A 135,606-nucleotide genomic window follows, 5' to 3' on the forward strand; every position below is an offset into this window, starting at 1 on the left:
CTGTTCTGGTCTCAAAGCTAAATTTCGAAGCCAATACTGACTTGATCCTCAAAAAAGGACAACAGCATCTTTTTTCTTAAGGAAGCTTAAGCATTTTAAGGTTGATGACTCATTGTTGATTTTGTTCTGTCCTTTCTTGAATGTATTTTAACTTTTACCCTGAACTGCGGGTTGAGGATTTGAATTTAGTTCTACTTTTCTCTTACCAGGTATTCTACTACGTGAGGACTATAAGAACATCAAAAATGAGAGAAAAAATACATGTCTATAAGTTTATTTAATCAAAAAAAGCAGACAGACATCACATCATCAAGCAATCTTTTATGGAATAATGGGAACCAACACCCGTGGTTGGCTGTCCAAGAGGAATGATGATCTTGCAATGTGAGTGTCTCAGTGGTGGAACAGACGCAGGTTGGTGTGTACCAGTGTTATTCCCAGCTCATTGCAGGCACCAATCACTGCTTGGTCTGCTGCTGATCCAGAAGGAGCTGCAATATATTCCACTCCACTCTAGAAAAAAAAGACATTGAGCCCTTATCTGTGTCATTATATATAGACTGAGAAGAGTAAATGACTTAACAGGTGCTCATTATTTTTAAATCTCGAGGGAGATGTTTTACCAGGTTTACATCTACACATACATAAAAGCGCACTATTGCACTATTCACAAAGTTCAAGCTGAAATTTCTTTGAACATGCAAGCATAAAAAATGAATCATGCTGCTTCTTTTTACACATTCCTCAAGTGCAAAAACAGTGGTCAGATGTTTTTCAGCATTTGTTTGCCTCTTTCTGAGGTCCATTGATATCTATTGTGTCTTGCTCTGGTCTGAAAACTGAATTAAAATGTAAAAAAAAAAGTTACATAATGTGAAAATGAGCAGAAAGCACATTTTGTATAGTTATGTAATTAAAAAAACTACCTGTTTAGCTCGATCCACATTGTCTCTGAATGGGAAGAAGGCATCAGAGCTGAGAGCCACAGCCTTTAGTGTTCTAATCCAGTCCTTTTTCTCATTTTCACACAGCAAAACAGGAACCTCCTCAAACAGTGCCTTCCAGGCTTCCAGATCAGCACCCTGAAAGGAAGTGAAACTGAACTGGTTACTTATCATCAAAAATCTGAGCTAAATCAAAAACAAGTAAAGTTTAATTCAATTTACTGATTTACATGCCATTGATACTTTGATGTCAATAAAAGCCCTACTTACATTTTAATTAATAAAACATTACTAATTAATTACATATACAATTAATTTACTGCCATTTACTGTGATCCTTGAAAAATAAATGTATGTCACTGTCTGCTATAATCAGAAAACATCAGGCCAAAACATCAGAAATTCATTGAACAATTCTGATACCAGCTCTTGCATGAATTCAGCAACATACTATAAATTGTGCAATGTTTTAAAAGTTCTTTAAAATCTTGGAAATAGCGAAAGGCTGAGGTGCCAGTGTCCCAAGACAGAGGTTGAATTCATTCATACATGCGGTGATGTTTGCTGGAAACAGTTTTGCAACTTATTGTTCATTGTGCAGTTTGATTTTACTCTTAAGTGTGAAAAATGTTATCAGCAGCATGGATTGTGAGACTTGCTGTGAAAACAAAAGACCAGCCTTGCTAAAAATAATGCATACAAGTGATTCCTTTATTCTGTACCAAAGCTTTCATTGTAGTAGTAAATCACAGAACAGTCAAATATAGTTTATCATTTTTTAACTTGGATTCTTCATGGCTTAATAGACTTTTATTGCACATGCCATTAAAAATCCCTATGCATGCCACACATGCTGTAGGTTACCAACCCCTACTCTACATGCTTTACTAACTGTAACTGTAAATCTTTCAAAATATGCATCTGTCATGTTTGGTGGTGAATGATAATTCGTTTCCTGGTCATTTGAGGCTATAGAGAAAGTCTATAAAACAGCAAAAAGGCTAATTTTAGGGTTTAAGGCTTTGAAGCCCTGAAGGTTTAAAATAAATTAACCCAAGCAGGCATAGCCACATTAACATGAACCCAACCAGGCACAGCCATATTAACACTATTCAGATAGTAGTTGTCTGAGGCTTTGATAAATCTTACAGGAAAAAATTGTTAACCTTGGCTTTTACATATTATAACATTTTAAGTACTGTAAGTTTACCAGAAATTGAATTTTTGCTTAAGAGAAACGACACCACTCAGGATGACCAAGGTAATTCCATCTGCTTTACTGTCTCAGCAACAAACACCCCACCCCCAAATCTCTCAAAAACACAGTTGCTAACCACCAGACCACTGAAGTGAAGACAACAGGAGGATGGTAGCTTCGCTGCTGACAAGGTTACAAGCAAAAACCAGGCTAGGAGTCTTAATAGGTAACTATTACAACTATAGGGAAAAAACAATCACATAAAGGCAACATGTGTGCTTACATCAAATGCTTAGTCCTTTCCCATTAGCCCCTCTAGGGCACAGGCTGCTTAATTAAAGCGCTGTCAATGTCTGCAATAGAACCCCAAGGCTGCTAGATGTCACTAGTATTAATTTTTGCTTGGTTTTTACTGTACTTTTTTGCAAGGAAGGAAGGGAAATTGATGCAATCTATTCTTTATTAAGGAAAGGAAAAGTATACCATTAAAATGTGGGGAACTGTTTATTAGTGAAAATATGTTTTCTCTAACCCTTAACCCAAACTAACCAAAATTTTGTAATTATTCATTTACTGAAACAGGAAATCCACTCTTATTCTTAAACTTAAAAATGTAAGCCCTAGGATGCAAATAATATTTTAGAAATGTGATTAAGATTTCCCTACCGCCCCAAGGGACCCACTAACAAACTGGTCGATGGCATTGGCAATTTCAGCCCTCTTCACTCCAGGCTTAAACTTCATGGTCAGCACCCTGGGGTGGTGTCTCAGCCACCAGTTATCGGCTTTGTCTCCAGCCAAGCGAGTGCAATGGATACGAGACTGCTGTCCAGCACCAATCCCAATAACCTGACAAAGAACACAAACAAGGTAATAAAAATGGTCAGCATTTCCTACATTATTTTACCCCTTCTATGCTAAATCTCAACAATTACAAAATACAATACTGTATATGAATAGTATTTTATAAAGTTATATTAAGAATACATGTAAAGGTTTTGCCCTAAGGCTTCTTCAACCTTTCGGTACTGAAGTACCAAGTACTTTTTTCTGTCATTTAAAGCAGAAGCTCTGCCATACAATAAAAAAAATCATAATTCAAATAAATGATTTTCATTAACTACTTATATGAACAGTACAGAATAACACTGCAGAAAATGGTTAGGACACTACATTTGTAGCAAAATTCAAAAATAAAAATCTCTCTTGGTATGGTATGGTATCTCGCAGTATCTGTATCTCAGAATTACGAGTTTATATCTCTCAATTGCAACTTAGAATTGCGACTTTAAATCTCGCAATTGTGACTTTATATCTCACAATTTTGACATCACTTCTGGAGCCAGCAATGAACATAGCCAGGCCAGGTCTCCTTTTGGAATGCAATGTTTAGGAATATAAACTGGAAATTAGTTTGGACAATTGCAGATACTGCCTTACAAATAAAGTTAAAGAAATTTCATTTAAGATCATTCACAGATTTTATCCTTGACACTTTCTAGATTTAAACACAAACAAGACAACTTATGTGTATTTTATAATAATGAGAAGGAATCTCTGTTACATTTGTTTGTTAATTGCATATATACAAAACAGTTTTGGAAACATTTGGAAAATGTTATTATTAAACATTTAAAGGTAAATGTTAAATTTTAAGTTTTTTATATTTTATATTTTGTTAGATCTGATTTGGATAAAGTATATGTTCTTATTATTAATCTGTTAATTATTTTGGCTAAATACTTCATCCATAAAAGTAAATGGTATAATACTGCTCCCTCTATTAATGCTTTTAAAGTATGATTCCTTTTTTACTTAAATTCTATTAGAAATTTAAATGTTAAAAGTATAATTTTCTGCTTTTAGAACTGTGAATTCCTCTGGATGTGAAGTGTCTATTTCTGTATCTTTTTTCATAGTCTGTCTCCTTTTTTGTATTTCTGGTGTTTAAATAAAAACTTTTTAAAAAAGACCACTGTCCACTATTCCATCTGGGTATTATGGAAGCCTCCCTGGAGGAAATGGGATTCCATAAAACTGTAATTAATTCTATTTTTATCAGGGCACTTGAGAAGACAAGTCTTCAGGCCTATAGATCCTATGATCCTGTATGATTTATGAATATAGTGTAACGGAAGGTCTTCTTTAGCTCAGCTGGCAAAACCTGGGTTCGAGCTCATGCAGTGAGGCAAGGACTAGGGTGGGAGTGGCGAGGGTACAAGCCATAGAACCCGAATCCATTACAATAACAAAAGGACAGACAATGAAATGTGGACTATTTTGAAGTAGCAAATGTGAGATAAAAAATCGCAATTGCGAGATTTTAAGTCGTAAATCTGAGATTTTATGTCGCAACAACGAGATATAAACTCGGAATTCTGAGATTTAAAGTCGCAATTGTAAGATGCCACAGTGCATTTTTTTTACTTTCATGTAAAAAAAAATGTTTAATGTAAAAAAATTACACCTTATATATTTACCCCTGAAGTCATAATTTAATCTAAAGCCTTAGTGAAATCATTTTGTTTGTCAAAATCACACCTTTATTAACAGATAAAGTATTTTATTCCTTGAGGAATAAAACATTTATTATGTTGCTGCTTAACATCACTTCAGTAAACGCACATACAGCTCTTAAAGATTATAGAGGAATTAAATCATTATCCTGCAATACTTTAACATACTTGTTGTATGTTTAATTTTAGTGATAATGAAATATGTTGAGCACCTTCCCTACAGGAGGTACTTTGATCAATAAGTGGCTCTATTGTAAAACGTGGATCAGTTGATCAATAAATACAACACAACACAACACAATCTTACAGTGACTAAACATCAGTGAACTATCACATACAGATGCAGCCATTCAAAATGAGCAGTAAAACCCCATACTGCGCTAAATGATCTGCAGTTTAGCGCGTTCTACAGCTGTACGTGATTGGCTGGCCAAAATGACCGACAGGCGGCACTTGCGGTGCATTGGTTGGGAGTGAAACGATTGCTTCATTTAATCTCTCTACTGTGCATGTTTAAATCTGCTAAATATTTAATATTAATATGGAATTTTACAACTAAAGGGGAATTTTAGTAGCTCAGCATAAAAAGAAGAGGAGCATAACATGTTTGAAGGTCATAAACGATATTAATTTAGGAATATAAACATATTATGTAAACTGTATACTGGTATTGGTAGTTTAAATAACAAATACACACCAGTATTCCACTTTCTTCATAAACATTTTAAGCATCAAGGTCTTTCATTCGGTTACATACTGTGGTTTATTTTGGAAAAGTTTTTACGTGCTTTTTACGTGGATTAAGACAAAATATAGACTTTCTCAATTTGGATGCAAACCTGAAAGAGAGACATAATGTTCACAATAAACTATCATAGTGGACTATTTTTATGCATTCAGATATATGAGAAACAAACTGAAAGTAATGTTCCAATCGCGTTTTGAACCACCTCAAGAAGTTATAAGCCACTTCTGAGAGTGAAACCAGACATACAACGAATCATGGCTGTGAAACCCAGTTCTCCCAGATGAGGTACAATTTTATCTCATGCTTTATTTACCTGGCCATCCTTGGCATAGCACACAGAGTTGGACTGGGTGTACTTGACAGCTATGGTGGCTACAAGTAAGTCTTGAACAGCCTGCTCCGACAGCTGAAATAATAGAAGGATAAGATATCAGATTAAGGCCAAAGAAGTTAAAACAGAGTTTCACAAATGCTTTCCGTACAGCAAAAGATATATACACAACCTTTAATATAGATAAATGATCTTTACTCAACTCACATTTAAGAGTCAAAGATAAGAACACTAAAAATACTGAATTCAATGGTATCTGCTTATACCTAAGACATAGGTATGGTCAAGCTCACACGAAACATTTTTAGGGTGTACAAATATTGCTCCAAGATCTCTTACCTTTAAATTATAGTAACTTAAATATAGCAATTACACACAAATTTATTAGTCCTGTGATATATGCTACATAAGTTATGACTGCTTAGGTCATAAAAATTACAAAAAAGATTTCCCTTCTCTAATCAGCAGATATCAAAATGAATATTAATTCAAATTCTACATGAAAAATAACTTAGAAGTGGTAGACCACCTGCAACTGTTACTGAATGCGATTAATGTACAGTATAAGTGAATAATTTTCTTTTTGAAGGTAACATATGGGGGTATCTGTAAGTAAACATACCTATGTATCATTTTTATTTCTTGACAAGCACAATAAAAGTACAGTGCCTTGCGAAAGTATTCGGCCCCCTTGAACTTTTCAACCTTTTGCCACATTTCAGGCTTCAAACATAAAGATATAAATTTTTTATTTTATGTGAAGAATCACCAACAAGTGGGACACAATTGTGAAGTGGAACGAAATCTATTGGATTTTTGAAACTTTTTTAACTAATAAAAAAATGAAAAGTGGGGCGTGCAAAATTATTCGGCCCCTTAACTTTCAGTGCAGCAAACTCACTCCAGAAGTTCAGCGAGGATCTCTGAATGATCCAATGTTGTCCTAAATGACTGATGGTGATAAATAGAATCCACCTGTGTGTAATCAAGTCTCTGTATAAATGCACCTGCTCTGTGATAGTCTCAAGGTTCTGTTGAAAGCGCAGAGAGCATCATGAAGACCAAGGAACACACCAGGCAGGTCCGTAATACTGTTGTGGAGAAGTTTAAAGCCGGATTTGGATACAAAAAGATTTCCCAAGCTTCAAACATCCCAAGGAGCACTGTGCAAGCGATCATCTTGAAATGGAAGGAGTATCAGACCACTGCAAATCTACCAAGACCTGGCCGTCCCTCTAAACTTTCAGCTCAGACAAGGAGAAGACTGATCAGAGATGCAGCCAAGAGGCCCATGATCACTCTGGATGAACTGCAGAGAACTACAGCTGAGGTGGGAGAGTCTGTCCATAGGACAACAATCAGTCTTACACTGCACAAATCTGGCCTTTATGGAAGAGTGGCAAGAAGAAAGCCATTTCTCAAAGATATCCATAAAAAGTCTCGTCTAAAGTTTGCCACAAGCCACCTGGGAGACACCCCAAACATGTGGAAGAAGGTGCTCTGGTCAGATGAAACCAAAATCGAACTTTTTGGCCACAATGCAAAACGATATGTTTGGCGTAAAAGCAACACAGCTCATCACCCTCAACACACCATCCCCACTGTCAAACATGGTGGTGGCAGCATCATGGTTTGGGCCTGCTTTTCTTCAGCAGGGACAGGGAAGATGGTTAAAATTGAGGGGAAGATGGATGCAGCCAAATACAGGACCATTCTGGATGAAAACCTGTTGGAGTCTGCAAAAGACCTGAAACTGGGACGGAGATTTATCTTCCAACAAGACAATGATCCCAAACATACAGCAAAATCTACAAAGGAATGGTTCACAAATAAACGTATCCAGGTGTTTGAATGGCCAAGTCAAAGTCCAGACCTGAATCCAATCGAGAATCTGTGGAAAGAGCTGAAAACTGCTGTTCACAAACGCTCTCCATCCAACCTCACTGAGCTCGAGCTGTTTTGCAAGGAAGAATGGGCAAGAATTTCAGTCTCTCGATGTGCAAAACTGATAGAGACATACCCCAAGCGACTTGCAGCTGTAATCGCAGCAAAAGGTGGCTCTACAAAGTATTAACGCAAGGGGGCCGAATAATTTTGCACGCCCCACTTTTCATTTTTTTTATTAGTTAAAAAAGTTTCAAAAATCCAATAGATTTTGTTCCACTTCACAATTGTGTCCCACTTGTTGGTGATTCTTCACATAAAATAAAAAATTTATATCTTTATGTTTGAAGCCTGAAATGTGGCAAAAGGTTGAAAAGTTCAAGGGGGCCGAATACTTTCGCAAGGCACTGTACAATGTCTACACCAAAAATACAATCTATGGTCACAAGTCCTATGCTGTACAACTGCACAGAAAAATAAAAGGAAAGCATAAGTAAGGTGTTGAGCATTATTATGGTGAATTTTGTTGGACAAACACAACAACTCTTAAGGAAGAGTAGCAATGGTACTGAAGTAAGGTAAAATGCTATGAAAGACATTTCAATATTTTTTGATATTTTTAATTCTTCTTCAGATATCAACAAAACAAATATATGAAAGATTTATGATGTAGCATACATTCTCAAGCGCCAAAAAGTATCTCATGAGAATTATGTTTTTGATTGTTAGACATTGCACCTGTAACCTTTGATATCTGAAATGGAAGAGCAGCTGCTAATCAAGTTGATATATCTGCCTTTTGGCCAAATGGATGGGGCTAGTCTGCAAAATGAAAGAACTATGAAAGGACATTGTAAAAGTACAATTCTCCCTGAAATTGAAATACAAAACATCTTAAAAGGTGAAAGAAGCAACCTGTGTTGCTTTCCGTATCCTGGGCTGAAACAAGGACTCGGCCCAAGACTAAATCACTTAAAAATGGATACTGAATGAAAACCTACAATATTTTCCTACTCCAAAATATCACCAAACAATGACACCCTGTGGATACTACATCTAGGAAATCACTATTTCCCCAAACGTACAAGTCCTTTAAAACCAATATTATGGTACTCTTCCAGTGCTCAGATAATTTGGACAGATTCTGGCTTCTCAGTTTGCTGAAGGACGCATCTCAACTGATTCATTTCCTCTTTTCTCTTTCTCTAAAATTATCTCTTTTAGCCTATTTAACCTTGAATCGTACTTTTACTCTGTTCTATCTCAATGAAGGCTAGCTATATGATCAGGTTCAAAATAATTTGGTCACAATGACTAACTCTAAAATGGCCAAGAATGATTTAACTGAATAAATGATGAGTACTGCTTGTATGCCCATGGACTTTGTGACAGCCTTGAGTGAGTTTAACAGATAAACAGTTGACATATTTAAACAATTCTTATTGTATTGTTACAAAGGGGTTCCGAAAATGGTGAAAATCTGGATTTGACCGAACGGTTTAGTCAATAAATGAAATAAATATTCATAACCCCAAACTTGTAAGTTATTTCTCTAGAACAGTCGTTCTCAAACTATGGTATGCATACCACCAACTCCGCCAGCTGGTACACCATATGACCGTGGAACTTTGTGCGCACTGAAAAATCGGGACAGGTTTTCATATTTTCTATTTTAATACGTGTCGAATACGCAGCCTACGTACTACGATACAGCACGTGCTAATACTTGAGTGGACACAAGTGCTACTATATAATTCTATACCATTCTATAGGAATGTGTGCTACGAACCCAAGTGACCAATTGTATATAAAAAAGTTATCTCCAGGAAATAGGGAGGTAGGAGAATGTGCATGATTTCAGAACAATGCCAATGTTGTAAGCACAGGAATACATAGAAATTATTCAATCTTGTGAGCACAGGAAAGCGTGATAGATAACAGAACAATATTTAAAAACTGTTATAGGTTAATTTGACAAAAATACACAGAATACACATCTTTGTGTTTCACTCCCATGCACATGAAATAAAAACTTCAATATTTTTGAAGAACCTTATTTACCGTTGGCAAAAGAGCTGACACGTATTATGTGAGGAGAAAAAGCTGCTAAACAGCTCGACCTGCAGCACCCTCTGAAAGACACAGTCCTTCATAGAATTATTGATATGGCGGATGATATCAAAAGTACGCTGATAGAGCACGTTAAGATGAGCAGATGCTTTTCACTGGAATAAGATGAGTCTGTAGATGTCGTTGATTTGGCCAATTTGCTCGTTTACGTTAGATACATGTTTGAGTGTACATCCAATGAGGACTTTCTGTTCTGTAAGCTGCTACCAACAGGAACTACAGGAGAGCCCATATTTCAGTTTCTGAATAAATTTTTAGAAGTGAATAGCATTAACTGCACGAATTAGAGAGGTTGCTCCGGAAATGAATGGACGCATTGCAACATCCACTGCGAGACCTTTGCCATCAAGAAAATGCCTGAAGATTTAAAATCTGTTAAGACTTTGTTGTGAATTGTATCAAGGGTCGAAAAATGAATTCACATCTGATTTGCTCAACTAAACAGGCTCACCCCTCTCACTGAAATGGTGCTTTTTTGTTTATTTTTATATGTTGTTGTTCCTGTTTTTTTCTGTAAAGTGCTTTGAGAAGCCACCTTTAAAGGCGCTATATCAAATAAAGTTTATTATTATAATATTTATTATATGTGTATGCGAAAGTGTGCTCTCATGTTGGTCATTGAGAATTTCTGGGGTTCCTATGAGACAATGTCTTGTAGGTGGTACTTGGGTGCTTTGGTATGATCAGGGGTGATACTTGGTCCCAAAAGTTTGAGAACCACTGCTCTAGAATATACCTGAGTGACTAGTATAAATAGAGCCAAATGAATTATTTGTTCTATAGCACAAGTTCTTTGCACTATGGCTGCCGTTGCATCATCCAGGTGGATGCTGCACATTGGTGATGGTGGATGGGAGTCCCCATTACCTGTAAAAAGCACTTTGAGTGGAGTGTCCAGAAAAGCGCTATATAAGTGTAAGCAATTATTATTATTATTATTATTATTATTATTATTATTATTATTATTATTATTTGGTGTGGAGAGTACCAAAGCATCCAGGCTTACTTGGTTAAACAAATATTTATTACAATGACAAGACACAAACTACACTACACACAACAAAACATACAACACACAAGTTACTCTATGAACAGTATTCACAAACAAGGCATTTCAGAGGCCTAACGTTCTGGTCACCCAGAAAACCCCAGACTGCTACTACTGTAAGCATTAAACTCTTAATGCCTACAGAGGCCACATAAGAGATGAGCTGCCTTCTAACTAAATACAATGCAACCTTCAGTTAAATCTCAAGATGCCTCAAAATAAATGGAAGCCTATATCCACCAAAATCCACCCTAAGCAGGAAAGATGTTTCTAACTGAGGTATCTTTTACCCAGGAAACCCAAGTTTCCTAAAAACACAGAAAAGCACACACTTCTCTAACAAGGCTCAAATACTTAGCTCCATTCAGGTTTCGTTTGGATAATCATGAAGTAGGGCCTCTCGCCTGGCGCAAGCTTCAAGTTCCAACTCCTCCGGACTCTTCTCTCTTTCCTTGTTCTTGCCTGCTTCTTGTTTCTTCTCCTTTGTTCTATGTAATCTTATATTGTGTTTTTGTACTGCTCATTGATATTTATTAACCCACAATTTATATTAGAATGGTGTGATTTTCTTGGTAACTACAAACATTTAACAGCCCCTCACACTGCAACAATATTGTGCATTGTTAAGAAAAAACAATGAATACTTAGTAAAAATGTACAAGTATCAGTACAAAAATGCATTTGTAAGAACAGCTTCAAAGTACTAATCTAAGATCAGGTTTAACAGCTATATACAACTAGCACTAAATAAAGCAAATGTATTATTCTGTGAAGTGCTTTTGATAAATTGTGGCAAAGAACAGTATAACAAAAATAACTCAGATTGAACTGTCACCCTCACATTATAATAATTATATCTAAACTGCATCACACACTCAGGAATGCGGAGAACACAGTATAGGGTTCTGGTTACTAGAAAATTACATTAATGAAGGCTTGGCTCAGAATCTCAGGAATTTAATTTGTGCTGTCCTACAATCTGTTTCGATGGACTTTTAATGAAAACACACGCAGAGTGATGAAACAGCATGTGATGCTTTTTCATTTAAACTATTGAGCAGCTTACATGTGATGGGAATTTCATAAGGTACATATTTTGGTTTACTTGCGTAACATACAGATGCAGCCATTCAAAATGTGCGGGCGATACCGCATTATTTTGCGGTACGCTGTACGCAGTCTACCGCAAGCTACCGGTAAATACCGCGAGTTACCGTAAATTCTCCTATAATACGACAAGCAAAATAATAGTATCCGGAATTTCCGCAAGGTGGAGCTAATAAAGCTCAACCTCTCATGTTTGAGCTGTGGCCATCAAAGTCTTTAACGAAGATATTACTAATAGTATTAATAATGAATGACCTTGGACAAGCTGTAAGTGTAAACTCAAAGTATTGCCCTGGTCAACATTCTTTTTTTCATTGACCGTCTTTGTAAAAGTAACACCACAGCATTTCGCAATCAAGCATTTGTTTCCAATCATGCAAAGTACAGTAATTTTTGAGACTCGATTCACCATGCCTTTCACATGCTCATAAGAGATTGATTTAGGAACATAAACATATTACCGTATGAAAACTGTACTGTATACAGTATGTATATGTATATTTAATGTCTTAACTGTGCCCGTTTAAGTATTGAATATTCATATCTAATTTTACCACTGAAGGGAAATCTTAGTAGCTGAGCATAAAAAGAATAGGAGCATACTGCAACGCGTGTGAAGGCCATAAACGATATTAATTTTGGAACATAAACATACAGTATATGGCTGGTCTCGGTACTTTAAAGAAAACATACACGAAACATGGTTTCATTATGACCAGAATCGGTCTTGAGATATTTTTAACTTGATTTACAGTATTTGAGAGGTATGTCTTAACACCGATACTACAGTGCGTAAATACTGCTCACGTATATGTTTCTAGGTTTATATTATACATTTCATACGGTCAAATTACTTTTGAGCAACTAATAAGAAGCGCGAAACGGTATGCGTTTTAGTTTCGTTTTGTGCTGGGACTCTGCTTTTAACAATGTCGCCGTGGATTGATTAGAGATATCAAGTACATACAAGTCATTTTTTAAATGTTGTAGTTCGTCTTGTAAAAATGTTACGAGTACATCATCTATCAACAATTACACAGGTTCTGTTTCCATATTGCGGATTTTGTTTACGTAATATTATTTTCTAGATTTCACGTTGTGAATATATGATTTGGGCAAACAGAGCCGCAAAGAAGTACATTATGGGTTGTTGGTTTTTTTTTTTTCAGTTTTATCTAGAACAAGCGATGCTTAAACCTTTGTCTGATTCTTGTGAAACTATCCACACAACAGTTACAGTACCTCGGAGTTGACTTCAGTGATGTCACTTATGGGATGTTTCTAAAAATCCATCCTCTGTAAAACGTCTTCTCTAGTTGTCCTGCATATGTATTCGCTAATGAAGCTGTGTGTTCTGAGCCTGGATCTCTACATTTCTGTATGAACCAGCTTAGAGGGCTAAAGACAGCTTGTGTTTAAATTGAGTGTAAGGCAATTTATGCTTCTAAAGTCATGGTCAGCATTTATTATTGTACTGTGCTGTAAACTTGTTCTGTGCCTAGTCACATTATTTTATAGCGTTTTTATAGCATTATTAAATCCGGTGGCGCTGTGTGTTAGTTTCCTGACTTCCATGTCACATGGTCTGTGATTGAATCCCACGGAACTATGGCTTTATTTTTTAACAAACATTTCTTTGAAAAAATGAAACGTTTCCCTTGGTCAGAGATTAAGGTCGCTGCCTTTCATCTAAAACCCTACTTGAATCCTTCTAAACTAAAAACCAGTGTTAGTGAGTTCTAAATAAAGAGGTATCCAGGTAACAATGAAACGGGCAGACAGTCTGGGGAGATCGCCCGTTTTCCATGTAAATAGTTCCCTGGTTCCGCACCCCTTGGTGTTTCTCTCGCTCTCTCTCGGGTCACCTGATCATTAGCTCGAAAGATTTGAGTGCTTTGTGTATATTCTAATGGTAGTGGGGGCAGGGTGTGTGGGAACAGGTTTGGTTGAAATTGCATTGGAGATCTATGTTCTTCACACCTGAAACATTTTCTCTGAAAGCATACTAATTAAATGACCGCAGGCACTTTCCACCCCCTCTGCCAGCAGGAACATTCCTATTCTTAGCTCAGCAACTCATTACAAACCGGGTTTTTTTACACAGCGATACAGCTTTGCGTTGTGAATCTGTTTTTCCGTGTTTACAAAGAAAGTGGAATACAGTGATACTACCTGCTATACAGATACATATGTTTAGATATTTAGACCCTTAAATTAATATCATTATTAATAATAATGATTATAATGATAATAATGATAATCGGCCAGTGAAAGCTCTGTTGTCCTTCACATCAATGCCTGAAACATTTTTTTCATAATGTCGACATACACAGTCGTGTAACTGACAGTTTGAGGTAGCCTATCGTGTAAATTTCGCATTGTTGCTGATAGGTTAAGCTTTCGAAACTCTGCCCCAAAGTCATGTGACTGATTTTTCGCCCTGTTTCGTTGGTTAAACGCAATGATCACAAGCACCACCATGGTAACTGGGATGTGTAGTTTTTAATTCCATTTGAATTATAACTGTACGTACTGTCTTCATATTTGGCCAGGGCTTTAAAGAGAAGAAATTTTTATTCCATATAAATATTAAATACTACAATGGACACAGTAAAGACGTTTACTGTAAATCTTTCTACGACAGACCAATGGACCACGAGTGCCCCTGTCGGTCAACCAATCACGTACCGCGGTACCCTGCGTCATCTTGCACCTCCGGTACGTGTCTGTACCGCGCACTTTGAATGGCTGCATCTGTACACTGCAAAATCTACTTACTTCCAGAGTGGACACAGGCCTATATAGGTCTGTCCAACTCAGAAAACCCACCCTCAGAAACACATGGTGACAGAGCCAATCATCAGGATCTTCTGACACTGTGACTGCAAATACAGCTGTTACACGTCCCTGACACAATCAACAATTACCCAAGCAGGCATGCCAATGGCCCTCTCCTTTGCTTCTGGTGACAATCGAGGCATTATGGAATGCACAAAAACTGACTAAGTGTGGCCTTTTTCTTGCAGTGACCTAAGCTTTAAATTAAGGCCTTTTTAAAGGCATTGTTCCACCTCGACCTTGCTTGGTAAAAGTGCATTTAAGAAGCTTTCGTGTGATTGGCCAGATGAAATGCCTCTCTGCACAAGCTGTATTACTGCTCAGAGGGCTTAAAACAAATTTACAACTTTTTGTCACAGTACATAAGCTATAACTATAGGATTCTCATTCCAGAAATGTTGTGTTTCTTTTTTCCAAGACCATATAATTTAAATCAAGAGGTGAGTGCTAAATGTACATTAATGCTCTAAGAAGGTCCCCTTTATAATACTCTATACAATTTTGGACACTGCAGAGGTTACAGTGGAATCATTCCCTTGAAGAGCAACTACAACCATTTCTGGGCTAAAATGTATGTCCTACACTGGCAGGGTGAAGGAATGTAAGCCTTTTTAGACTTTTAACAGGTAAGATTACAACTTGACAAGTATCCACAATTCTCAAAGGTATTGACAAACTTTACCAATTGGACTTTTTCATAATAAACAGTAAAGCATGAGCCGGAGGACGTAAATGAAAATTTGTGGAAGTGCATTTAAAATTGTCTTTACTAGTACCTCCTTTTCCAGACCATGGTATATTGAATAAGCTACTCAGCTATGTTGTTGAAGCTGATACAGTACCTTGGCTTTTTTCAAGACATGGTTGGTTGGATGAGATCCTGGGATCAATTAACTACTACCAAATTAGCTAAATGGGGAGAATAACCATATTTTTTCACATAATATTTATGCACATACCAAACAAATTATTAGTTTATTGTTCAGCCCTAAGATAGTAAAACTGAATACCATAGAAAGGAACAAGGACCTTGGATGATGAAAGATGCAAAATTGCAGCCGTTATAAGATTATTTAAATTGACCAGAAATAATTTCTGAGCTGGTAGTATGTGTTTGGAAGATTTATGGTTTTCAACATTTTACACAAGTGAAAAATTACCAAAATATCAAAGATTTAAAAGGAGCTTCATTAGTATGAAGTAATTTTTAGTTTGACAGAGAACAACAGGGAGGATCACAGTTTAAAAATAATAATCATAAATACGGGCTGCTTTCATAGATTTTTAAAACGGATATTTCTACCACAAAGGAAAGAAGCTACACCCACAGATTTGAGATGTGGTCACATCTCTACCAAAGAAGCACTTACTTTTCCATTGGAGACAACATTGTTGAAAAGAGAGCCGTTGATAGAAATATTGTTCCTCTTCTGCTTCAAATATAACCCAAAGAGAACACGCACCTCATTTTCATCAGGAACATATTCAGGGTCCATCTGAAAGAATAAAGAGTAAAAAAACATTTTCCATGAAGTCACGGAAACAATTAGCAACATTTATGTCCATTAGTTCCCTAAACAGTAATGTAATACTGTATGTATACAGATGCAGCCATTCAAAATGCACAGTTCAAACCCGTACCACGGGCAATTACGCGTGAGCCACCGCACCGTATCGCAGTATGTGATTGGCTGGCCAAAATGACCGACGCGTGCGTTGGTCGGTCTTGGAAAGATTTAATAATTTAATGTCTTTACTTTGCACATTTTAATCCACTTAGTATTTAATATTTATATGGAATTTTACAACTAAAGGGAATTTTTAGTAGCTGAGCATAAAAAGAAGAGGAGCATAACGCATCTGAAGGTCATTAACGATATTAATTTAGGAACATAAACATATTATGTAAACTCTATATTGCTGGTATTGGTATTTTAAAGAAAAAATACACACTAGTATTCCATTTCTCCCTTAACATTTTAAGCATCAAAGTCTTAAAATGTGTTTATTTCGTAAACATTTTTACGTGCTCCTTCTGACCATATTACTGTACGTTTATATACTTTGTGAAAAGTGATCGTTTTAACCTTTTCTGTGAATACGCTCTTTATCAGAATAAACAAAGCATACTTTTAGAATTTGATTAATAGGGAATATTAATAGGGAATATAATATGGAATCGCGTATCTAAATAAATTAATAACGATATAATTATATTCATGTATATTCATGTCAACACAAACAGTAGTATATACACATATCTATTGATATGTGTAAGGCTGTTTCACTGCTTGTCACGTGACTGCATCAGTGGCGTGATGGTTTAAGTGCCTGACTTATAAGCGAGAGGTAGGGTGTTTAAATCCAACTATCGCCACAAGTTTTCTTTTAACAAACATTTATTTGAAAAACTAAAATAGCAATAGCAAAACAGCAATATTATGAACACTCTATTGACTTTTTTATATTTCTAAATATCATGTTTGAATCTAAGGCATTTATTAATAACAATGAATAGTTTCAAACTGCTACTGATATTATCATCAATATGTTAAAAAAGTTAATCCTGTTTTTTATGGTCTGTAGCTCAAATCCTGCTTAACTAAAAATTAAGACACAAGAAGAGTATTATTGGACAATGTTGCTAGGCTACAGAAATCAATAACGATATTAATTCAAAGATTTAAATATATTTAACGCATACGCCTGACATTAGAGGGTGTGTCTGCTTGCCTGCGCAGTGACGTCACCGTCTTTCCCTCTGAATAGCTACAGTAGCCGGAACCTGCACTGTGTGGATCCCTTTAGATCTCCCTTCAGATTTAAAAGGTTATTAATAATATCTTCAGTGTCGCATTAACATTAGAATGTTCTTTCAAGTGTAAAAAGAGGCGATACGCAACGTGTCTCCTTCGTTCAAGATAATGTTTTATGAATAATGTCTTCCGTATCGCATTAAAATTGGAACGCTTTTCACAGGTGTAAATCCACCTATTTTCTAACCGCTTTATCCAGGACAGGAAACAGTTTTACAACTCACCCTCCCCCCTATCTGTCTGACTTTTTAACCCTTCTGTGCCCATATTGCAGCGGGTAAGACATTTTTCCAAGAAAGATCTGATGACGAGGAAGAAAAATCACCCGTTTTTCGTGCAGTGGTTATTAACTATCGAAACCTGTTTTTATCGCTTTTAAAGTCATGCAATTTCTAAGTTAAGCAGGAACACATCATTACATCTCATTTATTACTTTTTTAATTAAAAAATTATATTGCCCAGCCTAAGGGTGTTTATAATATTGTGGCATTATTATATAGGATGGACACAGTGACTCAGGCACTCGTTGAATGAAAAACGTTGCTTTATTTTCAGTACAGCTAGTACACACACGTTTTCATACATAAGTTATATTATACATTTTTCATATATAAGATATAATGATGTGTTCCTGCTTAGAAATTGCACGACTTAAAAAAAAATCATATTCTGTTGTCTTCCTGGTATGTAGAACAGATCAGCAGGTCTTTTTTTCCCCCAATCAGAGGCTCACCACAATTCACACTCAACAGATGACGGTGACGTCACTGCCTTTCATATGGATCCTTTCATATGGAAACATTTTGACACTGCGCTTAACAATCTTAGGAAGATCACAAAACAAGCCTGTTAGCCTGGTTTTTTCCTAAAAAAAACACGCCCGAGAAAGTGAAGTAGCATTAACTGGCAAAGTTGTTTTGCAGATGTAGGCATAGTACGTAATTCAGGCTTTATGAACTCTAATAATTAATAACCCTAATTAATCGAATCCCAGGTGTTAGTTCATAAAGCCTGAATTACCTACTATGCCTATGTCTGCGAAACCCCTGATCTACTCTAAAGATTTCAGTGCTTTGTGTATATTCTAATTGCAGTGGGGGCAGGGTGTGTGGGGACAGGTTTGGTTGAAATTGCATTGGGGATCTGTGTTCTTCACACCTGAAACATTTTCTCTGAAAGCGTTTTTAGCTGATCTTTTGCTGCCTACGCATGCTTACACAGCTCCATAGGTAAATTATCATAATTGACTTGAGAAAGCTTTAGAGAACTTAACATTTTTATTATCAACAAATTGTAAATACGACGTTTACATTGGCATTAATTTTTCACTTGAGTGTATGGAGGAGTGTCAACTGTCAATTAGAGAAAAATGGGAAAAATTATTTTTTTAATTTTAAAAAAAGAAATAAAAAATTAGATATAATGATATAAACATTTACTGGAATCCTTTGGAATACTTTTACTTTGTTGGGTAGCCGCGTCAGCCTTCAACATTTCGGCTGTGAATCTTTCTTCAGGTGTGAGGGTCTTCAGCTCAAAATGAAACGCTTGGAGTTTGTAATGTAGGACGCTCTGACCGAATTAAACTTTAATGCAGGAAAAATGTATTTCCCAGAAGCTATACTGATTCTTATGGAAGCCCGGGAAGCCAAAGAGTAAAAAACGCGCTATGGTATTCTCTCCGATGCAGTGCAGTTAAAAAAATCTCTCTGATGCGGTTCCTAAATTAATATCGTTTATGACCATCAGACGCTTTATGCTCCTTTTCTTTTTTCCAATGGATTGAACAGGGAGAGGCATTTCATGATGTACATTTCACTGATGAAAAAACATTGACTCTGGAACATCAACCATGTCGTTTTATAAAAAGGGGAGATATGTGAAAAAGCAAAACCCAAAACATCCACCAAAGGTTAGCCTATTCTACTCTGAGAAGAGTAGAGGGGGTGGAAATTGCCCGCGGTCATTTAATAAGTATTAAAATTCGCGCTGATTCCCTTGCGAAGATATGGACATAAGAATATTCGTGCATGGTAAAAAAAATGGCATAAAAACAACAAAGTGAAGGCTGTGAAAACATTCACAATGTACTTTATACACAAAGGAAGTGTTATCACAACTCTAGGTTTTGTGAAAATGCTACAGGCGTGCCAAAATCGTTTTTTAACTTCAAGCTAACTTTACCCCGGTTTTTATTGTCAAATTGTAAATCAAAAAGGGCATTTAAATTAAACACGCATTTGCGTTTTTAATCAATTACTGTATTGATTGAACACATTCTGTACAGATACAGTACAATCAGATTCTCCTGTCTTCCCGTGGTGTAAAACGAATAAGCAGGTGATTGAGATAACAATGCATCGCCCACTGAGTGGAATGTTCTCATTTGTTCTCAAGTGTAAAAAGAGGTGATAATTCTTAATAATTCTGTCGCATTAACTAACTCTTCAGTTTATTCCACCAGACAGTACATTAATATAATTATATCGTTATTAATTTGTTTAGATACGCAATTCCATATTACAATCCCTGTTAATCAAATTCTAAAAGTATGCGTTTGTTTAAGCCGATAACGAACAAATTCACAGAAAAGGTTAAAAGACAATCACTTTTCACAAAGTATTTAATCTTACTATGGTCAGAAGGAGCACATAAAAATGTTGCTGAAATAACCAACTGTAAGACTTTGATGCATAAAATGTTTAGGGGAAATGGAATACTGGTGTGTATTTTTTCTTTAAACTACCAGCAATATATAGTACAGTTTACATAATATGTTTATGTTCCTAAATTAATATAGTTTCTGAACATGTGAAAGGCATGCTGAATCTGAGATTCTCAAGACTTACTTTGTATGATTGGAAACGAATACGTGATCGGATCAACGAAATGCTGTGGTGTTTTTTGTCAATTAAAAAATAAAGTATTTTCGTTTACAAAGACGGTTACAAAGAATGTGGACCAGGGTAATACTTTGACAATACTTTGAATGGCTGCATCTGTAGATGTTGAAGCTCTCGGGTTGAACTGACGTTAACCAATTCCAAGTGTAAATCAACCCGTTTTCTATCCCTATTTGTCCGCCTATAATGAATGCGAGACGTGAAATGCAACTGCACAAATATGGTTACGTCACCGAATCATGCAGTAGTGCCATGCAACATGCTGGGAAAACTCAATCTGACAGAGAATACATGTGGATTGATTTAGGCTAATTCTATCTGGGAGATAGAACGTTTAAATCCCACTGTTTAAAAATTGTTTGTCCAATTACCTCTAAATGCAGTGCAAAAGAACCTACAGATGCAGCCATTCAAAACGCATGGTAAAACCCCATACTGGGCGAAATTATCTGGAGATTAGTGCGTTATACCGCAGCAAGTGATTAACTGGTCAAAATGACACACAGGTGGCACTTGTTGGTTGTTAGTGAAACGATTTTTGGGGGGGTATTTCTGAAACACCCTCTGTATTTCCTGTTTTCACACAGATAAGAATAAACTACATATGCAAATCTTTTCATAGGCGGAAAGATGTTCTGTGTTCTTACGCCAGAATGCCAAAATGTCAAAATCATAAAAAATGTTACCAAATAGTACTGGTGAAAGTGTAACCTGTCCTGGACAAAATGGTTAGAAAATAGGTGGATTTACACTTGCAAAAACGTTATCATTTTAATGCGATACAGAAGATATTATTAATAATAAATTACCATGGACGGTCTGTAAACTGAAGATTTATAGAGGAGACATGTACTGTCTTTTCTTTCCAGCTTGGAATGAACTTTTACCTACTATTATATTCCATTGCAGCCACTTTATGTAACGCAGCTCCGTACTTTTCACAAAGGCTGGGACGGTCAGCACCCCTCTGTGTAATGTTATGCAGAATAGACAGTTCTGCCAGTTCTGGGGGATGCGAAGGATTTTCCAGAAACATGCTCTGTTGTCATTCTTTCTGTTTAACATAAGGCAACCAGCAATCAAATGTGCTGTTTTTTCTTAACACTCATTTTCCATACTGTAGTTTTAAAACTTGAACAACAACTTGCCACATGCTAACATTGCGATGTTGTATAGTTTTAAAGCCACTACAGTAAAGCTTGTGTGAAATATATTTGTGTACTACATCAAAGCTTAACTCAGAGTGCCCAACATGACAAATTCTGAGTTAAAAGGTACATGTCAAAATATTTCCAAAATAATCACTAGTGAACGAGTTGAGGGATTTGATAATCACAGAGAAATCATAACTATAACCCCGAGTTGTTTCATGCAATCCAAGTGAAAGAAGGACATTTAAATCAACACGAAAAGACTTAAAACATATAAATCCGTTAAAAACACTTTTTATGCACAAAAAAGAGGTAGTTTTTCTTCTGCGCAATTAGCTTTTTACTTAAACATTTTAAACACTTTAATTTTGTAAACACAACATGCATTCCATATAGAAATAAAATAATGTTTTCTACAGATGTTAAGCAGATTAGCAGGCTGCTGACAAAATAGCGCACTGTCTACTAACCGTAAAGACCACAGCTTCTATTAAAAAAAAAAATTAGAAAAGTTTCATATATTCATATATACAAATACCATAGACTATTCTCGTTTGTTTTTTCTGAATGTCACACTTGGTTTAATCTTTTATTTACATCTAAATAAGAAACTCAGGTGTTAGCATAAACTATTAGTTATCGATAATATTAAAATTCACAATGTAATAATTTTTTGTATTTCCACATCTTGTAAAAACATTAATTTACAAGAATTTTTTTTATCAGAAAATAAGTAAATTAAAAAAATTAAGATTAAGAATATAATTTGAAATTAAGACAGGATACACTTTTTTTCCTGTCTCTCTTCCTACTCTCTCTCACCCTCTTTGATTCGTACACAGAATGGTTAAAAATCAGAGGGAATGTTTCGTGCCAGTCAGCGCACTATCATTTCGCACCAAAGGGAAGGGAAAAAGCTGGTGGTGCTTGTCATTTCTTTCAGTCTCCATCACTCTGTCCAGTGATATAACTTTTATATCAACAAGATCTAGCATTCTGGTTCAATTAAAAAAATACATATTTTAAATTAATCAAATCCCAGATGTTAGTTCATAAAGCCAGAATTATGTACTATCCCTACGTAACACCTGACCATCTACTGGTAACATTTAGGCTGCAATTGAATTGGGGATCTGTATTCTTCACACCTGAAACATTGTTTTCTCTGAAAGCGTGTTCTTCTCTCTTTAGCTGATCTTTTGCAGCCTACGCGTGCTTACACTGCTCCCTACGTAAATTCTCATTCTTGACTAAGAAAGCTTTAAAGAACTTTACAACCATTTTTATTTTCAACAAATTGTAAATATGACGTTTACATTGGCGTTATTATTAATTTTCCACCGAAGCGTATGGACAAGTGTCAGCTGTCAAGGAGAGCTCCCTCCCTTCTCCCCACATACAGACTGATAAAGCAATTGGGAAGTAACCTTGTTACAAAAGGGAACAGCACATTGGTTCTTGACTATGGTTAAACAGTATATACAATGTCTGGTGGAGTTTCAGCGTTCACTTTTCTGTGATCTTTACAGAACTGTGATGTCTCATCAGTGCTTGGTAGAGATCCAGCCATTCAAAATGCGCAGATTAAACTGGTTAAAATTGTGGTAGGCGTGGCGCATCCTACCACATCATACCGCATTTTAATTGAATTATGATAAAAGTATCCAGAAGCACCTTGTAAAACTGACAGGTGGAGCTAATAAACCTTATCGTCTCATGTACAGCATTTGAGCTCTTGCCAGAAAACACCCAGTTTCAAATCCCGGTCACTGGTGAGGGACAATCTTTTTACAATTAAGAATTTAGGTTGTATACTCTTTAGATTAATAATTTTAAACTGTGTATTACAGCATGTTAAACATTAAACATTAAAAAGTTGGTATATTTTATAAAGCATGATTGCTCAGTTGGACAAAAGTACACAACCTTCCACCTTCATCATAAATAATGTAATTATTAATAAAGATTTTACGCATCAAAGTCTTTAACATGGTAACTGGGTTCTGGTTTTAACATTATTAAGCTTATATTGTGTACTTCATAAAAAGTTATAATGTTTTATCCTTTTCTAAGAATACATAGGAAGAACAACACTTGCTGTTATTGTTTAAAGATAAATGTAGTGATTTAACATCACTTGATAGATATATGAATATGGAATTGTGTAACTAAGCAGCTAAAATATCACAGGTGGACATTTCAGAAACATTTTGATATCCGTTTCTTTTTAAAAAACTTTTATTGTCCTTGTAGTGGTAATGGACAAAGCACTGAGCCCAATGGTTCAAAGCGCAATCGGAGTATTACTTTCGGTTTGTTTCTTATATAGCGAATACATAAAAATAGTCCACTATTATAGCTTTGTGTTGGCTCTGGCATGAATTTATGTATCTGGATAAATTAAGTATTGTGATTCAGGATTTCTTCACAAAATTATTTACATTAAACAAAGGAGGGAAGAAGGGTTATTTTTACAATTGGCACTCCGAGATTCTAACTGACTTAATTCCCATCATTTAGCTGAAACAGATACAATGGTTACAGTAAAGGGACAAGTAATAGTGTGAGCTGAAGACCCTCACACCTGAAAAAGGCTTCCCAGCTGAAACATTGTTTTCTCTCTTATCTTTTCAGCATGGAATAAACCTATTACTTGTCCCTTTGCAGACTAGGCATGCTGATGCAGCTACCCATCTGAAGTAGTTACAGTATATGTATTGGCTATCCAATACATATTAACAGACACTCTGATTCAAACAAGTGTTGTACAGTGACATAGACGTGGGTAATGTCATCCCCATTAAACAAAGTGCTTATTGCGCAAATCCTGCTAAACTAAAAATTAGACACAGGAAGAGTATTATTGGACAATGTTGTAAGGCTCTGGCAGAACTCCTCTGTAAGCTGAAGATTAATAGAGGAGACAATGTTTATTGCCTCTTTTAACACTTGTAAGAACATTCCAATGTTAATGTGACACAGAAAATATTATTAATAACATTTTAAATCTGAAGCTGTTAACTCTACTTCACACCTGCATGTCAAGATCATGGTTTCAAAATAAAAAAACATCAAACCTTTGACTGGATGAGAACGTCATGATTGTTTCGCAAGGATGTGAAACGTGGCAATTTGTTACAGTTTAAATCGGGAGAAAAGAAAAGTTTTTTATTTATTTGTGGCTGCTGCAGTGGCTTGCAATGGATAGTTAACATTTCAAAATTGCTTTATCAGTCTATCCCTGGAGGGAAGGGAGAAAATTAGCACACAGAAAAAACAGCAATTCTGTCAGCGAACATGGTTTCACGGAGGGCTTCTCAGATTGTTGGGCATTCAGGTAGATTGCCAGGTGAAAGGATTTTTAAATATGTTAAAGAAAGTCAGTTATTTGCAACACATAAAAGGCATTTTTCCAAGAAAGATCTGATGACGAGGAAGGAAAAGCACCTGTTTCTCGCCCATAAAAACTATCGAAAACCTGCTTTTATAGCTTTTAAAGTCATGCAATGTCTAAGTTAAGCAGGAACACATCGTTATATCTCATTTTTTATTTCTTTTTTAAAAATTAAAAAAATCGTTTGCCCAGCCTAAGAGGGGGGGGGGTCTGCTTAAGTCTGCTCCATATACTTAAGTGAAAAACGTCATATTTACAATTTGTTGATAATAAAAATGTTAAATTCTTTAAATCTTTCTCAGTCAAGTATGATAATTTACCTAGGGAGCTGTGTAAGCATGCGTAGGCAGCACAAGATCAGCTAAACAGGGAAGAAAACGCATTCAGAGAAAATGTTTCAGGTGCGAAGAATACAGATCCCCAATTCAATTTCAGACTAAACCTGTCCCCACATACCCTGCCCCCACTGCGATTAGAATATACACAAAGCACTGAAAGCTTTACAGTAGATTAAACAGGTGTACGTAATTCAGGCTTTATGAACTGACACCTGGGATTCAATTAATTAGGGCTAGTAATTATTAGAGTTCATAAAGCCTGAATTATGCCTATGCCTACCTACGATTACTAGTTAATGCTACTTCACTTTCTCGGGCGTGATTTTTTAGGCAAAAAACAGGCTATTTTGTGTTCTTCCTAAGATTAAGTTCAATGTCAAAATGTTTCCATATGAAAGGATTAATATGAAAGGCAGTGACGTCACCATCCTGAGGTGTGTGTGTGGCAGGCAAGCCAGTTTAGCCTTTGTTACTAATGAAACCACTAGATAAAGACATATTGAAATCCCTACATTACAAACTCCAAGCATTTCATTTTTCCTATTGCTACAATACCGACACCAGTTTAGTTACAAGGAACATGTCAAAAAAAGAACCACAATAGAACGAGTTTTGATAATAATAGAGAAATAGAGAGTCCCCACTACCCCCATTTGGATTTAAATCGCAAATGCGTGTTTAATTAAATGCCTTTATTGATTCACAATCTGACAATGCAACGTAAATAGTTATCTTTGTCTTCTAAGTATCTTAATAAACTTTAAGCATAGCTTTAGATTTATTTTTCAAACCATCATTAAACAAAGCAGGAGTGTACTGTACTTCCTCTTGGGATCAAACGTGGAAAGATTAGGTTGTAATCGTTTTTATTTTTTTAATACATTTTAGAAAAGTGTAAGCTATACTAAAAAGTTGTATTTATTTAATACCACTTGATAGTTATATTAATAGAGAAGAATTCAAGTTGATACTGTTTAGACTTTTAATCATTTTAAACTGTATTACAGCATATAACACATTAAACATGAAAAAGTTTATAAAATTTTATAAAAGCAAGATCGCTCAGTTAGACAGTATAAATGGTATAAAGCAACTATTTTTTATGTATTTTAGTTTTTAATGATTGTAATCGCTATTCTTGCAAGTACAAACACAACAAACTGGAATGCTACAGAACCCTAAACAAGACAATACACACTAGCCGAATATAGCTGTGTCAGTCTTCTGTGGAAAAAATCATGGACATCATGATTCGAACATCATTGGGTGCTGTTTTTAAAAAGCTGTTGAGTAAAGAATAGGAATTTTCCTGCTGAATGAAAACAGGAAATAAAGAAAGGGTTTTAGAAATCAAACAAAGCTTTATTTCCATGCTTACAGTCTGGGTAATTGGAGACTGCACTGTTCTGTTTCCTATGGCTCTTATCGCACAAAGCCATATTGAGCAGTATTTCTTGTGTTGTGAACGTGTGTACACAGCGATCCCCCAGTGTTCCAGTTAGTGTGTAATTACACTTGATGACAAACCTGAGGTTTACAGAGAATCATCTCACTGATAGTTTTATGTAGAGGCTGTGAAAATTTTCACAAGTCGAGGTCTTTAAAATGCGTTTTGTGATATTTAGAAATACCAACAAATTCAATATAGTGTCGATAATATTTATTATCAGTAATAATATCTGTAGCAGTTTGCCAATTAACCTACCAGTATGTTTTGAACTGCGAGAGAAAATCATATCACACATATGGAGAAAAACCACGGAACCCAGAGAGAACATGCAAACTCCACACACACAGCACGGCAGGAATTGAACCTAGGGCCCCCGTGCTGCAAGATAGACATGCTAACCAGTTTGCCACCATTAGAAATGAATGGATAGCTTAGTTATCTTTCTAGTTCACAGGTTTGCATGAATAATTTAATTTTGAAACCCACAGAGACATCTGGTACTATTGTTGTATTTATGAAAAAAACATACAAAAAGCATGCTAACAACTGTGCCATCCTATTCCATAGTTAATGCATTTTATTTGTCTAAACAGTTAACATTGTTAGCTAAATATTTTGAATATTATTTTACCCTATTTTTTCTTTAATGTTGTATTGAACTTATTTTCTGATTAAATGTATATTTAAATAATGAAAATATATTTTTACAAGATGCGGGGAAAACTGCAACAATTTATTCAGTGCTAAATTTAATATTATTGATTACTTATAGTAAAAAAACCTACAGTGTACACAAAGATTCTAAGCTGATCACGATAAATTCAAATTAATTCAAAATAAATTGTTTTTTTTTTTAAACTGTACCAGGTACTAGATCTTGTATTAAAGTTATATCAATGGGCAGTGGTGGACGGTGCACTATTTTGTCAGCAACCCGCTAATCTGCTTAACATCTGTAGAAAACATTATTTTATTTCTGTACGGAATGTGTGTTGCGTTCAAAATTGAAGTGTTTCAAATGTTTAATTAAGAAGTAAAAAGAAGTTACAGCTTACACATACTCAAACTACAGTTTGGAAAAATGAGTGTTAAGAAAAAACAGGACATTTGATTGCTGGTTGCCTTATATTTATTTAAAAATAAAAGAAATAAGATACAATGACGTGTTCCTGCCTAACTCAAACGTTGTGTGACTTTTAATGCTGTAAAAAATGGTTTAGATAGCAGAAAGTCACATGCTCTTACAAGCGGCTCTGTTAAGCATAGTTCTTGTTAACACAACACAACTTTGTCAGTGAAAAAAATTACCACGGGCACTTTTCCTTCCCCCTTATATTCTCATGTACAAGTAGAATAGGCGAACCTTCCAATGAAAGACAGGTTGCTTTCGCCTAAAACTGGCAGAAAATAGTCGAAACTCTCCACACCCAGACTCGATCTACCATTTTGACATGTTCTTTTTAACTACACCGCTGTCGATATTGTAGCAATAGACAAAATGAAACGCTTGGAGTTTGTAATGTAGGGTGCTCTAAACGAATTAAACTTTGATGCACGACAAATAAATGTATTTCCCACAAGCTATACTGTAGTGCCAGTACAGCAGCAGTTTGAAATTATTCGTTATTAATAAATGACTAAGCTTCAAACATGTTGTGATATTTAGAAATATAAAAATGTTAATATAGTGTCCATAATATTTGCTATTTTAGTTTTTCAAAGAAATGTTTATTTGTTAAAAGAAAACTCATGGCGTCAGCTGGGTTCGAACCCCCGACCTTCAGCATACAAGGCAAACACCTATGCCATTACACCATAGATAATAATCACAGTTGAATGAGTTAAACTGATGTGGTCTTTTACAAAGAAAGTGTACTACTGTGATAATTTGAACTATATGAATATAATTATATCATTATTAATATCTTTAGATACACGATTCCATATTATATTCCCTATTTACCAAATTCTAAAAAGTATGCGTGCTTTTACTACAATAACGAGTGTAAGAAAATATTAGGTTAAAGGTTAAAATATTATAACTTTTTACGAAGTATATAAACTTAATATAGTTAGAAGGAGCACGTAAAAACTTTTCCAAAATAACCACAGTACGTAACTGAATGAAAGACTTTGATGCTTAAAATGTTTAGGAAGAAAGTGAAATACTGGTGTGTATTTTTTATTTAAACGACCAATACCAGCCATATACAGTTTACATAATATGTTTATGTTCCTAAATGAATATCGTTTATGACTCTTTTTATGCTCAGCTACAAAAATTTCCCTTTAGTTGTAAAATTCCATATAAATATTCAATATTAAGCTGAATAAAACATGCACAGTAAAGAGATTAAATGATTAAATAATTTCACTAACAACCAATGCACCACGAGTGTCCCTGTCGGTCATTTTGGCCAGACAATTACGTACTGCGGTACAACGCAGTGAACTGTGGGTAATTTCACGTGGTACGGGGTTGTACCTTGCATTTTGAATGGCTGCATCTGTACCAATAAACAGGGGGGCTTCACAGACTTCCTTCTTTGAACTCAACTGTGCTCCAGTAAATAACACACAGTTTATCACCTTCTGCAATGCTTCTACTTTAGCAGGATTTGCGAGATAAATACATTGTTTGATAGGGATGACACGTCTATATCACTGTACAACACAAATTTGAGTCGGAGTGTCTTAATAAAACAGAGTGCCTTCTAATACGTATAACTACTTTATGATTTCTTTATCCGTGTCAGCTAAATGTGGGGAATTTAATCAGTCAGAATTTTGGAGTGCCAATTGTAAAAATAACCCTTCTTCCCTCCTTTGTTTAGCTTAAAGAATTTTGTGAAGAAATACTTAATCAGAAAACCATCTCTTAATTTATCCAGGTACACAAATTCATGCCAGAGCCAACAACAAGCTACAACAGTGGACTATTTTTATGCATTCACTATAAGAAACAAACCAAAAGTAATACTCTGATTGCACTTTGAACCACTGTGTGCAGTGCTTTGTCCATTACCACTTCAAGGACAATAAAAGCTTTTTAAAAACAAACAGATGTCAAAATGTTTCCGAAATGTCCACCTGTGATATTTTAGCTGCTTAGTTACACGATTCCATATTCATATAACTATCAAATGATGTTAAATCACTACAACATTTATCTTTTTACAATAACAGCAAGTGGTGTTCTTACTTCTCTGGTTCCCTTCTCTCCAGCTTCTCTCTTCTTGACTCAGCATCCCTCTGTAAACTAGTTACATGCATGAAACCCACTACATCTAGTTTAGATCCCATTCCCACCACTTTATTTCAGTCCTGTTTCTCTTCTCTCTGTCCTATTGTCCTCAGTATTATACATTAATCCATGAGCACTGGCATTGTACCAATGGTCCTCAAAACTGCTGCCATTACCCCCGTGCCAAAAAAGCCTAACATTGCTCTCGACAATCTTAACAATTTTCACCCCATTTCCAACTTAGCCTTTCTTGCTAAAATTCTAGAACGTGCTGTCACACTTCAGTAACATAACCACCTCATGACAAACAAACTTTTCGAACCCCTCCAATCTGGCTTCCGTCAACTTCACAACACAGAAACTGCCCTGGTCAAAGTCACTAACGATCTTCTAATAGCTTCTGATTCTGGTACTCTTTCTATACTCATCCTTCTTGATCTCAGTGCTGCTTTTGACACTGTTATCACTGTTAACACCATAACATCTTACTTTCTCGTCTTGAGACTATGTTTGGAGTCTCTGACACTGCTCTCAAACGGTTCAAATCTTACCTCACTGATCGCTGTCACTTTGTCTCTTTTAATAGGTACAGGTCTGAAATTGGTCTTCCATTGGTGTTCCTCAGGGCTCAATACTGGGCCCCTTGCTCTTCAGCATTTACATGTTCCCACTTGGGTCAGCTTTTAAGATCACATGGCCTCAGCTTTCATTTCTACGCTGATGATACTCAAATAAACATCCATACCAAACATGACACTGATGTGGCTATCTCTATTCTATCTAATTGCATCTCTGACACAAAAATATGGATGATTCAAAACTTCCTTCATCTTAACTGCGACAAGACTGAAGTCTTGCTTATTGGGACCCCCCATCAACTTCGTAAAGCCAGTCCTGTAACCCTATCTGTAGATGGCTCTGTACTTGAGCTTCAATCAAAATTGAAAAACCTTGGGGTTATATTCGATTCTGGCTTAACATTCGACCCACATGTACAGCATACTGTCAAAACATCTTTTTTCACCTTAGAAATATCGCTAGACTTCACCCTATGCTATCATTAACTGTGGCTGAAAAGCTGATCAACACATTTGTGTTCTCTCGAATTGACTACTGTAATGCTCTACTCACAGGGGTATCTAAATCTACTCTGAACAAACTGCAGTATGTCCAAAATTCAGCAGCCAGAATCCTGACCAGGTCTAGTGCAAGTGTTCACATTACTCCTATCCTGGAGTTCTTGCACTGGCTTCTGGTCAAATTCCGTGTAGACTTTAAAATCCTTATTCTCACCTATAAGGCTCTGCATGGCTTGGCACCTCAGTACCTGTCTGAACTATTATCGCCCTACTCCCCTCCTCGCAACCTTCGCTCTTCTAATTCTGCTCTTCTTACTGTCCCCCAAGCCCATCTACATTGTATGGGTGACAAGGCCTTCTCCTGTTATGCCCACAAGCTCTGGAACTCTCTCCCCAAGTTTATCAGAGAGTCAACTTCTCTTAACTCCTTCAAATCCAGACTCAAAACCCTCTTCTTCAGAAAAGCCTTTCCTTAACTGGTTCCATTCTTCACCCCTCTGCTTTTCTTAGAACCACCATCCACAGTCTCCTTTAAATATTGTAATTGTGTTTTATCTTGTGTATTCTTCTTATTTATTGTTGTTGTCATCCTGTAAAGCGCTTTGAGAAGCCACCTTTAAAGGCGCTATATAAAATAATGTTTATTATTACTATGTATTCTTAGAAAAGGATAAAACGTTATAACCTTTTATGAAGTACAGAATATAAGCTTAATAATGTTAGAACAAGCACGTTAAAACCAGAACCCATTGTAAGTTACCAAGTTAAAGAATTTGATGCATAAAATAATTAATACATAATAAAATTATTTATGATGAAGGTGGAAGGTTGTGAACTATTATAAAATATACCAACTTTTTAATGTTTAACATGCTGTAATACACTTTCAAATTATTAAAAGTCTAAACAGTATACAACTTAAATTCTTAATTGGAATAAGATTGTCCCTCAGCAGTGAGCGGGATTCAAAGCTGGGTGTTTTCTGGCAACAACTCAAATGCTGTACATAAGACATTAAGCTTTATTAGCTCCATCTGGTGGTTTCACAAGATACTACTATCCTATTTAAAGAAACGTGATATGTTGGGGTATGTTGCGCAACGTCCACCACGTTTTAACTGGGCGTACCTCGCTCATTTTGAACGGCTGGATCTGTATGGAAGGCTAGCTGTAGCTGACCTGTCGCTATAAGCAATTTATGCAGCCTCTAAATTGCTTATAAATAGCCTGTTAGTTACTTGGTTAAGCATTTTGGTATGCACCTTCTCACATGGAGTGTGTATTTTGGAAATACTCCACTGACTTGATACCTCACAGATTTCATTACACACACACCTGCTTCAGAACTGCATTATGTGCTTTGCAAATACCATTTCAGTTTTCTTTTACAAAAACGATTTGATCTTTTAACTCAAACTGTGTACAATGCTAATTATTATTAATGTCAAAGTTCAGTTCTTGCTTAAACCTTTTCTTTAACTTCTGTTTGATCTGTGATATGTTCATTCTAAATTTAGTTAAGGTCTTTGCAAGAGAGATAAGACACCAGTTTTGTGGAGTGTTTGCAGAAAAAAGCATTTAAGACTAAATGGAAGGTGAGACTAAGCTTTGTCAGAGTGTCATGATACGTATAGTAATCTATATGCCGAACCTAAATATTAATCTGAAACACATGATGGTCCTCAATATATGCTCAATAAGAGTCTCTAAAACTGACAATTATAGTAACTCTGATAAACATTTTAAGTGTATGAGCAGCTTGCAAATGTCTAGATGCACAGCAGATATAATTTAGTCTTTGGTCTCTGAAGAGGCTATTTTTGTAATAAATTCAATTTTAAAAATTCTTTAATCTTTGTGACTTCCTACATCCCTACACTTTAAATTACCACTTTTGCAAAAATCATTACACCAACTGATTGAAAATGTGCAGGTTTGTTTATATCACTAACCGCTGATATCACTAGTTATCTTCTACAAAAGGGATGTCCACATTTGCTATGCACTTAATATTTTATCTTAAGCTTTTTATATGTTTTATGGCACAACAAACATTGGTAAGCTAAGAAGAGATGTATATGAAAGAATGCTAAGAAAAAATTATATAAGCTCTTGCATGTAAAAGTTCTCCTTGTCATATTCATTAACAGCTTTTCACGATTATATGCACTGTGTTCTGAATATAATACACTTTAAAGATCAGCTGGGAGTCATAATTCCTTTAAATGAACAAACTAAATCAAATATCGGTTTGAAAAATACACCTAAAAGCTACCAGACAAGTCTCACCTTCAAAATACAATAGTTGCCATTTTTCTTCTTGGCTAAAATTTTCAACGCCTCTTCTTCATAATCAGGAGCAATAATCCCATCAGAAACCTACAAATGGCATTCAGAAATCACAATAAGACATTTTGCAATTAAATCCTTTGGCTTAGGAATTTGGGAAAGTTCAAACTAGAAGAGAAAATTAATAATTTTACACTTATTCATATGAATAGAAAACAGTTTAATTTTTTGAAAGCCAGCAATCAGATCTACCATACCATTAAAATGAAAGTGTGTCAAAAGAGTATCTTTCCATTTAAATGGACTGCAAAATAATTTAATTAAAAGTCCTTACATGTGGAGCTGCTAGAATCACAATTAAAAAGCTTCCGAAGCAGGAAACATATTTGAAAGCACCAAATCAGTTTTTAGTCTAACCCCTTAGATTTAATTCAACAAGAAACTGATTTTTCTCTTAAACTTGCCTCTCTGGAGATGAGTTTTGCAGTGGGAACATCACAGCTGTCAGACAAGGCAATAAAATCTCCAAAGGAAGACATTCTGTCAGAGCCTAGACATAAAATAGAACGCTCTTGAGGTAATTTTTTGGAAAGATACAAATACAAAGTTTACTAAATATGCACTACATAGTAACATATTAAAAGTAAATTTAAACTATACAAATCAATTACTCTGACTTCAGTATTGGTTGCAAACATTATTATGCAAAGTCAGCTTCTCATATTTTACCTTTTTAAGTACATATTTAGTTTTCTGATTTGCCTCTCAGTTCCTTTGATCATCCAGTGAACACATTTTTAACAATAAAGTAATTACCATACCAACATTCACAAATTATTGTATTCTGCTAACCATACAAATGTTCAAGAACAACTGTTGTATGTCTTGAGTTTTTTCCATTGTTGAGATTTACTTTACAACAAAGCTTGTGACCAACCAGCAATGCTGCTTTGCCACAACTTTAAAGAGCTACAGGAAATTGTCAGAAAGTATTGTTCCAACAACACAGAAAATTTGTAGCTGTATGGTCTATAACATTATTCTATATTAAGTAAAAACTTTAAAATAAAGGGACCCACTAAAACACCCCTTTGCATTTAACAAATTTGTATAATTTTAGGAAAGATAAGAATGGAAGGAGATTTTCTAATTAAGTGGTTCAAGCGTTTAATGTTTATAAATTATAAATCTTTATAAATCTCATTAAATGAGATATTGTAATGAAATTACCTCTAGCTCTTGCATATGCAGTAGCCAGGGGTGTCAGATCCTTGTACACATCATATGCCATACAGACTTTAGCATCCTCCTCACTCAATGGCACTCCAATAGCAGCACCTAGTGGACAAAATGCAACATTAGTGTGGCTACAAAAGTGTAAAAAATGCACAACAGTAGGATACAATAAGTAAAAACAGAATTACACTAAAATGCTTAATAAAGATATTGAGGTATAAAACTAAAATGAAAAATATGGGACAGTATTCAAGTGCTTTTGGAAATGTGCTCAGATACTTACCTGAACATACTGCAATTCTGCAAGGATCTTGTTTAATGCTACTAATATCTTTATAGTGTTTTTTTAAAGAACACAGTCACTTGGAATAAGAACACCCAATTAGAAAATGCATTATAAATGTTTATTGAAAGGAAGGATACAAAAAAAACCCGAGGAAGACAAGGGCATACTTATTTTAATTGAACATCTTTACAGGTATAAGTAGGTAGAGTAAATATGACAATGACAAACTGTTTCTTTTGGCACTGAATACTTGAGTGTGACCTTTAATTGGTAAGGTTAGTAATGCACTAGTAGTACCTACAATAGGGAAGATTAAAGGAACATGCTAATACTTAATAAAGTATGAAAAAATATACATGGGGGTGCTGTTTAATGTAGTCTTGTGTTGTTTCACACTGATATCGGCAATAAACTGAGGTACACCCCAAATGGTGATGTTAAAACTCCCCCGACTAATGTCGTCTACATAGTTCTCATCCAGAATGACAGAAGTTTGTCCAGAAGTTTGAATTTTGCACCACACACCCCTATCTTAACTTTGACACTTACGACAAGGGTTTTTCAATTCCTATCATCTTAGCATTTAGCTTGAAGTACCTTTACAATCTCTAAAATGCATGGAAAAAGAACTGCAGGAAATCAAGAAAAACTGTCTTAGTATTGGCACTGATATAAAATTAGATGTGATAATGTGAATTTGAACACTGAGTTCTTAAAGGTATAATTGTTTTTTTTAAATCCTTATATTGTATGTTTAATATGAAAATTAAAACGATTAAGAGAATACTATTGTTGAAATAGACTTTATTAAATGGTGTCTCTTTACTGTTCAAGGGATAAGTGACTATTCTTATGAAAACAATTTAATAATTATGATTAATTTCCTTGTTAAAGTCTCCTCATCCTGCTGTGGGGGTGTTTCTCTTCAGCTGGGACTGGGGCACTTGTCGGCATAGAAGGGAAGATGGATGGTGCAAAATACAGGCAAATTCTTGAAGAAAACCTTCAGCCCTCAGCCAGGAAGTTGAAAATTGGAAGATGGTTCACGTTTCAGCATGATAAAGACCTGGAGCAACCGTACAGTCCCTGAAGGACAGGAAGGTGAATATCCTCGAGTGGCCTAGTCAGAGCCCCGACCTTAATCCCACTGAAAATCTTTGGAATGACTTGAAGAGGGCAGTCCATCAATGGTCACCGCACAGTTTGACTGAGCCTGATCAATTCTGTGAGGATGAATGGGCAAATATTCCTCCCACTAGGTGTGCAAAGTTGGTAGAAATGTATCCAAACAGACTGAAGGCTGTAATTCAAGAAAAAGGTGCTTCAACCAAGTATTAACTCGGGGGTGTTCTCTTATCCAACCCAGTTATTCTACTGTTTTATTTTTTTTTACTTTCTTTTTTCACTTGGATGTTGCACGGTACAATTTGTAAATAAAACTGGAAAAAGTCTGATTGTCTTCTTGTTAGGCTTTAGGGCAACAGGAGGTGAACATTTTGAAAGGGGATGGTGACATTCTATACCCACTGTACATACAGTGCTGTGAAAAAGTGATTTCCTGATTTCCTCTATTATTGCACATTTGTCACACTGGATGTTTTCAGCAATTATGTTCTTCTTGGTTAGGAGTGGTTTCCGCCTTGCTACTTTCCCATGAAGCCCAGTCTTTCTGATTGTTGAGACATGAACACTGACCTTAGCTGAGGTAAGAGAATCTTGCAGTTCTTTGGATGTTTTTTTATGATCCTTTGTGACTTCCTGGATGATTTTATGTTGCGCCTTTGGAGAACTTTTGACAGGCCGGCCACTCCTGGGAAGATTCACTACTGTTCCAAATGTTCTCCCTTTGGAAAATATGGCTCTCACTGTGGTTCAGTGGAGTCCCAGAGCCTTAGAAATGTAACCCTTTCCAGAATGATAGATATCAAATCTGATCATGTCCCTCTGGTTCCCTTTAAAGGAAACTGAATTAATGCAATGTTCCACAATGCAGCTAGAGTTTATTTTTTGCATGCTGAATTGCTGGAATTCATGCATGATATACATCATGAAAACAAATTAATAGAAGCAGTGTTTGAGGATTTGATTGTAGGTCAATTTATTGCAGGATGCAGAGCACTGGGAATTATTTGTAAATTAGTGACAGAGCTTTTGTGGAAAGCTCTGGGGTAAAAAGAGCATGTTTTAGAAATGAATGCAAGATACAGGGAGCTAGTGTGCAAACTGAAAGAATGGCAGGCTGATAGCAGTAAGTTAGTCAGAGGTGAGGTACCCTTGTTTATCAACATAAAGGTTTATTCTGGACCTGTTCTGCAGAAGCTCACAGAACAGAGGAGCCCTGAATTTGAGGAGATGACTATACAGGCTGTGGAACCGATCCTTGCTAGTTTTGTAAAGGTGTGTTGTAGGATGGTAGAAGATCATTTAGAATATGTCAGGTATGATGAGGTTTCAGAGGAGATGTATAAAAAACTTGAATCGGCAACTAAGATGAATGTACGCTGTGAGAGGGATTTTGGAATCTTTGGCAATTAACTTAAAGTTAAGGACAGAGCAACAGCTGCTGAGGGTATGATTATGTTCAAGGAGAACAGGTCTTGGCAGTGGATTGAAAAACTAGATTCTGAAAAAAAGGCAGAAGTTTTATCTCAACCTAGAGCATCAGTTAAAGAGCAGAGGGCTGTGTTTTGTAAGAGGATGGCTAAGATAAGAGATGACAGGTTGCAGACACTTAGAAGAAGAAAAAAAGATAGAAAAGGAAACGAGATATAAGGACAAAGGAAGTACTAGCGGTAGAGACAGTATGGGGGACTTTGGAACAGCGAGGAAGAAATAGACGAGCAAAACCGGATACTAAACAAAGAGAAGTCAGATGTTAACTCTGTCGGAAAACCATTTCTGCGCCCAAGAGTAATACGAGCACCTTGTTTCATCACTTGAAACACAACCATGTCGTGGAATACGAAGAGTGCATGGCCCAAAAAAAGAGAGAAACTGACAAACGCACTCATGGGTGAAGTGATTCCCCCAAACAGCTGTCTCTAACATAAACATTTACTAATGCCACTCAATATGCAAAAGATTTACGCAGATGTAATGAGACAACTAATGCCATTACATATTGCATAGCAAAGGACATGGTTCCTATAGCTACAGTGGAGTATAGCGGTTTCAAAAGACTTGTTAAGCCCATGACAAGAGATACATTGTGTCTTCAAGAAAATATTTTTCTCAAACTGTGGTGCTGTGGTGCCCGACATTTACCAAGTTTAATAGTTTCGCATATTTAAAATGTGATCTTTCAGCATATCATGTAATATTATAATTTCAATGGGTCTCAGAAAAATTATTGTTAATTTATCGTTTTTGAGGTAAATGTGGGAAATTATCGCGATATTGATTTGAGGTCATATCACCCAGCCCTAATTACAGATGTGTAAAAAAACAAACTAACATTTCAAGCTAGAGGAAATTTATAGCAGGGTAATCGTTAAACAACAATACAGCAAAGACACACCTGAAGAAGGCTCCAAGGCCGAAATGCTGTGTTTTCTTTCTTCTCCTTTCAGCATGGAATAAACCTATTACTTGTTCCTTTGCAGCCTACCCATGCTGAAGCAGCTACCCACCTGAACTGGATCTGTAGATGACTAGCTGCTAAATTCACTCAAGTAAAAGTTGAAACTATAGTCCCCATACAATCTCTATAAGCAAATTAAAGGGATACAGATTATCTACAATTGAAAGGGTAAGATATTGACAAATAACCCCCTCCATCCACTTAGCTAATAGGGAGGTGAATATCACTGATCAAAAGTCACTTAGTGCTTTGACCATAGACTTTTAGGTACAGGTATAACAGTTGAAACTGTATTTGCTAAAATACAAGAATCAAGTATTGCCGGATTAACCAAGTTGGAATTTTCCCTAAATTGAACATATACCTTATGCACCTTTCCCCACATATCGGCAAATTAATTGATTGGAATTTCCTAAATTATCTCATTATATTTATTTCTTAAATTAACAATGCTGAATATTCCACACAAATAATTAATATCATTCACAAAGGATGAGCTAAGCACAATTCCTCTTCTGTTTTTCCCACCTCTGCCCATACAGTAATTACATTATGCCCCTTCCACACTTGCTTAGGATTGTCTACACAGAACCTATTGTCAATCCTGTCTTTAAAATCCCTCTTAGCCTTCCTCATTTTTTACTTAATCTTTCTCCCAAACAACAGCAGTTTCCCAACTTAAAAAGAGACTTTTCACCCATTTAAACATTTTTAAATCCTTACACAACCAAGGTTTTTATAGGCAAATAGTTTGAAAGTTGTAGAAGTGCTTTCACAGAACTGTATGCTGTTATACAGTGTCAACTCATGCAAATCCTTCCACGTGTCAAAAAACACCTGACAGTTTAAAGTTTCAAAATAGTCAATAAGATCCTCCTTACTCTCCTCTATCTATAAATCTGTGGATATTATAGTATAGGCTTCTCATGTTCCATGCACTACCTAAATGCAAGGAGGGAAAGGAACAACATGGTATGATTTCAGTGGTTTGCACACTGCCTTGTATGCATCTTCAATATTTCCATAACACTGAACTAAAATATGTAGTACTCATATGAGTAGGGCAGGTAATATTGCTGCAAGGTAGGAAGATACGCCAAAAGTCCCTAACCACAAAAACAGCTGATCGTGAAAGCACATAATTAAAACTGGTAGCAATCCTTTCCTCAGCCTCCTTGTTTGGTTCAGCAACATAAACTAATATAATAGTTATCTGTTCAAACCCAGGAGGTAAATGAAATGGCCCAAACAGGACAGAATTAATCTAATAGTCCTTAGTACATACCTACTCCCAATACATTTAAATGGGTAGCCTAGGTGTTACGGACATAGATACAAAGACCCCCGCCGATGGGCTTCTGTGATGCTGTTTGTCTTGATCTGCTCTAATAACAGTACATATTACTGTTGATCTGATGGAGCCATGTATTAGGGAAGCAAATATGACTACTTTGCCTGACGTCTTCCTCAAACTTGACTCTTGCCACTATTTTATCTATCTTGTTAAGAGACCAGACATTTGACAGAAATTACCAAATTAACACCACCTCTAGCGCCTGGCTTCTTGAACTTATTCCTCCATTTGCCCTTTATTAAAAATAAATGTTGACAATACTGAATGCCTTGTCATGGAGCAGAAGCAGGAATTCTCGGGAGTAGGTAGTAGTGGTAGTAGGAATATCTCAGTACTCGCTGACACCATAGACAGATAATTCCAAAGATTTTATAAAATCAAAAACACTCTGCAGTGTTCCACTTTCATACTTATTGGATATAAAAATCAAACAATTTAACTCAAATAAATAGCAGACATGGGTGAGTACAGGATCGGCAGCAGAGTTCTTAATCGTAAGGATTTATTAGGGCAAGAGGTGATGGGCAAGGTAATTTTGTACTTTGTGAGTAAGTGGAAAATTTTTGAATTGTTGTTTATGCTGGAACAGGCATTAAAAGAATGTAAGGGGAGTCAGAGAAACTAGTCTGACCAGTTTTTAGGATTTTCATGTGAGTCTACATTTTGGATATGAAGGAAGGTTTCAATATTGTACACACAAATTTATCACTTACCATTCCCCACATTGTACCTCCCTTTCTTCTCAAATTAGAAAAGTTTATAGGTCTCTGTCATTAACTGCTTTAGACTTCAAACATTTCAGCTAGCTCGTTTATTAATAGTAATACAATATGTTTATCTAATGCTAGAAGAAAATAATCATATGAAGCACTGGTCCTCAATGGCTGGACCTAAGGACCAAACACATAATCCCAGGACGGGATATTACCTGCTGGGCTGACATGCTTGAAAGATGTAGCTGCAGGGAGTCCCAGGGCTTCCTTCAGTTCTCTCACCAGTTGCCAGGCATTCAGGGCATCACAGAGATTGATAAAACCAGGAGACCCATTCAGAACTGCAAACAAAGAATACACAAGTGAGAAAAATATTAAATGCTACAACATAATATAAACTAAGATTTACAGACCTAGATACAATCATTAGGAAATCAGTATTTCCCCACATACCTACAAGTCTTAATGGGAAACCTTTGGGAAATAGTTTCTATTACTTTCCCACTAAGGAGAAATCCTTAAGAAAAATGTCTAAGCTGATATATATGAATCAGTCCTCCATATGACTCCTTGGTATGATAAGGAATGTGAATAATCGAGTAATAAGAGTTTGCCATGTAGGAATGTTAAGTAAGCATGGTTTCTCTCATGCCTGGGAAAGGAAATCCCCTGGACCCGAGACAGAACGGAGGGGATATTAAATTTAGCAAGGCAAGAAAGTCACTTCAAAAGGACTGGATTCTTTAAGAGGGTTCTGGTTTAAGAAAACAGACTAATGTACCTTACAATAACCAACATATACCAATATCAATACAAACCACAATGAGAGAAAAGCACTGTTGGAAATCAAGATACCAGGGAATATCCAAGTGAATATTCACAAGTATCTCTTTTTTGGTCTTAAATGAAATGGCTATTTACATTACAACAGAATAATTTAAGAGCTTGGTTGCTACAAGTAATGGTAAAGGATCTGGAATTTAATTAAGAAATTTGAAATGTGAGCAACATTCATTGAGTATAAGTTGGAAAGCCAAGTATACTCTGGTGGCAAAAATAAAGGTAACATTCCTTTCCTTGCACAATGAAACTGAATTTATAATCAAGACACAATTCTTTGCTTAATTGCTAAACATTAAACAGCACATCACTGCATCAGTTACTTAATTCTCTACAAAATGGTAAGCTCACTAAAATTGATTGAATATTACATTTATCGAGCAGTTGTTAGAATTAGAGGCATGTGATTCTTTGTTTTGTGAAAAGAGCAATAATCCAGGCACACTTGGTTAAAAAGTGTTTATTAACAAAGACTAGACAAACCCTATGCTACAGACAACACAAGTCACTCTAGGTATACAGTTTTTACAAACTAGACATTTCAGAGGCCTAACAAAAAACCCCAGACTTCTACTAAGAATTAAACTCTTAACGCCTACAGAAAGGCCAAATTAGAAATAAGATGCTTTTCTAAATAAATGCAATACAACCTGCAGTTAAATCTTTCTCTCCGCACCCCCAATGCCACAAAATAAATGGGATCCCATCTCCCTATTCTAAAAATGCACCCTAAGCAGAAAGACGTCACTAACCAAGGTATCTTTTTTTACCCTGGAAACCCAAGTTACCTAAAAACAGAATAGCAAGCTCTCCCTAGCAAGGTTCAGATGCTTGCTCCTGTCAGGTTTCATTTGGAAGATCATGAAGCAGAAGCTTGCACGAGGTGAAAGCCCCAAGTTCCAACTCCTCTCTTGTGGTCTGACCTTTCTTTCCTCTCTCCTTCTGTCCTTCTCTTCTTGTTCTTTTCCTGTTGTTTCTCTGTGGTCTTACTGTGATCTTATATGATGTTTCTATACTGATTATTGACAGTCATTAACTCTTGACTTAATTACCTAGGTATACCAAGGCAAACTTTACAATTGTTTTTGATCTGGTAACCCCCCACATCTCAGCAAACATCACCTCTGCTTTGAAGCTGGAAGTGTTTACTCTGCCATGTGTCACAAACTATCTAAAAGCTAAGAGACACTTCCTAGTCACCTATTGCTGTAACAATACATATTAATTGTGAAAGACGAGTTTTAATAAACATCTTCAAGATTAGTTTTCCTTAGAAAAAAAAACTATTTCAGAGGGAGGATATTTACATATAATTCCTTACACATATATAGTGCTTTTCTGGACACTCTACTCAAAACGCTTTACAGATAATTGGGACTCCCCTCCACCACTATCAATGTGCAGCACCCACCTGGATGATGTAATGTCAACCTAAGTGCGCACAGTACGCTCACCACATACAAGCTGTCAATGGGGAAGAGAACAGAGTGATGAAGCCAATTCAGAGATGGGGATTCAAGATTCAAGATTCCTTTATTTGCCATATACAACATGTGTATGCTTACTCGTTCAGCTGTACCCAGTAACATTAGAGAAAAAAATTCACAAATGACAAACGGACATGTACAATACATTTAGACAATAGACATTATAATACAGCCAAGACAGGACAGGACAAGACATGCAGACAGTGCAGTACCTTAAAGTGCAGGTGCTAATTTGAGCTGTTTAAAATGCAGACTGCTTGGCGGAAGAAACCATTTTTGAATCTATTTGTTCTGATACTGTGATACCTCCTACCAGAACCTAGGGGTGAAAACAGATCCAGGCCAGGCCAGGGTGAATTGGATCCCGAAGTATAGCTCGAGCCCAGTTGCAGCAGCGGTCGAGATATATCCGGTCGATGGAGGGTGGCTCAGTCCCCTCAGACCACTACACCAAGTGGTTTCTTCTCCTAAGTGGCTGAGTTACCAAACAAGACCATCACAGAAAAAGTAAATACACTCTCAACTGTTGCCCTGTGAAAATGGATCATGACCTGAGAGACACCAAACTTTGAGCTGCCTGAGAAAATATTCTCTCTGATAGACTGTCTCACCTTTCAAAGTGGATGAGATTGTTGTACCAAGAAACTTAAAGGTGTACCCTTTTCACTATCCAACCATTAATCACAAGAGGTTGGTGTTCATTTTTGTCACATCTGAAATCAGAGATGACCTTTTTGGTTTTACCAAAATTGAACTGGAGATTGTTTTGACTGCACCAGCTCACCAAAGCAGTAATCTCCTTTGTGTACAGAGATTCATTTTTTGTTAATAGCCCTGCTAGTGTAATATCAACTTCATCAACATTAATTTCACAGATTGGCACTGATTATACTTTGTATACATTTACACATTTGTTTTATTAGGAATTTATTACAGAATGACTCCTCTCAAAGCTATAATTACAACTTTTCTAATCCTTCTTTTTAATATTTTAATAATTCTTGTTTGTAATTTACAATCTTTTTCAATGAAACAAAGACTTACTGAAGTGAATTCACACAGATCAGCCTCAACACTATCTTGAATTTGTTTCTTAACACTGTTATTATCCATTTTTACCCTGTTTCTTATCCCCTGTTGCAGGGGAATATGGCTGATAACTCTCTCAATGGCCAAAATGAATAATCTCTAGTCAAATTAATTCTATCATGCACAGGGAACACATGGTTAGCTTAAAGAGCATGACAGACAGCCATCATTTTACCTGGCCCAAATACCCAGATCTCAATCCTAATGAAAACCACTGGAACGAGCCGACTGGACTGTTAAGATGAAAGAATGACACATACTGCACATATCCAAAAATACACTATTACTAATTAACCATATTGTGGAAGGTACTAAAGTAATTGGTGGGATCTCTTAATTTAGCCTTCACCAAAATTTAAGTTAAAACAGAATAAAGCTGACTTGTTTCGGCAGGGGCAGCAACTTCCCAGGACTAACACTTACAAACATACCATAAAACCGGACAAGTAAATAACCTTCTGTAGCATACTGTATCAAAGGACAGGGCAAACCCACCAACATTATCATAAGACAAAAGAAAACCTATACATAGTGCAACAAGACAAGCAAAAAAATTAAATTTCAAAGAAAACAACAAGAAGTATATTTAAGAAGTATTTCTTAAAGGTTGTTGAACCCATTTATATCTCTTAGGACTTTGTCTACCTGGATCAAATCTCTCAATCTCTAATTTCCCGTTTCAAATCTCTACACTTAAGGTTTTTAGTTCACTCAACTAAACTCCACACTTTTTGCTGTAAATCAAAACCTTGTTGCTTTATTGTTTTGTCATTTTGTTTGAAGACATAGTCAAATCTACATAAAACAAAAAGAAGGTATCAGTGTCAACACCCTGCAGCTCAGAAGCACTCGTGCTTTATGTATATTGTATGTTCCTACTACCAGTATACTGGCAACTTTACACTTACCAATGTTGAATTTCATTTGCCAAGTGTCAGCCCATTCCGATATTTTGTTTTAGTCTTTTAGTAACTATCTGTCTACCATTTATACGTCCACCAGTCTTCTTATTTTAGGATTAGTAAAATTGACAGGTTTTCTAACTACACCAGAATCTAGCTCATTTATAACAGATCCCCGTGGCGTACCACTTCCCATCGTAAGGGACTTAACCTCTAGATAACATGCTGTTTCTGAGACACTTGTCCATCCACGAACCTAATTTGCTATGGATTTTAATTTAACAACCATTGTTTATGATGGACCTTTCAAATCAAATGCTTTATGGAAGCATCATATGCTTTAGCGTTATTGTCTTTCAGTTGTGTTCCTGATGTTCCCGTAGTCTAGTTATTACAGATCCATCCATTCAAAATGCACACGGGATACAGCAGTAGTTCGCAGTTCATTGTCTGCAGTACCGCAGCTTTTTAGAAATACTCAGTTGTGGGACAGCACTGCTTTGTAAAACCGCCAGGTGGAGCAGTGAAAGCTTAATGTGGGGTATGGAGCATTTGGGCTGTCGCCAGAAAATGCCTGGTTTCAAATCCTTGTCAATGCTGAGGGACAATCCTTTTCCAATAATAGAATTTAAGTTGTATACTGTTTAGACTTATGAATTTTTTAACAGTGTATTACACCATGTTAAATATTAAACTAAATAAAAAGTATATTTTATAAAAGCAAGATTGCTCAATTGGACATATAAAAAAGGTAAATTTTGGTAGCAGAAATTAAAAACAGTAGTAACTAATGTACAGGCAGTAGATGGTAGTGGTAGCTAAATATAAAAACGTACACAACAATATTCCACTTTATTCATAAATATTTTATGCATCAAAGTCTAACTTGGTGACTTACAGTGGGTTATGGTTTTAACGTGCTTGTTCTAACATTATAAAGTTAATATATAGTACTTCATAAAAAGTAATCATGTTTTATCCTTTTCTAAGAATACATAGTAAGAACACCACTCACTGTTATTGTAAAAACAAGTTGTACTGATTTAATACCACTTGATAGTTACAGATCCAGCCATTCAAATAGCACGAGGTACGCTGCGGTGGGCTCGACACAATATACCGCATCATACTGCATGTTAATAGAAATATGATAACAGTATCCGAAAGCACCTTGTAAAACCGCCAGGTGGAGCTAATAAAGCTTAAAGTCTCATGTACAGCATTTGAGCTGTCGCCAGAAAACACCCGGTTTCAAAATCTGGTCACTGCTGGGGGATAATTTTTTTCCCAATTAAGAATTTAAGTTGTATACTCTTTAGACTTTTAATAATTTTAAACTGTATATTACAGCATGTTAATCATTAAACATTAAAAAGTCTGTATATTTTATAAAAGCAAGATAGCTCAGTTGGACAAAAGTACACAAACTTCCACCTTCGTCATAAATATTTTATGCATAAAAGTCTTTAACTTGGTAACTTACAGTGAGTTCTGGTTTTAACGTGCTTGTTCTAACATTATTAAGCTTATATTCTGTACTTCATAAGTTAAAACGTTTTATCCTTTTCTAAGAATACAAAGTAAGAACACCACTGGCTGTTATTGTAAAACGATAAATGTTGTAATGATTTAACATCACTTGATAGTTATATTAATATGGAATCGTAAGCAGCTAAAGTATCACAAGTGGACATTTTGGAAACGTTTTGTAATTCTTTTGTTTATTTATTATATGGTCCTTGTAGTGGTAATGAGCACTGTAATGTAGCGAGCTGCACCCAGAGCATTACTTTCAGTTTGTTTCTCATAGGGCCGAATGCATAATAATAGTCCACTATTATACCTTATTGTGAACATGATGCGTCTCATTCAGGTTTAGACCAAAATTGAGAAAATCTATATTTTGTCTAAATCCAAATGTCAGCAGCCAATAATCAGCCAACAATTTAACTTGGAATTAAAAAAGTTTAAACTATACTATATATATATATGCTATACATGCTGCACCCAGGCAGTTCAAAGCCCAGAGAATTACTTTGTTTCTTACATAGCCGAATATATAAAGTCCACTACTATAGCTTCTTGTTGGCTATGGTGTATGTGTATATGGATGAATTATCATCAGTGATGGTATTGTGATTTAGGATTTCTTCACACAATTCTTTAAGTTAAAAGAGGGAAGAGGGTTACATTTACAAGTTGTATATATTTGTAAAAACATTCCAATTTAAATGCAATTCTGAATATATTATTAATAACATAATAACAAATTGAGACACTTGGGTTTGTGCTCTCGCTGCCCCTGCCCCAGTTTGTCCTTCGCCACATGGGCTCCAACCCGGGTTTCCTGTGTTGCTCAACAGAGGTTTTTCCAGCTGAGCTACAGAAGACCTCCTTCAGAACTAGCGGCCAGCAGCCCTGTTATGCGCAGGGGAGCAGAGGGGTGTACTGTCACTGCAGTGCAACCGGCTTGTACCATCTATATGCCTGTGGTTCGTTACAATATTAATTAATAATGAATGACCATGGACGAGTTGTGAACCAGAGAGTCAGAGAAGACACGTTGAGTCTGGTCTTTTCAGCTTGGAATTGAAACTTTACAGCAATCCTTTTGGCTATATTATTTACATAGCAGAATAAGTAAAAATAGATTGGATTAATAACTGGAGTAAGAAAAGATATTTCACACATACTTTGAAACCATATAAAAAATAAACCTTTGATGACTTTGCACAAGACAAAAGGTACGTTTTGAGAAATTGTTTACTGCTTGCAAAGTAGCAGATTTTGAAAAACAGATAATTTTCCTTGAATTTAAAATGTCTGTACTGTAGCTTTATTTAATTGAGCAGAAAGTTACCTGGCTCTTACAAGCGGCTCTGTTAAACAGAGTTTGTGTTAACACAACACACCCTTTTGAATGATATTGAATCAACCTTGTCAGTGGAAAAAAATGACCACAGAAACTTTTCCTTCCCCACTGGGTCAAAGTCGATAATGCGGAAAAAAGGTTTTTATTTTACTGGGAGTGTGAACATTGAGTGAGCACTGGGGTGTACAGTGAGATTAACACAGTTAAATTACTGAGATGGATAATTTTAGCAAATATGTTGACAAATATCTGAATTTCTGCTTTCACGAGGCAAGATTAAATTATATTGAATTTATACCCTCATCATTTCCTTTTTTTTGAATTACATAATGTTAGCATGCCCAAAGGGGTTGGGCAACCAGTTGACCTTGGACACCTAGAGTTTTTTTTTCTCCTTACTAAGGAGTTTTTGGTTCCTCTCCTCTGTTATCTTCTGTTCTGTATTGACAAAATGTATCGTCAATTGCATTGTTAAGTGCCTTGGGGCAACTTTGTTGTGAAAGGTGCTATACAAAAATAAATTGAATTGAATTTCATCAGCTACACGACCTTCCCCCATGAAATTGTGGGAAAAAGGTTTAGTGGGCAGTGTTATTCACAGTGTAGTGACCACAGAGTGTTTTAATACACTGTACAGTATAACAGCATAAAGCAAGTATGTTTTTTTTTTCCATGTTTGTAATGTTTGCTATTCTTGCAAGTAAATTTTGTATTCAGTTTGCCTCTGTGTGTTAGCTGGTGGGTAAACGTTCAAGGTGAAAATTCTTCCAGAAGAAGCGTACCTTTAAAGTGGAGAAGAACCCACCAAACATTTTCGGCTCTGTATGTCACTCAAGCCATTTCTCTTTGACATTTTAGTCATAGAGGTGGGAAGACGCCTCCCCGCTCCCCCTTCCCTCTGGCTGTCTGACCTGTTCCCATTTTTAACCATTCTGTGTCCGAACTGCAGCGGGTGAGAGAGTAGGGAGAGACAGAAAAAAGTGAACTTTTTATAGTCAGATTTAACATGTTTGCAAATTAATGTTTTTACAAGATGTGGAAGTGGAACAATTTATCACAGAGCGAATTTTAATACTAATTATTGATAACTAATAGTTTATGCACCCGATGCCTGACTTTATTTAGATGTATATAAAAAATTGAAATGTAACATAACAGTCTGAAATACAGTCGGTGCCGCCTCTTCTATGACTGAGCTCAGTGGGAGGTGAATGTTTTTCTCAATTACCTGCTAATTCATTTCACACCACGGGAAGACAGGAGAATGTGTCTGTACTGTATCTGTACAGAATGCGTGTTGCGTTTACAAAATTAAAGTGCTTAAAATGTTTAATTAAAAAGTTTTAAAAACTTACAGCTTACACATAGATTCTAAGCTGCTCACAAGGAAGAAAAATCACCTGTTTTTCGTGTTCTAACTAAACCCGTTTTTATGGGTTTTAAAACCATGCAATGTTTATTTGAGGCACACGCGTTATTGTTTCCTATTTTTGATTTTCTTTAAAATTAAAAGAATCTGTTGCCCATCATGCCACACAATATTATGTTACATTTTTATGTTCTTGAGAGACTTCAGAAGGCTTCAACTGATGCCTAAAAAAAATGGCATAATGCCTTTGCACTAAATATAGTCACTTGCACCTCAGATCCGGTTTACTCAAACTAAGGTTTCTAAAAACGCAACCAGGTACTTGATAGTTTAAATAAAAGCTGCAAAATTTTACACAAATCGCGATCTTTAAACCAGTAGCTTGCAGGCTCTGTGTTATTTGTTCACAAAGTTACTGACATCTGAAACATCGTGTCTCATAAATAGGTATTTTAATAAGCGAAGCTAATGAAAACCGAAGAAAAAAATTACTCTGAAAAAGATACAAGAAGTTTGAAATTATTATTAAATTAATACTGGCTATGACCAGACACATTATTATAGTTTCAGTAGTATTTTTAATACCGCTTTGTTATTCTCGATTCTAATTACAATATATACAATTTCATTTTAAGGCTTGAGGCATCTGTTAAATGGCCCCACTGAAGAAAGTGTTTTCAATTAAACCGACTGAACAGTTGACAGTATTCACGTTTGCTTATTCATGTTTTTACTTAATTGTTAATATAACTTAACATTGAATATGTTATAAAATACAGATGCAGCCATTCACAGTGCACGGCACAAACACGTACCGCGGGCATTTGTCTACGTCATCACGCGTCATAGTGGTGCGTTGGTCGGTCGTAGAAAGATTTCAATGTCTTTACCGCAAGAAAAATAATAGTATCCGGAATTTACGCAAGGTGGAGCTAATAAAGCTCAACCTCTCATGTTTGAGCTGTCGCCATCAAAGTCTTTACTGAAGATATTACTAATAGTATTCATTATGAATGACCTTGGACAAGCTGTAAACTGTAAACAAGCTGTATTGCCCAGGTCCACATTCTTTTTTTCATTGACCATCTTTGTAAAAGTAACACCACAGCATTTCGTTGATCCAATATCGCATTTGTTTCCAATCATGCAAAGTACAGTAATTTTTGAGAATCTCCGATTTACCATGCCTTTCGCATGCTCATAAAAGATATTGATTTAGGAACATAGAGGAAAACAGTATAGGCATCATTGATATGAGGACTTTTGAAACCAAATTTCTCAAATTTAATATGTGCTTTTCTATATTGGTACAGTAGGACTAATAGGTTCTAGTAAAAACTTACAGTATTCAGAATTGGTAATGGTTGGAAATCCCATTATATGATAAGGGACTCTGGTCGCTATCCTAAACGGAAAGCAACTCAGTTTATTCTACAGTATATTTCCCTTTGCTTGGTGAAATTGGTATGGTCACACGAACGGCTTAAAAATGTTTCGAAAGTAATCGTGTGTATGAGTCAAATTAAAAATAAAATGTGTTTACAAAGAAAGTGGATTACAGTAATACTACCAGCTATATAATTACATATATTTAGATCCTTAAATTGATATCATTATTAATTTCTTTAGATAAGCGATTCCATATTATATTCCCTATAATGTACAGAGCTGTACAGAGCATGGTAGCATCCTATTAATGGCGCACAATGTGGGGGGTAGGGGGAGGGCAGCAATTAGTAGATTTAAAAAATATGACTACATTATTGTTTTTCGTCGATTTCATCGATTAATCGTGGCAGCTCTATAAATTATACACAAAAAAATCACATTCTTCAAGGAATTACTTGGTTAAAGCTGCATCAGTGAATATTGGGAAGGTGTACTGATGGAAAGTGAAATTACAGCCCATTTCCTTCCCCTACTGCAAGGTAATAATAATACACCAACTGGCTGGCACGAAACAAATCCCTCCTTTCCAAGTACCTGGGTGATGGTCTGGAGGTTCATTCATTCATGTTATTACTAAAAAACCTGCTGATCTGATGAATCAGATTTAAACATGCACAGTAGAGAGATTAGATGAAGCAATCATTTCTCTAACATCTAATGCACCACAACTGGGACCTATCTATCATCTTTGGTCAGCGAATCATATACCACGGCCGTCTGTAGCTCAGAACCCCTGGTATGGGTTTTACTGCACATTTTGAATGGCTAAATCTGTACATCAGCAATTTGCCTTTCTTCGAGTTGAAATATTCTTCCACCTCCTGTGAATAACATATATAATTTCCTTAAGCAGGACTGGGAAAATACCATGAGGTCCTAGTGATTTATTTGTTGTTCATTTTATTTGTGCCTTTTGAACCTCAATATCAGTTATATTAAATTTACCTAATACTGCTTAACTGTTATCCATGGGGCATTTAGTATGTTTTACTACATCTTCATCATCTTCTGTTAATTCCCTGCTATCTTACAAACTATTTAAAGCATATATTTACTATATATTAAATAATATTTATAACATTTTAAACAGTTGTAGTACTGGAAAAACTGTTTTGCATTATTTGCCTCTACTGTAATATTTTTTTCAGGCTCACTGTGCAATTCTAGTATTTTTATAGCTGCACCTTTTAAAAGCTCTATATACTCTTATATCTCTGATGTATACTCCCACACCACCACCAGTTCTGTCTTGGAAGTGTTTTTTTTGGTGTATTTATTCCCATTACTCTCACCTAACTATGCAAAAATAAAGTACAACCTATCCTGTTTGTACAGTGCCCACGTATTTCAGAAGGACCACCATCTTCTATACACGTTGATCACCTATTTCATCTTGCTTCGCTGGGCTTGCACATGGCATTGGTACACTTCCTGAGATTACCGCCATTGACATTCTGCCATTTGCAGGATAATCCCTAACATTTGTCTTGCAGAATTGCCAGTCTGTTTTCCTATTTTGTCTATTAAATATATTCAACTTATTATTAAACCTTAAGTTATAAACTTAACCTTAAAATAATAACTTTAAAATTAGCCTACTCATTGGTGTAACTCTTTCACATTTTGAATTGAATACAAACTCAAACAATTTATTTGGCCAACAGTATGGGGCCATGTGTCTTGCATACCTGAGATGGGAAGTTTAGGTCGCACAGTGTAGAGCTGTGCAGGTGCCTGATGGGGGTTCATTCCATAACGCAAGGGGACATGGGATATCCCTTTACTGTACTCTCTTCTGAAGTAATCAGAAATCGCTTCATCATACTGTGCAGTGTGAGTAAAAGCCTAGAAAGAAAAAACACACATTTCAGAAAACATGGATTATTAATCTCCAAGTCTCTAAACTCTCAATTCATTTTTTATAGGGCCTTTCCCAACAAGGTTGCCTCAAGACGCTTAACAAAGCAAGTGACCATACATGTTGTGAATACAGAACAAAAAAGAGCAGAAGACAATGGAGGAGAGGAACCAAATAAAAACCTCTAGGGGTCCAAGGTCAACTGCCTGCCAACCCCTTTGGGCATGCAAACATTATACAATTAAAAACAGGAATAAATGAAGGGGAAAAAGGAATAAATTAATATGGGTGATGAAATGATTAAACTCTGTTATCATCACAAACTTTTATCATGGACATTCTTACTATATAGGAAACATGTAAGTTTTTTGTAAGTGAAATGTTCTATACAAAAAGTTAGGCATAAATAATTTCCAAATAAAGAAGATATACAGTTTATGCAGTGAAAAGACTTTTGAGCATGACACTAACCAGGAACAGTATGCACAGCACACTGCAAATATTATATTACAGCACTTTCAATAAACCCCCCCGGGGTCCTCACCTCCCGCTGTTCCACACATGCACATCCACACATGAAACTGTGTTCACAAGCTAAAGTACAATAATAAACTATTTTTATATATCCACCTGAGGAATCTTGCTTTTAAAAAATATACTTACTTTTTAATTAGTATGTTTATCATGCAATACACCGTTTAAAATTAAAGTCTAAACAGTATACAACTTAAAATCTATAATTGGAAAAAGATTGTCCCTCAAAATTGACAAGACTAAATTAACTTAATTTTGATTATAAAAAGATATTTCACTGTAGTGGATTTATATTTATATACCAATTATATCTTACTGCAGTAGATTACTGCACAGTCCAATATATTGTACTATACAGTACTGCGCAGACCAAAGACTTACTAGGAGACTTAATATTAAATTTAGCACTGTATTAAATTGTTGGACTTTTCCCCAGATCTTGTAAAACTATATTTTCATTGCTCAAATATACATTAAATCTGACTATAAGAAAATAACTATAAGAAAATAAGAAAAAATAGGATAAAATGCATTCAAAATATTTTGCTAACAACAAATGTTAAATGTTAAATGTTAAATGTTAAATGTTTATAAAAATAAAATGCATTAACTAAGGAATAGGATGGCACAGTTGTTAGCATGCTTTTTGTATGCTTTTTTCATAATTACAACAGTAGTACCAGATGTCTCAGTGGCTTTCAAAATTGAATTATGCATGCAAAACTGAACTAGAAAGATAACTAAGCTATCCATCCATTTCTAATGGTGGCGAACTGGTTAGCATTGCTATCTTACACCATTGGGGCCCTAGGTTCAATTCCTGCCATCCTGTTTGTGTGGAGTTTGCATGTTCTCTCTGGGTTCCATGTTTTTTTCTCCATATATGTGATATGATTTCCTCTCGCAGTCCAAAACATACTGGTAGGTTAATTGGCTTATGGGAAAACTGGCTCTGGTGTGTGTGTGTGTTTGTGTCAGTTTGTCTGTCCTGTGATGGACTGGCGCTATGTCCAGGGTGTATTCTGCTTTGCATCCGTTGCTTTCTGGGATAGGATCAAAATCCTCTGTACTGAATAAAGAGATGAGAAAATGGATGGAAGTAAAGGCACTGTGTGGATGGAACTCTACACAGTGTTAGAAACCCACTATGAGATGGCAGCATCTCACAGGACAAACTATTTTATTAAACTTATTTTATGAGGGACCTGCGTCGGCATGCGAAGGCTGCAAAGGAACAAGAAAAAAAATATGATTTTTTTTGCACGACTAAACCTATTACTTGTTCCCTTGCAGCCTATGCATGCTCATGCAGCTACCCACCTGAACCTAGCCTACACCTGCTGCGACCTACTATGCCTTCCTTCAGATCTCTTCGTCATACCTTTTTTTCCTCCCTGGGCCACTTGCCCGCTTCTCTCACAAAACCAGCATTCCGTCTCTTCACAGCTATCTGTTCCAAGACCAGGCTTTCTAACCACCTTCTATTCCTTTACAGATGTCGTCGACATAATATCATCCTTAAAGGATGTTGCCTGAAATTTAATACCTTTTCTGTTGATTCTGATGCCACCCAGAGTAACACTAAGAGACCTCTAAAACAATTTTCTAGGAAACCAATGCTTTCTACCATTTTCTCCCTCAAAAAACAGATTATCCTTTCCGACATCTTCTTTTTTCAACATGGAAAAACCCTTTTACTTGTTAAATTATTTTATAGTGCTGGCTTCAGCTATGATCAGCATCAGCTATGTTTGCCCATTCCTAATTCATGTGCATTTAACACACAGTTCAATGCTAGTATCTACACAAAATCTAAAGGTATGCCTAACCCTATTAGGAAGTGATCTTGTTATAAGTGTATTCTTTCTCTAAATTCTTTCTCTAAACTTTCTCTAAATTATATTTTTCCTACCTTCATCTCTAGTCTTACATCCTGCAATAACTCAGCCAAAACTTAAATTCTCCAAAACTGTTAGTGTTAATTTGTTTAAATCACAAATATCATATGTAAATACTGGCCATATAGTACTCTGCATTGTGGAATAAAAGTTTCTTTTAAAGTGAACTAGAGAAACTAGGAACTAGCGAAATCAAGAAAGGTTTTTTTTCTAGAATTTAATAAACGCACAACCTGTTCACTGGGGTAATACAATCCACACTGAGCAATCTCCAATATGTTCAGAATTTGACAACCAGAATCCTGATTGGGTTGCATTACACCTGTCTTCAAGTCCTTGCAGTGGCTTCATATCGGGTTTCGAGTCAACTTCAAAATACGCATCCTCATTCAGTATCTATTTGGCTTATTGCCTGTTTACTCCCCACTTTGCAACCTTTGCAACTCCTGGTCTTCTAGCTGTCCTCAAGAACATCTACATTCTGTGGGTGACAGGACCTTCTCTAGCTGCACCCCAGGGCCATGGATTTGTATCCTCAGTGATATCAGAGTCACCTACCCTGAGTGAATTTAAATCTAACCTCAAAACCTTTTTCAGAAGACATTTTTAGTGTCTGTATCTGCATCATTTTCTAATTTCGGTAGCACTTCTAACTGCTTGTCTTTCTATGTATGTTATTGTCTTTCTAAATATGTGTTTACTCTGTTTGCTCTCGTTAAATGATAAGTGTCGCATAGTTTAAATCAATTTCATTCTTAGAGACTATGAAACGCTCGGTTAAAAGCAAGCACATAAAAACGAGAGTTCCCTGCGGCATTACAGTGTGATGAGATAGCCTGCATTCTTGTAAATAGTTCCCTGGTTTCGCACCCCTGTTATACTTGTATCCAATTGCCACCCTAGCACTGTGTAACTACCCAAATAGACCCCAGTGTGTTGCTCTCTCGTCTCTCTCTGGCGCTTGCTCGTTCTCTCTCACTTTGTCTGTCTTTTTCTCTGCTGGCACGCGTCATTGATGGGGTGGCAATTGGATACAAGTATAACAGGGGTACGAAACCAGGGAACTGTCAGCATATACAGTATATGAATATAATTATATTGTTATTAATTTCTTTAGATACACGATTCAATATTATATTCCCTATTAATCAAATTCTAAAAATGTCAATATAGTGTCCATAATATTTGCTATTTTAATTTTTTTAAAAGTCTTTCAAAGGCTTGAGGCGTCTGTTAAATTGCCTGGAAATAAACCGGTTTTACGGCTCTTAAGCATACTGTATTTTTGACCACAGGCACTTTTCCTCCCCCTCTTCATTTTCAAAGTAGAATAGGCGAACCTTCCAATGAAAGACAGTCCTCCTTCCCCCCATGGACAGACTGACAAATGTTTTATTAGAGAGATTCACAATGCAAAGCTGTGTCAGTCTTCTGTGTAAAAAATCGGTTTGAACATCATGGGTGCTGTTTTTAATAGGCTGCTGAGTAAAGAATAGGAATTTTCCTGCTGTTAGCAGTATTATGTATATAGTTTACCTTTACCTGAATGAAAACAGGACATAAATAAAGGGATTCAGAAATCAAACAAAGCTTTATTACCGGGGTTAAGTTAGCTTGAAGTAGGGTTTTCACAAAACCTCCTAGAGTTGTGAGAACACTTGCTTTGTGTATAAAGTACATTGTGAATGTTTTCACAGCCTTCACTTTGTCGTTTCTATGCCATATATTTGACCATGCACTAATATTCTTATGTCCATATCTTCGCAAGGGAAACACAGAAAGCCTTCAAACCAAATCCATTTTAAAGATCACAACCCCTACATAAACGTATCAGTGAGCTAATTATTTTTTTTCTGACACTCGGGGAAACTCAGGGTTTTGATTGATGAGCAATTATGCACCATCTGTTGCATTGCCAGATTGTGAATCAATAAAGGCATTTAATTAAACATGCATTTGCGATTTTAATCAAAATGGGGGTAATGGGGTTAAGACCATTAGACATGTAATACACTTCCTTGTGATCATCTTAGAATCTTTGTGTAAGCCTGACGTTTTTTTTATTTTAATTATACATTTTAAACACTTTAATTTTGAAAACGCAACACACATTCCGTACAGATACAGTACAATCACATTCCCGTCTTCCCGTGGTGTAAAACGAATTAAGCAGGTGATTGAGATAACAATGCATCGCCCACTGAGTGGAATGTTATTTTTTACAAGTGTAAAAAGAGGTGATACGCGTCTCCTCTATAACTCTTCAGTTTACAGAGAAATTCCGCCAAACCCTCACAACATTGTCCAATAATACTCTTCTTGCGTCTAATTTTTAGTTTAGCAGGATTTACGCAATAAGCACATTGTTTAATGGGGATGACATTACCCACGTCTATTATCACTGTACAACACTTGAGTCAGAGTGTCTGTTAATAAAACAGAGTGCCTTGCAATACATATACAGATGCAGCCATTCAAAGTGCGCAGACACGTACCGGAGGTAATTGGCTACGGCGTCAATTACGCGGGGTACCGCGGTACGTGATTGGTTGACCGATAGGGGCACTCGTGGTCCGTTGGTCTGTCGTAGAAAGATTTACAGTAAACGTCTTTACTGTGCCCGTTGTAGTATTGAATATTCATATGGAATTTTACCACTGAAGGGAAATCTTAGTAGCTGAGCATAAAAAGAATAGGAGCATACTGTAACGCGTGTGAAGGCCATAAACGATAAATTTTATATTGCTTTTATACAGTATATCGCCTTTAAACACATATATTTAAACACGCGTTTACGATTTAAATCAAAACGCGATTCAAATCAATATAAATGTTTATTTTGTAACGCATAGGTGACTATTCATTGTTATTAACTTAAATATAAATCTTAAATTCGATCATATTGTGATATTTAGAAATATAAATTTGTTTGGTGCGAGTGAGGTTTTATTTAATCTCTGACCAAGGGAAACGTTTCATTTTTTCAAAGAAATGTTTGTTAAAAAATAAAGTCATAGTTCCATGGGATTCGATCACAGACCGTATGACATGGGAGTCAGGAACCTAACCCACAGCGCCACCGGCGCGGTCACATGCTGAGTGCTGAAAAAGCACTACAGAAACATTATCGACAGACAATGTACAGATTTGATAAAGCTATAAAATAATGTAATTAGGCACAGAACAAGTTTACAGCACAGTACAATAATAAATGCTGACCATGACTTTAGAAGCATAAATTACCTTACTCTCAATTTAAACACAAGCTGTCTTTAGCCCTCTAAGCTGGTTCATACCGAAATGTAGAGAACCAGGCTCAGAACACACAGCTTCATTAGCGAATACATATGCAGGACAACTGGAGAAGACGTTTTACAGTGGATGGATTTTTAGAAACATCCCATCAGTGACATCACTGAAGTCAACTCCTAGGTAACTGTCGTGTGGATAGTTTCACAAGAATCAGACAAAGGTTTAAGCATCGCTTGTTCTAGATAAAACTGCAAAAAAAAACAAAAACCCATGATGTACTTCTTTGCGGCTCTGTTTGCCCAAATCATATATTCACAACGTGAAATTAGAAAATAATATTACGTAACCAAAATCCGCAATATGGAAACAGAACCTGTGTAATCGTTGACAGATGATGTACTCGTAACATTTTTACAAGACGAACTACAACATTTAAAAAATGACTTGTATGTACTTGATATGTCTAATCAATCCACGGCGATATAGTTAAAGCAGAGTCCCCGCACTGCATTAAAACAAAACGAAAACTAAAACGCCCTGGGCATACCGTTTCGCGCTTCTTATCAGTTTCTCAAAAGTAATTTGACTGTATGAAATGCATAATATAAACCTAGAAACATATACGTGAGCAGTATTTACGTAGTATCAGTGTCAAGACATACCTCTCAAATACTGTAAATCAAGTTAAAAATATCTCAAGACCGATTCTGGTCATAATGAAACCATGTTCCGTGTATGTTTTCTTTAAAGTACCGAGATCAGCCATATACTGTATGTTTATGTTCCAAAATTAATATCGTTTATGGCCTTCACACGTGTTGCAGTATGCTCCTATTCTTTTTATGTTCAGGCACTAGGATTTCCCTTCAGTGGTAAAATTCCATATAAATATTCAATACTTAAACTGGCACAGTTAGGACATTAAATATACATATACATACTGTATACGGTACAGTTTGCATACGGTAATATGTTTATGTTCCTAAATCAATCTCTTTTATGAGCATGTGAAAGGCATGGTGAATCGATTCTCAAAAATTACTGTACTTTGCATGATTGGAAACAAATGCGTAATTGCGAAATGCTGTGGTGTTACTTTTACAAAGACGGTCAATGAAAAAAAGAATGCGGACCAGGCGAGTTTACACTTACAGCTTGTCCAAGGTCATTCATTATTAATACCATTAGTAATATCTTCGTTAAAGACTTTGATGGCGACAGCTCAAACATGAGGGGTTGAGCTTTATTAGCTCCACCTTGCGGAAATTCCGGATACTATTATTTTGCTAGCGGTATTTACCGGTAACTCGCGGTAGACTGCGTACAGCGTACCGGAAAATAATGCGGTATCGCCCGCGCATTTTGAATGGCTGCATCTGTACTGTAACTACTTTTGGTGGGTAGCTGCGTCAGCTTGCGTAGTCTGCAAAGGAACAAGAAATAGGTTTATTCCATGCTGAAAAGAAATGAACGTTTCGGCTGTTAAGCCTTCTACAGGTGTGAGTGTCTTCACCTCATAATGAAACACTTGGAGTTTGTAATGTAGGGCACTCTGAACGAGTTAAAGTTTGATGAGGGCTTGCCAGGGAGGTGACATCACTATGTTTCATATGAATAGGAGGGACCCGTCAGGGTTGAAGGCAGAGCACACTGTAGCTCGACTGGCTGCTTCCCTGTTCAGTGATGCTGGAGGCCCGGGTTCAATTCCCCAGCTGGTGCCTGAAAGCGCTACATTATTAATACTATCTTCCGTGTTGCATTAACTAACTCTACAGTTTATTCTGCAGTACATGAATATAATTATATCGTTATTAATTTCTTTAGATACGTGATTCCATATTATATTCCCTGTTAATCAAATTCTAAAAGTATGCTTTTGTTTATGCTGATAACAAGCGAATTCACAGAAAAAGTTCAAACACTATCACTTTTCACAAAGTATATAAACTTAATATGGTCAGAAGGAGCACGTAAAAACGTTTCCAAAATAACCACATGTAAGGCTTTGATGCTTAAAATGTTTAGGGAGAAATTGGAATACTTTCTCCAGCCATATACAATACAGTTTACATACAGTAAGATGTTTATGTTCCTAAATTAATATCATTTATGAGCATGTGAAAGGCATGGTAAATCGGAGATTTACTAAACTTACTTTGTATGACTGGAAACAAATACATGATCAGATCAATGAAATGCTGTGGTGTTACTTTTTGTCAAAGAAAAAATAAAGTCTTTTCGCTTACAAAGACGGTAACAAAGAAAGTGGACCAGGGTAATACTTTGAGCTTACAGCTTGTACAAGGTCATTCATTATTAATACTATTAGTAATATCTTCGGTAAAGACTTTGATGCATAAAATATTTCTGCATAATTAAAATATTTATGTCCAACCGAGGAACCTTGCTTTTATAAAATACCAACTTTTAAATGTTTAATGGTTAACATGCTGTAATACACAGCTTAAAATTAAAAGTTTAAAGAGTATACAACTTAAATTCTTAACTGAATAAAGATTGTCCTTCAGCATTGACCAGAATTCAAAACCGGGTGTTCACTGGTGACAGCTCAAATGCTGTACATGAGAGGTTAAGCTTTATGAGCTTTACAAGGTGATTCCGGATACTATTAACAATCTAATTTGCATGCGGTATAATGCACTATGACATGATATAAAGCATAATGATGTGACACGCCCACCACGTTGTACCGCAGCGTATCTCGCTCGTTTTGAATGGCTGCATCTGTATATAAGAAATAATAATAATAAACTTTATTTTATATAGCGCCTTTAAAGGTGGCTTCTCAAAGCGCTTTACAGGATGACAATAACAATAAATAAGAAGACTACAACAATAAATAAGAAAATTTCACAAGACAGGACACAATTTTAATTACAACAATACAACAATAACAATAGAGGAGACCGTGGAAGATGGTATTAAGAAGAGCAGAGGGGTGAAGAATGGAACCAGTTAAGTAAAGGTTTTTCTGAAAAGGAGGGTTTTGAGTCTGGATTTGAAGGAGTTTAGAGAAGGTGACTCTCTAATATCCTTGGGCAAAGTGTTCCAGAGCTTGGGGGCATAGCAGGAGAAGGCCATGTCGCCCATACAATGTAGACGGGCTTGGGGGACAGTAAGGAGGGCAGAATTTGAAGAGCGGAGGTTGCGAGGTCGGGAGTAGGGCGATAATAGTTCAGACAGGTATTGAGGTGCCAAGCCATGTAAAGCCTTGTAGGTGAGCATGAGGATTTTAAAGTCTACGCGGAATTTGACCGGAAGCCAGTGCAAGGACTCCAGGATAGGAGAAATGTGAACACTTGCACTAGACCTGGTCAGGATTCTGGCTGCTGAATTTTGGACATACTGCAGCTTGTTCAGAGTAGATTTAGATACCCCAGGGAGCAGAGCATTGCAGTAGTCAATTCGAGAGAATACAAATATGTTGATCAGCTTTTCAGCCACAGTTAATGATAGCATAGGGCGTAGTCTTGCGATATTTCTAAGGTGAAAAAAAGATGTTTTGACAGTATGCTGTACATGTGGGTCGAATGTTAAGCCAGAATCGAATATAACCCCAAGGTTTTTCAATTTTGATTGGAGCTCAAGTACAGAGCCATCTACAGACAGGGTTACAGGACTGGCTTTACAAAGTTGATGGGGGGTACCAATAAGCATGACTTCAGTCTTGTCACAGTTAAGATGAAGGAAGTTTTGAGTCATCCAAATTTTTATGTCAGAGATGCAATTAGATAGAATAGAGACAGCCACATCAGTGTTGGGTTTGGTATGGATGTATATTTGAGTATCGTCAGCGTAAAAATGAAAGCTGAGGCCATGTGATCTTAAAAGCTGACCAAGTGGGAACATGTAAATGCTGAAGAGCAAGGGGCCCAGTATTGAGCCCTGAGGGACACCAGACTTGACAAGACCAATTTCAGACCTGTACCTATTGAGAGAGACAAAGTGACAGCGATCAGTGAGGTAAGACTTAAACCATTTGAGGGCAGTGTCAGAGACTCCAAACACAGTCTCGAGACGAGAAAGCAAGATGTTATGGTCAACAGTGTCAAAGGCAGCACTGAGATCGAGAAGGATGAGTATGGAAAGAGAACCAGAATCAGAAGCTATTAGGAGATCGTTGGTGACTTTGACTAGGGCGTTTTCTGTGCTGTGAAGAAACAAACCCAAAGTAATACTCTGATTGTACTTTGAACCATTGGGTGCAGTGCTTTGTCCATTACCACTACAAGGACAATAAAAGCTTTTTAAAAAGAAACGGATGTCAAAATGTTTCAGAAATGTCCACTTGTGATACTTTAGCTGTTTAGTTACATGATTCAATATTAATTTAACTATCAAGTGATGTTAAATCATTACAACATTTATCTTCTTACAATAACAGCAAGTGGTGTTCTTACTACGTATTCTTAGAAAAGGATAAAGCATTATAACCTATGAAGTACAGAATATAAGCTTAATAATGTTAGAGCAAGCACGTTAAAACCAGAACCCATTTAAGTTACCAAGTTAAAGACTTTGATGCATAAAATATTTATGATGAAGGTGAAAGGTTGTGAACTTTTGTCCAACTGAGCTATCTTGCTTTTATAAAATATACTGACTTCCTAATGTTTAATGATTAACATGCTGTAATACACAGTTTAAAATTAATAAAAGTCTAAAGAGTATACAGCTTAAATTCATAATTGGAAAAAGGTGTTTAGCATACATAGAGTAGCTTTTGAATAGTAATTCTCACATTATAAACTCGTTTACACCTGAGATCCACTTTATTCAAACTAAAGTTCTTAAAAATGCAACCAGGTACTGGATATCGTTTAAACAGAAGTTGTGAAAAATGTCACAAATCATGATCTTTAAAATGCCTGTGGTTTAAAGGCTCTGTTTATTTGTTCAAAAAGTTATTGACATCTGAAACACTGTCTCTCAAAAATAGGCATTTTAATAAGAAAGAACAGGTAACAGGTTTATTCCATGCCTTCTTCACCTGAAGGCTCCACACGTTGTATTTCCTTTCTTTTCAGCATGGAATAAACCTGTTACCTGTTCCTTTGCAGTCTACGCATGCTGACGCAGCTACCTACTTCAACTATTTCAATAGGAAAATCAAGGTTGTGAAAACAGTGACAAATCACCCTGAACAAAATGCAAACAATTTGGAATCATTAATTCTAAATAAATTAATATTGCTATTAATGATCAGAGACATTGAACTTTGGTTTCAGTGGTCTTTTTAATACCAATTTATTATTCTGGAGTATAACTATAATATATATGAATTCATTTTAAGGCTTGTCTTAAATTGCCCACCTGGGATAAATAAAGTATTCTGAATTGAATTAAACCGGTTGAAATGGTTTTTACTGCTACCGGTGACCGTATTAAACTTTGTTAACTAATGTTTATCAATATCATTTTAACATTTAACACATTGTGATATATAAAAATAAAAAATGTCAATAGAGTGCACGTTACTTACAATTTTATTTTTAGGAGTCTACTTGTTAAAGATAAAACTTATACCCTGAGCAGTAACTGAACACTTCTGGGAAATAGGGAAGCACTTAGCCCACTTTACCAAAGCACAGCTCAGTAACAAACAGTAGCCGGAACGAACATGCCAAAATCTTTCCAAAATAATCACAAGTGAATGAGTCAAAGAAATTGATGCATATGTTTACGAAGAAAGTAGAATATGGTACTACTACCAGCTATATAAATATATTAAGATCCTTAAGTTAATATCATTATTAATTTATTTACACAACTCCATTTTAATTTTCCCTATTAAGCAGATTCTAAAAAGTACACGTTTATCGCAATAGACAGCAAGTGAATTACATACCACAACACAATGTGCTACGTATACCACATTTGGAAGAAATAGCACACATTCCGAGTTGCTGCATTTTTAAAAACAGCCTCTTTTTTTGCAAAGTGGTTACACTATTTTAACATCTGGATCATATTTTCAACATTTTTAAATTAAATTTTTTCAATTACTGACATTTGATCTCTAATTTTTCTAAAAAGAAACTAGACTCGTTTTATGAAACAGGAGACTTTGATTATGTCTCTAATCATTAGGTTCCAAAAGTTCTTTATGTTTGTGGCCATTTTTAAATCAGGGTTTATATTGAATTAGTCCGGACTGCTGTGTAATCTGCATAGAATAGTTATAGTGCACCACACCAATTTGCTGAACTGCTGTCCTCTAGAACCTACTCAAGTTCGAATTAGATACCAATTTAGCAGAATTAGCAAACTGTGAAGAAGCTGAACGAGAAATTTAAAGAGTTATATCTTTAAAAGGTTAATAAATAAAATTGGAAAAGCCTGAGCTTGACTTGTCTACTTCAAGAGCAATAGAAAGAGTTATGTAGGGAAGTAATAAATATGCAAATAAAATGTTAGGATGTTTAAGTGAATATTGAGAAAAGTTATATTAAGATTGTGAAATGCATAAGACTTCATTTAAAATACCTTGTACTTTGCCACCTCAATACAAAAATGCTGCTGCTCTGGAATCCATTTAAAAAAAGAACATCGAGGTATATTCTAGGGCTGAAAAGGAATGTCCTAAGCTTCAGGATAAGGACGGAGAAGGCGACAAGGAGACCTGATTCAAGCATTCAAAATCCTTATAGGTACCTACAAAAGTAATCCTATGGACTTATTTTAGTGGATCCCCAGGGTTGTGGTTTTAAAATTAAAACCACGTTTTACCACGTCGCATTAAAATGGGAACGTTTCACATAACAGGTTCTGGGAGTGTGGAAAAACCTACCAAGCCACAATGTCAAAGTCGTTACCAATTTTCTTTTTAAAAAAGCTGAAGAAAATGAGAATACTTACTAGCAATCAGGTGAGCCAGAAGGGCCAAATGTCCTCCTCTCCATTGTAAACAGTGCTATAGCTATGAAGCATGTAAAATGTGCAGCTGCTATAAAAGTTACAACTGCAAACATTGTTTCAGCAACATTATAGGATAATGAATACTTAAATGGAAGCTAGGCCTTTCCAGTTGTTTCCTGTGGATACCAGTCTCTTAGTTTACATTTCAGCTCAAATCTATAATTCCATAATTACCTTCAAAGCCAACATTTTCCGAGTCTCCAGACTTGTGTCCTTGGTTTCAGAACTAATCATCTCCTTTACAACCATGTTGTAATCGCTGGGATCACACACAATGGTCACACGGACATGGTTCTTCGCTGCAGCACGCAGCAGAGTAACGCCACCTGAACCATGAAGGAGATGGAATACCAAAGATATTATAATCAAACTTCATCCTGAAAAGGAAATGCATTAAAACTGGTTCAACAAATTTAACATTGGCAAAACATTTTTTATCCATGTCCCAGGTCTCAACTATGATCCCACAAGAGCACACAGGCAGAAATAAAAAAGTGTAATCCAGATGTTCTGAACTGCCTGTCTTCAAGTCATTCATCTTTTAATGCTTTACAGGTGCCACAGTCACTTGATGGATGTTCAGTACTGATTCAGTATGCCTGCAAGCATCCAAAGGGGCGCCACTATCTCACTCAAAGACCTCTGACCAACTGGCTCCTACTCTACTGTGTGAACCTAGGAATATCCCAGTCAAAGTCAGCCAGTGACGTGACCCACGCTCAAATGTTACCACAGAACTCAAACTGCACTAGGGCAAGTCAAAACAGACTTTAACCTCCTCGCTGTTGATACTGACTTTCATATTATTTGGGCACAAGTATAAATGCCAATATGAACTGTATAGCTGATCAAAATGAAGAGATGTTTTGTCTCAGGTATCTGTAATATTAGGACATATTAATAGTTCTTAAGAAAATAAAAATTTAGATATGGGAATGAAGAACATATGGTGGGTTTAACTGTTATGATAAAAATGGACAAAAAGCCAGACAAAATTTACTCCTGAAAACAAAGAACTGTTTTATCCACCCACTTTTTTCAATGCAGAAACTAAATGCTGTATATGTACTTAAATAGCTGGTATTACTGTATTCCACTTTCTTTGTAAATGTGTTTTATTAACACCAGAATCACAGCAGGTGAGAAAGACAGAAAAAAGTGAACGCTGTTTTTTTATGGTCTGTAGCTCAAATCCTGCTTAACTAAAAATAAGATACAAGAAGAGAATTATTGGACAATGTTGTGAGGCTAAAGAAATTAATAACAATATTAATTTAAAGATCTAAATATATTGTAACGCATACGGCCGACATTACAGGTCATGCGAGCCGGCTTGCCAGTACAGTGACGTCACCGGCTTTCCGTGTGAATAGCAGGGACCTCAGCCACCAGGCTGGGGAGAGATCTCCCTTTAGCTCAGCTGGCTGGTTCCCTATTGAGTGACGTCGAAAGCCCGGGTTCGAGTCTCCAGTGGTATTACTGTACTTCACATTCTTTGTAAACACGTTTTATTTTTAATTTAACTCATTCACACATGATGAACTTGACATGCAGGTGTGCAGGCCTGAAGCAGAGTTAGCAGCTTCAGATTTAAAAGGTTATTAATAATGTCTTCAGTGTCGCATTAACATTGGAATGTTCTTCCAACTGTAAAAAGAGGCGATACATGTGTCTCCTCTATACATTTTCAGTTTACAGACCATCCAAGATTATTTTTTTATGAAGAATATCTTCCATATCGCATTCAAATTGGAACGCTTTTCACAAGTGTAAATCCACCTATTTTCTAACCGCTTTATCCAGGACAGATAACAGTTTCACCCCTCCCCCTTCCCTCTGCCTGTCTGACCTCTTTTTAACCCTTCCGTGCCTGAATCGCAAGAAATTAGACAAGAAGAGTATTATTGGACAATGTTGTGGCTCTAGCGGAATTTCTCTGTAAACTTAAAAGTTAGAGGAGTCAAGTTGTGTATCGCCTCTTTTTACACTTGAAAGAACATTCCAATGTTAATGCGACTGAAGATATTAATAACCTTTTAAATCTGAAGCTGTAAATTCTACTTCAGACCTATAAACGAGATCTAGTACCTGGTGCAGTTTTTACAAAAAAAATATTTTTAATTGATTGAATCCCAGGTGTTTCATGTTCTTCCTTAAATTGTTGAGCGCAGTGTCAAAATATTTCCATTTGAAAGGATTCATATGAAAGGCAGTGACATCAACGTCCTGAGGTGTGTGTGGCCCAGACACCAGCTAGCTTCAGGACAGAGCAGGCAAGCCGGTCTAGCCTTTGTCACTAATGAAACCACTAGATAAAGAAAAATATAGAAATCCCTACATTACAAACTCCAAGCGTTTCATTTTGTCTATTGCTACAATATCGACAGCAGTGTAGTTACAAGGAACATTTCAAAAGTTTTCCAAAAGAATCACATTTGAACGAGTTTTGATAATAGAGTCCCCATTACCCCCATTTTGACTTAAATCCCAAACGCATTTAATTAAATGCCTTTATTTATTCACATTCTGACAATGCAATGTAAATCATTATCTTTGTCTTCTAAGTCCCTCAATTAACTTTAAGCATAGCTTTCTCATCATTTAGATTTATTTTTCATACCATCATTAAACAAAGCATGAGCGTATTGTACTTCTTCATGGGATCACACGTTGAAAGATTAGATTGTAATCTTTTTATTTTTAATTTTAGAAAAGTGTCATCTATACTAAAAAGTTGCATTTAATACCACTTGATAGTTATATTAAGAAATAAGAATTCAAGTTTTATACTGTTTAGACTTTTAATCATTTTAAACTGTATTACAGCATCTTACACATTAAACATGAAAAAGTCGGTATATTTTATAAAAGTATGATTACGTTTTTTTAATGTTTGTAATCGCTATTCTTGCAAGTACAAACACAACAAACTGGAATGCTACAGAACCCTGAACAGGCAATACACACTAGCCGAATATAGCCGTGTCAGTCTTCTATGTAAAAAAAATCATGGACATCATGGGTGCTGTTTTTAAAAAGCTGTTGAGTAAAAAATATGAATTTTCCTGCTGAATGAAAACAGGAAATAAAGTGTTTCAGATATCAAACAGATTTATTCCAGTGCTTACACTCTGGGTAATTGGAGACTGCGCTGTTCTGCTTCCTATGGTTCCTATCGCTTGAAGCAGTATTGAGCAGTATTCTCGTGTTATGAACATGTGTACACAGCGGTCCCCCAGTATTCCAGTTAGTGTGTAACTAAGCATCGATGAAAAACCTGAGGTTTACAGAAAGAGAATTATCTCTCTTATAGTTTTATGTAAAGGCTGTGAAAATTTTCACAAGTCAAGGTGTTTAAAATGCATTTCGTGATATTTAGAACCATCAACAAATTCAATACAGTGTCGATAATATTGTCAGTAATAATATCTGTAACAGTTTTAAATTATTTGCTATTAATAAATGACTTAGCTTCGAACATATGTGATATTTTGAAATATAAAAAATGTCAATATTATGGACAGTATATTTGCTATTTTAGTTTTTCAAAGAAATGTTTATTTGTTAAAAGAAAACTCATGGCAACAGCTGGGTTCGATCCTCCGACCCAAGACATATAAGTAGGCTGGGCAAACGATTTTTAATTTTTTTTAAAAAGAAATAAAAAATGAGATATAATGATGTGTTCCTGCTTAACTTAGACATTGCACGACTTTAAAACCTATAAAAATGGGTTACGAGAGTTAAAAACCACTTTTTATGCGCGAAAAATGGGTGATTTTTCTTCCTCGTGATCAGCTCAGAATCTCTGTGTACGCTGTAAGGTTTTTACTTCTTAATTAAACGTTTAAAATACACGAATTTCATAAAGACAACACACGTTTCGAAGAGAAAAAATCCCATTCTTTTCTCTTCCTGTTGTGTGAAACTCATCAGCAGGTCTTTTTTTCCCAATCAGAGGCTCTGAAAATAGCGTACCGCCCACTGCGCTCCGTCAGAGAGGGGCGCGGCACCGAGAGATGGAGGAGGCGCGGAGCTCAGCAGTACAGAACGAACGTTCTACTGCCTGGAGCGCTTATGGCAGCGATCGCGTCTGCATTTATAACTTAGTTTTTAAAATTAATCAAGCAATATGAACCATCTCTTTTTACTTTTAAGTCACTTAATTATAATTAAGCACAGCTTTCTCACCACCTAGACTACTTTTTGATACCATCCTTAGACAAAGCAGAAACTTCTTGTTCTGTCTAATGACATTACAAGTGGAAAGATTACAGAATTTAATCGTCTTTAAATTTGTTACGTTATACATTTTAGAAACGTTTCTTCCATACAAACACCACAAAACTATTCTCGATTGTATTTCTGAATGGTATGTTACACTTAGTTCACTGTTTTAATTACACCTAATTAAGAAAGTTAGGTGTTAGCATAAACTATAAGCAATCAATATTAAATTTAGCACTGTAATAAGTTGTTGCACTTTCCCCCGCATCTTGTAAAAATATATTTTCATTGTTCAAATATACATTACATCTGACTAAATATAATTCAAAATATTTTTCTAACAATGTTAACTGTTTATAAATAATAAATTGTATTAACTAAAGAGTAGGATGGCACAGTTGTTAGTATGCTTTTTGTTTTGTTTCTTTTTCATAAATACAACAGTAGTACCTGATGTCTCGGCGCCTTTCAAAATTAAATTATGCATGCAAACCTGTGAACTAGAAAGATAACTAAGATATCCATCCATTTATAATGGTGGCAAAGTGGTTAGCATTGCTATCTTGGAGCACTAGGGTCCTAGATTCAATTCCTGCCATCCTGTGTGTGTGGGGTTTGCATGTTCTCTCTGGGTTACATGGTTTTTCTCCATATGTGTGATATGACTCCCTCTCGCACTTCAAAACATACTGGTTAGTTAATTGGTTTATGGGAAAACTGGCCCTGGTGTGTGTGTTTGTGTCTGTCTGTCCTGTGATGGACTGGCGCTATGTCCAGGGTGTATTCTGCCTTGTGTCCGTTGCTTACTGGGATAGGCTCCTAATCCTCTGTACTGGATAAAGAGATTAGAAATGGATGGAAGTAAAGGCACTGTGTGGATTGAACTATACACAGTGTTAGAAACCCACTATGAAATGGCAGCATCTCACTGAGAATAAAATATTTTATAGTGCTGGCTTAAGTAAACAGCCTTTCCACCTCTCTTGCACATCAGTATCCATACCTAGTTATTTAAAGAAAATGCCTCTAATTATAAACATCTTAATATGCTGGCTCTGTGGATCCGCATCAGCGATGTTTGCCCATTCCTTCAATTCATGTGCATCCAACACACAGTTCAATGCTAGCAACTACACAAAATCTAAAATACAATCCTCATTTCAGTATCTATGTAAACATACACTCAGTTAACTTCATCATCTTAATCAAAAGTATGCCTAACCCCATTAGGAAGTGTTCTTGTTATCAGTGTATTCCTCAGCTATCCCAATATTATCTTCTTACCAACATCTCTAGTTTTTTATCCTGCAATAACTCAGCCAACACTTAAATCTCGAAAAGCTGCTTGTGTTCATTTCTTTAAATCACAATATCATGTGTAAATACTGTCCATATAATACTCTGCATTGTGGAATAATAGTTTATTTTAAAGGGAACTAGAGAAACTAAGAACTAGAGAAATCAAGAAAGGCTTTTTTTTCTAGAATTAATAAATGCACATCCTGTTCACTGGGGAAATTAAATCCACACTGAGCAATCTTCAATATGTTCAGAATATGACAGCGAGAATCCTATCAGGGATGCATTACACCTGTTTTCAAGTCCTTGCATTGGTTACCTATCAGGTTTCGAGTCAACTTCAAAATCCTCATCCTCATTCAGTACCTACAGTATATGGCTTATTATCTGTCTACTCCCCACCTTTGTCCGTCTGACTCTGGTCTTCTAGCTGTCCTCAAGAACATCTACATTCTGTGGGTGACAGGGTCTTCTCTAGCTGCACCCCAGAGCTCTCAATTTGTATTCCCAGTGATATCAGTCACGTACCCTGAGTGCATTTAAATCTAACCTCAGAACCTTTCTTTTCAGAAGACTTAGTGTCTGTATCTGCTTCATTTTCTAATTTTGGTAGCACCTCTAACTGCTTGTCTTTCTTATATGCATTTACTTTGTAATCTGTGGTCCTTTTATCTGTTTTTATATCTACTGTAATGCTTTGAGATGCCACTTTTAAAGGTGATATATAAAATAAAGTTTTTTATTATTGTTATAGAGAAACATGATCAGTTTTCCCTGGTCCAGATAAAAAGATCTAAAGCATACTAGTTTGTCACTCTTCTCATTCCCTTTGCTAAATAACTTTTCATACTAATCTGATCAATCTAACTGCCTGTTTTCTGTGCTTTCTCTATCCTGCTAGATTTGCAATTATTCTGAACATTTTCTTCTTGAAATAACTCATTTCTAAATACCTTTTTTCACTGTTAACATCTTGCAGCAAAGCTGCGACAAAATATACACTAAGCACAGTTCATCCTGCTACCAACATTGAATAACAAAATCTTAAGATTTCTATATTTATGTCTTTATTTAGTGGTTTCATTAGTGACAAAGGCTAAACTTTCTTGGAAAAATGTCTTTTATGTGTTGCAGAAAAAACTGACTTGCTTTAACAAAGTATGTTTACAAATCCTTTCACCTGGCAATCTACCTGAATGCCCAACTATCTGAGAAGCCCTCCATGAAACCATGGTTGCTATTAATTCATTTAGGGCTTATTGACAGAATTGCTGTTTTTTATGCATGCTAATTTTCTGATTCCTCACTCTGTTTCATGTTTATAGATAAGACTTTATTGATCGTGAAGGGAAATTGATGTACATGATGAACATGTTTGCATGTTCTTTTGTAACATACACCTTTTTGTGATTTTTTTTGTATATCTAAGCAAGTGTTCCTGCATCCCTCTTCTGCACTTTAGTCATGGCTTTTTTTCTGTTTGCTTATTTCAAAGCAACACCTGCTCCATTTCTAAAACTTTTTACTCATGTGCATTTTTGTATTTTTTACACCTCTAGCACTTTAACATCCTGAATTTTCTTTTGCCTTAATTTGTAGAATGAACTTGAGTTTTAGCCTAAAGAAGTTTTCATTATCTTTTGTTTCTTGTCCTACAACTGTTATTATTGATCACCGAATTATTGTTCTTAACATGACTTCATTCAGCCTTTCCTGAACGTCTATGACAGGCAGAGAGAGTGCTGTTTCTGGTGCGATCTTTTGCAGCTGACATTTCACTGTTTTAAACGAACAAGAAATTAGATTGCTCATAGATCACTTATCCTATATAAACACAGCGTAATTGCCCTCCGAAAATCCTCTTTTTCTTGTTCGTTTTAGAGACCTTGATCGAAACTGATTTTAGATGTCAGAAAGGATTTCTTTTCTCTGTATTTCCTACATTGCTTTGTCGAGATTTTAACTTTATATCTAACTTTATATCTAGGCTCAGATTTCAACTATAAATCGTACAGTAATTAATAGCAGTAAATACTGATGTTTTGCGCCCTCTTACCACAAAAATATATATGTTTTGTAGCTGGGATGAACTTTATTTCATACGCGTAGCTACTGCGATTCGGACACGGACGGTTAAACATGGCGGCAAATCAGACACCCAGAGAGGGGGGGGGGGGGGGCGTCTTCTCGCCTCCATAACTAAAATGCCAAATAGGAGTGGCTTAAGCGACATACACAGTCGTGTAACTGACAGTTTGAGGTAGCCTATCGTGTAAATTTCGCTTTGTTGCTGATAGGTTAAGCTTTCGAAACTCTGCCCCAAAGTCATGTGACTGGTTTTTCGCCCTGTTTCGTTGGTTAAACGCAATGATCACAAGCACCACCATGTTTACTGGGATGTGTAGTTTTTAATTCCGTTTGAATTATAACTGTACGTACTGTCTTCGTATTTGGCCAGGGCTTTAAAGAGAGGGCGCGCCAAAAATTTTCGGTGCCGTCGTCTCCGCTTTAAAGGTACCCCCGTCGCGGAAGAATTCGATCTCGGGACGTTTGCCCAGCGTAATATAAGGCACTTGCTTAGGCCATCACGCCACAGACGTAATCATGTGGAAAGGAGTGAAACTGAAGCACACATATGCAGAGAAAGTGCATCATACTACTATTTGAGCTACAGTACATGCATATAATTATATCGTTATTAATGTCTTTAGATGCGCGATACCATATTATATTCCCTATTAATCAAATTCTAAAAGTATGCTTTTGTTTACTCAGATAAGAGTATTCGCAGAAAAGTATATAATAATAATAATAAACTTTATTTTATATAGCGCCTTTAAAGGTGGCTTCTCAAAGTGCTTTACAGGATGACAATAACAATAAATAAGAAGACTACAACAATAAATAAGAAGAATACACAAGATAAGACAATTACAATTACAGCAATACAACAATAACAATAGAGGAGACCGTGGAAGGTGGTACTAAGAAGAGCAGAGGGGTGAAGAATGGAACCAGTTAAGTAAAGGCTTTTCTGAAGAAGAAGGTTTTGAGTCTGGATTTGAAGGAGTTTAGAGAAGGTGACTGTCTGATATCCTTGGGCAAAGAGTTCCAGAGCTTGGGGGCATAGCAGGAGAAGGCCCTGTCGCCCATGCAATATAGACGGGCTTGGGGGACAGTAAGGAGGGCAGAATTTGAAGAGCGGAGGTTGCGAGGTGGGGAGTAGGGCAATAATAGTTCAGACAGGTATTGAGGTTCCAAGCCATGTAGAGCCTTATAGGTGGGCATGAGGATTTTAAAGTCTACACGGAATTTGACCGGAAGCCAGTGCAAGGACTCCAGGATAGGAGTAATGTGAACACTTGCACTAGACCTGGTCAGGATTCTGGCTGCTGAATTTTGGACATACTGCAGTTTGTTCAGAGTAGATTTAGATACCCTAGCGCGTAGAGCATTGCAGTAGTCAGTTCGAGAGAATACAAATATGTTGATCAGCTTTTCAGCCACAGTTAATGATAGCATAGGGCGTAGTCTTGCGATATTTCTAAGGTGGAAAAAAAGACGTTTTGACAGTATGCTGTACGTGTGGGTCGAATGTTAAGCCAGAATCGAATTTAACCCAAGGTTTTTCAATTTTGATTGAAGCTCAAGTACAGAGCCATCTACAGATAGGGTTACAAGACTGGCTTTACGAAGTTGATGGGGGTACCAATAAGCATGACTTCAGTCTTGTCACAGTTAAAATGAAGGAAGTTTTGAGTCATCCAAATTTGTATGTCAGAGATGCAATTAGATAGAATAGAGACAAACACATCAGTGTCATGTTTGGTATGGATGTATATTTGAGTATCGTCAGCGTAAAAATGAAAGCTGAGGCCATGTGATCTTAAAAGCTGACCAAGTGGGAACATGTAAATGCTGAAGAGCAAGGGGCCCAGTATTGAGCCCTGGGGGACACCAGACTTGACAAGACCAATTTCAGACCTGTACCCATTGAGAGAGACAAAGTGACAGCGATCAGTGAGGTAAGATTTAAACCATTTGAGGGCAGTGTCAGAAACTCCAAACACAGTCTCAAGACGAGAAAGTAAGATGTTATGGTCAACAGTGTCAAAGGCAGCACTGAGATCAAGAAGGATGAGTATGGAAAGAGAACCAGAATCAGAAGCTATTAGGAGATCGTTGGTGACTTTGACCAGGGCGGTTTCTGTGCTGTGAAGTTGACAGAAGCCAGATTGGAGGGGTTCGAAAAGGTTTGTTTGTCATGAGGTGGTTATGTAACTGAAGTGTGACAGCACGATCTAGAATTTTAGAGAGAAAGGGTAAGTTGGAGATGGGGCGAAAGTTGTTAAGATTGTCGAGAGCCATGTTAGGCTTCTTTGGCACAGGGGTAATGGCAGCAGTTTTGAGGAACGTTGGTACAATGCCAGTGCTCAAGGATTCATGTATAATATTGAGGACAATGGGACAGAGAGAAGAGAAACAGGACTGGAATAAAGTGGTGGGAATGGGATCTAAAATAGATGTGGTGGGTTTCAAGCACGTAACTAGTTTGTTTAGGGATGCTGAGTCAAGAAGAGAGAAGCTGGTGAGACGGGAACCAGAGAAGTTGGATGAGGAGGGAGGAGGTATGGAAATGATATCCGTAGTGGAGAGAATGTGATGCCGGATATTGTCAATCTTAGAACTAAAGAAATCTAAGAATGTGTTGCAAAGTTGTGATGAGGCAGGTAATGTGGTAGGGCAGTTTGGCTTGAGCAGTCTGTTGATGGTGGAGAAAAGATGTCTGGGGTTGTTTTGGTGATTTTCAATGACGTGAGAGAAGTAGGTGGATCTAGCAGACTCTATAGTAACCTTATAATCAGATAAGTAATCTCTCCAGGCTTGATAATGTACATTTAGGCCAGAAAGACGCCACCTACGCTCAAGTTTGCAAGAGGCTGCCTTCATGAATCGCAGATGGTCATTGTACCAGGGGGCAGGGCGAGAGAAGGAGATGGTTCGAGTTTTTAAACAATTTTTGCCATTCTCTTCGAAAAATTCATTTGAAATATGTACTCTCCTGTAGTTCCTGTTGGTAGCGGCTTACATAACAGAAAGTCCTCATGGGACATACCCTCAAACTCGTATCTAACATAAATGAGTGAATTGGCCAAATTGACTACAGACTCAGCTAATTGCAGTGAAAAACATCTGCTCATCTTAACGCGCTCTGTCAGCATACTTTTGATATAATTTCAATAGTTCTATGAATGACCGTGTCTTTCAGGGGGGCAGCAGGTTGAGCTGTTTAGCAGCTTTTTCTCCACACATCATACGTGTCAGCTCTTTTGCCAACGGTAAATAAGGTTCTTCAAAAATAGTGTGGAGCTTACCTGCTTTAGCAATCCGCAAGCTTGCATTTTTCCCCGTTTCCGTTTTTATTTCATGTGCATGGGAGCGAAACGCAGATACGCTCTGTGTATTTTTCTCAAATTAACTTAGAACAGTTCTTAAATATTTTTCTGTTATCTATCACGCTTTCCTGTGCTCACAAGATTACAAGCGTTAGTAGCACGTATTTCTATGCATTCCTGTGTTTACAACATTGCCATTGTTCCAAAATCACGCACATTTTCCTACCTCCCTATTTGCTGGAGATAGTTTTTTTTAAATACAATTGGTCACTTCGTCCATAGCACGCATTCCTATAGAGTGGTATAGAATTACAGAGTATCTCGTGTCCACTGAAGTATTAGCGCGCACTGTATCGCAGTACGTAGGCTGCATATTCGACACGTATTAAAATAGAAAATAAGAAAACCGTCCCGATTTTTCACCGCACACAACAAAGTTCTATGGATAATATGGCGTACCAGCTGGCGGCGCGCCACTGTACCACAGTTTGAGAACCACTGCTCTAGAGGGTCAGAGGAAGAGAAACAGGATAAGGAGGACAGAACAGAGTTTGCAAACCTTGGGTGATCAATTGATCGCCAGTTGCGGAAATTTACAGAGCGTGGGGAGGAGGTGTTAGAAACATGTAATTCCAGATTGAAGAGAATGGCTAAGTGGTCAGAGAGGCCTAGATCAGGGGGAGAGCAGTGGGAGACAAAGGAGTCATTTGCAATAATTAGATCTAAGGTGTGTCCTTTGTTATGTGTAGGGGTACAAACAAACTGAGTAAGGTCAAAGCATTCCAAAAGAGAAAGGAAGTCTTTAGCCGGACTGGAAGAGGTTGAATCAATGTGTATATTAAAGTCCCCTAGAATAAGGATCCTTTTAAACTCAAGGGATAAGAATGAGAGAAAATCAGCAAACTCACCTAAGAAGACTCCACTGGGTTTGAACTTAGTATGGTCAGAAGGAGCATGTAAAAATGTTTCCAAAATAACCACATGTAAGACTTTCATGCTTAAAATGTTTAGGAAGAAAGGTAACTACCAATACCATCCATATACAGTTTACATAATGTTTATGTTCCTAAAATTAATATCATTTATGACCATCAGACACGTTATGCTCCACTTCTTTTTGCTCAGCTACTAAAATGTTCCTTAAGTTGTAAAATTCCATATAAGTATTCAATACTAAGCGGATTAAAATATGTACAGTAAAGAGATTAAATGATTTAATTTTTTCACTAACGACCAATGCACCACAAGTGCCCCTGTCGGTAATTTTGGCCAGTCAATTATGGACCGCGGTACTACACAGTGACTTGTGGGTAACTGTGTGCAGTACCGGTTTGTACCGCATTTTGAATGGCTGCGTCTGTAAATAGAAGGAATAGGCAAACATACAGTAGCTGATGCTGATCCACAGTGCCAGCATCTTAAGATGTTTAAATTTAGAAGCAATTTGTTTAAACAACAAACTAGATATGTATACTGATGTGCCAGAGAGGTAGAAAGGTTGTTTCCTTAAGTCAGCACTTGTATGTATCCTCAGTGAGTAACTGCTGCCATCTCATAATGGTTTTCATTTTTTAGAATTTTTCCATGTGTAATGTCATTAAGAATAAGCTCCTGCTTTGTTTAATGATGGTTTCAAACATGAAACGAACTTGGGAGAAAACTATGTTTAATGATAATTGAAAGACGAACTTAAAATAAATGATTTACATTGCATGATTAATTTAAAAAAATAAGTTTTAAGTTTTAAGTTTTAAAGGCAGACATGCTCGGTGCCATATGCACTTCAAGCTGCAGAACGGTCTTTATGTATTGCTGAGCTCCACGCCTCATCTCTCTCTAGGTCCCGCCTGTTCTCCAACAGGAGCTCAGTGGCCCATATGGTACTTTCTCAGTGAGCTGCCGATTTTCTTCACACCACAGGAAGAAATAAAGTGATTTTTTCTGCACGAAACTGGTGTTGTGTTTACCAAATGAAATTGTTTAATTAAAAGTAAAAAACTTACAGTTGACACAGATTCTAAGCTGATCACGAGGAAGAAGAGGAAGAAAAATCACCTGTTTTTCATGCATATAAAGCATTTAACATACTGTAAGTCACGCAATGTCTAAGTTAGGCAGGAACACGTCATTTTCTTATTTTTTATTTTCTTTATAAAATGAAAGAACCAGTTTCCCATCGTGCTGTACAGTATTATATTTTTTATGTTTTCTAGAGACTTTAGAATGCTTAAAATGACTGATGTGTAAAAATGTAGCATAATGCATGCTGTGGTGAAAAAGCGATTGAGCACATTAAATCTTTCCTCCTATCAAAAATTTATCTGAAAAACTGAAGATACAGAAAGTTTCTCAAATTAAAGAGAGGTTGAACCCAATGAGTTTGTTATTCTGCTTTATATGGTGAGGTTATAGAGGATGTAACAGCTCTAGTAACCTGACCATATTATTAAAAATAAAACCAGTGAAAATTTTCACAAATCACACTCTTTAAAATGCCTGTGATTTGAATTCTCCATGTCATTTTTTGCAAAGTTATTGACATCTGAAGCATCGTGATTCATAAATGTGTTACAAGAAAGCAAAGCTTATGAAAACCAGAGAAAACAAATGACCCTGAACAAAATACAAGCAGTTAGAAACTTAAGAAAATAATATTAATATGATCAGATACATTATTATAGTTAAGTTTCAGTGAGCTTTTAAATACCATTTTGTTATTGATTATAATTATAATACATATATATACACAATCTCGTTTTAATGCTTGTTGTAAAGACTTGTGTTAAATTGCCCTATGGAGATGAAAAAGTATTTTTAACTAAATTGATTTAAACAGGTTGAACTGGGTTTTAACCCCACTGCTGACAACATTCATGTTTGCTCATTTATGTTTTTAATATCACTTAACATTGAACATGTTGTGATATAAAATATTAAATGTACACTTTTTGAATATATTTATATTTTTAAAACAGGAATCTGTTTCTTAGAAGAAAAACTTGCACCCTAAGCAGAAATCCAACCCAGACCTTCTGGTTAATATTCACACACTAAATCCACTGTACCCAAGCGCTGCATAGAAACATTGCCGAAACAGATACTGTAAGTCAAAATCTTTCCAAAGCAATCACAAGTGAATGAGTGAAAAAATTGATGGAAATGTTAACAAAAAGTGGAATACGAAAATACAATGAGCTATATAAATATAATTAAATCTTAAATTAATATTATTAATTTCTTTAACTACACAATTCCATATTATATTCCCTAATTACGGATTCTAAAAAGCACACGTTTTTTACTGCAATAACGACAGCGAGTATTCATAGAAAAGGTTAAAACATTCTAGCTTTTTATAAAGTATATAAACTTAATGTAGTCAGAACAAGCATGTCAAAACTTTTCCAAAATAACCATAGTAAGTGACCAACCGATTCACAAAATGTGTATAAAGAAAGTGGAATACTGGTGTGTATTTTAATATATTTATATTCCTAAATTAATACCGTTTATGATAGAGAGATGTTATGCTCCTGTTATTTTTCTGCTAAGATACCAAAAAATCAGTTTAATAGAAAAATTCCATATTAATATTCCATATTAAGCAGATTTAAACATGCACAGGAGAGAGATTAAATGAAGCAATCGTTTCACTAACATCTAATGCACTATTTTGATGTATTTTTAACTTTTTAATTAAACATTTTTAATTAGAGGAGGGGAGGCATGGAGTTCAGCAATACATCAAAACCGTAATGCAGGTTTACATTGAGCGTGTCTGTCTGCCTTTAAAATTTAACATCTTTTAACTTGAAGTCTTTTTAAATCTCATTTAACATTTTCTCATATCTGTCTCTAGAACTTGACTGTAGTCCACCTGTGGCAAATTCACTTGATTGGACATGATTTAGAACCTGTCTTTATAAGGTCCCACAGTTCACAATGTAGGGCAGAGTACAAAACAAGCCATAAAGTCCAAGAAACTCTCCGCAGACATTCGAGATAGGATTGTGTCAGTTCATAGACCTGGAAAAGGACGAAAAAAAATTGGCAATGCATTGAAGGTTCACAGGAGCACAGTGGCCTCCATCATTGTCAAATGGAAGCTTGGAACCACCAAGACTTCCTAGAGTTGGCCGCCTGGCCAAATTGGGTATTCGTGCAAGAAGGGCCTTGGTCAGGGTGGTGACCAAGAACCCAATTGCCACTCTAACAGAGCTTCAGAGTTCCTTTGTAAAGATGGGAGAACCTGCTGGAAGGACTACATCAATCAGGTCTCAATGGTAGAGTGGCTAGACAGAAGCTCCTGAGTAAAGGGCATATGACAGCCCGCCTGGAGTTAGCCAAATGGCACTTAAAGGAATCTGAGAGCATGAGGAAAATGATTCTCTGGTCTGATGAGACAAAAATTGAACTTTTTGGCCTGAATGCCAAACGCCATGTCATCCATCACCTGACTAATACCATCCCTACTGTGAAGCATGGTCGTGGCAGCATTATGCTGTAGGGATGCTTCTCAGTGGCAGGGACTGGTAAAACGGTCAGGACTGAGGGAAAGATGAACATAGCCAAATACATAGAGGTCCTTGAAGAAAACCTGCTCCAGAGCACACACAACCTTGGACTAGGACAACGATTCACCTTTCAGCATGACAATGATCCGAAGCACACAGCCAAGATAATGCTGGAGTGGCTTTATAGCAAATCTCTGAATGCCCTTGAGTGGCCCAGCCAAAGCCCTTAATTTGCAGAAATTCCTAAAAACGTGTTTTCACTTTGTCATTATGAAGTATTGTGTGTCGATTGAGGACAAAAAAGAATCAATTCAATCCATTCTGAAATAAGTCTACAACACAAAGTATGGAAAAAGTGTAGGGGTCTGAATTGACCACAGATGGACTCCATTCAAGTTTAGAGTGATCAAGAAAATTAGATACATCTAGGTTCAAAATGAATTGTGATAGCAAAGGAGGTAAATACTGATGTAATAAAGAGTTAAAAAAGTTCTAGCGAGCTACAATGCTTCCAGTTCAGTAGTCATACAGTCCTCAAGGTTCTGGGAGTACTACTTTACCCCGTTTTCCTTTCTTTCTGGTACTTGTACTTCTGCTGACCACTCTGTTGCTTAGCAACACTGGTGAGAATGAAAGACTCAATTCAATTTGAGCTTAATTTGCTATCCCGCCAAGTGTTTGCACCTTGTGTACACAATAAGGACTCCTTTCTCTGACCGAACTTGTGTTAAGTTTCCAATTCAACAATACTTCTCAGAAAAAGATGCTTCAGTGTTTTATTTGCAACTAAAAATTAGTTTTTCTTCAAATGTATTTTGCACGTCTAATTTTAAATGTGACTTGTGAGAAAACTGTAGAACCACAATGTTTTATGATTTCTTATTTAACAAATTGGGTGAAGAGAATATCCACGATATATCGCATGATATTTAGCGAGGCGAGAGCATAGGCATTCATTTCCCTGCTCCCGCTTCTAAACTTTACCAACAGTTGGTACAAAGTACCCTTACTCAAAGACCATGTCCCAGTTGTTGCCCTTAACCCTTTCTCCAAATCCTTCTGTGACATAGCACAAGTGTGGACTTCAAGTGCACAAGTATTTAAGTGTACATCATAAAAAGGATAATGGGACACCCTTACATGCTATCATCTGCTGGTTACAAGGCTCAGGGTCAAAATGCTTTCTGTTGTTGATGCTTCTTTTCCAGTGGCTAAGTGCATGTCGACAATTTTTTTAAAAGAATTTTTTCAGTCTCCACTCGCAGTTTGATTAAATTAAACTTCATTACATCTATCCCTGCACAAAAGTAGTGACACTGTGTTCATTTGTGTTGAGCTGGCTCGACTCAAAACAGGTAAACTAAGGAAAACCTGATGATGCCACTCTGTGCTTCTTCAAAGCTTTGTACTACTAAATGCATTTCATACCGTCTGTCCCAGTACAAAATTGACAGTACTTGGAACATAACTCATTTATTCACATTCAAAACAAACTAAATAAGGTAAACTTGGCAATACCTGAAATAAAAGCTTTGTCAAAACTTCATACCTACAATACACACACTATGAATCTAAAGAAACCTAATGAAATTGCTTTTAGATAAAATGAGTCTTAAAAGTGTAAAAAAGTACTAACGTGAATATTTTATTCTCCATGGCAACTTTTCTCAGCTTTGATAAGCTAAAACATGAAACGTCAACATTCAACAAGTTATTGGGCATAATTCCCTTCACTGAAGTCCACTCTGATGCAGACTTCAGAGAAGGGCACATTAACGGCGCATTGGGGGCACTTGTGAACATCCTTCTGAAACACAAACTTACAAATGTAACACCCTTAGCCCTTCCAGTCTTGAGTAGGAACATAAATATGCAAAGCTATACTCAGTACACAACTTAAATCGTATTGTGACACCTAGAGGCCTTGGGGTGTTACATCAGGCACTGCTTTTAAATATGATGTTTTTAAAGCCATTACGTACACATTTAATAATCAAAATCTAAATTGTTTTCCCAATTACTATTTATACAGAATTAGTAATAGTCCTGCATGAGAAAAAATATACTGTGGTATACCGACTGACACCCTGAGCATTCGAGATTGCTGCATCTGTGGATGTATTTCTATTTGGGTTTGCAATATAAAGTGTAAAAAATCCAAGGGGAATGAATACTCACTTCCCATGTTAAAAGAAGTTTGAGTTCCTTTAGGCTTGGAAGTGCTATACAAATGTAAGGAATTAATATAGAATCACATTATCCATGGCACAGTCTGATGTCCTAGCAAGACAATAAATGGCTCTTTCTACAAGAAATGCATGCTTCAATCTACTGCTTATCATAATCTTACCAATATCAATCTGTTCCACAGCCTCTTCCATAGTGATAGTGGGGGAAGAGATGGCCTTCACAAATGGATACAAGTTACACACAACAACCCTAAACAGTAAAAAAAATAGTTATCTGAAGAGTCACTACTTTTGTGAATTAGGAAAAACAAAGTATGGAAAAGACTGAAAACCTGAGGAAAACTGCAAAAGTTAAACATAGATATTCCAATACTATTGTTAATCTTAAAACCCTAAAGTACAGTAGATATAAAAGGTCTACATATCCTTATTGAAATTGCAGGTTTCTGTGATGTAAAGCCAGAAATCAAGATAAATCATGTTAGACATTTTTCCATGTTTAATGTGACCTTGTTACCAACAAAATTCTAGAGAAAAACAAATAGATAATAATTAATAATTGCTTACACTTATATAGCGTTTTTCTGGACACTCCACTCAAAGCGCTTCACAGGTAGTGGGGACTCCCCTCCACCACCACCAATGTGCAGCATCCACCTGGATGATGTGACAGCAGCCATAGTGCGCCTGAATGCTCACCACACACCATGATTGGTAAGGGCCAATGGGAAATTTGGCCAGGACGCCGGGGTTACACCCCTACTCTTTTCGAGAAGCACCCTGGGATTTTTAATGACCACAGAGAGTCAGGGCCTCAGTTTTAAGTCTCATCCGAAGGACGACACCTGCTTACAGTAAAGTGTCCCCGTCACTATACTGGGGCATTAGGACCCACATGGACCACAGGGTGAGCGCCCCCTGCTGGCCCCACTAACACCTCTTCCAGCAGCAACCAATTAGGAACAGGTTTCCCACTCATTTTTACCAACAAAATTCCAAAACTTTTCCATGACTTTTCTATAACTTCTAGCCAAATTTCCATGACTATATTTCTGCACTTTCATAAGTTGGGTTTACAACTGCTACAACAATTTGAAGGATTTAGAGCAATGGTATTTAATTCATTCATTGGGCCGCTGTCCTGCATATTTTTCCACTAAGTGCCAGGTGATGTAATGATTAGTCTCTTTTCAGGTGTGCTAGAGCTTGGTTAGAGGAATACTTTCATTTGAAATACATTCTTGCATGGCATCACTTTTCTTTTACCTGAACAGCATGTTTACTCCTAGAACATTAGCCACATTCCTCATCAGTAAGCCCACATAGGCTAGGAAAATATATGGTCTTTTTCATTCCTGAAATGCTTCACTACGTAAACACAAACTGTTTTCTATCTGAATAACTTCAAGTATCTCAATATCTTAATATCTTGACAAACTGAACATGAAATATTAATATTGAAAGGTGTCATTTGGGAATCAGATCAGTCTCAATGGATTTTTTAGTCCACCCTCCGAGAGTGTGTTGTGCATCTTTTCCATAATGTCATGAGCACTGCATACCCCATAAACTCCGAGCCTACGTACCTAGTTTTCACTTCTCCACCATCCCAAATCTTCACATGTAAATCCATTTGCATGAGTTGCAGTGCGTGATTAAGTCTCATCAAAATGCAGGGCATATCCCGCTCGTCGTAACACTTCTCCGACAAGCAGCAATGTAAAATAGGGAGCAATGCCAAAAGTGGTCGAACATGCATATTGTTTCAGCACAATGAAAGGTACCAATCAGTAGAGGGGTATAAAAGAATATCTAAGGCATTGGACGCACCCTGGAGCACTGTGAAGACTATCACCAATAAATGGAGAAAATATGGCACCACAGGGACATTGACAAGATCAGGACAACCCTCCAAAGTTTATGACGGGACAAGATGAAACTTATCGGGGAGGCTACAAAGAGGCCAACAGAAACATTAAAGAAGCTGCAGGAATTTGTGTCAGGTACTGGTCACTTCTTACACGTGACAAAAATCTCCCATTAATCTGTACGTCTGGGCTATGGGGTAAGGTGGCAAGACGGGAGGCATTTCTCACAAAAAAACATCCAAACCCATCTAAATTTAGCAAAAAAATACATTCAATCACCCCAAACCATGTGGGAAAATGTCTTACGGTCTGATGAGACAAAGATTGAACTTTTTGGCCTTAATTCTAAAAGATATGTTTGGTGCAAAGACAATACAGCTGATCATTCAAAGAACACCATACCTACTGTGAAGCATGGTAGTGGCAGCATCATGCTTTGAGGCTGCTTCTCTTCAGTTGGGACAGGGGCTCTAGTCAAGATAGATGGGATAATGACTAGCACCAAAAATCAAGATATTTTGGCACAAAACCTGCTGGCCTCTGTCAAAAAGCTGAAGTTGAAGAGGAATTTCAACTTCCAACATGATAACGACCCAAAGCACACATCCAAGTCAACCAAGGAATGGCTTCAGAAAAGGGAGATCAAAGTCTTGGAATGGCCCAATCAGAGCCCAGACCTCAATCCCACAGGAAACCTATGGAATGAACTAAAGAGGACTGTGCACTGGAGATCCCCTGGTGACTTGAAGGAGCTTTAATTTTTTTGCAAGGAAGAGTGGGAGAAAAATGCAAAGTCCAGGTGTGCAAAGTTGATAGAGACTTATTCACAAAGACTTACTGCTGTAATAAATGCAAAAGGTGCTCCCAGAAAGTATTAGTTGGGGGGATAGGTGCACACTTATGCAACCAGGGTGTTGTAGGTTTTTAAATTCATTTTTCCTTATAATTATTTGTTTTTCCCTTGAATTTTGTTGGTTGCAAGGTCACATTAAATATGGAAAAATGTCTGACATTATTTATTTTGATTTTTGGCTTTACATCACAAAAACCTGCAATTTCAATAAGGGTGTGCAGACTTTTTATATCCACTGTAGGTTAGCCAAGTGGAATCCATTAAAAATGTGTTAATGGAACATGGGAATTATTTTAGTGTTTTAGGAATTTGTTTTAGTGTATCGACAAATGAAGTCTTGTTCCATTAATAAACTATAATGCTTCTCATGTGAAATTCCAGTTCATGTGGTTCATTCACAATCAATTACAATAAACCTCATGAACTTGTGACACACACACCCAACCATGCAACCAATCATTTTTCTTGCTGCTGTAAGTGGCTATGCACGTAATTAGTGTTTAATTTGAGGACAACATTTTTCACTGTTTAACTTGAATGTGCATGATCAACCTCCTGATCTAAATGTATTGCAATCAATTTGACACTCTTGAAGACATTATAGAATTAAACCTCAGAAAACATTCTTTTAAAGTTTTAAAAAACAAATTATGCAAGCCCAAGTCTGAAGGAAATATTTTTATTTAGCAAACTGAACTTTCACTTCTCTTACCTCACAAGGTTGAAACCTAGGTTATCCATATCAGAGTTGTCAGAAGAGGTGTTTCTAGCCAAAATACCTGGAGAAAAGAAATCAAATGTCTCATGGAACTTAAGAATTAGAACGAGTTAAGAATACAATATTAATGGATACACTGTCCCATGGAGTAAAATGTAAGAAAATGTGTAATAAAAAAGGCACAGGAAAATGATTAATTAAGGTAGTTGCTGAGAATCTATGAAGGTCAGATTTATAAAACAAATATTCAAAAGATTATCAGGAGTATGTTAGACATGCCCTAATTCAGATATTACAAATAAAAATTAAGGAATAAAAACGTGACATGTGTAAAACTTTCCTTAAATAGACTGGTAAATATTAATAGCACCATAAACTGAAACGGTACACAACTGAATGCTTCCTTACTAAGTTTATCAAACTGTTTGCTAGAGAGTAAATTGTCTTTTTAAACAATTTAAAGAAAAATGAAAGACCCATTAGGAAACATGCAATACAAGGAAGTATTTCTGAAATTGTTCAATTCAAGTGTTAACTTAAAAAAAGCAGACTTAAAAGAAGCAGAAAGATATGTAATCAGTAATGATTCAATAATAGTTGGAGGGGAGTCAAAGTTTAAAACCTGAGTTTCATCTGATGGATTTACATGGCTGTAGGTAAGCTTACAGACAGATTAAAATGATCAAAAGGGTTTTCTGGTGAATTACTCTGATTAGTCATACAATATAAAGTCAGCAGAAACCTCATGGCTGTTGCTACATTCTCTCTGCCCTCTACCCCACTTAGCACAGACCTGTTTACCATTAAAGGACAAAAAAAACCTGCAAGTCTGCAATTCTGCTTTCCTCTCCCTCCTTCCTCACTGTCAGGCACAGGTAGGTCAAATAACTGAGGACTGCTGCAATATCATGAATGTTAATTCTCTATATGTATTCACTCAATGGATCAGAAAGGTAGCTTTCAATTTGAATAAGATTTGGTTTACATGAAACTGTTACGAGTGGATATATATTGAACAGAAAGCACATGTAAAAACTAAATAATGGAATACTGCAGTGTAGTCTAGCACAAGTAATACAAGTTTTTACTTAAGTTCCATATTAAAAGCTCCTTATGAAACAGTATAACAATTCTGCCTTTTTATAATTACCAGAAGCATTTAAATATCCAGTGCCTGACTGCAATTAAGGAAAGGAGAAATAGAATTACAAGGAATTAACAAATCTCTTCCAATAGTGGAAGGTATAATGTCCACTGTATGGAAAACCATTGAAGTAGTGTCCATCCATAAAAATGATAACTTAAATAAATGAATTACAGACTAATAAAATATTTTATAAATGTACAGTTTTGAAAAGGAAAGTTAAAACTAGATAATGTAGGTTTTCAAGGTAATGCCTTTGAGACTGAGAAGCAGTTCATGGATAAAAATGAGAGAAAAGGGGTAAATACTTTAAATTAGATTATGGTAGGAGCACCACTGTTCCCAATTTATTTCAACTGTCTAGCTGTAAATGAATTGTCAATCCTTTTTGGATTTCAATACAGGACAGAAACCTGGCAGATATCACTTAGTGACAGAGTATTATATGCACGCAGTAATATCAAACATGAAAAAAGGATGTGCCAAGACAAAGATAAATAATGATGGTTCCAATCTGGAAGACAGTGTTTTGTTATTGTTTTTGTTTACCAAGTTTTTTGTATGTAAATAAGTATAACAGACTGGATATAATGCATCTACACGTAAGGGTACTGAATCTCAATCACTGACATGATCTTAATGAGCTCACCGATACAATGACATTGTATATTAACGTTTACGAGAGTCTATGCATTTCTTGCAAATTGGTCACTGTGTACAAAAATAAGCCCTAGTTCCACCGGCAAATTAAAACCCTGTGGGAAAAGAAAAACTGGGCTTTCAAAGAAGTAGATGATGCCATCTTGAAAACTAGTGAATATAAATTCCAACATGCAGTAAAGATGGCCAAAGCTGAATACAAAAACAAACTATCAAGGACACCTGAGGTTGCTGGTAATGCCTTCAACTAATCACTAACTAGTAGGTGAAACAAAATTCTCCAGTTGATGATCACTTTCTTGCAGAAAATCTGAATGAATTCTACTGTAGGCTTTACACAAAAAATGCAGTGGCCTGCACCCAGACAGCCCGTGGTATCCCTTCAGCCACCATTTATCATTCAGCAGCATGACATAAGATGTTTTTTCCACAAACAGAACAGCAGAAAAACATCTGGGTCCAACTTTGTATCAACAGCTACACTAAAATTGTGCCAATCAACTTACTCATATTTTTACAGATATTTTCAATTAAGGTACTGGACAGCTTTAAGATGGCTACCATAACACCAGTAGCTAAGAAATCCATGGTGAGCTGCTTCAACAACTACAGGCCTTGACATCCGTAATGACAATTGAGTGACTCAGCCAATTTCCTATCAAATATGCACTTCAACCCATGCCAGTTTGCCTAGAGCAAACATGTCAATGGAAAAATACATCTGCTTTGGGCTCCATGATCTATTTCAACATCTAGAAGTACCCAGCACTTACACCCGGATCCTCTTTATTAGCTACAGATATGCTTTAAAACAATTATCCTTCTCAAGCTTTTTGATAAGCTAGCAGAGATGGGCATAAATCAGACTGTGTTATTGGCTACTGGACTTCCTTTCCGATAGGAAGCAGGTGGTGAAGCACAGGAGCTCCTCAGGGTTGTGGCTTATCACCTCTGCTTTACTCTCTGTACACACAGAATTTGTATATAGAATATTCAATTCTATATATGGGATTTTTTCTGTATGAAATACGTATTGCATTTACAAAATTAAAGCGTTTTAAACTTTTGATTAAAAAGTTTAAAAAAAACTTACAGCTTACACAAAGATTTGAAGCTGATAATGAGGAAGAAAAATCACCATTTTTTCACGCATAAAAAGTGTTTAACTATCTAAAACTTTTTATAGCTTTTAAAGTCAGACAATTTCTATTTTGGGTAAGGACGCATTCTTTTTTCTTATTTTTGATTTTCTTTAAAACAAAAAAATCAGTTGGCCATTGTGGTGTATGTTATATTATGTTACATTTTTTATATATTTAGATATTTCAGAACACTTCGACTGATGCATGAAAAATGTAGCATAATGCCTTCTTGCGTTATGAACTAGCTTACACCTGGGATCCACTTTATTCAAACTAAGGTTCCTAAAAATGCAACCAGGTCCTAAATATTGTTTAAATAAAAGCTGTGAAATTGTTCACAAACCACAATCTTTAAAATGACTATGGTTTGAAGTCATTTTTCGCAAAGGTATTGACATCTGAAACACTGTGTCATAAATAGTTAATAAGAAAGCGAAGGTTATGATAACCAGATAAAACAAATGACTGAAAAAAAAGATACAAGAAGTTTGAAAATATATATTAATACATTAATACTGTCAATAATGACCGGACATTATTATAGTTTCAGTGGTCTTTTTAATACCACTTTGTTATTCTCGATTATAATTATAATATATGCAATTTCATTTTAAGGCTTGTTGCAAAGGCTTGTATTAAATATGCCCCACTGGGATGGATAAAGTCTTTTGAATTGAATTAAACCGGTTGAACTGGTTATTATTTTTTACAATTAATATCATTTAACACTGAATATGTTTTGATATATAAAAATAATTAAAATTGTTAATATAGTGTACGTAGTATTTACTATTTTAATTTTTAAAAAAGGAGTCTTTCTTAGAAAGAAAACTTGTGCCCTAAGCTGGAATCGAACCCAGATCTCTGAGGTCAGAGAGGCATGTACCAACCCACTGCATCAATGTGTCGCTCAGAAATGTAGGTGAAACAAACAGTTTCCAAAGCAATGAGTCAAAGAAAACCCAAAACATGTTTACAAAGAAAGTGGACTATGGTAATACTATCCACTATAAAAATACATTTTGATCTTTAAATTAATATTATTAGTTTCTTTAACTACATAATTCCATATTATATTCCTTAATAGTGGATTCCATAAAGCACACGTTTTTTTACTGCAATAACGACAGCAAGTATTCATAGAAAAGATTAAAACATTCTAGCTCTTTATAAAGTACATAAACTTAATATAGTCAGAACAAGCATGTCAAAACTTTTCCGAAATAACCATAGTAAGCGATGGAATTTGATTCACAAAATGTTTATGAAGAAAGTGGAATACTGGTGTGCATTTTTTATTTAAGCTACCACTACCTGCCATATACAGTATGTATAATATATTTATATGCCTAAATTAATATAGTTTGACAGTCAGGGATGTTATGCTCCTGTTATATTTATGCTGCTAAATGTCCACCTTTAGTACGCTGGGCAAACGTTCCGAGGTCAAATTCTTCCAGCAAGGGGGTACCTTTAAAGTGGAGACGACGGCACCGAAATTTTTTGGCGCGCCTTCTCTTTAAAGCCCTGGCCAAATATGAAGACAGTACGTACAGTTATAATTCAAACGGAATTAAAAACTACACATCCCAGTTACCATGGTGGTGCTTGTGATCATTGCGTTTAACCAACGAAACAGGGCGAAAAATCAGTCACATGACTTTGGGGCAGAGTTTCGAAAGCTTAACCTATCAGCAACAAAGCGAAATTTACACGATAGGCTACCTCAAACTGTCAGTTTACACGACTGTGTATGTCGCTTAAGCCACTCCTATTTGGCATTTTAGTTATGGAGGCGAGGAGACCCTCTCTGGGTGTCTGATTTGCTGCCATCTTTAACCGCTTCGTGTCCGAATGGTAGTAGCTACGCATACGAAATAAAGTTCATCCCAGCTACAAAACATATATATTTTTGTGGTAAGAGGGTGCAAAACATCAGTATTTACTGCTATTAATTAGTGTACGATTTATAGTTGAAATCTGAGCCTAGATATAAAGTTAAAATCTCGACAAAGCAATGTAGGAAATACAGAGAAAATAAATCCTTTCTGACATCTAAAATCAGTTTCGATCAAGGTCTCTAAAACGAACAAGAAAAAGAGGATTTTCGGAGGGCAATTACGCTGTATTTATATAGGATAAGTGATTTATGAGCAATCTAATTTCTTGTTCGTTTAAAACAGTGAAACGTCAGCTGCAAAAGATCGCACCACAAACAGCACTCTCTCTGCCTGTCATAGACGTTCAGGAAAGGCTGAATGAAGTCATGTCAAGTACAATAATTCGGTGATCAATAATAACAGTTGTAGGACAAGAAACAAAAGATAGTGAAAACGTAAGATTTTTAAGGCTAAAACTCAAATTCATTCTATAAATTAAGGCAAATGAAAATTCAGGACGTTAAAGTGCTAGAGGTGTAAAAAAATACAAAAATGCACATGAGCAAAAAGTTTTAGAAATGGAGCAAATAGAAAAAAAGCCATGCCTATAGTGCAGAAGAGGGATGCAGGAATACAAAAAAAATCACAAAAATATACAAAAAAATCACAAAAAGGTGTACGTTACAAAAGAACATGCAAACATGTTCATCATGTACATGAACATAAACAGCAATTTCCCTTCGCGATCAATAAAGTCTTATCTATAAACATGAAACAGAGTGAGGAATCAGAAAATTAGCATGCATAAAAAACAGCAATTCTGTCAATGAGCCCTAAATGAATTAATAGCAACCATGGTTTCATGGAGGGCTTCTCAGATAGTTGGGCATTCAGGTAGATTGCCAGGTGAAAGGATTTGTAAACATACTTTGTTAAAGCAAGTCAGTTTTTTCCGCAACACATAAAATACATTTTTCCAAGAAAGTTTAGCCTTTGTCACTAATGAAACCACTAAATAAAGACATAAATATAGAAATCATAAGAGTTTGGTAGCAGGATGAACTGTGCTTAGTGTATATTTTGTCGCAGAGTTGCTGCAAGATGTTAACAGTGAAAAAAGGTATTTAGAAATGAGTTATTTCAAGAAGAAAATTTTCAGAATAATTGCAAATCTAGCAGGATAGAGAAAGCACAGAAAACAGGCAGTTAGATTGATCAGATTAGTATGAAAAGTTATTTAGCAAAGGGAATGAGAAGAGTGACAAACTAGTATGCTTTAGATCTTTTTATCTGAACCAGGGAAAACTGATCATGTTTCTCTATAACAATAATAAAAAACTTTATTTTATATATCACCTTTAAAAGTGGCACCTCAAAGCAATACAGTAGATATAAAAACAGATAAAAGGACCACAGATTACAAAGTAAATACATATAAGAAAGACAAGCAGTAAGAGGTGCTACCAAAATTAGAAAATGAAGCAGATACAGACACTAAGTCTTCTGAAAAGAAAGGTTCTGAGGTTAGATTTAAATGCACTCAGGTCAGTGACTGATATCACTGGAAATACAAATTAAGAGCTCTGGAGTGCAGCTAGAGAAGACCCTATCACCCACAGAATGTAGATATTCTTGAGGACAGCTAGAAGACCAGAGTCAGACGGACAAAGGTGGGGAGTAGACAGATAATAAGCCATATACTGTAGGTACTGAATGAGGATGAGGATTTTGAAGTTGACTCGAAACCTGATAGATAACCAATGCAAGGACTTGAAAACAGGTGTAATGCATCCCTGATAGGATTCTCGCTGTCATATTCTGAACATATTGAAGATTGCTCAGTGTGGATTTAATTTCCCCAGTGAACAGGATGTGCATTTATTAATTCTAGAAAAAAAAGTCTTTCTTGATTTCTCTAATTCTTAGTTTCTCTAGTTCCCTTTAAAATAAACGATTATTCCACAATGCAGAGTATTACATGGCCAGTATTTACACATGATATTTGTAATTTAAAGAAATTAACACAAGCAGCTTTTGGAGATTTAAGTGTTGGCTGAGTTATTGCAGGATAAAAGACTAGAGATGTTGGTAAGAAGAAGATAATTTTGGGATAGCTGAGGAATACACTGATAACAAGAACACTTCCTAATGGGGTTAGGCATACTTTTGATGAAGATGATGAAGTTAACAGACTGTATGTTTACATAGATACTGAAATAAGGATTGTATTTTAGATTATGTGTAGTTGCTAGCGTTGAACTGTGTGTTGGATGCACATGAATTGAAGGAATGGGCAAACATAGCTGATGCGGATCCACAGAGCCAGCATATTAAGATGTTTATAATTAGAGGCAATTTGTTTAAATAACTAGGTATGGATACTGATGTGCAAGAGAGGTGGAAAGGCTGTTTCCTTAAGCCAGCACTATAAAATATTTTATTCTCAGTGAGATGCTGCCATTTCATAGTGGGTTTCTAACACTGTGTAGAGTTCCATCCACACAGTGCCTTTACTTCCATCCATTTCTAATCTCTTTATCCAGTACAGAGGAGCCTATCCCAGTAAGCAACGGACACAAGGCAGAATACACCCTGGACATAGCGCCAGTCCATCACAGGACAGACAGACATAAACACACACACACCAGGGCCAGTTTTCCCATAAACCAATTAACCTACCAGTATGTTTTGGAGTGCAAGAGGGAGTCATATCACACATATGGAGAAAAACCATGTAACCCAGAGAGAACATGCAAACCCCACACACACAGGATGGCAGGAATTGAACCTAGGACCCCAGTGCTCCAAGATAGCAATGCTAACCACTTTGCCACCATTATAAATGGATGGATATCTTAGTTATCTTTCTAGTTCACAGGTTTGCATGCATAACTTAATTTTGAAAGCCACTGAGACATCAGGTACTACTGTTGTATTTATGAAAAAGAAACAAAACAAAAAGCATACTAACAACTGTGCCATCCTACTCTTTAGTTAATACAATTTATTATTTATAAACAGTTAACATTGTTAGCAAAATATTTTGAATTATATTTAACCCTATTTTTTCTTTAGTTTTGTATTTAACTTATTATATGATAGTCAGATTTAATGTATATTTGAACAATGAAAATATATTTTTACAAGATGCGGGGGAAAGTGCAACAACTTATTACAGTGCTAAATTTAATATTGATTGCTAATAGTTTATGCTAACACCTAACTTTCTTAATTAGATGTATTTAAAACAGTGAACTAAGTGTAACATACCATTCAGAAATACAATCGAGAATAGTTTTGTGGTCTTTAGAAATGTTTCTAAAATGTATAACGTAACAAAATTAAAGACGATTAAAATCTGTAATCTTTCCACTTGTAATGTCATTAGACAGAACAAGAAGTTTCTGCTTTGTCTAAGGATGGTATCAAAAAGTAGTCTAAGTGGTGAGAAAGCTGTGCTTAATGATAATTAAGTGACTTAAAAGTAAAAAGAGATGGTTCATATTGCTTGATTAATTTTAAAAACTAAGTTATAAATGCAGACGCGATTGCTGCCATAAGCGCTCCAGGCAGTAGAACGTTCGTTCTGTACTGCTGAGCTCCGCGCCTTCTCCCTCTCTCGGTGCCGGGCCCCTCTCTGACGGAGCGCAGTGGGCGGTACGCTATTTTCAGAGCCTCTGATTGGGAAAAAAAGACCTGCTGATCAGTTTCACACACCAGGAAGAGAAAAGAATGGGATTTTTTCTCTTCGAAACGTGTGTTGTCTTTATGAAATTTGTGTATTTTAAACGTTTAATTAAGAAGTAAAAACCTTACAGCGTACACAAAGATTCTGAGCTGATTACGAGGAAGAAAAATCACCCATTTTTCGCGCATAAAAAATGTTTTTTAACTCTCGAAACCTGTTTTTATATGTTTTAAAGTCGTGCAATGTCTAAGTTAAGCAGGAACACATCTCATTTTTTATTTTTTAAAAAATTTAAAAATCGTTTGCCCAGCCTACCTTTAGTTGTAAAATTCTATATTAATATTCCATATTAAGCCGATTTAAACATGCACAGTAGAGTGATTACATGAAGCAATCGTTTCACTAAGATCTAATGCACCACAATTGCCACCTGTCGATCATCTTTGGCCAGCAAATCACATGCCGCGGTCACCTATAGCCCGCCCCATTTATAAATCTATAACATTTATTATGTTCTTACATAATACCTAAAAAACTGCATGATAATAGAAAATAAGAAGAACATTAGCCGAATATAAACGTACAAAAAGTTAACAGAAATTAAATAAAGCTACAACAGTCAAACATCACAATAACATAAGTTGTATTTGGACTCGGTTTCTGTTCAAAATAAAACAGTCAACCTGTGTTATTGACACATTTACCTGCATGAACTGCTGGATGCAATGTCTTCACCCTTCCTCCCAGCATTTCTGGAAATCCCGTAAGTTCTGAAATATCCCTTGGGGAAAAAAAGAAAGTTGGATGTACTGGGATGAACTGGCTAATTATTAGCTTACAGCTGCTAACTCATCAATTTTTTTTACCAATTTATTGAGGGTTTCAGCTACAATTCAAATAGAAATGATCTATGTTCATTATGCAACATAACCATTTACTTCATGATGAATATAGGATCATAAAGGTGTACTGTGGCACCCAAAGCAAACTGTAAATTTGATTAATAACTATTAAAAGAAATAAAGCATAATAGCTGAAAGCTGAAAGGACAAGGTAATGCACATTTGCATTTTGAAAATACAGGCAATTGCTAAAAAGTGGTATTTTCAGATAAATACACAACGTAATATTAGCTTTGTGATATGCTGTTACCCACAGATCACCTACCACCCAGACTTACAAAAAAAATGTTAACAGTAGGCCAGCAGATTACCCATGCCAGTATACTGGAATCCATACCTTACAGAAAGACCAGCGTCCCGCAGAGCCTGTGCGGTGCCCCCAGAAGCAACCAGGGAGAGACCGACAGAGACCAGCTGCTTGGCAAAGTCCACTACACCAGTCTTGTCAGACACACTCAACAGCGCTGCAGAAAACAATGAAAAAGCAGTTGAAACACTATTCTGCATTTTGCTATAAGGTATTTTTATCACAGGCTAATTATTCTGTGTTTGAGGCACATTTTGTAAAACTTTTCAGCTTTTAAAACATCAATTTTATTTTAAATTTGAACCAACACCAATTAAGGCAGTTCTGAAACTACAAGAAATGTAATCAGCTGGACCCCTTCAGAAAGAAAATTCATTATGGAAGTGTCGGATACCGTAACATACACACCACTCTCTGTACATCATACAGTTTGTGAACCCTTTGGAATTACCTAGATTTCAATTTGTCTTACTGTGGATTGATGAACACCCATGCCTTTAATAATGCTTTTGTAGCCTTTTCCAGCTTTATGCATCTCCACAATTCATCCTCTAAGCTCCTCTGATATTTCTTTTGATCAGGGTACGGTTTACACGAACAGTTCTTTCTTGAGAAGACCAGTCTCTGTCAGTAACCAACCTTTGTGTGCCTTTTTATAGAGCAGGGCACCACCAACCCACACCTCAAATCTCATCTCATTGATTGGAACACCTAATTCCAATTAGCTTTTGAAGAAGTTATTAGCCTAGAGGTTCACATACTTTTGCCCCAACCTAGACTGTGAATGTTTAAACAATGTGTTCAGTACTGACAAGAAGTAGAATTGTTTCTGTGTTATTAGTTTAAGCAGATTGTTTGTCTATTATTGTGACTTAGTTGAAAATCAGACCACATTTTTATGAGTAAGAAAAGGGTTCACAAACGTTTTCATGCAACTGCTTATTGATCAAGTAATAAGAGTTATTTAATCTGTAATAATTTCAAGCTAGTTAAGAGGTAATGTACATTTTTGGAAACTCTTGAAGTTGGGTATTTTTGACACTCAGGACTGACCAAAGGAAAAGTCTGAACAAGTACGCAGATCAATTAAATTATTAATTAGCCTGGAGCTGTAGAGCTCTGCTGGAATACAAAACACCATGTGAAGCTTTTGTGTTGGAAACTACTGCTGTACTATTATGGGAACATCATCATTATTATATGATTCTCTCCCTACTCTCATCCTCTTCCTTGCCTTTATATTTATGTTATGCTCTATGCCTCAATGGTTCTCCTTTATTATGCTTCTAATGATTCACTATGAAGTTTACCAAAGTAGACAATCTGAAATCCCCTTTGAACATTTTTGTTTACCTACCTGTTCACTCACCTACAGCGATGCATATAGCTAAAAAATATGCATTGTTTCAAGGTTTCTGGGAAAGGCACCAAGTAGTGATTTCAATACGTGAACAGCTAGCATAGCTTAACATCAAGAGCACTAGCTCATAACAATATACATATTGTATATCAGTATATATAATTATTAATGCCATAATGTTTGTATCAGGGCTAAAATACTTGAGAAATGGTATTTTTGTAAATATACAGTTTGTCATTAACTGACTTCTCTAAAATAGTATTTTATTTTGAACTCTATTGGGCACGGCTGCTTTATAAGCAAAAATGAAGCAAGGAAATTTCCTGGGCTGTATTTTGAGACAATTACATTTCAGACAAAGAAGAGCATGCGAAATCAACACAGAAAGTACATCTAATAGGGGTGAGGTATCAAAATTGATTTGTCTTCTTTGCCAAATAAGCTTAAGCATTTCTTATCATATACGAATAGTTTTTGCTTTCCTATCATACCAAAAGGTCTGTGGCCCCTTTCCTTGACTAATAAGGCCTACTCAAAGCAGGTTAGCATGCATTCATAGTAACACTGTAGACTGCATACCGTTGTCACAGTTGCATTGTCTGATTATCACCAGTGCTAGAAATGTACTTTCCTTAAAAGTACCAACATACATTTTCTTACCAACTGCAAAATATGAAAACTGCATTATTGCTAACAAAGCAATAAACAGAACCTTACGTTCTTAGTTGCAAATAACAAACCAGGATAATAACAATGTAACAGTTACCTTTCAGTAACCTTTTATATATTATTTTTCTGAGCTCCCAATTGCTATAGGAAAAAAGCATTTAAATGAACATGTATGCAAATAGCTTACAAAGCACCTAAAATTGTCGTTTGTGAGTAAAATGTATTTTAAAAAATGTAAGCAAGTATGATTGGGGGGGCTTCTTACAGCATTTTTTAGGATAAAAAAATTCCTAACTGCAGTCTTAATACCGCTTGATTTTCAGATTTCTTCCAAAAATACACTTTCTGACTGGCACTATCAAGCAGGCTTTATGAAGCTTGCCTTCTAAATTATACACTAGTGGTATCAAAGTTTAGCAAACATGTAGTTCATATCCTGACTGCACTACAAGTTTTATTTTAGGAAAACCTGATTTCCTGTATCATGGACTAAAACATTCTCTCCTAGTAAACTGATTCTTAGTTACTTTTGGGCATCCATGTTTAAGAAAAGGACATTTAGTTCTGAATTTTTAATTCAATCTTAAATTCAGTTATGGTTTTTTTTTTGGTTTTAAACTCATTTATGTGTTGCATTGTGTTTTAAGATTAGAGGTAGAAGTCTAGGTTTCTAGGTCTACAGAACCTAGGCCTGGAAAATATAGATTTGTACACCACATATACTCCAAATTATGTTTATGTTGTGCATTGTATAGATTGTATTATGTACAGTTAATAAATAATTATATCACCAAGTTTCAACTCTGATTACCAGAAGTTAAAGAGAATATAAAAAACTCAAATTTCTAAAGTTTTACCTAATGTTCTGGTTATTTCTTGATCCCTGCTATATTAAAAAGTAAAAGCAGCACAAATAAATGCATTGGGAGTCACTGTTTTTAGGGTGGCCATTTTCAATAGGAGATGCAACAGTCTAATGAAAGCCAGGAATATGATATGTGCATACCTTCACAACATTGCTTTCAATACAATGGCAATTTTGACAATTATTCAACCACAAGACGGAGAACAGGTGGAGATGTCAAAAAACATAATTACGTTTAAAAAGAACCTGATAAGACCACTTGCTTTAAGCTATCCTTACATGTTACCCGGTATTCCTATTACTTAGCATTACAGCTCCCTCTTCAGAGCAAGCAGTATGTGGTCCCATCAGTACAACAGACAATAAACTGACTCGAGACACCCAGATATGATAATAGCAATAGTAACATGCCGTTTGCCTCGCTTCCCTCCCTAAAATGTCAATTTATAACAATTCGGTACCAAATACCACAGAAACTAAACATATTAGTAGCTGTATTACCAATATACCGGTGTACTGTAACTGGAATTCATTTATACTTAAGCATTACAATACAGTCCAAGAAAAAGATACCTTTAGGTATCTTAATACGATCCAGATTCACTTTAAAAAGTACTAAAAATCCTAATTCTACAGCAAGAACTGAACGTACTTAACTCCCGTGCCCTTTCCCCTTCGATAACACCCTTTGGGTTGATTGCAATATAATATATTTTTGCGAGGAGTCGGGAACTACTTCGAGAAACCAAGCTCGCTGAAACTGGTATTGAAATGTACTGTTTAGCACAGAACAGCGTTCTGACTGTAGTGGCATTCAAATTCCTACATATACTGTACGTGGGTGTCGTTTTCAATTCATTCAGTAGCACTTCAATACAGATTAGATTAAATAAAACGGTTATTTTAGTGATAACGAAGTTGAGCCCCGAGAACGAAGCACTTGGAGTAGTCATTAAAAACAGTCAAGCTCTTGAACAGATCATGCTCTTTCGGTGCTTCTTCCGCTCCCGCTTCCACTCATTTGATTTTTTTTGTTTTCAATCGTAAATGAACTACGCCATCCTGAAAAAAACAATGCTAAGAGACATGACAGGTTACATGCAAAACAAATGTTAAAAAGCACGAATTAAACCCGAAGTTTGGAATATTACTAAATTCGATAAAATGATTCACAACAGATATTCCCTTCATTGCTTTTAAGGGCTTGATGATTAATAAAATACAAACACTTCGTGTTCACCCAAGTTTATACTCCACAATACAGCACCTGAGAAACATTAATTTTACACGTAACACAAACGACATAACATACACAATCGAAGAATATAATCTTAATTAAAAAAAATTGACAGTATTATATGAAGTACCTATCTCAGAGTTAGCCATTGTATTCCCTCCTAGATCTTCTTACAACCGCTGTAAACTGCGAATATCAGACTATGCTGCTTCACGTGGACTCAAATCTGCAACTCTGGTCTTCTCAATGCATGCTGGGTACTACAAGAAGTGAACTTTCTCTCTAGGGAACTTGGTAAAACCTGGAACGCTGGGACGGAGACATACTGTAACTGAACTGGCTCTAGTATTTTCTTAAACTGCTCTACCTTTATACATTTCTTTACAGTTTAATAAGAAACACTAATAATTACGCCTTTAGGGAAATGAATTAAAACATTGATCAGGTATAGATTTTAAAGTTCCGAGGGCTTTGCCCCAGTAATTTAAATCACTAATAAAAACATAAATAATTTAACTTTTTCCTGGTAGGTACAGGTACAGTCTTGTGCAGTTTCGGGTTTTATTGAGTTCAATAAGGACAGCAACACGAGCTGAATAGACAAACTAAAACTTATATAGCTCAAACTTATATAACTTATATAACTTAAATATTCCTAACTTTTATAGCTCAGAAAGAGTTTCACAATCTGAGTGCTCATCCAGTTCTTTGATATGTAATACCTTTGATATATGTATGTTTGCTTGTTGCTTGCATTTCCCAGTTCAGCATGGTGGCATTGTAAGCTTAGTATCAGAATAGAAGTAACTTAAGTGACTTACAGTGAAAAAGTATTGTAGCAAGAGTGCCTGAGGTCAACACTGTAATATACAAAGAAATGTATTGCCCATTTATGTATAGAAAGGGCTAATACCAAACCAAACTGATAAAGAAGCCAAAAAAGTTACAAGGCAGAGTCCAACATGAAACACAGAGTTCACAGCATTTCTCTTAGCCACCATAGCAATCTCCCATTCTCCCTGTCCCTCTTGACCATACAGCAGCTCTATCTTAGTACATCTCCCTGACAAATGTCAAGTGAGGTAACAGAGACCACTACAGTATTAATCGGTGATCATTAGCAGAATTTTTTCTTTGATTTTGACAAATTCTGCACTTGCTATTTTGTAAAGTATTGTTGCTTCAATTTGGATGTGGCAGGCTAGTCAGAACAAGATTGCAAGCTGGATGTGATCCACAGGCCTTATTTTGCCCAGGTCTTGTCTAGTACATGTCTGTCTCTCCTACTCTAAGCACTCCAAGGCTGTATTGTTATTTGCACTCCTACCTGTATCACTAAAGGGCAATACACCTGATTGAGCCTGAAGCTGCTCTCCTGTCTGCATTTTGTGCTCATCAAACACTGCTAATAAGAAGATATTGTTGCTGCATTGGTGCTAGAAAGGAGTCTCCTGCCTGAAGCACGCTGGAGCACACTGGAGCTGGGTGAAACAATGGATTCACCCTTTTGGGAATCCTGACAGGAAGGACTATAGTCACTGAATTAGTCAAAGTGTTTCAACGGGAGGCTAGCAGTAGCAACATAGACCATGAAAAAGAGGTACGGAAGCCATTTCAGTCTTTTTTTTCTTTTTTATTACCATCCAGTTTTTTTCATAATTGTCATATACACAATAAACAATAAAGTAATAAAACAGGAAATATACACTCACAAAAAAAGATCCCCTTTCACCCCTCCATCACCACCCCAAAAAAACAGTTATTATATTTAAAAATGTAATCTGCAATACATCTGTAAAGAATAAATAGATATTCATCTATATATTTATATATTATATCGTATTTATTTAAGAAAGACTATTTTATTTTTGAATTATTAATGTTATTAATTATCATTTATGTTAATAAAATAATAATTAAATTTAACAATTATTGTCTTTGTTATTCATTATTTTGCATAATGTCACTTCACATAATATTACTATTTTTTCCCACCTTTCTTCAAAAAGCTTGTTCTGATTCCTTATGCCATGTGTTATCCATTCCATTTTATACACTTCCCTAATTGTTTCAGTCCATTTACTGATTTGAGGTGCTTGTGATAATAATCTTGTTATATACTTTAAAACATTCTTATTATTCTAAAGAGGTACTTATCTACAGTATTTCATAAAACAAGATCTAGGGAGTCCTTCCAAGGAGAAAATCCTCTGGGCATAAATATAGTTGACATATAAAAATAAATTCCACAATTTTAAACTTCATCCCAGAATCTTTTCAAAACAGGCAGGTATATAAAATATGGGCATAATGAGTTTTAATCTCCCCACACTTTTGCCAACAAGCAGTTGCATTTGTTCTATTACATTTATCTTGTATTAGTGGTGTTATAAAAAATCTCATCTGAATTTTCCGTGCATAAATATGTGGTATCCTCGCACTCTTAAAATTGCTGCAACTACAAGAGAGAATGACCTGGCACATAAGAAGGTGAAGAATTCTAAAGCTATCCTCTCTGCCTGTGACTGCCACTTTGGAGTTGCTGAACCATGCTTGTCACGCCCTCTGCCTACCACATTCCCACACGGAAACACACCCGTACTAATTACTCCCCAGCCCTGAACACTTCTGCCAAATGACCCTTCTCCTGCAAATCATCCAACCACGACACCCCATCAATCAATGCACCCTCTTCCTCGCACAATACTTAAGCCCTTCTGAACACTCTGCTTTTTGGCTGGTATTGGTTGTTCTTTTGAGTGCCTACCTTGCCTATGATTCTGGTTCCTACTTGATCTTTGTTATGCACCTTGGAATTTACCTTTGACTACATCTACTGTCTTGCCCCTTTGGATTAGGAAGCCTTCTTGTTGACCTACACCATTTGGATCCTGGAACTGCCTTTTGACTATGACTTTAGCCTTGCCCTATTCTGGATTGGAAATCAACTCGCCTACCTTTTTCTATTAACCTCGGAACTCAACTTGACTCTTACCCTCCTAAGGTATCGTATCTTCCCGTTTCCTCAGCGGTCACTCGAGAGAATGCTGGTGCTGTGGTAGCAGGTAAAATGTTGCATGCAATGGCCTAGTGGAAAAACGTGGGTTCTTCGTCACCAGCACATGGCTTAGCATAAAGTACAAAAAGAGTTGACTACTCATCTAAGGCCCTATTCCTGACCACTTACAGCTTCAGGTCCACCTGACTACCCCTATGCTCTAGAAGGTGCATGAGGTTGAGGAGGTTTTATAATAAACTTTATTTTATATAGTGCCTTTAAAGGTGGCTTCTCAAAGTGCTTTACAGGATGACCATAAACAAGAATACAAGAAATAAGAGAACACAATTGCAATATGTAGAGGAGACTGTGGATGGTGGTGCTAAGAAGAGCAGAGGGGAGAAGAATGGAACTAGTTAAGTAAAGAATTTTCTGAAGAGGGTTTTGCGTCTGGATTTGAAGGAGTTTAGAGAAGGTGACTCTCTAATATCCTTGGACAGAGAGTTCCAGAGCTTGGGGGCATAACAGGAGAAGGCCCTGTCACCCATACAATGTAGATGGGCTTGGGGGACAGTAAGGAGAGCAGAATTAGAAGAGTGAAGGTTGCGAGGTGGGGAGTAGGGCAATAATAGTTCAGACAGGTACTGAGGTGCCAAGCCATGCAGAGCCTTGTAGGTGAGCATGTAGATCTTAAAGTCGACATAGAATTTGACTGGAAGCCAGTTCAAGGACTCGGGATAGGAGTAATGTGAACACTTGCACTAGACCTGGTCAGGATTCTGGCTGCTGAATTTTGGACATACTGCAGTTTGTTCAAAGAAGATTTAGATACCCCGGTGAGTAGAGCATTACAGTAGCCAATTTGAGAGAACACAAATGTGTTGATCAGCTTTTCAGCCATAGTTAATAATCGCATAGGGTGTAGTTTAGTGATTATTTCTAAGGTGAAAAAAATGTTTTGACAGTGTGCTGCACATGTGGGTCGAATGTTAAGCCAGAATCAAATAACCCCAAGGTTTTTCAATTTTGATTAAAGCTCAAGTACAGAGCCATCTACAGATAGGGTTACAGGACTGGCTTTACGAAGTTGATGGGGGTGCCAATGAGCATGACTTCAGTCTTGTCGCAGTTAAAATGAAGGAAGTCCAGAGTACACAGGTCCATGTGCCACTCAGTCTAAGCTCCATGCCATGGGCAATGGCTAAGAGGTAGAAGCCACACTGGACCCTGCAATGTCACCACTCAGAAACTAGGAACCTGCTGGAGATCGGTGTAAGAGTGTCACCAATGGCCTCATGGGCAGTTCCACAAAGCATGAAGAATGGTCTAATTTTTGAAAAGCTTGCACCCAACACCTAAGAAGCAAATTCTGGCTATATTACCCTTTCCAGACCCATGTAGAGGGGGAACCATGCCAGGTGTTGGTGGACACCAACTTGACCATCATTCTTAACTGTCCCGACATGCTTATGGTGGGTTCACCGCTAAAGCCCACTGTGCTGAAAGCTGAGCACAGCAACAGCAGAGGAAGCCCCCACTACCATGTATGCATGGATGATGGACAATTTAGAAGACGGGCAGCACAGCTTTGAGGGCCCTGTCTGTGTTTATTAATAGGAGAAATTTATTTTAGGGCATACTTCACTATAACAAAGAATGATATACATTACCATCAACAAAGACAGTATAGTAGTAATTTGGGAGATAAGGGAGTTACTTTACATTGTTTAAGAGTGAAATTTCAGAGGGGATGAAAGATTTCCTAAGTCTATTACTGTTACACCAGAGAATACAGCACTGTCTTCCAGAATGGTGTATTGTAAATTCACAGTAGAGGGGATGAGTCACAGGATCTATAGTCTTTTTTAGAACGCTATTTTTGTAGAGGGCTGTTGGGTTTATTTGATTTGCCTCAGTGATTTTGCCGTTTGTGTTCACTAATCTCCCCAGCCTATCACAATTAACAGTGTTTCATGTATTTGTGATGACCGCGCTTTTCCTAATTCAGAGCAGTGACCTGTGACTTTAAGGTGAGCCTAAGTGCAGGGTGAAGCAGTCGATGGGCAATGAGCAAACAGTTTACAGAAGATCCTGAGAACAAAGTCAAAAACAAGGTGAGGTCAAAAACCAGGAAAGCATATTGGGGGAAACACAAAGAAAAAGTCCATTATTGTATCTGTAGGAAGAAAAGCCAAGTTTGTAGCCAGAAAGTCACAGTAGAACACACAGGGGAAATTTGAAAGACAAGGTCAAAAAGAAACAAATTGGAAATCTGAAAGTAAAAAAGCAGGAACCAAATACTGGAGGAGACAAAACTGAGGATGCCAAGAAAATAATTGCTTACACTTATAGCGCTTTTTCTGGACACTCAACTCCAAGCGCTTTACAGGTTATGGGGACTTCCCTCCACTACCACCAATGTGCAGCATCCACCTGGATGATGCGACAGCAGCCATAGTGCGCTAGAACGCTCACCACACATCGGCTATCAGTGGGGAGGAGAGCAGAGTAATGTAGCCAATTCATAGATGGGAATTATTATTAGGATGCCATGATTGATAAAGGCCGATGGGACAATTGGCCAGGATGCCGGGGTACACCCCTACTCTTTTCGAGAAACGCCCTGGGATTTTTAATGACCACAGAGAGTCAGGACCTCGGTTTTACATCTCATCCGAAGGGCGGCGCCTGTTTACAGTATGGTGTCCCCGTCACTACACTGGGGCATTAGGACCCACATGAGTCGCAGGGTGAGTGCCCCCTGCTGGCCCCACTAACACCTCTTCCAGCAGCAACCTCGTTTTTCCCAGGAGGTCTCTCATCCAGGTACTGACCAGGCTCACACCTGCTTAGCTTCAGTGGGTTGCCAGTTGTGAGTTGCAGGGTGATATGGCTGCTGGCTAGATGCAAGTCAAAGCTCTAAGACTAAACAATTATGTGACTGTAGTGCTGATCATAAATATTTTGTGGTGCATGAGGTAAATAACATTAATTGTGTTGAGGTGAAATGGATCTTCAACCAGAGTGAAGTCAGTTGATTGACAGGTGTAGCTGAGGCTAAGGTGGTTGCAATGGTGACTCTAGGGCATTTTGCAGTTATCTAGCATGAGCAGGTGTGACAGTTGTTAAAATAACAAGTGAGATAGTATTGTTAAAACATTACAGTTGGTTAAATGATAACTGCATTTTTCCTAAAATCAATGTTAAGTTCTTTTGTTTTTTGCTGGTCTACAGAGATCTGCATGGAGTACTGACATACATATGATGGATGGATAGATTAATACCCCCATTCATTTATTTCCTTTTTTAAATTATATGATGTTAGCATGCCCAAAGGGGTTGAGCAGCCAGTTGACCTTGGACCCCTAGAAGTTTTTCTCCTTACTAATGAGTTTTTCATTCCTCTCCTCCATTGTCTTCTGATCTTCTGTTCTGTATTCATAAAATGTATGGTTACTTGCATTGTTAAGCACCTTGGGGCAACCTTGTTGTGAAAGGTGCTATATAAAAATGAATTGAATTGAAAATGAGAAAAAGAGCACTTGGCACACCATATATTGTGAAATGTATGATGGGATGGACCAGTGAGGATTTTCTGGGTCCATTAATAAGCTGACCAGGACTGTGTCATTAGCAGACTTAAGTCTCTCTGTTTGCTTTTACAATTGTTACTGTAAAATGTACAAGACACAGCCCTGTTGTGATCTAGCAACATATATTGGATAACAATGATCCCACTTTGACCTGTTTGTTATGAAGTAGCACATATATCATATAAACCTCACAGAGGACTTAACCCTGGACCCACCACACCAACATCATGGTCAAAACAGCACAGGAGCGCCTATTCTTTCTCCGCAGGCTAAAGTTCGGCATGCCATCACATATTCAGGCCAGCTTCTACAGGTGCACTATTGAGAGTATCCTGACTGGTTGCATCACTGCCTGGTATGGGAAATTCTCTGCCCGGGATTGTGAAGTACTGCAGAGGGTGGTGAAGTCAGTGCAGCGCATTTGCTGCTGTGAGCTACCAAACATCCAGGATATCTACTCGGCTAGATGTCTTAAGAAGTCCAGGTCCATTCTTAAGGACCCCAGTCATCGCAGTTACAAGCTGTTTTCTCTCCTACCATTTGGTAAACGGTACAGAAGCATTTGGTCAAAGTCCAACATATTACAAAACAGCCTCTACCTCCAGGCAATAAGACTGCTAAATAGCCAACCTGCAGCTCCTTCAGCAAATCACCCAGAATGGCTACATGGGCATACTATTTTCACTGTATTCAGCATACTGCACTACTTGGACATAATAGATTGCATATGCCCTGGACCCATAGCAGCTCTATCTATGATGGGTTTTGTCTGAGTTTATTTAATTCAATTTCTATTACATTATCTACTAATATGAAACCTTATTTTGTAACCTTAAGTTTGTGATTTTTATCCCCCCACCCCCCAGTGAGCTCATAGAAAAGGCATTTCATTGCCAGCAACTACTGCTGCATGCTGTATTGTTGTGCATTTGATATATCAACTTTGATTGATATCTTTATTGTACATGCCAGGTGCTACAATACAGCTACTGAACCACATTGTGGAAAGTATTGGCATAATTGCTAGGATCTGTCAATTTAGGCTTTGCCAAAAGGTATAATATTACAGAATAGTAAGGTGACTTGCTTTAACAGCTGCAGCAACTAATTTCCTTCTACGAGATGTTAAGAATAGAAATAATGGCGTGACTATACCCCAACCCATAACTCTTGTCACATATGGAAGGATGGGACAAATACTTAAAAACAGGTCATAAAAGAAGACAAATGTTCAAAGTGTGAAATAATCTTTCTTAGCCTGTGTACTACAGGTATAAAAGAGCTGGGAATCCCTTGCAGTTTGTCTGTTCCACGGGGCATAAAACAGAATCTACATACAGTAAGACTTTGCCCTGCTCCTCTGATAAAGAATTTCATCTTATCAAATTACTGTTTCATTTTCAGTTCTCTGAGATTTTCATTGCTTGCAAGAGTGCTTTGTGTTGAAAGCAAAGGTAAAATCAATAAGAAGATTCTGACAAATTGATAAATCTTAGTCAAGTTTCTGATAAACCATATTTAACATCAGTATTGTCATCAGTAAGCTTCTGTGTGTTCTTTGTAATGTGTTGCTTGATTATTCTCTCCAGACTTTGCACTGGTAGATATGAGAGCAACTGGCGTGTAGCTGTTAAGCTTGCTTGTCCTGGCATTTATGTGGATGGAAATAGATTTCTTTCACAGAGAAGGGATGATTAGAAAATTTAAGGACATCTGAAAAAGCACACTAAAATTGTTCCACAGCTGATCTGTAGAAGATTGCGAAACTCTGCCCACACATAATCTCAACCTACACTCTTCTTTACATTCATCCTCAAACACTGCCTATGCATCTCTTCCATGAAAATTTTAAAATGCTCTTTGTATACTGGGAAATCAACAATGTTAAGTGAGGTGATTATGGGTTTTAATTAAAAAAAACAGCTTTTACTTATCTTTTCTATGTAACAGGTACAGTATTATCATTACCTTTTTGAGAGAGATTGGCCATGGATTTAATGCCCTGTTACTTTTAGGTTTATTTATACCTGTGTAGTGGCAATTCTTATTAATAAGACAAAAGCAAGTGTTGCTGTTCTTTCTTAAATGAGGCCCCATCTCTCATCTTCATCTCTGTGGTGCAGCCACCAGAAGTAAATGCAGCAGTGATTGGATGCAGCTTGCCAGCTGGTCTTTGGTGTCCGTCCCGAGAAATATGAATCCATATCTGGATAAGTAACCCAATGTTCTACAATGCATCTCGAGAATTCAATTATTTAAACATATGCATAATGCATATTTTGAATCTCTAATATAGAAGTGGTATTAATGAGACTGATTAATGATAGTATAACTGAATGGTATACTGAAGTATATTCTTTGTTTTGTATCTTTTTGTTTTGCTTGCTCGTGATTATATACCTTGCATTTTGATAACCCTCACGGTAAGATCTCCCATCTGTATCTGGGCAGACTGTTATACTGTATGTTTTATATAAACAATTTATGTATTAATAAATGTATCTTGTGTATTGAATCAGTGTGTGTCCGTCGCTGAACAATTGATTTTCTAATAGCCATAATGAATCACCTTGTCATTACTGCTAAAATTATTAAATTGACCCAGTAAATTCACAACACCTACATCTGATTTCCTCCTACAGCCCAAGGACAAAAGCTCTTGAAACATCAATAGTTATTAACTACCAAACAGACCCTCCACAATGATGTTTACCTGTGGTTATTTTGTCTCTATCTAGCCAGTATAATGAAAACCCTGCAGGCTGAACATCATTGTCCTATACTGTCTCATCTAGCTGTATCTCTGTAAAAGCATTTACACAGGTGTAGCTAAATATGTGCAAGAACTGCACATATTCATCCCTTTTATCATGCCTTTAAAATCCATGTTCTGTGCAGAACTCGGAATACCTTGAGGAAGTTTGGCATGCAGTTTATCCAATGGCTGGAACAGATAGCACCTTAAAGTTAAGAGGAATTTGCAGGTATATTTCAAACCAACATTGCCAGCTATGCATTCAGCAGAAAACAGCTTGCAAAGCAAGTACTTTAATGAGTTTTACTTGTCACTGATCATTTTTCACCTGTACATCCATTAAATGACTGTCAAACTATCAAAAAGTTAAAAATAAATAAAGAAGGAAAGAAAAATAAGAAAATAAACATGGAGAAAGATGCAAAGTCATTCCCTACAGAGCAGCATCTCTTTCACTGAATAATCTGAAACTGCTGGTCAAAACTTGTGAACACACACAATACTTATTTTACCCATCTTGACCCTTTTTTTCCAATATCCCAGTATAACCAGGTGACAAAAATACATGGCACCGATGTTGGCTTGACCCCCTTCCCTCCAGGTAATTACAATGTCGGGTTTTATGCCAGGTTAGTCGGTTATTACTGGGAGTTTTGTCTTGGGTGAGGGCAAAGCTAATGGTTCCCAGTTGATTTACAAACTTGCTGTATGCAGATGGTCACATGTAATGATGCATCTTCTATTCTTACCCTGTTCTGGTGCCCACCCCCTTAGTTTGGGATACAGTTATACGTGTCTCACAATTCCAATGTCACCTCTGAACTGTGTGATACATAGTTAAGTGTCTAAGCTTGGGATGCCTTTGATCAATAGGAGTGAGCTCAAAAATAAGCTGAGAAATGCATCAACCTTCAGCCACCAAGACACCAGCCATTCAATACAAACTTAAACTAAACCTGACACCTTTGTTCCACACATTTTGCCACTTTGTCAAAAATGTAAATATTTGAATATAATTAAAGGAACTACAGGGAGTTTGAGTGTATTAGTATAAGAGCTGTAGTGTGTAAAGAAGTACTCATTTCTTGAGATTTGAACTATTATTCCAAACATGTAGTTCATGATAGTAAATACACACTTTTCTTCTTTATAAGAATTTGAGAGTGATGTAAAAATGAGACAGATAAAATGTATCAGTCTGACTATATAACACACTTTATAGACAATGTATTCTAGCACTGAAGTCATTAACTCTTCTTGTTGTAATCTCTGACTGGACAAATATCACAGCAGATTTTTCCACAATACATTTACATTATTACATTTGTTGTTTATGCATGTTACCATTCCAATTTCCAGTTATTACAGTAAATTAAAATCCTAGCATAAATGTAAAAGCATATTGTATACCTGAAAGGTCGTGGCTAGGCTGGAAGGGCCATCTACCAGAAAGAGGAACCTGCAACTGTAGCCTGAAAAGCAGGGGACTGAAAGGAACTGCGCTTCTGTATAAGATGAGAAGGAGTTGCCTGTGCAATCCTGGCTTTCTGATAAGCCAAAGCTGTATATTCCATGCTGAAAAGAAAAGAGGTGTTCTGAAGAACCCCAAGAAGGCTCTATAGCTGAAATGTTCTTTTTTTCTTTTTACAATGGAATAAATCTTTTTGAGGTTCTATTATATGCTGATGCCACTACAGGTATAATTCTTGACTAGTGGAAGTTTCAAAAGCGTGTCATAGATTTTTTTTGAAGTTTTGACTGTACTAAGGTGGCCTCAGCAAGAAACCAGTATGTAAAATGGTGGCATGACAATCATACCTGGAACAGGTGAACACCCTGGTTCAGGCATGATAATCCACTAGAGAAGAGCGTCACGGGGAAAGTACCGTGAGCCAAAGTGAAAGTCTTCGATACCAACACTGCTACACTGTGTTTTAAGTACTACTGTCCTTTACTCAAAAGTCTGAGGAGTTAGAAGAAAAATGCATGTAATTAGATGAGGCTGGAAGGTTCAACTGTGTGGAGTAAACAATCTCTTTGAAAGTTATTTAGGTAAATTACTTGCTGTGTTAAATCTTGAGAAGCTGAGAACTCCAAACAATGAAGGACAAAAGGGCAAAGGAAACAGGCTTGGAAATAGCTGAAGACAGAGAGAACACAGATGTGGCTGAAAACCTGGAGCAGTGTGCTGGCAGAGATTTATTTTATTATAAGATGTATTTATTTTATTTAATTGAATTAACTATACAGTATATGGCAAATTATTTTATTTTGACATATCAGGGATAAAATAGCTACACCTAATACTTAGGGAGAATACTAAATGAGTTAGATGCTAGGTAAATTTTAGTTTATTGTTTTATTTTTTGCTTGCTAAATAAGTAAAAGCTGCATTATCTGGATTGGGTGTGTTTTATCTCAAGATCTACCTATATTTCAGACTGTCTGATGACAACCCCAGAGGCATTACGATATGTATATATATCTATGTCTATATATTTGGCCAATATTATAACTGTTATGTAATTTTACTACAGATAAATGCAAAAATACATGACTTACAAATATAGCATGCTGAAATGATAAACTGAAAAAAAAAGATATATGCTGTATTCATAAGGTTATTACTGGTTTAGTCATTTGATTATTTTGTGGATATACAGTATACAGTATATATGTTGTTACAGGCTGCCAGAAAAATGTCAAGCAACTTTGACCTCAATGTAGGGTAGAGTTCACTATTTTCTCAAAAAAATCAGTTCATCTAGTGGTTCATTCACCTTATACATTCCACCAATCTCTCTCTCTATTTCTTGCTCATTTCATTTTTCTCAATAGCTGAAGCTCTCGTGCAATACCCAGGTGTGTGACATCTTGGCCTTTTACCAGGCTAACCAACACACCTACTAAGAAGAGACACATACAGTATTTAAGTAGAAAGCAATGCAGCTGTCAGGTATCGTAAAGACAGCTGCTTCATCTTAGTCATTAATTAGTCATTTGTTTGACTGCTTGTTAAACATACAATATCAGTAATATTTCAAAATGCAGGTACACATCTAAACTTACAGTATTTCACATTGATAAAGTAATGATTATGCAATATGGTTACAATATCAGTCCTTTGACTTATATTTAGACACATGTATTTAAAAGTAAAAATACCTTACAGTTGCAAAAGTGTAATTAATGAATCTGTAATTTGGGGTGGATGCACTTTTAGTTTTTTTTACTTTGTAAATGAAGTTCCCTCCCCTGCACCAGCACTCACATTTGTGATTTTGTTCATTTTATATTCTTCAGAGCTTAGAGTACACATACATTTTTCAAACCCAGGTGTGCTTTGTCCTCTCCATGATATGAAACTTTTCTGTGTGACAAATTAAACTCCAGCACAAATAAAAAGATTCTTCAAACAAAATATCTAGTGTTGTGTTTGCCACACCATACCCATGTCTCATAACACAAAAAGATGCTAACAATCCTTCTCATTGCCTACTGGGAATCTTAGTTTTTATCAAATTGAATTAGAAGGTATAGTATAATGTTTTTAACACTCTTGGTTCATAATACACTCTTTCTATAACACTGCATCATGTTCTGTCACTATATCCAGTATGTATGCTGTGTCTCATATACTGTATATACTGTGAAATGCACATATAAAGATGCACAATCCATTACATTGGCATGTAATGTATTTCACAGAAAAGCAAAAAATACATAACATACATTACCAGAATTATGTTGTCAGGATCATTCTTCAATAAAACTGTAGCCTTTTTATGCAAAGATCCAGAGATATAAAGATGAAAATATACTCTATTGAACTTAATAAAAAATAACCTATAAAAATGTATAATATAATTAGAAGAGGAGGATGAATTAATGTAAGTGAAATAATAATCCTGACATGAATTGTAAATACCAGATAACACACAACCTATATTCAAAACTGAACAACAACCAAGCTTGTTGATGTGTTTCCCTGGCACAGTGAAATGGTGGAGGAATGGAGGTAAAATTTAAAGAAACCAATTTTTTTAAATTTTTTTATTATTCATTTTGGAAACAATGCACATTCACAAAACAGTAACCAAAAACCATAACAAAACATCCTTACCTTTCCCTGCACCCCTCCATCTTATCCCCACTGAAAATGATTTAAAAAATCATAAAAAGGCCTTGAAAATAACTGCCATGATAACATAAAAATATAAATTAAACCTGAAGCAATGATTTAACTAAAAAGATTCAGATTCCTATTTTATAAATGTCTGTATCTTGGCTAGTAGATATGGGCTTTGGAAAGTTCCAGAATTAAAATGTCTAAAAACAAAACATTCCATTGAGACCAAGGGAGAGTACCAAAAGTCAGCAAATGTAATTCAGTAATTTTTTGGCAGCCTTAGTACATCCTTTTTTGTAATAAAGGAAGTTTCATAGATGAATCATCATTCAATAAAAGCAACTGTGGTGAACAGAGGATATCTTTCTGTAGTATCTGTGATACAGAGGAAAACATTTTCTTCCAAAACATAAACTTCTTGATGTCCCAAAATCGGATAAATGAAGGTTCCCTAAGATATGCACTTGGTTTCCACAACGTATAATCAAATATTATGCACTACAAATATTATATGTAAGGTTAAATACATCCTATTTCTAAATTTGTGTCCTTGTTGCCATAGTTATTTGGGTGCATGAGCAAGTATTCGTGAGAGCAGGTATGACAATGAAATATTATTCTATCAAGGGATAGGTCTAATTGACCAAATTCAAGTTCAAGTTCACGTTTATTTGTCATTCCAGCCATATTCACGTACTGTATACAGTGGAACGAAATATTGTTCCTACTGGTCCACAGTGCAAATAAAGGCAGGACAGACAGGACACTGACACAGACATTGTAGACAGGATACACATAGTGCAATGTACAGATAGTCCAAATTACAAGGCAATACATATATGCACAACACACTACTGAAGGGATTTTAACCCTGTTTCTGGAATTGGGGTGGGTGCAAGTAGAATCCAGGGTGTCGAGGAGCCTGACAGCTTGCGGAAAGAAGCTGTAACAGAGTCTGGTGGAGCTGGCCAGTACACTGCGATATCTTTTCCCAGATGGTAGGAGGGCAAAGAGTTAATAGGAGGGGTGGGAGGGGTATTCAACTGTACTGGAGGCCCTGTGTAAGCAGTGTTTGTGATTGGGGACAGTAATGGAAGGGAGAGAGGCTCCAATGATCTTTTCAGTTGTTTCCACAATTCGTTGCAGGGTCTATCACCCAGTGATACAGCTGGTCAAGGTGCTCTCAATGCCACTGGTATAATCATGGTGGTCTTGAAACATACAGGGATGACAGCCTGGCACAAGGAGATATTAAAAATGTCTGTAAAAACATCAGCTAACTGTGCTGCTCATTCCTTGAGCACGCGACCAGGTATATTGCCAGATCCAGGTTAACTTTTGCTAGTGTCTTCCTCACATCAGCTGCGGACAGGCAAAGCACCTGATCATTGGGAGGAGGTATGGTTTTTCTCGCAGACACTGTATTTAGTGCTTCACATTGCGCATAAAAGTCACTCAGCGCATCCGGAAGGGAGGACTCTCCGTCACTGGCGTGTTGAGTAGTCCTGTAATCAGTAATGGCCTGGGTACGCTGCCACATGTACTGGTTGTCTCTGGTGACTGTGAATCTTCCATGCGTAGTTGCGCTTTGCCTCCCTGATGGCAAGAGACAGGTTGGCCCTTGCAGTCCTAAGGGCTTCCTTGTCACTTGATCTAAGTGCTGCATTGCGAGTTCTTAGTAGTGCGCAGACCTCTGCAGTCAGCCATGGCTTCTGGTTAGCCTGTGTGATAATAGATTTAGAGACAGTGACATCATCTATGCACTTGTTGCATACTCCTGTAGATTGACATATTTTTCATAGGTAGCGATCTCCCTGAACATATTACAATCTGTGTGCTCAAAGCAGTCCCTGTAATGCTGAAGTTGCTCCCCATGGATCAGCTTGGGCCATCCTGCATTCCACATTCCGCACACGCCCTCACTAATTACCTAATTTTCCAATTACGCCTCAGCTCTCTCAGATATTTAAACCCTCTTGTCTCGTTTTTCCACACTTGTTATTAGAGTCCCTGACTTGTCGGCTTGCTTTCAGCACAGTCTACTCAGTCTATTCTCTCCTTTGGAGTTTTCTGGATTCTTGACCTCAGCCTTGGATTTTGGATTTTGCCTTCTGCTCTGCCCTTATCGGATAATCTGTTCTCAGATCTCTACTAAATGCTCCGCATAGGGTCCAGCTATTTATAATGCCGCCATTCTAACAGAATACCGAGCCCGCACAATGGACCCTGCAGGATATCAATCAATTTGCTCAGTGCTCCAACATCATGCATGGTCTCTCAACTCCCCACGTTCCCGACGGTTCCCCCTCCATCAGTCGCATCTGCACCTGCCCCCGCAGCTCCTACTGCGTCTCCTCCGATTGCTATCCGGGATTCGACAGGAGCCCAGCCAAGTATAAGGGATTCATCACCCAATGCTAGGTCACTTTTCAACTCCGATCATTTCGCAACCTCCAGGGAGAAGATAGGATTCATCATTTCCCTGCTCACCAGCAGGGCTCTGGACAGGGCAGCAGCACTCATCAATAGAGTCGCCCCGGAAACTACTGACTTCCAGCTGTTTCAGCAAAAGCTGGATGCAACGTTCCGCAATCTAGAGACATGCTGCACCTCTCAGCACTGCAGCAGGGACAAAGATTGGTGGAGGAATATGCAATAGAATTTCAAACCTTAGCCACAGCGTCATCCTGGAATGATGAAGCCCTCATCTGCCAATTCCGATCTGGCCTTTCAGAAGAAATTAAGGACCACCTGATGCTACTGCCCCTGGACTCCCAATACCTGTCTGCTGCCATCTTCCGGGTCCTGGCCCTGGACACATGCATTCAGGCGAGAAAAACAGAGCGGCACTTGGAATGCAAACCACAATACTCACCTCCGCCGTCTGCCTCTGGGAAATCAGGACCCATGCATCAGCATCTTTCTCCCAAGGAAAAGGATAAACGCAGGCATGAGGGTCGCTGTTTGTAATGTGGATCTGCCGGACACCTTTGCCCCGCCTGTCCTCTCATACCTCTTACCCCTCAGCACCCCACAATCCCGTCCAAGGTCAGTGCCATCACTTTCTCTCAATCCTTTTTGGACCCTTCCATTTCTGTAACACTCTCTTGGAATCATGTTCAACTCAGTCTCCTGGCTTCCATTGATTCAGGTGCCACTGGAAACTTCCTAGATGCCACCCTGGCCTGGGAAAAGGAGATTCCCTGAGTATCCCAGTCGCCCCACTTCCACATCAGGGTGCTAGATGGTTCCTCCTTGTCTTTCGGATCAATCAACTGGAAGATGGTTCCCCTCCCTCAGCATCAGTACTACTCATACTGATCAAATCAACTTTTTTCTTCTAGACTCCCCGTCTCACCCCTCCTCCCCACCCACTCCTGGCTCCTGGCACATTACCTTTTTTTTTCTTGGACATGTAATGAAATTCTTGCATGGAGCACCAGATGCCATAACAAGTGTCCCAGTCTCCTAGTCAGGAGCTCAATCTCCTCCCTCTCACCGGATTCTTCTTCCTGTCTCCATCTCCATATTCAGCTCTCCAGCAGGCATTGTCCAAACAGAAAGCTCTCTCCCTCCTTCCACACCGCCCCTACGACTGTGCAATAGACTTGTTACCAGGAGTTCTTCCACCTAAGGTGCAGGCCTATTCAGAGTTTGGCTTTATTCGCCCCTTCTATGTCACCTGCCTGCACCGGTTTCTTTTTTGTTGAAAAGAAAGATGGCACACTCTGAAATTTGCATTGATTACAGAGGACAGAACAGCATTACCATCCCCAACTGGTATCCCCTTCCCCTTATACCAGCTGCTCTTGAGTCAGTCCGAGGCGCCACGATCTTTACCAAGCTAGAGTTTGGCCCCCTATGAGGGGCTTACAATCTTGTCCCTATCAGGGAAGGAGACGAGTGGAAGACTGCCTTCATGACCACCAATGGGCATTACGAGTACCAGGTTATAACTTTTGGTCTCGTTAATGCCCCTTCTGTGTTTCAAGCCTTCATTAATTATTTTTTCAGGGACATAATTCATAAATACGTCCTTGTCTACTTAGACCTGTGGTTCTCAAACTATGGGATGCATACCAATTGTGGAGCGCCCCCAGGTTGTACGCCAGATGACCCTGGAAATTTGTTGTGTGCACTGAAAAATTGGGACAGGTTTTCATATTTTCTATTTTAATAAAAGTAGTTTATGTGTCAAATACGCAGCCTACATACTACGACACAGCGCACGCTAATACTTGAGAGGACACAAGAGCTACTATGTAATTCTATACCATTGTATAGGAATGCGTGCTATGAACATAAGTGGCCAATTGTATTTAAAAAAGTTATCTCCAGCAAATAGGAAGGTAGGAGAATGTACGTGATTTTGGAACAATGCCAATCTTGTAAGCACAGGAAAGCATAGAAATGTGTGCTATGAACGTAAGTGACCTATTGTATTAAAAAAAATTAGCTTCAGCACATAGGGAGGTAGGAAATGTGCATGGTTTTGGAATACTGGAAATCTTGTGAGCACAGGAAAGCATGATATATAACAAAAAAATATTTAAGAACTGTTCTAGGTTAATTTGAGAAAAATACACAGAGCGTTTCTGTGTTTTGCTCCAATTCACATGAAATAAAAACTTATTTCAACTTCTGAGATGGACTCCTGAAACGGAAACGGGGAAAAATGCAAGCTTGCAGATTGCTAAAGCAGGTAAGCCCCACACTATTTTTGAAGAACTATTTGTTTACCGACGGTACATACTATGTGTGGGGAAAAAGCTGCTGAACAGCTCAACCTACTGCCACCTTGGAAAGACACAGTCACTCATAGAATTATTGATATGGCAGATAATGTCAAAAGTATGCTGATAGAGCGCGTTAAGATGAGCAGATGCTTTTCACTGCAATTAGATGAATCTGTAGATGCCTTTGATTTGGCCAATTTTCTCATTTATGTTAGATTAGAGTTTCAGGGTATGTACCATGAGGACTTTCTGTTCTGTAAGCCGCTACCAACAAGAACTACAGGAGAGCACATATTTCAGCTTCTGAATGAATATATCGAAGAGAGTGGCATCGACAGCATAAAATGTGTCTGGGTTTGCACAGACGGTGCTAGAGCAATAGCAGGCAGACACAGCGGTTGCTCCAGATATGAAGTGGACCCACTGCAGCATCCTCCGCGAGGCCTTGACAATCAAGAAAATGCCTGAGGATTTAAAATCTGTTGGACTCTGTTGTGAATTGTATCAAGGCTTGACCAATGAATTAATATCTGCCTTGGTTGACTAAACAGGCTCACCCCCCTCACTGAAATGGTGCTTTTTTATTATTAATTTTTAATTGTTGTTGTTCCTGTTGTCATTCTGTAAACCGCTTTGAGAAGCCACCTTTAATGGCGCTGAGGGAATTAAGTAAAAGTTTGTATTATATCTTAACTATGTATCTTTAGACTTATGTTTTACTAAATCCATCTCAGGATATCTTTCAACACACAAACGCTCAGCTGATGCAGTTTTTTCTGGCACTACAATTTTTGGTACTGCGAGCAGGGTACTCTCAGTGACGGAACTCCGACGGAGCAGTGGAGGGGAAAAACAAGGCGCTGCTACTTTGAAGAGGTAAGGACTCCTCTTTCTAAAAGTCCCTTCTCCTCTCCATGGCTTCGAAGGGAATTTCCTGAACTGCAGTGAGTACAAAAGATAAGAACAGTAAGTGCTATAGGCTGTGTTATTTATCGTCAGCCTTGGTTTCAGTGTTGTATCTTGATACACAGAAGCAGTACAGCCGAGGGTGGCAACTTGGACTGTACTTGCAGGGGAGCAGGGGATGGTAACTCGGTTTGTTAAAGCTAAGGACAAGAACTTGGTTCAGTTGGTTAGCCAGCAGGCTTTGCACACATGTGATGCAAAGTTTAGACAGAATGGGTTGATGTGAGGACAAATTAATAGAGCTCTCTGACTGGGTGTCAAGAGAAAAAGAACCTTGGTGAATGTGAAAAAAAAAGCTAAAAAAGAAATATGGATTGTCAGACGGTATTTGGTCTGAACAAGAATGTAGGAAAGTGTATGAACACTGAAGTAAGAACAAGCAAAAAGAAATCGGTTTAATTTTAGGGAAACATTTGAGGGCTCAACAAAATACTATTGAAAAAACAGAATGGGACAAGAGTCAGAAGTCCCTGACAGAAAAACTCAGAGCAATGGCTGAGAGAAATGCGATCTTATTAGCTAATAATGAGAAAACTGAGAAATAACTCAGAGATTGTAGGGAGGAAGTTGAAAACCTAGGCTGTGACTTGAATACTCAGGCTTAGCAAACGAGGAAGATGATTACAGTAATTGCACATTGATTTATTTGGTAACTTATCTTGATTTGGCCCCCTCACCCTGCCAACCTGTGGGGGCACTCCCCATCTGAAACGCACATACTTTAGCATACAGTACACGCTCTGCTCCGCTCCACTTTCCTCGCTTCTCTACTCAATAACTCAAACTTCATATTCTCATCCTCAGCGATATAAGGAAAGCGCAACTGTAGCATCTGTAGTGTTTGGGGAAGGGTGACACTGGCTGGAGGGGGCAAATCCGTTCAACATCATCATTGACCACAAGAACCTCACCTACATTCAGGCAGCCAAATGACTCAACCCCCTTCAGGCCAGATGGTCTCTGTTTTTCTCCAGGTTTTGATTTTCCATCACTGACATGCCAGCCTCTAAGAATATCAAGGCTGTCCACGAGGAACCTTGCCCTACGCCAGCCGTTCAGGAAACATGGTCCACATTTCATCGGTCCTTTCCATGTTCTAGCATAGGTCACCCCAGTATCCTATCGTATGGCACTCCCTAGCACTCTTAAGATCCACCCTACCTTTCATGTCATCCTCCTTAAACCATTCCAGAGATCCTCCTTGTCAAAACCCCAGCCTCACCCCCCACCTCCACACCTCATCGACGGTCATCCAGCCTACACTAACCGAATCCTGGACTCCTACTGGCACCGAGGCTCTCTACAGTACCTGGTAGACTGGGAAGGCTACAGACCAGAGGAAAGATCTTGGGTTCCGGAAAGAAACATCCTGGATCGTGATCTGATTCGAGATTTTCATCAAACTTTCCCAGACTGACCAGCTAGGAAGTCAGGAGCCGCCTGTAGAGGTGGGAGTACTGTTACAACCACATTCCGCACACAACCTCACTAATTACCTCATTTTTCAATCACGCCTCAGCTCTCCGCTATTTAAACCCTCTTGTCTTGCTTTTCCATCCTCAGTATTAGAGTGCCTGACTTGTTAGCTTGCTGTCAGCTCAGTCTACTCACTCTGCGCTATTCTCGCCTTTGGATTTTTCTGGATTCTCAACCTCAGCCTTGGATATTGGATTTTGCCTTCTGCTCTGCCTTTTTCGGATAATCTGCTCTCGGATCTGTACTAAATGCTCCGCATGGGGTCCAGCTCTTTATAATGCCACTGTTCTAACACAATGATGATCTCTTTTGTTTTGTGTACATTAAGAGATAGGTTCTTGTTTGTGCACCACTCCACTAGTTGCTCCACCTCCTCTCTGTATGGTGACTCATCATTGTTACTAATGAGGCCCACCACTGTCGTGTCATCGGCAAACTGATGGTGTTACAGTATTACTGAGCCACACTGTCTGAGGTATCTCGGTCAGAAAGTCCAGAATCCAGTTACAGAGGGAGGTGTTAAGGTTCAGCAAGCTCAATTTTTCTGTCAGCTCCTGGAGGATGATTGTATTAAATGCTGAACTGAAGTCAATGAACAGCATTCTTACATAAGAGTCTTTCTTATCCAGGTGGGACAGGGCCAGGTGAAGGGCAAGAGATACAGCATCATCAGTAATCTGGATTCATTTTGACCTGTAATAGGAAGTCATAATCTTGTAAAAGAAGTGAATAATGAGAGGAGCCTACACTTAATGAATTGTTTCTATAAAGTATCAGTATCCTATTTTTAGGGGGTAGGATGCAAATGTTGTTCCCCAGGGACAAAAGAAAATCCTTGAAAAGACAAACAGCACATATACTCACAAACTGCATTTACATGTTTATTTTTTCAGTGCTATTTCTTCTTAAGATGTTTTTTCAGATAGATAAATACTTTGTTAAAACTGTGGAAATTTGTCTTTGGCTTCTCCCACAGAAACAAAACATAAGAGTCACATAAAATCACAACAACAGTACAGTATGTGATACATAAATAGATGGATAAATAAATAGGTAGATTGGGAATACATTTACATATGTTCATTGAGCAGTTTTATTACAGAGGAGACAAAGAACTTCTTATTAATGTTTTTATTTGAATTTAGTACCCTATACTGTCTTCCCAGTGGGAGCATTATGAATTGAGAATGGCGTGAGTGTGTGGAATAAGCTGTCATGTTCCTTGCCATTTTGAGAACTGTATTATATAAGTCGCAGAGCTAGAGCTGCTGTTTCCCAATAAATTTTCCTGCCATTTTCACAATCCTGGACAGTTTGGTTTTGCTTTTCAACCCCAGGTTTCCATACCAAATTGTCAGGTTAAATGCCAAGAGGCTCTCAACACGGCTTTTATAAGCCATCTCTAGGACATTTTGACTAACATTAAAGTTATCGAATACACTGTTCATGTGGACTCTCTGAGTTCGATCTGTGAGGAAATCTTTGATCCAGCATATAATATTCCCATTCACTTTCAAGTAAAAAAGATATTGTAAAAGAGTATGAATTTGCATCGTGTTAAAAGCAGAGCTAAAATCAATTAAGAGAACTCACACAAAAGAGTTTGAATGTTGAAGGTGCTTGACTATGGAATCAACTAATGTATGTGTTGCATCCTTTGTCCCCCTGCGCGATCTGTAAGATCTGTAATTGTAAGGGATCCAAGGCATCAATTACTGATGACATAAAGTGGTTACTTTTTCAACTTTTTCCATACATTTGGCTAAAAGAGAGGTGAGAGCCACATGCCTTAAATCTTTGAGTAATTTAGACTCTGGCTTCTTTGGAATAGGTACTGTACAACTGTAGATATTTTCCATGTGTCTGGCACAGTATGGACATTAAGCAAGAACTGAAAAAGCTAGGTAAAAACAACTTTAAGCTGGCTAACAGACTTTTAGCACCTTCCCCCTTAAAAGTCAGGTCCTGGTGCTTTGTTTGTTTTGATGCATGCTAAACACACAGCTACCTCCTGTTCTGACAATTGTGTGGGTGGACATATGGGAGCTTTTTCACAGATCTCCTTAACTCCTGGCTTTTGGAGTCTGTTGAGTCAAACTTTCTATAAAACTGATAAAGTTTATTGGCAAAACTAACATGGTCTGCAATATGTATGTTTTGCTTGGTCCTCTCTCTTCCCATCATTATATTTCATTCGTCCGATGACTGCTTTGCATTACCCATTACCCAAAGTTGAGCTTCTGCTCAACTTTATTTTTAAAATCTGTCTTAGCCCTCCTTACTTTACTCTTAAATTCCTTCTCTTTCTCGTTGACCATACCTACAAGTATATCACTTTTAATAAAGGCAAACCACTTCTCATTTTGACAGATCTTAATTCAATTCAATTTTTTTTATATAGCGCTTTTCACAACAAGGATGCCCCAAGGTGCTTAACAATGCAAGTAACCATACATTTTGTGAATACAGAACAGAAGACCAGAAGACAACGGAGGAGAGGATTCAAAAACTCCTTAGTAAGGAGAAATAAAACCTCTAGGGGTCCAAGGTCATGCTAACCTTATATAATTAAAAAAAAGGAAATAAATGAATGGGGGTATTAATCCATCCATCATGTCTTCTGTATGTCAGTACTCCATGCAGATCTCTGTAGACCAGCAAAATCCTCCTAAATGATAGCTATATCCACGATGCCCCTCTTGGATCCATGGCAGCGATGCAGCATCCAACTCAGATGGTGCCCGGACATGTGGGGAGGAGAATAGGATAGTTTGGTCAGAACATATGTATCTACTGTACTTGGTGGGCCAACATAGAGACACACATTGGCATGTGCAGCAGCACCAGCAGCCATGGTTGCAGCAGGCTATGATGTAAGGTGTCAGTAGGCTAGGCTGAAGTAATGGGTCTTCAGTCTGGATTTGAATACTGAGATTGACTCGGCATCCCGAACATGGGGTGGGAGACTGTTCCATAAGCTAGGGGCCCTGTTACTAAAGGCTTTACCACCAACTGTTTTTTTATTAATGTGTGGAATATGAAGAAGACCTGCATTCTGTGATCTAAGCAGGTGACTTGGATGGTATACATTAATAAGTTCCATTAGATATACAGGTGCCAGACCTCTGAGAGCCTTGTAAGAAGAAGGTTTGACAGGAAGCCAATGAAGAGAGCTAAGTATGGAGGTTATATGGTCGTACTCTCTGCTCCTAGTAACAATTTTAGCTGCTGCATTCTGAATTTGCTGTAAGGTGTTGAAAGAGTGGTGGGTGCTCCCTGATAGTAGGGCATTGCAGTAGTCTAACCTGCTGTATACAAGGGCATGTATTAATTTCTCTGTGTCCTGAATGGAGAGAAACTGCCATAGTTTTGCATTATTTCTTAACTGTAGGAAGCATGTTTTCGATACAGCTTTAACATGAGAGTTAAATGAGAGCCTTGTGTCTAATATGACACCTAGGTTACGTGCTGAGTCTTTGAGGCAGATTTTTAAATCCTCTGAGTTAAGTGCTGAAGTTATAGTAGTCCTCCAAACAACAGAAACTCAGTTTTATCAGGGTTAAAATCTTAAGATCTTAAGTTCTTTTGACAATCATGGCTTATTATTAGGAAAGATTCCGGTCTATATGATTCTTGGTCTATATAACTGTGTCTTCACAAAACTTGATATACAAGGTTATGGCATCTGTTAGTTTGTGTGGGTCGAGACATTAGCCAAAAGACACCTGGTGTCAAAGTAGTCTTTAAGTTCCTCCCTACTCTCCTCCGACCACAGCAGTAAAGATTTTGAAACAGGTTTTTCACGTTTAATCTCCTTTCAGTATTTCGGCAAAAGGTGAATAATATCGTGGTCAGATTTACCAAGGGGGGTCTGCATACTGCTTCATAAGAGCGTCCGGAATGTTTTCAAAGCAGTGCTCCAGGATCTGTGTTGAGCGTGTCAGACGTGATGTATTGCTGAAGAGTAGGAAGGTGAGCTGACAGATCGGAAGTATTAAAATCTCCAAGCACAAACACCGGCTGATCCATAGACCATGCTAGTGCATCGTTAAGGTATTTCGTGATCTTGTCGTCAGCTGCACTGTTTTTGAATGCGGCACATAAACAATAATAACCGTGATCTGTCCAAGTGTTGTCCAAATATAAGCAGAGTCCTCCACCTATTTTCCTTTCTGTATTTTTACTTTCAACTTTTCCTTACTTGTTGTGAAGGGGAATTGTCCATCAAAGGTAATGTGGCTTCCCGAAGAAGTTACCCGTTGTCTTATTGAGAGTAAAAATTCCCAGGAATATGTCCGCATAGGTACAGTAACTGCCATAACCCTTGAACACCACTGTCTCCTAGAATTGCGAAATTTGATCAAATCAAGGAGATTAGAATGCCCATGACAGCGAGTGTTGTAAAGTATTTCATCTTTGCACTTAGTTCATTAAACAAAATAAAAACCATGGCAAAACAAACAAATAAATACAAATGCAAACAGAGGGAGAAGTACAGGGTCAGCAGTGTTCTTGCTAAAATAATTTTCACATAATCACAAAGCTACTGTCAGGAAACAGTTCTTTCCGGTCCCTATGCGGACGACACGATCCGAAAGGTGAAGAAACAATAGGGAAAAATATCATGCAGGAGTTGGTCAGGAGACAGGGGGGCGTGTCCGAGGTGAGCAGGTGTCCAGGGGAAGTGAGTCCGGGGCAAACAATCCAAGCATAAATCCAAAAGGGAAATCCAAAACGGCAGGCGAAGTCCAAGACCAGGGTATCCATCCAAAGAAGCTAAAAACCAGAACCGGGTCGGGACCGGCGGGACAGGGAATCAGGAACAGGAAACTAAAACCATAACGGAGCCAGACGCAGCAGGACCCCGGGCTCTCACGAAACGGGATTCAATGAGAAGCCCCGAGCAATTGCCTGCGTCTGGCTTTAAAGGTGGAACTAAAGAGGGGCTGGAATAAGAAACAGGTGTGGAGAATGGGACGGAACGAGGAAGGGCTGGGGTGCCCTTAAAAGGAGGAGTAACGATCGTGACAGCTACCTTAACAAAATGTATGGTGGAGAAGTGAATTAGCACAAATACCATTGTCTCTAATCTCCCCATACTGTTTTGTGCCAGAGCTTTTATGTGGCATGGAAATTTATTTAAGTATAGAACCATGCAGGACAATATAGGCTGCAAACGCCGAGACCTGATGGTGAAAAGCTTAAATATTGTACATAACACTGGTGAGCCATTTTTACAGTATTTAATTAAAAAGGAATTAATTTTTTGTTTCATTTTAATAGATAAATTACCAGCTATGTTCTCAGAGAAAAATATGTCTGAGGTGAAAAAAGTATTTTTCTATTTATATTTCCTGAAAGGGTTTGGTATTTTTAGTAGCTCTATTTGTCAGAAGACTTTAAAATACAAGACTGCAGAGAAACACTTCCAGCACAAAAATGAGAAACTTCTGGACATGCATCCATCTGCCCATCCATTTCAACACCAACAGGTACAAGGCAGGGTACACACTGTATGGGACGCCAGGGCACACAGACACACTCACATCAGGACCAGTTTTCCCAGCAGTCAGTTAACCTACAGTACCAGTAAACAAGCTCCACACAGATAGCACCCCAGGCCCACAATCAAACCCAGGGCCCCAGCCCTGCAAGGCAGTAATGTTGCCACCATGCTGCCCAACTTCTAGACAATGCAAGGTAAATTGATGAATGTATTCAAGTATTTCACTCAGTGGTTTGATATGTAAAAAGTCAACAACATGACTCTCTTCACAAGCAGCCACATCCAATTAGGGCTGAAACATCTACCAGCACCACAAGAATGTGATATGGCTGTTATCTGTACCACGTGCTACTAATTAATGGGTACTTATCTTGTTTGCATTAGGTATTTTAGTTCTGCCTCAGACCCAGTCTTGTGATCAGTCATGGGGTCTCTTCCCTTGAGTCTCTCATATATTCCTGGCTGCACTTTGTTGTTCTCTTAGTCTCTAGCTGTCTTTCTAGCTTTGATTCATTGTACACAGACCTTCACTTACTGTATGCTGTATTAAACTACAGACCTTTTAAAAAAGCCTTACTTTGGGTTTACAGGTCTTACCTAAAAAATTAGAAAAAAAAACATGGGAGGGTTTCCAGAGACTTCTACAAAGCAGGTGTGCAGCAGACTGGTAAGGACGGTGTAACTACCCGCCTGCGCGAAGCACTATTCTTGACCAGTGCCCCACACCTCATCACCTGGTTACACCTGCTTTCTATTTTGTCTTCTTCCATTTACAGTATATATCTTCTGGATTTGCCCTTTGCCCATTGCTCTTTGAGTTCCATCTTGGCTCTGTTTTTAGTGCAGTACTTTCAGTTTCACTTCGGTCAGTCTGCTTACTGGCTTCCAGAAGTCCAGTGAGTGGATTCACTCTCCTGTTCTGCAACTGATGCACTCTTCAGGTCAGTGCAGTGTCATTACACATATCAGAAATGTCTCAGATTTTTTTATTTATATAAAATAAACTTTATTTCACAATAAACCTCTTACAATAAGTACACAGTCTAACAAGTCATGCAAATTCTACTATAATACAAAAGTGCTTTAAAAAGATGATTGTCCTTTATCAATCATACTGTAGCAAGTGAATGCTGGGGCGGATTTGCACAATGAAAGAGTCCCTCCAAGCCCTACCACTTGCTGTCATCCATGCCTTTTTCTTGTCCTGGCGCTGAAAACACAGTTGTCCTCTTCTCTGCAGGAGCTCAAAGGAACTTGGTTTTCCTCCTTATCCCCTGTACAGAGCCCACAGTCCCTTCCAGTGCTCCTTTGCCATCGAGAAGCGCTATTTGGCAACGTCATGCTTCTTCCTCCCTCTGAGGTTCGCAAGGATACTAGAAGCACTCAAAATGAAGAGCAGAAGACATCTTGCTAATTTTACTCAAGGAAACAAGAGTTTTTATTCAGAAGCTGTTGACATTCCAACAGTCGTCACTCAATATAGGGGTAGTTCCGAGGTCCCAGCTTGTTAGAGGATTGTCTTAGGGGAAGATACTTAGTGGGTAGCCAGACTAATTTATCTCTTCTGAGCTGGGGAAAAGGACAACAGCGTCGATCAGCAGAATTCTTGTGGCACTGCACCGTTCTCTGGAAAGAAAGTTTGGCTGACTTCCATAACTTCTGGAGTGTCAATACATATTCCTGGACAGATGGAACCTCGGAGTCTGGGGGGGGGGTATGTGGGAGAAGAGGGGTTGATAACCCAGAGCACAGCGGAAAGAGGACATGCCTGTAGAAGAGGTGGTCAGTGAATTGTGAGCATATTTGGCCCATGGAAGCAGGGAGACCTAGTCATCTTGGGTGGCCGAAATATTCGCCCTTAGGGATATCAGGAGCTCTTGGTTAATCTCACCGTCTGTCCATTGGCCTCGGGGTGGTAACCAGAAGTGAGCGAAACAGACGCTCCTAGAGATTTGCAAAATGCCCTTGAGGATCTTGAGATGAATTTAGGGCCTCTGTCCGAAGCCACATCTTTAGGGATGCCATGGAGCCTAAAGAAGTGGTGAATGAATAAGTCCACCATCTCCCATGCGGTGGGTAGGGAAACAAAATGGACCGACTTAGAAAATCTGTCCACGATGACCATTACGGTCATCAATTACGGTGCTACCTTGGCTCTCTGGAAGATCAGTCAGGAAATCCACAGAGAAGTAGGACAAGGGGCGTTCAGGAACTGGGAGAGGTTGGAGGAGGCCGGCTCTCTTACTGCGAGGGGTCTTGGCTCTGGCACATATGGTACAAGTTTGCACGTATTCGGCGACATCAGATTTCATAGACGGCCACCAGAGAGTCTCTTGAGATCAGATCAAGAGTATGCCTAGAGCCCGCCCAGGTGACCAGCGAAATGGGAGTCATGACCCCATTGTAAAATTGCTGACCGTACCTGATTGGTTTGTCCAGGGTGCACTGTGGGAGAACTGTATGGCCAACTAAGGCGCATCTGACGTGCTTTTCTATATCCCACCTGACGGCAGTGAGGATCTTGCTGGGTGTAATGATTGGTTCAGGCGCCTTTTCCCTAATTAGTTTCCCTAATTTTCTAATTCAGGGGGATCAAAGAGTCATGAGAGCCAGCAGCCATATCACCCTGCAACTCACAACTGGCAACCCACTGAAGCTAAGCAGGTGTGAGCCTGGTCAGTACCTGGATGGGTGACCTCCTGGGAAAAACTAAGGTTGCTGCTGGAAGAGGTGTTAGTGGGGCCAGCAGGGGGCGCTCACCCTGCGGTCCATGTGGGTCCTAATGCCCCAGTATAGTGACGGGGACACTATACTGTAAAACAGGCGCCGTCCTTCGGATGAGACTTAAAACCGAGGTCCTGACTCTCTGTGGTCATTAAAAATCCCAGGGCGTTTCTCGAAAAGAGTAGGGGTGTAACCCCAGCGTCCTGGCCAAATTTCCCATTGGCCCTTACCAATCATGGCCTCCTAATAATCCCCCTCTATAAATTGGCTACATCACTCTGCTCTCCTCCCCACTGATAGCTGATGTGTGGTGAGCGTTCTGGTGCACTATGGCTGCCGTCGCATCATCCAGGTGGATGCTGCACACTGGTGGTGGTGGAGGGGAGTCCCCATTACCTATAAAGCGCTTTGAGTGGAATGTCCAGAAAAGCGCTATATAAGAGTAAGCAATTATTATTATTATTAGTATTATTATTATTATTATGAGAGAACATAAGCCTTCAAGTTCTTGGAGCCTGGCGAGTAGGTAATCAAAAAGCGGATTTGGGAAATGAATAGGGCTTGGTGGGGATTTAGACGTTTGCCCAATTGGATGTATGACAGGTTCTTGTGATCTGTTATGATGGTGAAAGGATGCTGTGCACCTTCCAACCAATGTCTCCACTCCTTGAGGGCGAGCTTGATGGCTAATAACTCAGTTACCTCAGCAGGAGAAAGCCTCTTAGAAAAGAAGGTGCAAGGGTGGAGTATTCCCAGTCCAACAGGTACTGCAGAGAGCCTTGGTGCCAGCGGGAGTAAAGGATCCTGTTTATGGTGTAGGCTGCTTGTCCGTCAATGAAGCGCGGTGATGGGGGATGTGGCTGTGACTTTGACAGGGGGATATGTAGGACAGTTTAAGGAAGGAAATGTGGAAGGTAGGGTGGATCTTGAGGGTAGGGGGAAGTGCTAGGCGGTATGATACGGGAATGACTTGTGCGAGGACACGGAAAGGGCCGATGAATCGTGGGCCAAGTTTTCTGGAAGGCTGGCATAAGGGGGGTTCTTTGTGGAGAGATATACGAATTCAGTGACGTGAAGAGGGTGTGCGGGGACGATTGGCCAAGGATATCTGGTGTTGTGTTGTTCTCTGTAGGGTGTGTCTGGCAGTTCTCCAGATCTTTTGTAGTTGGGCAATATAGTCCCTAACAGAAGGGACCGCAGTCTCGTGTGAGAGAAGGGAGGGTTGATAGCCCAGTGAGCAGAGAAAGGGGGACATACCTGTGTTGGAGGTGGTCAAGGAGTTGTGGGAGTATGCTGCTCAAGGGAGAAGCGAGGCCTAATCATCCTGCATGGTAGAGGTGAACGCTCTGAGGAGGGTCTGATTGGTCCTCTCCGCCTGTCCGATTGGCCTCAGGGTGATAGCCGGAAGTTAGTGAGACAGGGGTCCCAAGATCCCTACAGAAGGTTTTCCAAAATCTGGAGACGAACTGGAGACCTCTGTCGGAGACAACATCTTTGGGGATTCCGTGGATCAGGACGTGCGAACATGTACGAAGTGACCTTAATGGTGGTTTTACCTTGGCTACGTGCATGCCCGTACGTATTTCTCTACGTCTACCCTCATGGTGGACCACCAAAATTCTTGGGCCCGCTCCAACCAGTGTCTCCATTCCTCCAACGCCAATTTGATGGCCAGAAGCTCACGGTTGCCCACATCATAGTTTACTTTAGCCATGGACAAATTCCTGGAAAAGTTTGCATAGGGTTGCAGAACGTTCTTGTCCCTATGGCGATGGGAAAGCACGGCCCCAACTCAGTGAGCAGAGGCGTCCACCTCAACCACAAAAGACAAAGAGGGGTCGGGGTGAAGAAGCAGCGGGGCTGTGGTGAACAGGTGCTTCAGCCGAATGAAGGCCCAGTGAGCTTCGGGATTCCATTTGCCCAGGTTGGGTCCCTTGCAGGTAAATCCGGTGATGGTTGTGATCACGGAACTGAAGTTATGTATAAAGTGGCGATAAAAATTGGCAAAGCCGATGAATCACTGGATCTGTTTCATGGTCATGGTGAACATGGTTTTGGATGTTGCTGGAGAAAATAATATTGTCCAGATAAACAAGGATATATTTGTGAATTATGTCCCTGAAGATGTCATTCATAAAGGATTGGAACACAGAGGGGGTGTTAATGAGGCCAAAAAGCATGACCAGGTATTCATAATGTCCTTGAGTGGTCATGAACACTGTTTTCCACTCATCCCCTTCTTTAATGTAGATAAGGTTGTAAGCACCCCATAGATCCAGTTTGGTAAAGACCGACTCGAGTGCCACTGGTATAAGGGGAAAGGGGTAGTGGTTGGGTTGATCCTATTCAGTCCCCTGTAATCAACACAGGGTCAGAGTGAGCCGTCTTTCTTTTCAACAAAAAAGTGCAAAATCCAGTGCAAGCGGGTGACGTAGAGGGTAGATGAAACCGGACTTCAGTGACTCCTGGATGCGTTACTGACCTTAGTGGGGGTTGTGTGTTGTGGAGGGGTAACCAGTTTGAGGGGGCAGGCAGGGCGGAGGTGTTCTATAGAGCCGCAATACAGGCAGCAGCCCTCACACCTGCACTTGTCCTTCTCCTCCGAGGTGAGGTGCCGACACTTGGCTGTTGTTTGCCTGGGAGATGAGGAAGATGGAAGTGTGTGCGGTAGACTTAAGCTTGGGATCCAACAGCAGCACTGTCAGACTTCTTCACCCATTTCCCACTCCACATCTCCTATGATAGTCCATATCAGTGGATTCGTCACTAGTCTTCTCATTTCCCGAGGTTGTTCAGTGATCTTAACCGTCCTTGACCAACTTTTGAAGGCTGCACACCTCATCCCTTTGCCCAGGCTTTGGTCAGCCCCCCTGATGACTGAGGGTTTCGCCAAAGGAATTTTTCGTTGTATGGTTTTCCCTCAGACATCACCTCTGATGGTGGCCCTAAGTTTCTCTCTAGAGTTTGCAGAACCTTCTGAAGATGTTGCCCCAAACTTGGCCAAATGCCCTGGGCCAAGTTATCACAGAAAACGTGTACACCTCTTTGGGTAGGTTTCTCTTCCAGTGTCTGTACAGATACCAACCTCTGCTTCTCAGACTGTTGCTGGATTCCATAAACATACTCCACTTGCATGGGAGCCAGTCTGGAGTCGTGTTCACAACAACTCGTTCAAGGCCTCTAGTCAGCAGATAAGGAAAGAAATGAGGAGCGATGGTCTGTGAGATGCTAGCTTTCTGCATCCCCTGTGACTAAACATTCACATTTTGCATGCATCTCTGACCCATCTCACATTCCCACGTGCACTATGTTTAACAAACGCTCACGCCGCAAGTAATGTACCTATCACTGTTCACTCCCATCACTATTTCAGTTCCCCTTTTTCCTCACTTGCCTGCTCACTATTGCAGATTCTCCTCGAGCTCCCAAATGTGCGTTATTTACTCTTGCTATCTAATCTGTATTGCCTGCCTCCTTGTTTATGATTTAGTCTTGTGCTTCAGATTGTTGCTCTCCTGCTTTCTCAACCATTATCAGACATTCTTGCTTGTTTCCTAGATTACGTTTTAGCCTTGTGATTTGGATTGGAATTCTCTCTCTCTCCTGAGTCCTGCACAGGATCCATACTCCCTTTCTTGTCTCCTGTTTTACCTTGGCTCTGGGATGTAACAGTCCACTGGTTGGCAAGCCAAGAGGCCAATGCACTGGACAGAGAAAAGAAAGGGAGCCTCCTTAGTGTCACGATCACAAACCCCTCCTCTTAAGGGCGCTCCAGCCCTTCCTCATTTGCATCACTCCCGCCACCTGTTCCTTGTTTCTCTCCGGTTCAGTTCGCCTATATAAGCCAGGCGCGCACCTTACTCGTGGCTCTGCATCTGATTTCCATATCGTGCGAGCCCGGGACCTGGTTGTGCCTGGCTCCGTTATGTTTTTAACTTCCTGCTCCTGTCCTTGTTCCCCCCGCTGGTCCCGACCCAGCACCTGATTTTAATCTCCTGTTTGGATGGATTTCTCAGCCTTGGACCTTTTGCTTTCGTTTTTGGATTTCCCCTTTTGGATTTATTCTGGACTGTTCGCCTTGGCCACACCTCCCCGGATCACCAGCACCAGATGGACACGCCGCCCTGTTCATCCCTGTTCTTGCATGACTTTTTCCTAGTGTATTCCTTCCTCACTATTCTGGATTGTGTCGTCCGCATAGGGTCTGGCAAGAACTGTCCGTTACACTTAGGGCACAACTGTGCTTTGACCCATAGGCCTTACTGAGAGGGAGGGTCTCACTGAAACCAGCAAGGCAGGAAATCCCCACTCAGTGGTCCAGTCAGGACCCAGGGACCGGTGATCCAAGGCACACGCCCCTTATGGGAGGTCTCTTCCGAAACCAGGCCTGGCGTGCACTGTCAGCTCAGTCTCCCAAGTTCAACTCTTTAACAGAGGCCCCTGGGTGCAAATGGAATTTGATACCTAGGCCTCTTCAGGAGGCCCCCACTGGACCAAAAAGGGGAGACATTGTCAGGAGTCCTCAATGAAAAGGTATACGGATCCTGTGCTGACACCGGAGTAGGTAGATGACAAGGCAGGCGAACAATCCAATATGTAAGGCGAGTTCGTGGTCAAAAGGAAAAAGGTGATTCAGAATCCAGGAAGTACGACTGAAGCAAACTATCCCTAGCGAGAGGTGAGGTTGTGGTCAAAAGGAGTAAGGTAAGTTGAAATCCGGGAAGTACACTGGTGGCAAACAATCTGAGATGAGAGGTGAGGTCCAAAGTCGAAAGGCTAAAGGGAAGTCCAAAATCCAGAATAATACGAGGTATAGAAAATGCCAGGTAGAGCTCTCAACGAGTAGACTCAATACCGAGCAGCAGAAAGGGTTAGGATGGTTAAAATAGTGCTGCTCCTTGTGGCGCTTGTTATTATTAACCCGCTGCTGGTACTGGTTAGTTCTTTTGTGAGAGGATCTCTGCTGGCTGGTGGTCGTGACAATACCCCCCCTCATGGGCGGCTCCGGACACCCGAGACGGCCGATTGGGATAGTCCCTGTGAAAATCACTGGTCCAAAATATCATCCTCTGGAACCCAAGATCTCTTTTCGGGGCCATAACCCTCCCAGTCGGCTAGATACTGTAGGGTAACATATTGCCATCTGGAGTCGAGGAGCTTGTGGACTGTATACACCGGGCGCCCCTGAATGAGACGCGGGGGTGGTGGGTGATGTTTGGGAGCTGCAGGGGGCGAGCGGTGGTAGGGTTTCAGAAGGGAGACATGGAAAGATGGGTGGCGTTTGTTATTATTTACCTGCTGCTGGTACTGGTTAGTTCTTTTGTGAGATGATCTCTGCTGGCTGGTGGTCGTGACAGACATCTGCAACGGACACGAAGCAATTGACCCATCCTCAGTTCTCTCTCAGTTCTCAGAGTCCAGGTGCAGCACAGCTGCAGGGGGGGTCCTAGTCAGAGCCAGAGAACTAGGAATCTTCAGAGAGCCCATGCTAATGTAGTGATGCTCTCCAGTCATCGGGACAAAAACAGGATGTCTGGCTCCCTAGGAATAAACAGAGGGTTCGGATGGAGTGCTGGAAAGATACTGGAAAAAAAAGAGAAAGAAAAGCTACCCAGAAAGCCCAAGAGAAAAACTTGAGGAAAAGAAAAGAGGTCAGTCAACAAAAAATTAAAGTGCAAGGGCAGGACCAACTAGAAGTAAAACAGTAGTGCTAGGCAGAGGTAAAAAGGCTGCAGGGGAGAGCCCTGGGCCTGGATGATGGAAGCTGCCTTCTAAACATAGGACAGAATTACAGGAAAAGGAGGCCAGCGGAAAACTCCAGGGTTCCAGGGCTGAGGCCATAAGCCTCTGTGCAGTCAGGAACAGGAGTGCAGAGTGAAGTCCTGAAGAAAACGTAAACCAGAACAGAGAGCTGCAGAACTGGAGATCAGAAAGCAGTAGAGCAAACAGGACAGGGTGAAATGAACAGTGTCTAAGCACTGTTGAAGTGGTTCCTCAGCATTAAATAGAGAAAGAGAAATTAATGAATAAATTGGATAATTGTTAATTAAGCTAGATCACCAGAAGGAGACCCGGTTTGTGCAACAAGCCCTAGATAACCATGAGCCCTCGTTAAAATGTGACAGTTTCCCAAGTAACTGCTAGCTGAGAGATCGGAGTGCGATCCAGGAGTGTTAAGAACCAATTGCTGAGCAACATCAGGGAAATTTTGAGCAGTGTGCTGACAGCAAACATCTAACCTACACATTACATGAACAGACTAAGCCAGGGTTGCGTGCACTGAGAGTGTGTTGTTGCAGCAGACTGGGAAAACTGAGCATGGTGCAGGCAAAAGTCCAGGGCTGAAATCTAATTGAACCAAGGGTCATAATTGAGGAAAATACAGTGGCAGACAAAGCTGAGAAAGATTTGGGAGGTAGGTCAAGGGTCCAGACCGAGTTCAAAGCCAGAAACAATCAGCAAACAAAACTGAGGGGGTGATCCAGGAACAAATCAGGAGTCAAAGAACAAGCAAAGCTAAGCAGAGAAAAAACTCAGAGACGATACTCGAGGGGCTCAAGGTCAAACTCGGATGGAGCCCTGAGTTCTGTCAGGTCTGAGTATTTATTCTGAGGAGGAACTGGAACATCTGTGGTCTTAAAAGGCCTCCATGTGCTCAGAGTCTTCAGGTGATTAGTTTTTTTTGGCAGCCATAGAAAAGAGACAGTTCATGACATCACTGGCTGCTGTGCCACAACTA

The 135,606-nt window shown here is 37.8% G+C and overlaps 1 protein-coding gene across 1 annotated transcript; it reads right to left on the bottom strand.

The window, feature by feature from the left end:
* Positions 1 to 258: 258 nt before the first annotated feature.
* Positions 259 to 100,237, bottom strand: atic (5-aminoimidazole-4-carboxamide ribonucleotide formyltransferase/IMP cyclohydrolase). Its single transcript, XM_088607214.1, has 16 exons — positions 100,115 to 100,237; positions 95,884 to 96,010; positions 95,349 to 95,425; positions 86,125 to 86,191; positions 82,853 to 82,941; positions 65,241 to 65,392; positions 52,274 to 52,430; positions 40,793 to 40,918; positions 34,639 to 34,746; positions 33,873 to 33,958; positions 33,409 to 33,498; positions 16,115 to 16,240; positions 5,720 to 5,812; positions 2,809 to 2,991; positions 927 to 1,082; positions 259 to 513 (listed from the first exon to the last, which is right to left on the bottom strand). The coding sequence occupies exons 1-16, from the start codon at positions 100,131 to 100,133 to the stop codon at positions 394 to 396; spliced, it is 1,776 nt and encodes a 591-aa protein (XP_088463340.1). The 5' UTR covers positions 100,134 to 100,237; the 3' UTR covers positions 259 to 393.
* Between the last annotated feature and the right edge of the window lie 35,369 nt (positions 100,238 to 135,606).

The sequence above is a fragment of the Lepisosteus platostomus genome, chromosome 14, assembly GCF_059453375.1.
Source record: "Lepisosteus platostomus isolate fLepPlt1 chromosome 14, fLepPlt1.hap1, whole genome shotgun sequence".
Lineage (NCBI taxonomy): Eukaryota > Metazoa > Chordata > Actinopteri > Semionotiformes > Lepisosteidae > Lepisosteus > Lepisosteus platostomus.

Bases quoted from the DNA above. Each gene is read 5' to 3' on its own strand.
- atic (XM_088607214.1), bottom strand. The intron at 34,747-40,792 runs GTAATATCCCGT...TTTGTCCACTAG, and splicing joins CAAGCATGTCAGCCCAGCAG to GTGCTGCTATTGGAGTGCCA. The intron at 33,499-33,872 runs GCAAGTTTAAGA...TGCCATTTGTAG, and splicing joins CAAAACTCATCTCCAGAGAG to GTTTCTGATGGGATTATTGC.